The sequence below is a fragment of the Erpetoichthys calabaricus genome, chromosome 5, assembly GCF_900747795.2.
Source record: "Erpetoichthys calabaricus chromosome 5, fErpCal1.3, whole genome shotgun sequence".
Lineage (NCBI taxonomy): Eukaryota > Metazoa > Chordata > Cladistia > Polypteriformes > Polypteridae > Erpetoichthys > Erpetoichthys calabaricus.
The window spans coordinates 115,085,137-115,207,032 of NC_041398.2; the positions used below are offsets into that span (position 1 = coordinate 115,085,137).

General features: G+C 37.8%; 2 protein-coding genes across 2 annotated transcripts in view; both read right to left on the bottom strand.

The window, feature by feature from the left end:
• The window catches only part of tbc1d1 (TBC1 (tre-2/USP6, BUB2, cdc16) domain family, member 1), a 307,517-nt gene extending 263,969 nt beyond the window's left edge, over positions 1–43,548 (bottom strand). The window contains 2 exon segments of the mRNA XM_051928202.1: positions 39,419–39,912; positions 43,272–43,548. Coding sequence (XP_051784162.1) covers positions 39,419–39,883 — 465 coding nt within the window. The 5' untranslated portion in view covers positions 39,884–39,912; positions 43,272–43,548.
• A 22,809-nt stretch (positions 43,549–66,357) lies between these two features.
• On the bottom strand, positions 66,358–118,241 carry pgm2 (phosphoglucomutase 2). The gene is made up of 14 exons (XM_028801987.2): positions 118,000–118,241; positions 98,366–98,533; positions 93,653–93,759; positions 91,567–91,651; positions 91,142–91,225; positions 88,224–88,417; positions 84,462–84,651; positions 83,679–83,776; positions 80,414–80,594; positions 76,803–76,896; positions 74,256–74,385; positions 72,839–73,028; positions 70,883–71,016; positions 66,358–67,924 (listed from the first exon to the last, which is right to left on the bottom strand). The coding sequence occupies exons 1-14, from the start codon at positions 118,072–118,074 to the stop codon at positions 67,822–67,824; spliced, it is 1,833 nt and encodes a 610-aa protein (XP_028657820.1). The 5' UTR covers positions 118,075–118,241; the 3' UTR covers positions 66,358–67,821.
• Between the last annotated feature and the right edge of the window lie 3,655 nt (positions 118,242–121,896).

A 121,896-nucleotide genomic window follows, 5' to 3' on the forward strand; every position in this document is an offset into this window, starting at 1 on the left:
TTGAAAATAACCGCATTTGTGTTTTCCCAAATTTCTCCCCTGCAACAGCTACTAAACATGGTGCAAACTACAGCATCAAACAGCGACTATGCAGTGGAGAAATCAGATATAGCCTCTTGAACCCTATCAAACTGAAAGTGGATATTGAAGGGCAATTTTTCATTTTCAGTTCAGTGAATGAAGCAGAAAAACAGCTATGAAGACTGATCCCAACATCCTTTTGAAACACAATCATGAGTCATACCATGTTCTGGCAAAGCAAAGAACATTATGCTTGTAACTTGGACCATTTGTAAAGTGACATTTGCCATAACTATACATTCTATTTCCTTTTCGGCCACCTTTCCTTTTTTGTTAAACTTCAATTATTATATTATATTGAATACATGTACTTTTTTACTTTATATCCTTGTTTTATTGCATTGTGAATGTACTCTCACATGTTCTCAGTCTCCATGGGAAATTTTTAACATCATTCCCTAGGTTTATTGTAATGGGACTGTTTAAGACCATATCCTAGGTTTATTGCATTTACTGTAGTTTTTGACTGTACTTTCAAAAGATACCTCAATTTTACCCTTTTCTACACTGCTGCTGGGGGTTTCATTTTGTTCTGGACATGCTCTGTCTCTCGGCATGTCAGAGGACCAGGACTTTGTGAAGTGTGGTCTGCATCACTTGGGGTGACAAAATGGGGGGATGGGGCATGTGGGGGGGAGGTGGGTTTGTTATTTCTTATTTATCCTTTGTACCCCAATAACCGTTAGTGCCAACACTACACTAGGCTTCATAGCCATAACACCTGGCAATAATATGAAATTTTGGTCATAGCTATCACACATAAAAATGTACTCCCTTAACTTAAGACTAGAAAATGTCAACAAAAGTTCAGAAGCAATGTTTTCATGTCCAAACAGTGAACTTTGTGACCTGGAATGTCAAAGGTCTCAATCATGAAGTAAAGAGAAAGAAAGTATTCACTCACTTAACAGGTTTAAATGCCAAGATAGTACTCACTTAATAAGTAAGGACCAGTATTGGTTGCAAAGTGAGTGGATTGGCAAACGTTTTCATTCCAGCTATACAAAGAAAACTAGGGGAGTGGGAATCTTAATACACAGAACTATCCCATTTGTAGCGTGAGACATAATATGTGATCCTGAAGGGCAATATTTCATGGTGATGGTAAATTTATTTAATACTAAACTGACAATGATAAATATTTATGCACCTAACATGGATGATAGAGATTTCATTCAAAATGAATTTGCATATATTCCTAATGTGAACATTCATAAAATTATAATGGGCAGAGACTTTAAATGTGTTTTAAATCCAGATCTGGACAGGTCTTCAGCTACAGCGGTGAAAACATTGAATACTGCAAAAATAACTGCACAGTTTGTAATGGATCAGAACTTATCAGACCCATGGAGGTTTTAAAATGCTAACCTAAGAGCATATTCCTTCTTCTCACAAGTTTACCACTGTTACTCAAGAATTTATTATTTATTCTTAAACAATATTTTTTTTGCCCATTATCAAATCTTGTAAGTACGATGCTATTGTTATCTTTGACCATACTCCTCTGATCATAGAACTAAAATTACTATGCCCTACACACTCATCTCATAGCTGGCGTCTTAATCCTCTGTCATTAGCTGATGAGAACTGTACAAAATTCATATCCAAGCAAATTGATTATTTTCTGGAGACAAATGTATCCTCAGGGGTCTCTGCAGGAATACTCTAGGAAACTCTGAAGGCATTTTTAAGAGGACAGATTATTTCATATCTTTCTCACAAAAATAAATTGGAAACCAAGAAGGCGTCCAAGTTAATCAGTGAAATTACCAGAATAGATCTAGAATACGCCAGATCTCCAAATGAGGTTTTTTATAGGAAAGGGCACGTTTTGCAATCAGAATTTAACCTACTGACAACTAAAGATATGGAACAGCTCATCTTTAAGTTGTGACATCATTATTATGAACATGGAGAGAAGGCCAATAAGATTTTAGCCCAACAAATCCACAAGTAGGTACTATAGCTCGCAATGCAATAACAGCAATTACCAACACAGACACAGAGATAAAATCATAGACCATAAAAATGTAACCCACACATTTAAAGAGTACTATTAAGTGCTTGTATTCTACTCAGTCTAAAGAAGATAAGACACAAGACCAAATCAGATTTTTTAAAGGCAGACACTTAGCTTCTAATCTTCAATGTTTGCTTATTATAATATATTCACCCATAAAATGTAACACAGCAGAGATCTTACTATCTTTGGATGCAGAAAAAACATTTTATATAGTTGAATGGGACTACATATTCACCACATTGCATAAATTTGAGTTCAGTCCAAACATATGTGCATGAATCAAACTACTCTATACTAGTCCAGAAGCCTCAGTTCGTATTAACATTATTTCAGACTACTTCTAGAATGCAGTACTCGACAAGGATGTCCCCTATCACCATTGGTCTTTGCAATCGCCATTGAACCATCGGCTGTTTACTTTCAAAATGCCTCAGAGATAAAGGGGATTATCAGAAAAGAACTTCAGCAAAAATATCACGATAGGTAGATGATATGCCACTGTATACAGTATATCTTACCCACAACATTCCATGCCAGCAGTCTTAAAAAGCAGTAGCAAATTTTCAAAAGATATCTGGACTCAATATCAATTTACTTTTCCAATTAACACTCTAGCACACAATATTAGACAAAACACCTTCCCATTTATCTTAGTAGTTAGTTTAAACTAGGGGGCTCTGCCCCCTGCTCGCTTCGCTCGCCAGCCCCTGGTCTTGGGTAACCCGAAATACATTGGCGCCTGCATTCATTGATTATATCCAGGTGGGCTCACGTTTGTATCTCCGGCAGTTGTGGTCTTTCGTTTTGAACCTGTGCCCGCTTTGCTTCCGCAGTTTCTGACGCGCGTTGTAGGCATCTATGTACATTGTATTTGTTCATGTGGAGCTGTTTGGTTTTGGAGCCGAGACAGTTTTGCTTCCGCGGTTTCAGACGCGCGTTGTAGGCGCCTATGTCTGTTGTTTTTATCCATGTGGGCTCGCTTTTGTAGCTCCGTTAGTTGAGCTGGATCGTTTTGGAGCCATGACCGTGACTCCATCAGTTATCCGTTGTCTACCATTAGTAATATGGATAATTGCACTAACTGTTAATGCGGAGAGTTTTCTGTGGTTGTACCGTTCATAATGCATCACTGTAATGTGATTCACATATGCTATATGGTTTGGACGTGTGAAAATGCCGTACGTTTAATACGGAGAGTTCGTTTATTCTCATTACCCGGACCATACTGTGTAGTGTGGACGTTTAGTTCAGAAGCGCGTTGTAAGCGCCTGGGCCTTTCGTACTTTCTCGCACTTCCGTACTATTTCTGTGGACCTTTGCGGACGCCGTAGTGTTTTACGTGTGACTCTGGGGTGCAGTGCAGAATCCTTCTGTGGTTGTACCGTTAATAATGCATCCCTGTAATGTGATTCACATATGCTATATGGTTTGGACGTGTGAGGATGCTGTACGTTTAATACGGAGAGTTCGTTTATTCTCATTACCCGGACCATGCTGTGTAGTGTGGACGTTTAGTTCAGAAGGGCATTGTAAGCGCCTGGGCCATTCGTATTTTCTCACGCCTTCCGTACTATTTTTGTGGACCTTTGCGGACGCTGTAGTGTCTTATGTGTGACTCTGGGGTGCAGTGCAGAATCCTCTTTTCTATGTGGCCGTGTCGTTAGTCGTTAGCTATGGGCGCGTTGTTGCTTCATGTCCTATTCAGAAGCACGTCGTAGGTGCCTGCGCCTTTCGTACTGTCCCGCGACTTCCGTACTATCTTTGTGGACCTGTGGGGCCTTGTAGGTGCCTGTGCTTTCCGTACCATCTCGGATTTGACTATGCAGTGTGTTGTGGACTTTTGTGGACTCTGTAGTCTGTCCCGTTTTACTCTGGGGCGGGGGGCTGTATCCTCTTTTTTGTATGGCTGTGTCGTTACCGATTTACGTACTCTCTCGGGTTTGATTTGTGAACCTTTGTGGACTCCGTAGTCTGTCCCGTTTCACTCTGGGGCGGGGCGCTGACTCTTCTTGTTTGTGTGGCTGTGTCGTTCGTAGTCTCTCCCGTTTCACTCTGGGGTGGGGGGCTGATTCCTTGTTTTTGTGTGGCGCCTGCGCACTATGTCTCCTGCGTCCATGGGCATGTACCTGCGTCCATATCCGGTTTACCATTCTCGGTTAGTAATATGGATATCTAGGGGTAAATATCACAAGTAAATATAACACTCTTTTTCAACAAAGTTTTGCTGCCTGCATGGAAATAATTAAACAAGATACAAATAGATGGTCCACCCTCCATCTCAGATTAGCATGGTGAATTAACACTGTTAAGATGAACCTCTTTTCTAAGCTTCTTTTTCTATTTCAAATCATCCCCATATACATTAAAAAAAATATTTTTTTAAGAAATTAGATTTAATCATTACCTCATTTATTTGGAATATGAAACATTCACACATCCAAAGGAAGACTCCACAATGACCTAAAGCAGAAGTGGGCATGGCACTACCCAACTTTTAATTTTATTACTGGGTGGCAAATATACAGGCCATAAAGACCTGCACATCAATTTGATGAACATACACAACCCTTGTCTACAAAAGCATTAAAATCATACAGTACTTCTTTATATTCTCTGCTCTGTGCACCAGTAAATACAAACTATCATCAATACACTAATAATCCAACTGCCTTTCATTCACTCACAATAAGGAACCAATATAGGCAGCACTTAAGACAGAGAAGATCTTACCTGTTGCACCTCTACATGACAACCACTTTTTTCCAGCCTCTCAAACATATAGATTTAATGTTTGGAAAATATTTGGGATGAAAACATTAAGAGACTTCTACATAGATAATTGTTTGCATCCTACAGGCAATTTAAGCTTCAAATTTCACTTCTCATCAACACAGTTTTCCCACTACTTTCAAGCTAGAAACTTTGCTAAAAGGAACCTGTCCAATTTTTCTCACCTTCCACCTATTTCTATTCCAAATATTTTCTATTTAAAATCCCTTCCTTTGAAAAATCACAGAGTACAATAGGGAAAGGATCTTTCACTTAATATTTCAGAAAATGAGTGGAAGGCAACCTAATACAATATATCTCCATATGCACAAAGCCCTTGATTATTCAACTTAAAATCTTCTATTAAACATATTTATCTTAATTAAAACTAAGCAAAATGTTTCCAGGACAAGATTCAACCTGTGAACATTGCAATTTAGCCCCAGCGTCACTGGGCCATATGTATTGGGTATGCACAAAGTTAAGATCATTTTGGACAAAAATCTTTGAATGCTTATCAGATAGCCTTGGTGTCACAGTCACTCCTAACCCATTAACAGCTGTGTTTGGTGTACTCCCAGATAGGCTTAAACTGGAGAAGAACAAACAAATTTTAATTACATTTACCTCACTACTAACACAGACTTATCTCACTCAACTGGAAGAATCCCACCCCACCACTTTTTAGTCAGTGGGTAGGTGATGTTCTATACTATTTGAAATTGGAAATCAAAATTCTCAAATCAAAAAATCAAATTCTCACTCAGAGGATCTGTTCAAAAACTTTTTTTTTTTTAATATCACAGGATCTAATCAATAACATTTTATAATAAGCTTCTGTATCAGGGAAAAAAGATACTTTTCCTTCCTTGCTGCTTTTAAATATTTTTTTGTTGGTTGGCTCTCCTCTCCTTTCTTTGGGTGGGGGTTGAATTTTGGTTTTGTTAAGTTTGATTTGATTGTATGGATTATTATTTGCTTTTAATTAATATCAGTAACATAAAATAAAAAATAACAGAGGACAATTAGTAATTATAAACTAATAGCCAGAAACAGCACTAAAACAGAAACTGTTTAATGGAAAAAAAAATAAATAATAATAATAATAATACAAAAAGGGAAACAAACAAAATTCAAGGGCATAACCCATGACCAAACAAAACACTATTTAGGGGCAAATGGTGCTGTGAGACATTGCTTCTTCCAGACTGAAAAAAGATAGTTGGTTTGTGCATTTATTAAGAACCCACTTATGAGTACTTTCCACTGGAGAGTTATCGAGCGCTGCTCACTGGAGGTATAAAATCTGGAGGAGTTCTCTCTTTCTCACATGGAATAGAAGTGCTTGAAAACACCAGAGAGGTACAGAGAGTCTTGCTAAGCATGGGTCTATCCAGTTCATCATGCTGCTACCATTGCCTTCATCTGAATATGTGTTATGTTTTAGCCAGAGATTATTTCCTGGTTTATACTCACATTCAGCTTCCATGTACTTTTTGTTCACTTTTAAAATCATGTGCCGACTTATTTCTGACCGAGTTGAAGTCATTTGTACTTAAAGCCAAGGAAAATGGAAAAACAATAGGGTAATAATGTTCTAGAAATTTCCAAAACCAGCTGCTACAGGCTGTAAAGGCTGTATGCCTTTTCTTTGTCATGTACTTGCATCCGCACTGCCTGCCACAGAATGATACACTCCTTACAGAAGTAGTGAGAGAAGCTGTGGTGGAGCTGCAGACAAACCCAGATTAAGACTCCCACAGGCCCTTTGGTAACTTAATGAATAGAGCTCCTTAACTGAGAGTTGATCATACTTGATGCCAAGACCCCTGCCTAGCTACTGTATATATTTTACCATAGATGTGCCCTCAGGAGTGGTTCGGTGAGATTCATTTGGGGTTTCGGGTATTACTTTTTGATTTGGACTTGGGATTTTCTGGTTGTCAACTACTTTGTGCTCGGTTTCTTGTGTTTTGGGACTTGTTTAACTTGGATTTTCTTCTTGGCAAATTCCTTTTTGCTCTGGTGTAAATGTTTTTTGTATTTACCATTTTTGTTTAATAAATAATTTATAAACATTTTGATTTCTCAGTAATTCCTGTAGATTTCATGGTTCTTCCTCTTGAGATGCATTTTTGAACTTTTAAACAAGTTTAACCATTTTTTGACCTAGTTTGGCTAAAGCCACCTGTTCACAGTTGAGGACTGGCAGGATTAGGGCGAGGCTGTTCTGAACAAGCCTGTGGGGATTCTCGCCTGCATCTGTAGCTAATTTGAAGGCCTCACACCATAATGTAGCACATTTTCCACTCCAGTCATAATAACAAGTCAATACATTATAAAATAATGTGAGTATTTTTAAAGCATGGATAAAATTTCTAGTGTTGAGGAGAGAGAGATAGCCATGGATTTCAAGTTATCACCTGTAACAAACTTGCTGCACAAAACTGCCTGAACTGCCTGTTTAAATTTTAAAAATTTCCTTAATTTTGTGAAATTAGGTAACATTTTTCATGAACTCCAAACTTATCATTAACCCCAAAGTAGACATCTGGTAACATTGAAATTAGAAACACTGATGGTGCCATAGGGCCCTCAAAAGCCTGCCTAGCAATACTTTAAAAACAAAAGCAGTACTGTTTATAAGAAAATGCACTACGTAAGCACTGCTCAACTCTTGAAAGTTTATAAAGCACTTTACAGGCCAGTCTTTGGCAGTATAAATTCCTACAAGATTATTTCCATTTTAATATTCACATATTTATTTCTGAAAGTAATATAGGCTACTAATAGATGTATAAAACGTACAGACTTGCAATTAAATACATGTGCAGCAGTGTTACATTTTTATTGCCCTCATGACAAAGATGGTCTGTGATCATTCATCAGTGACTCAGCAGTCAGTCCTAAGTCCAGAAACTAGACTCCTTTCTCCTTTGACAATGCAGTACTTGATATGCAAAGGCCAAATTAAATAACTTGTTAAAGCTATAACCAACAAATCGAAAAAAAAGGAAGTACACATTCTATACTTCAACAACTCTAGATTATTATAACTGAGAAAAACATCGGCATAATTCTGTCTGGTAATCCAGTCTGAGCCTACTTCAGAGAGAACATCAAAGCAGAACACTGAACAGTATAGCTGAGTAAGAACTGTACTATACCATGAAGTGTTTAGCTGCCATAGCAAACCTGTCAAATGTCAGATTTACACACTATGGTCTGAACACACACCAAAAAGATGCAATTCTTATTTTTCAAAAAAAAAATTCTGACACTTCAGATACATTTCTTGTTGGTTTTGTTTTTAAACACAATCACACTCAGCTGGTAAGATTCTCTTTTGAAATACCAAAACAATAACTTGAAAAGCAAAAACTGAAAATGTTTTAAGCCATGTGGATATATTTTAAACATTTTATTTTATCATGCAAGACATGCAGTATGGAACAGTGGTTAAGACTTTGGACTTCAAACAATCAGTTTGTGGGTTCAAACCCCACTTCTGATCATAAGCAAGTCACTTTATATGCTTGCACGCCAATTGGATAAACTAAAAAAAGAAATAAAATGTAACTAATGGTGTCTAAAATGTTGAAAGTCGCCTTGTGTAAAGATGTCAAATAAGTAATAATGAAACACTTTAATTTATTTAACTGTTTCTAAAATCATTCATTGGAATTTTTGCAAATTTACACAAATATACGGTGTTTCAATAAAATTAGCGAGACTGATGATAGCAAATGGTTTTACTTTTGAAGACAGAAAAACTTCAGTGTGCTAGACAGGTGAAGCAGCTGAACAGAGCAGATGACATCATAACTTAATTATTGAAGCAAATGGCAGAGAACAATGTTGGATACAAGGCAAGTACACAAGCTTCATTTATATTGCCCTTGCAATGCCATGAAGCACTTGATAGAAGCACCCTGCATCCAAATTCCATAATCCTCTCTTAATAACCCGCTGGTTGCTGAAGCCACCATTAAATTACTATACTACTGCATTCAAGATGTAAATACCCTTCTCATATGACCTTCAAAAGTGAATGGCTACTGTTCAATACCCCCAAAAGGACATTATGAGTAATAAAAGTATTCAAAGTAAATAAATATCTATTTCTTATAAAAACATCTGAATAAATTGTTGGTAGCCACAGGATTACAAAAGATCTATATTAAATTAAGAAAATTATGTACAGTATATAAACAAGACAAACCCAGGGTTTGAAATTCATTTTTAAAATTGGAGGGAAGCCCCTTTTAAATTTAACACTAGGGGGGACTTAAGACTATTGGGCAGATGAAAGTGTGATGGAGCCGAATCAGAAACACCCAGTTTAAAAAACACTTTGATACTAATATTTCAGGTATTTTTTTTTTAAAGTCACAAATTATTCCTTCCGATGTTTACAGCATTTTATAAAATTTTGAGCAGATCAAGATATAAGCCAGTACTATTTTAACTTCAATAAATAATTGTTTAATTTTGCATGTATAGAAATTTTCACTCACATTTAGCCAAAAAGTTAGACTTGCAACAAAATCTAGAGAATGTAAATTAAAACATGTTGAGAAAAATAAATATTTTTTTATTTTTTCCCTCTATACTATACTGTTTTTTCCTGCCAGATTACAATTTCATGCAGCTATAATGGAGCTGAGCAGTCAACATAAAGCTGTAAATGTGAATGCTGTTAATTTAACGAATTTGAGATATTTAGGCAAAATATAGTTAATATACCTTGGCTTAGGTGACGCTGTAGTGCAGACTGATGAACACTGCTACTTCACACATCCAGGAGCTATCGGCTAAAATCCAGTACATGGCTGTCTTCGTGAAGTTTGCATGTTCACCCTGTATCTCTGGGCTTTTTGTCTGGTTACTCCAGTATTCCTCTCACATTCTCACATCCTTCTATGGTTGGTAAATAGTCCCAGTGTGACTGTGCGTTAGGGGTGGGCGGTATGACCAAAATTCTATATCACGGTATTTTTCTAAATTATCCCGGTTTCACGGTATTCGACGGTATTTTTTTCCCCATGCATGAGTGGATGTTAACCACATTTTCCACTGCAATTACTGGCTAAGAATAACCTATTCCACTGTCAAGAGTGTTGTACATTGTACAAAAAAAAACATTTTAATGTGCACACAAGTATTAATACAGTTTTGCATTGCCCCATAAAGTGATAGTTTTCAAGGGGGTGGCACTAATGGAGAAGGTATCACATTGCATGACAGATGCAGTCAAAATATAGAACCTTTTTATTGAACAAATTTTGCAAAAACAAACTATAATTTTGACAACATATTTTCAACCATACAAAGAGGCATTTAGACTTAGTAAAATATCCAGAAGTGCTTGTCAAAAATTGTATTGCACCGAATATGTCTTAGAAAAGGAATAAATAGTAAATATTTTTTGTAAACCAACTACACTTTCTGTTAATGTTAACAATCTCTGTCCACTGACACGTTAAAGTGACTTTTTAAACAACTTTATCATCATTAAACTGCATAAAATTTAAACTAATAAATAATAACAATAAAATAATAGTTTTATTACTGATAGTTGCACTATTACTTCAAGACTTCAAGCCCAGGTGCATTACACAGTATTCACCAAATTAAAATAAAATACAACAAGTGCAACTTGGTGATGACATCTTTACTAGCTGAACCATCATTTAGGCAAACTGCATTAATATGGACCTTGCTTCAAGCTAAGCTATACTGGGAAGAAAAAAACAAACTATATGTCGAGAACAAAGTCAACATTTCCACTTTATTCTCGCCGTTTATGTTGAGATTAAAGTCGACATTTCCACTTTATTCTCCTAGTTCACTTCATAATTAAAGTAGAATGTCGTAAACTAAACTTCTTCCTAAAATCAATGTTTAATCAATTACTTAATTTACCCCGTCATAAATTAATGCAGCACATGAAATGCTTTGTGTTACGTTCCCCGACCCAGTGGTTAATCACTATGCTTCTTAAGCGATCACCATACAGAATCCATTCACTTCATGATATTCCTGCTTTCTGAAAATTTAGAATGCTAAGATAAATACTTGATATCATTTTCATGATGAAATGCATTAAAGCAGGTATTACACATGCACGGTAGTGAGGCGGTAGTGCTGCTCCCTCACCACACGATAAACGTCTTTGTGAAATTAAAACTAGTTATAAACTTAGCCCACGGAGTGTTCAGAACTTAAAAAATATCTTCGTTATACATGTTTAATTATGCCATCCATTCAGAGTTGCGCCCATCTCTGAACTAATCACTTAACACAAAGCATTTAATGTGCTATATAACTTATGACGGGGTTTGAGAAAATCTAGTAAATTAAATATTCATTTTATGATGAAGTTTAGTTACGATGTTCTACTTTAATGACAAATTACGAGAATAAAGTCAAAACAATATATTCTCGTCATAAGCGTCAAGATTAAAGTGGAAATGTCGAGAATAAAGTCAAAATGTCGTCACACTATTACACAGTACCCAGGTACATTACACTGTATTGAAAACAAATAAAACAAGTACAACTTGGCTTGCAGTATTATCCAGTAGTATAGAAACAGTATTTACACATCTGACCTTTTAAAACTAAAGCATCTCCAGGCGACAGATGTGACTGTTTTTTTCGGCTCTCTGTCCATTTTCACCGCGCGGCATACCTATGCTACCGCCCACTATTTGGTGGTGTAGCAGTGAAAAAGAGCCCTAGTGCAACAAATCCGTGTTTAGTGGTGTAGTAGTGAAAAAGGTCCCCACTTGAACAGTTTCCCGCTGCGCCACGTTCCGAACGTCGTTTAGGCAATTTAAACCGGTGTTACGGTATAAGAAAAATCCATATCATAAAAAAAATAAAAAACAGTTTTCGGTATGAACCGGTATACCGCCCAGCACTACTGTGCGTGTGTGTGTGTGTGTGTGTGTGTGTGTGTGAGGGACTGGTACCTTGTCCAGGTCCTTTTGCTATATTGTGTTCAGTGCTGCCAGGATGGACTCTTGCCTCTCTCAACAAGTGAGTTTGAGAATGACTATGACTATTATCTTAAACTATTTCCAAAAGCAATGGACAGTTCTAAAAGACCATAAAAGAATGTAAAAGTGAATTGTGATATTCACCACAAAGTCCTCATTTGTATGCTGAGATGTCCTTCTTTACAGCTACAGCTAAATTTCCTGAAAGTTATCCTTGAGCATTGTGTATGTTTTTGTGTGTCACTGATTTTACTTTTTAGGCATAAAGACAGTCAGTCCACCACAAACATATTAAAGAAAAAATGACTACGACTACGACTATAAGTTTAGCCATAAGGCAGCCACGAACTTACAGAGGTTAATTTGTCAAATAAAAAGAAGTTAAACTGAATACAAATTCACTAAATAATCCACGTCAATTTACTGATTATTGTATTGCTTTAAGAACAAGAATATACTTCTGTCTGTTTTTAGCATTTAATTTAACAAAGTTTAGTCGAGTTTCTTCTAAACCACAGTTTAAATATAGGGCATCGCATGCCAGCCATGTCCTTTATTGCCTGCTACGGACTTGTACAGTTCCACTGAACAGCCAATCAGATTGCCAAACTGCAAGCTCCGGTCAAGGGCAAAAGCAACAGGAAGGTTGACATCCTATTATTGCAAATTTAACGAAATGTACACAATGAAAGAAATATGATCTCCTAAGTGATAAATAAGCCACAATCTTTATATATAATACGCCACCATGGCTGTTCGTTTGTCAGTCCAGGATTTTATATTACCTGTAGCTCGCAAACCGTTTCATCTATTGTCCTGAAATTTGGTATACATATACTATGTGATGTCTACTAACTGTTTTAGGGTGATGATTGACCTCCGAGGTTATTCCTCTTTTTTTATTTTTATTTTATTGTAGAATCAACTCTCGGCATTGGCAAGCAGGGCAGCTATGCGGCGCATGCGTACAGGAGCCATTCTCCTCCCTACCACCTTCACCATCACTTCCCCACCTCTTCATATCTTAAATCATTCTTGAGACAGATTGAAGACTTAAGTGCCAGCTTAAGTGAAAAATTAAGGAAAACGTACAAAGTAATTGCAACACAAACACTGACTTGATCAGTTTTAACACAAAAAGATGCAGACGAAAGAAGAGAATAAGCGGGCCGTTAGGGTGGAGAAAAGAAGAGCTGCTCAGGAAACAGCAAGCGCATCAACCTCTGAGCAAATGAATGCTAAACGTACAGAGAAAGAATATGAAAACTATGAATGCTCAAGTCAAGTGTATTCACTACACATTACTGTGCAGTGCGCTGTTACTGGTTATAAAATAATAATTAAAAGAAAGATGTAAAATATTCTTTTAACAAATAAGGCAGCTTTTGGATCAAATAAAATAGTGCAGGACATTCGTACATTAAAAATCTAAAATTGCTACAATAACTACATTTGTGTGGGACCAACAATCCCACTCCAAATTTTAAGCCCTGTAAATGTAATATGTACCTCCAGGCAGATCACACGTGCCATTAGTTTTTGCTGCCTTGAGAGACAGGGATAAAAATACGTAAGGCAAGAAATAAAAAAATAAAAAAATACCTGAAGCCAATGTTACAAATTAATACTTGCATAAAACATGATCTTGCAAAGTCTTTCCATCTATTGTAAATATATCTTTATGGGGTGATTGGTATCTTCTATTTTACAAGAGATTTGTTTTTTGTATCAAGAAAATTACTGTACAGTATCTAGTGAATTTAATCCAAGCTTGACTTATCAAGTAGGAATTTTACACTGTACATAAGAAAATAATGATTCCATGAGCCTATAAATCCCAAAAGACGAATAAAACTGTTCACTTTGTTAATGGACTAATTTTCTTACATACCACTATATATTTAAAGAAAAACACAACTAATAATAAACAATAACACTCTCTTTGGACTTCAGCATAGGAGAACCCACAAGTGAAAATCTTAAATGATTAATGTTGTCAAGAGTGATTAGTCAGTAGAGGATTAAGTATTAAAAAAATCAGGGCACATTCTATTTTGTAATATATTCACATTTAGTCTGCAAGATTTTACTAAGAGTAGAAACTACTAATTGGTCAATTTCTTTGTATAGGAGCATGTTTAACACAGCTTCCTTGTGGAATTCTAGATTAAAATACAGCACATTTAGTGTACATTATTATTAAACTCTGTATAATTCAGTCAATTTGGAAAAATAAAACAAGAAGAAAAAAGTTTTATTTCATTCAAGGCCTATCTCCACCTCTGGGTAGTACATTTAGTATAATACATTTTTTAAAAGCAATTAAAGTAATTAATGCATAGCAATAATACTGCTAGACAAAGCTTATACTAATGTAGCTTCACACAATGTAAGCCAACATGTGGATGTGGAACACAGGAGAAGAACATGAGAAAATCTGTATAAATAGCAGAACAAAGTTCAATTCCATGGGCAAACCAAAATGGCAGTAAGATTAGTCCTTGTTTAGCCTTTTATTTCATATGTCTATACATCTTTTAACACACTTGCTACATCCCTTTCTGACTAATTAGGTCCCAGAGAGTAGCCTTGGACCATTGGGCACAAGAAGGGTGCAAGCTGCCAACTAGTTACAGGGCTACAATCCATCGCATGCCATGCTTCACAAACTCATACACACTCAATGGTGTCCAGTTAAATTTACCAAGAAACACAAAAATAAAACTGGAGCAATCTTTATAAAATTCTCAGACAAAATGTGTAAATTCTACACAGAAGGTAACTGGGGCAGGATTCAAACCCAGGAGTCTCAAGTTGTAAGGCAACAATGCTAACCAGTACGCCACAGCACTGCCCTTATTGTTTCATACAGAGGGGGGAAAAAGATTAAATTATTTTGTGTTTTTCAAATTAAAATTAGATGATAAATACTCGGTAATCACAATCTCTATTTTTCAGTTCAAGTAATATGAACTGTTTTGAATGCAAGTAGTTTTATTACTTGAATGTAAGTAGTTTTATTATTACTACAGTAACAAAACACTACTTCAAAACATCACAATTGCATGTGAGTACTTTCAGTTATAGTACCACAAAACATTTTTATATCTATCAATCTTCTAAAATAAAAAATTTTAAAAAATTCAGACTGCAAGGTCCTCAAAGACAGTGCTTTTCAGTCCTTTTCATCAAAATATCATGCTATCTTGCAGGCATTCCCCACAGGTAACATTTAATAAAGAAAATAATTTACCTTAAAAATTACTATTTTGTGCACTAATTATATAACTATTAGCAAATTCTAATAGTTTGGTAAAAGCTTCAATCCAAAATAAGCCACTGTGTACAAAAATACAAAAAGAAAAAACCTAACCCCTTTTTTCAACTTTAGTCAAGTCATTCTCTCTTTTTATATAGCAGCTTTCAAGGACCATGTGCAGCATCCCAAAAATGCTTTGCCAAACATAGAAAATATAAAAAAAACAAATATTTTACAATCTGAGGATTGGTTAATAAAAGAGAGAATTAAGTCCAGATATTTATGTGCATATGATCTGTAAAAAAAAACTTAAAACCATAAAAAAAAAAATCAGAACATCCTATTGCTTCCCTTAAGTAATGTATTCACTGAAACAGGGTTATCCAGAATCTACACAGTGTGGTAGTTCTTTGCAAAATGTAAATGAACAGAAAGAAGCAGCGGGAGTCACAATAACCTAGGTTCAAATTCCACAGCTTTTTAGTGTCCTTAAAAAAGTTGCTGTCATTTTCAATAGTCTGACCTTACACTGTGTTTCTTGAAGAAGGACTTTCAGTCCATTCGAAAACTGTAAGGCTCTATATAAAACAGGCTCCTTTAGAATTACTTTCAAGGCTTTTTTAATACTTTAAAAATATCTCAAAACAAGTATTTCCTGTTAAAATTAAACTAGGCATTCTTTGCTGTAGAACAATATAGACTCTATGCTTAAGAAATACATTTATATCACAAATAAAGCATGAGTACATTAAAACAGTTAATTTCAGGCAAGTTTCATGACAACACATCACTGGGTTTCCACGACTGACATGGTAGAAAGCATATTCAATATTTACATTCTTGGCAACTTTGAAAAAGCCAGTGTCGATCCCTTTTTAGCTCAGGGAGAGAGGAGACTCCCTAATCCAAAACCCAATTCAGTTACTTACAACAGTACAGGTACAGATCTGCAATAAGCAATTAAATGAGAATTTTACTTAACAGTGGGGATTGACCTCAAATTAAGAAAATTAATGGAACAAACACATAAAACTACTAGTGATTCTATAGCAACATGTGTACCTACCCTTATTTAGTCTATATGTAGGTAAATTATTCCCATGATGGTGAAAGTAACTGTGCGTTTTTGTTTCATGCATTCAACCATTCGACTGAAAAAAACTGGAAATCAGATTTCTTTAAATGCATTACAAATAACCTATAAATGTGAATTATGGCTTTCTACAAAATATCAGACCAGATTTCTATTACTTTTGAAAATCAAGTGCTCTACTGAATCTTTTTAATGTCATGTATATTACATATCTGATGAGCTGAGAGCATACCAATTGAAATTTTTCACGTTTACACCAGTTTATGCTCATCATTCACTGTTTCAGAAAAAAAGTAGCCAGCCCCAAAATGGAAAAATAAAACAAAAAAGCATCAAGAAAAACTTACAATGTTAAAACGAGGAAATAAAGAAATTACAGGTTCAGTGTCATACATACATACATACAAAAGCATAATATGGCTTTTGATTATAAGACTGACAGGGATACAAAACCTGAGGATGAGTTTGCCAACTCTATGCCTAACTGTAAAATGTAATTGTCAAAGGGTGGTTGGTGAAATGCCATTTCAATGCTGTCTATCACCCTGGAATAAAATGTGCATTCTAAGATATGATCTTTTTTTACCATCTCAGTATAAAAGTGAACCAGAAAAATTCAGAAAGTGGCCTGGTCACAAGCTAAAAACTAAAACAGACATCTTGTTAATGTATCTACAGTACCTATTTTTGGATTTTTTCCCCCACTAAAAAGTGGTATGTGACAGAAACGATTCTGGCAGTAGTCAGTCGTAAATGGATTACCAGCATATGACTTGGCATACTTGAACACGCAGTGCCTGGCTAAAGAACAACTCAAGTACTGTGCATGTGAGAAATACTGATTGATCCATAAAAAGGCAAGATTTGCTTACCCTCTTTTCATTCCTTCTGTCCACTATTCTCGTCAATCGAATGTACATTAACAGTAGACTGTACAACTTACACAGCCCCATGAGGTAACTCCAGGTTATTCTAAAGATTGATTAGTTTTAAAGTAATGCAAATTAAAAATGTATAAGTTACTTAAAACCATCTTGAGGGGTGCAAGAACTTTTGAAATGCCACCTTTAACAGAGTGACTAGTCTTACAAGCCTGCTGGTTTATTCTGAGAACTTATCAAATGGCAGGAGGGTGTGGACAAGTAGTTTGGGCAGCAAAAAGATTTGGAGAGGAAAATCGTCTACCATTCTAACAAGAGTTAAAATTTCTACAGCTACATGATACTGGGTTATGGATGGACGAATAGTATGCAAGAAGAAAATAAGAAGTAAACAACCCCAAAAGACAAGACATAGCAGTAAAAATGGGCACGTGAGCCCGCAAGTATATACAGTAGCATATCATAGTCTGTCAACAAATCACTGCCGGAGGGCGCGAGAATCCAACACCGGCCCCAATCGAATGAAAATACAACGTTCCAAATTTGACTTACGGACGACTGCTTCAGTTTCCCACTGTCCAACTTCAAGAAATTAAGTTTCTGCCAGGCAGCTTTCATATCCAAGCTTTCGCGGCTATTCGTCCAAGAACGAAACATTACAAGTTTCCGTGCACCTCCTCACCCCGCATTCTCTCACGAGCTGTGAACCAATCGCTAAGGAGAGCTGGTTGCTTGGGCCAATGAAAAGCGAGCAGACCCCGCCCATTCGGATTCTGCCGTGTTACACTTTTGACCGGTGTTTGATGTCACAGTAGTTCTCCGCCCCGTCTGCCCGTAGTTGGTTTGTTTCCCTCAAAACTTTATCCAATTTACTTCAGAAATCTTATTCATAGTAAGTGTTACTGATGAAAGTTAAGCGGAAGCGTAGACGAACTGGATAAAGTATAATGTGATAAAGAAGAAGGAAGACGAAAGCTGTGTTGCCAAACTTAAGGTAGATCGTTATGCTAGCTATTAGACTTAAAGTATTGCTTAAAGTTTCACTAAAACTATGTAATGGTTATATATCCACATCATCTTTAGACTGCACAGCCTCCTTCAAAAGTTTGTGTTTCTATTCTTTTTGGTGTTGTCAGTGTTATTTAATGTGAAAATAACTTTTACTTATTTTATAGTTTTAGGTGAAAACTAAACAATTCTACCTTACAGTCCTAGATCATCCATCCATCCATTATCCAACCCGCTACATCCTAACTACAGGGTCACGGGAGCCAATCCCAGGGCACAAGGCAGGAAACAAACCCCGAGCAGGGCGCCAGCCCTCACCCAAACATGGGACAATTTAGAATCGCCAGTGCACATGACCTGCATGTCTGTAGACTGTGGGAGAAAACTAGAGTACCCGGAGGAAACCCACGCAGACACGGGGAGAACATGCAAACTCCATGCAGGGAGGACCCGGGAAGCGAACCCGGGTCTCCTAACTGCAGGGCAGCAGCGCTACCTACCGCACCACCGTGCCACCCAATAAAATACATTTATATAGCGCTTTTCTCAGTACTCAAAGCGCTATCACACAGGGCCCTGTGAGGTGATATCACAGAAATAAGTGTTGTTCCGCCACTGCAAAGCCACACACCTGTGGAAGTCATTGTTCAAATGGTTGCCATTCACCATGTTTGTGTGGGTTTTTATTTCAGGTTCCCTAGTTTTCCTCTCACACACCAAACGTGTGTCTTTGTCTAAATTGGCACAGTATGCATAAGTGTGCACTACAATGAACCGATCCCCTGTCCAGCTTTAGTGTCAATCTTTATTCCTGCTACCCTGAACAGAATACCTGTTTTAAAAAACAAGTTTAGATGGTCCGCAATTCTGCTGGAAGCACTGCTGTAAAGTTTTTGGTTCAGTCAGTATCATAATCATAAGCAAAGTTGGCCTTATTCTGCTTCTGTTCTATAACCAGAAATACACTACTGTGTATAATTTGAGCTGATCGGACATTTTACAGCTGGAGAAAAGGTAGATTTTATTTTCGATATACAAAATGTGTGCTTAAGAGTAATTATGAAAGGGTACACAGGGATCAGACAAAATACTAAGGATGAGGCACTACATTAGTACAGTTTCCTCCTGTGTACGCAAATGTAAGTGCTTAGGTTACACTGGACAACGGAGATTTTACTTCCTGAACACTTTTAGGTGTAACTTATAGATTTTAGTCCACTGATCCCAGAAATCACCTGTAAATTTTCCTATCACATACAATTTTATAGCAGTAACCCATTTTTACAATTTCTGCTAATATAAGTATACAGTACATTTGCAGTGCAACACCTACAACAAAAATATCTGTGGAGATTTAAGAACAGTGGTGCTGCTACTTGCAGTATGGATATTCTAAGTATTGTTTCATTTGCGAATGCAACAGCCATGCTAAAGAGTTTCATTCCAATAAAAAGAACTGCCCACATGATAAGCAATTGGTCCCAGGACAGAAAAGTGTGGCACATAAACCACTTGTCACCCCAACATAGATAATTGTGCCTCCTCTTCATACAAAACTCGTAGTGATGAAAAAATTAATGAAAGCATTGAACAAAGAAGGTGAAGGATTTCAATAATTGAGATAGTTGTTTCCACACATACAGTAACTGATGCCAAGATTAACAATGGCATTTTTTTTGTTGCACAAATCAGACCTGTCATCAGTGATGAGTGGTGGGGCCACATAAAAGGCATTCAAGGAAACTGAGAATTGTCTAGGCAATTACAGTGTACTAAACTATATATAGCGAGTTGACAACATGCTTCAAGCATACAAAACCATGAAGTGTGACATATCACTAACTAACTAACACGTGGACTTCCAAACTAATAATCTTGGTGCAGTCAGTGACCCTAAAATGGATAAGCAGAACTCTTAGCTGTGTATGATTTGTGCCTATGCTTTGCCCCCTTTAAATGCCTATTTGTTCAAAAAGTAACTACTTAAATTATTATAAACTTAGTAAGTATAACAAAAAGTACTTGATAAATTCCTTTCAAAAGTGAACAAAATGTTTTCAGTATTTCTGGATTAACAAGATGGTGGTAGAAAAACTTTAAAATGAAAGCATCATCCTTAATAAAAGGGCAAGTGTCTGTGTATGAGTGCGTCCATCTATTTGCTATGTCTTTGATATATGCCATTTGGTATAGGGTTCGTAAAAGCAGTGTAATGTTTGTGATGTGCTACCTGTTGGAATGACACAATGCATTTATTACTACAAGTGTTTGTGATGCACCATCTGTTGGAATGACAAATGCAGTGCGTTTTATTACTACAAGCATTACAAAATACATTGCAATAGATGGTGCTCTGCAAATGTTAACGCTGAGGTCTGTCTTGATTTACTTACATTTTATCTGGTCTTAGTTTATCCTTTGTTTAATAAAAAGGAAATGGTCTAACTAAATGCAGGAACAGATATTTGATTAGAAAATTAAAAATAAACACAAATCTGAAACTTAGTAAGGGCCCTCAGGACTCAAGAACAGTGGAAAAAGGACATTTACATGGTCACCAGAATTATCCATCCCATCATTTTCTAGTCCCATTTTATCCCAGTACAAAGTCTCAGGGAGACAAAGCCTGACCTAACACAATGAAGAAATTAACCTTTCTCATGATATCAATCCATCTCAGTAAACACACACACACCCAACCACACCGGGCACATTAAGTGTTGCCCATTAGCCTAATTACACTTAAGATATAATTTCTTGTACATTCCTTATAAAACATACAGTATTAGCAGTAGTTCTATATGAAATGCATCACTTTGCTTATTGTATTCTTGTAATTGCAGCATACCTCTTCAACCAGTACATAAGGAACAGTTCAAAATAGTGCAAGTTGTTTAAGTTTTAAACTTCACACTTATATTTATCTTTATACATACATCCATCCATTTTCCAACCTGCTGAATCTGAACACAGGGTCACGGGGGTCTGCTGGAGCCAATCCCAGCCAACACAGGGCACAAGGCAGGAACCAATCCCGGGCAGGGTGCCAACCCACCGCAGGACACACACAAACACACCCACACACCAAGCACACTCTAGGGCCAATTTAGAATCGCCAATCCACCTAACCTGCATGTCTTTGGACTGTGGGAGGAAACCGGAGCGCCCCCACGCAGACACGGGGAGAACATGCAGACTCCACGCAGGGAGGACCCGGGAAGCGAACCCAGGTCCCCAGATCTCCCAACTGCGAGGCAGCAGCGCTACCCACTGTGCCACCGTGCCGCCCTTATACATACATCATTTTTAAATTTGCTTTGCATAATAAAAACATCTACTAAATAGATGAATATGAAATGAATTAGAATCGTTAAGCATCGTCTAACCCTACAGAGGTGATCAAGCTGTGGAAAAAATACAAAGTATACAGCACAGATACAATGATACAATGGGGATTTGTCTTAGAAATCTTCAGAGTCACAGGTTTTAATTATAATTCTTTTTTGTAGTTTCACCAGGGCTTTTTCCCTTGTAATGAGTAAATATATTAATCTAGTCTTTGAGCCATAAAAACTGCTGTCTCAGCAGGCACCTCTATTCCATAAACACAAAACAAAAGGAGACAATTTTACAGGCAATGAACTGCACTAAACTCAAAGGTCATTTCTTGTTGTCATGGACAGTTCATAAGATGACTCTTTTTTTTTGCATTTATTAACTAACAGGATTTTTATATCCATTTAACCATCCACCCAGCAGAGCCCAGTTTCGTTAGTTTTAAATTTTCTCATTGATGTGTTTTAATATGCTGTCATATACTGAAATAGCATTTTAACAAGCACAGATCTTAATTGTAATAGGCACTTTCTGAAATTTGAATGATGTTAATAGTTCTATAAAATTTTTAATCCAAAAGCACATGATAGAAACCATTATCTACTTGTGTTCATCGAAATCCAACCTATCTCACTCAAGTTGTTTGACTTTTGTTTTGCTCAATCCTTGCAGGCATTTTGCTACTAGTATGATTCGTGCGAATGGGATGATTTTCATTAGCTGTTTGGATAGTCTTGATAATTGCATTTAAATACAGAGCCATTGCATAGTACAGGGTTTTAAATACCCTAAATATTTATTCCAATTTAAGCATTAACCTATTGGCTTTTTTTTAATTAGGCCACAAAAACATCAAAATAATTCCAATGTTTCCACCTGACAACACTGTATTTGAAGGACAATAGAGGTAATGCTTCATTTACCTCCTACAGTCAGATATTTAAAATAACAGAAAACTGGAACAAAAAGCAAGATAACTTGACTCTTTATAAACAGCTCTGCTTTGTGTCATCAGATTATATCTTTGAAATAAATATCTAATAAATGTACATTTCAGAAACTTTAAACTTTCTAACTGAACCGTTATGATTTCTTATTTTTGTAAAAAGATTCATTTTGAGGAAGGAGACACATGCAGTTACATTATTACTTTTTGTATTTATCAAAACTTTATTATAAGATTGAGAAGAATTACATTTATATATTATAATACCTTTTGGGTTTAAATTTGTGAATGCTTTAGTAGTGCTATTACATTCATTTGTTTGTTGTAGTTATAGTTTTTTGTCTGCCATTTAAGCCCTAAAGAAGCTGTTTTTGACCATTCAGTTCCTTGACTTTATTACATAAAGAAATGACTTTATTTTATATAATGTCTTGCCACCGTACACAGAGGTCTCACTTTCAGTTCATTCAAGGGTCATCTTGTGCCCCGCAGTGCTTGCAGTATAGCAGTGATAGCATACTTTAAATGTTAAAAATTAATATCAGTTGTTCACTTTTTCATTTTCTTAAGTATCATCTGGACTGAAATGTATTTATGGGAATCCCTCCAGCCCTCATGTTAGTTTTTGTTACTATTTTATAACAGTTCTATTTTGCATAGGTTAAATACAAAATCAATGCAAAGGAAAATAACAAATTTAAAACTTAAGTCTTTGAAGATGTTACATCTAGTCTGACAACACTAGATCAGTGTTAGATATACAATCACCTGTAGAACATGGCTATTAGAGTAAATAGTTTAATTATGGAAAGGCATTGACAACTGCAATGCATGCTGACTGGTTGAGTGGGTGGTGTGCTTGGAAACAAGGTCCTCCAAATACTGTTAAACAAAGGCAGTAAAGGTTTGCAACTTGTTTTTATGAGTTTGTGTGTTTTTACTGATTTCCTGGCACTGCATTTTTGATAAAGATGTCTCCCTATTGAGCCTCCCATTCAGAGGAGTACGTGAAAATGGAACTTTAAGATAGATTTGGCATCTTTTGTCCTCCAAGACATCTCTGACACTCATACACATGGATTCCTGCTGAAATGCTTAAGCACTGAAGCCCAGCACATTTTCAACATGCTCAGACGCTGTGAAGGCAGCACATACTTTCGATGCCTTGGAAACTCGCATTTCAAACTTCTCACAGCATCATGCTAATTCAGTTCCCTGGAAGGTCAGTTGTCAAATTTGTTCCAAAAATTTGCTTTTCAGATATGTTTAGGATCGTGCTAGACAACATAATTATAGACCTCATAATAGAATAAAAGTAATTTTTAAAAAATGAGAGGAGACCATTTTGCCCATCAAGACCTCTAATCCAGAAAAATCAAATACTTTTAGATGGAGATTGATGTCATCACACTAATCAAGCATCCCGAGACGGTTGTACACATTGAAACTGTGGCAGACACTGCTGCAAAATGTTTTTTCTTGGATGTATTTTCAGGCAATGTGGTGTAGTGATTAAGGCATTATACTTTCAACTGTAAGGTTGTTGGTTCATTTCTTGCCTGTGATTTACTGTGTGACCCTGAGCAAGTTTAACCTGCCTTTGCTCCAGCTGTAAAAATAACAGCTGTAATATTTCCTGATCTTCTTAGTCACCTTGGATAAAGGCATATGGAATATAATAAAACTCTAATCATTATAGTACTTTGAAGTTTACAGTCTGCTAAATCCTACAGTTGTCCATCTCCACATTTCAATTTTTAGCATAAGCTTCAAACATAAAGGTCTGGACCAGTGTTTGGGACTTGGTTTCTCCTTGACTTACAGTGCCAGCTCATATATATTACCCTTTTCCCAGATATAAATGTGGTTTGCTGTTTTTTTTCATGGCACAGACTTTCTGTACCTCTCTTACATTTCAAATGCAAGGTGTCCAACACTTCTGTCTTCTCCAGATGTTAAGCTACTCCACAGCCTTTCTTCTTTGTGATGAGGTTCTGTGTTATTGAGTTACCCTTGCTGTAAGTGTCAAATATAATTCTGAGTGAGAATAAAATGAATGTCTTGCTTGTCTGTGTTTATGCAACCACAGTTACTGTTTTTCATAATGATTTGAACAGCATCAGGTTCAAAGTGTGTATAAAAATAACTGCCTTCAAAATGCATGTCATGCACATTATCATGCATTGGAGGTTTTCACACTTTATTATTGTTCAACATTGAATCACAGTACATTTAATTTGGCTTTTTTGGCAGTAATTAACAGAAAAAGACTTTCAAGTCAAAGTGATCCCTGCAAAGTGATCTAAATTAACTACAAATGTAAAAAACAAAATTTTCGATCATTGCATAAGTATTTATATTAATATAACACACCTAAATCATCACTAGTGCAGCCAATTGGTGTTAGAAGTCCCATCATTAGTTAAATGGAGATCACCTGTCTATAGTCACATGTCAAGGGGTTGGATACAAGAAAATATCAAAGTCATTGAATATTCTTTGGAGTGTAGTTAAATCAATTATTACGAAATGGAAAGAGTATGGTACAGCTGTAAATCTGCTTAGAGCAGGCTATGCACAAAAACTGAGTGGTCATGCAAGAAGAAGACTAGTGAGGGTGGTCTCCAAGTGACCTAGGACAACTCTGAAGGACTTAGAAGCTACAGCAGCTGAGATTGGAGAGATTGCGCATACAAAAGCTGTTGCCTGGGTGCTTTGTCTGTGGTACCTTAATGTAAGAGTGGCCAAGAAAAAGCTACTGTTAAAAAAAAAAAAAATAAAAAAAAAACTGAACAACTTAGAAGGCATATGGGAGACTATAATCATCTGGAAAGATGTTGTAAAATTACAGTGTGCAAGTGTGCAAACCTCACAGAGACCTGTCCAAATAAACCCATGGGTGTAATTGCTGCCAAAGGCGCATCTGCTAAATACTGACTTGATGGGACAGAATACGTACACAATTCATGATTTTCTGTTTCATGTTTGTAATCAATTTAGATCACTTTGCAGAGATATCTTTTCACTTAGAGAGTAAAGATCTTTTACTGTTAATCAATGACAATAAAGCCACATTAAATCCACTGTGATTCAATGTTGTATAAAAAGAAAAATGTGAAAACTTCCAAGGGGTTGAATACTTTTTATAGGCACTGTATATTCTTCAAAGTTAACATTTTTTTGCCATACGCAGCTTGTTAATATTTTTAAAGCATGATCCACAGTGAAATGATGAACAGTGAAATGATAGTTATTATGTCAGCCTTGAGTTGTGTTATTCTAACGTATTCCTGTGTAAATGATTGTTATATTATAGCCTGTGGTGGCTATACTATTTCTGGGGAAAAAGTGACATGAATACCTAATTAATAAATCCTCCTAATGTGTGATGCATATGTAAAAAAACACCTGCATATATAATAAAATTTTGCATCTGAAGAATATTTTATTATAGTTTAAGGATGTCTCAGTGCTTGTTATCTTTACATTTTATTATAATTATTATCCCATACAGAGCATAATAACAGTGAGGTTAGTTTTGCCTGCCTTTTGTGCTTTTGGTCATAATCAGGGCTAATAGTTAAAAACTTTCAGGTTGTCATAAGAACCTTGAGTTATTTTGCTCTGCAAAACAAAATTTCTCCCCATAATTTCACTGGGCAGACTTCTGGGAAAAGTCAAGTTGGTGGATTGTGAGCTTCATCATGTGAATGAATAACTCAGGACCTTAGAAAGACAGGTCCAGTAGCTCCTTAAACAACAGTCCAAACTCAGGGAATAGAAAGCTTTCTGGCAAACCATACAGTAACAGTCCTCTAAAGGTTATCCTGCAACACTGACTGTGTGGCATGCCACTTGGACCATGGGCCGAATCAGCTTTACCATCACTTATATCTAAGAAGGAGTCTGAGATTATCAGCAACTCAAACCTTTATCACCTCTGACTCTTCAGTCTGACCGAACAATCAGCAACAGCTTAGAACAGGGGTAGGCAACGTCGGTCTTGGTGAGCCGCAGTATGTGCAGGTTTTTGTTCCAATCCAGTTCCTTAACGAGAACTCAATTATTGCTGATGAAGCTCATATTGCTTAAGTGACATTTTGATGCTTCATTTTAGTGGTCTCGCTTGTTAAGGTTCTCCAACCTTAATTGCTTATTTCAATCTTAAACTGCTGCATTCAGTGTTTTAATTGCTCCTTATTAGCAATAAGATGTAAAAGACAAAGCAGCCAGCAGTTCTCCAGCTAGCTTTTTTCCAATTACATCTGTGTGTGTTCATCATGCACTGTTTGATTTATTAAAACACTTAATAGAAAAATGTGACAGACTGAAAATGATCTGTTTTAGGCTTCATATCATTTGGATGATATCCTTGGAAAGGAAAAAAATCTACGATATAAGAGCCTTACATTGCACAGACTAACAAGCCATAAAATTAAATAAGGTCTGAGATTGGCAATGATTGGTTTCTAATTAAGCAATTGGGTTGGAATGAAAACCTGTAGCCACTGCGGCTCACCAGGACCGATGTAGCCTACCCCTGGCTTAGAATATTCTCTGCTCCTCCACCTTGCCAACAGATCATAGAGAAATCCTTGTTATTGAAAACGTCATTGTTCACATCTAAGCTTTCTACCATCTTACAACAAAACCTTGGTGCTCTGCTTTCCTTATGCTTGTGTTTTAGATATTAAACTGACAGCCCCTTTGGTCTTTGAGAAACAAAGGAATTGAATTGTTGGGACTTTAATGCTGCATGCTCAGGAAAACAGTATTTGCTCCTGCAAGTTGGAGGTACTTAAGATAGATGTTTGATTTATTCAAGAGAACCCCTGCCAATGTTGACAAAATTGGATGGAGCCTACAGCAGACCCCAAGCCCTGAACAAGTGGCTGAAATCCTTGTGTAAGAAGCAAAGCATCAACTTTCTGACAGTTTAGGACTGAAACAATCTCACTTTTTATATGGAATGGCCTGCACCCTTGTGGATTTGGTGTCAAGGGCATCTCCAGAAACATTACAAAGGTAGCAGAGTTATTTATGACTATATACCTTTATGTATATTTTTGCCACAAACTTGAATTAAAGTATGATTCTTTTACAGTGGCTTTATCTAAACAGGTACATTAGATTATCCATATAATAACAAAATACAGATTCACTAAAATACAAACAGACTGGTATAAATGCAAATAACCTAACTGGTATCCTTAGTTGTCCTAATCTTTCAGTGCAACCATGTCTTTCTGAGACCCTTAATATGGCTTTAGTTAATATATGATCTTTAACTACTAAGAAGCTGACATACTGTAAATGATCTTTTCACTGATGGGAAAATATACTTAATTAAATAGCTTTGTTATGATAGTAATGGTGCTGTCATGCTAACTGAAGCAGTCCCTTTAAAATTATAATTTTGTTCATTCTGTCTGTCAGAACAGGTGGTGCCTTGGTAAGCATTTTCTCAAGTTATTTAATCTGTAAAAATATCACTTTTGGCAGTGTTGCATCTTTTGAATGTCTTGTCATTGTTATTCAAGAGGTTTCACATTTTGTCCTACTTACAATTTATCATCCCCAAAAAATATAATGCTTCTTTTATCATCTGATTTTCAGATTTATTACCTATAATAATAACTAGATATTTCAAGTTTTCTAATAGTGAGTCATTTCAGTTTTCATTTAGATAATTAGTGCAACTCCAAAGCAAGAAAGTTTTAAACATTTTGCTTTGTTTTGATCTCAGTTAAGATGCCACTTAACTAGTACATAAAGGAGGTGACATAATAGATTTAATTATTTAAAAGGACTTAGTATTGATGTGATGCATATTCTGGACACTGGAATGTCAGATCATTTATGTATTCTCTTTGACATAACAATATCTGTAATTAGAACTAAAGAGCAGTGCATTGTTAAAATAAATTATTTGGATTCCACAGCTGCTTCTAGGTTTTCACAACTTCTTAGTAAGTTAGTTTGAACTTAATGGTTATTCTGAAACAGCACTTTGTTTTTTAAATCATGTCTTGCATTTTTATTACTACTGTATAATTATTATTTTTACAATCTATGGAAAGAACTTTAAGCTACATTTTTATGTAGGAAAGAAAGTATGTAAAGTTATTATTATTACTACTATTATTAACAAGTTTTATAATAAGAAGAACAAAAAGCAGAAAAAACAAAAAAGCTGGCATAGCCATTAGTGCACCATTACGCTTAAATTCCACACAAGAATGTATACTGAATTAGTGTAATACTTTTACTAATAATGATTACCGATACAAATACAAACCAAAAAAAAAACCTATCACAGTAATTAAAGTCCCTTTAGTAACAATGTTCTTCTTGGGGTGATTTGGGGGCATTTATCTTATTTGTCTTTGATGTGGATGGTCTACCAATTGTCCCAGAATCAGTAATAAGTAGACACATAACCTCATGGTTCTGTCAGATTGCCCTCTTTGCTTTCCATTTAAGTTCCTTTTTATGTATTCTTTGTGTAATTTTAAGTATGTTTCATATGTTTATCATGTGTATTTATGTTTTGTTTATAGTATTTCATTATTGTCTAGTTTAGTTTCTATGTGTGGTCTGTTATGTCCCTTGTGCTTTGTCGTTGGAGAGGCGTGGCCACTCCTCTGTCTCAGAGTGGAACCACGCACAGTTCTATAGGCTGAGGAGAACCACTCACAAAATGAGTTTCATTGAATGTGCTTGGTCATTTTGGTAAATTCTTCTGAGGTTATTGTTTACTTTTCATTCCTTAAATGTTGACCATTTGGCTCAGTATTTTGACCTTTCTATTAGATTATGTTTTGGAACTTTGTTTGCTTTGGGATTACCTATTTCAATAACTCCTTATGTGCCTTCTGCACTTCTTGGAGCTTTTGTTAAGAAGAACATTTATTGAAATAAATATTTTTATTTATAAAGAATCTTTGTCTGCCCTTTATGTTCACAAACTGAAGGTTGATGGATTCTTTCACTTGCACGGGTTTTTGCTACAGTTTGTCAACACTTATTGTTAAGATACTCCCAAGTTCATGACACATAATGGCCTGTTTCTTCAATAGGATCTCTCTTTGTCTCACTCTCTACCACAATAGTTCAGTTAATTTAAATGGTCAATATAAAAGTATGAATTATAGAGAACTTTGGGTAAACAAACAAGATTATAAAACAGTTCTCAAACAGACGCTATTGAAAAGAAATGCATTTTGAAAAAACCATGGTACAAGCAGAAATCTAGTCTGTTCTGGACCATCTTCAGAAAAGTTGCTTGTTCTAGGACAATGGTCCTCTGCTTTTCTCAGAAGTGGTGTATTTGTGGAAGAAAGTGTGATAGAGAGCCATATTGCACAAATCACCATATAGCTCTTGTGTCAGCTTTTGTTTACCCACATCACATAGTACACTATTTGACTTATGTATACAATATATACTGTATGTATACTAGAGGAGAATATTGTTTACATGGCAACTAACAACACTTTAACCTGAAATAGCCCTACCTTACTTTTGACATGAGGAGAAGTATGCATGCATCTGCTTGTCAACCACTGTGGCATTTCTTGTTGATTAGCATATGTGTATTGGTTGTTTTGTTCCTTTTATTTTGTTTCTAGTATGTTAGAAGAAAATGTGGATTCACAATTTAGATGACAATAAAGGGCATCCCATTTGCACCGATTATTAGGAAATCATCTCACAGACAGTGCTCCATAAAAAATCAACACCTGTTCTGAGTGGGAATGCCATCTCATTTGCTGCTTATACATTTGACTTTCCTCTGCAGTACACTCAGCATTGTATAACCAATTGGTGATGGATCAGGAATGACACAGTCACATGAAAATAGTTATAATTGATGCTGAAAAACTCCTTGTACATCATTATTTTCTGAAATCTTAATTCAGACTAGCCCTCAGCTACTAGGATGCCTCCACAAATGTATTTTACCTGAAGTGGGTTATTTGTGGTCATTGCACTCAGTTTCAAAAAAGTAAGCATGTTCTTTGGGCCACTTGACACTACATGTGTAACATAAATATCAGTCTTCAGTGGTACCTTTAGGGGACTGGTGATAGATTTTTAACTTGTAAGTGAGAATGCAGAAATGCTGGTACCTTGTAATCGCATTAACAATTTAGCTGGATAATTAATTTGAGACAGAGTCTTTTTTTCCCCATCAAAGCAATATTACGCATAATATTGCCAGCTTGCATAATTGAATGGGAACTACCACTGAAAGACTGGTGAGATTCTCATGTAGTAACACAGCCCTAAGGCAACAGCTAATTCACCTCAGTTTAGGTTCACAACTTCCACTTACATTTTTATTTAAATGATTTATTTAAATTACAAAGAGTTGTTGCCCTATCTTTGATATCATCAGATTCCACGGAGGATCCTGGCATCATAACCTATTATTTTCTGTGATTAACCTAATTCTTGCTGTAGTTTCATAATTAATATCAGGAAAAGTAACCAATAAGTTATATAGTATAGTGTTATACTTACACAGTTTCATTCCAAGCAACTCCAGCTAATACATTTAATATATTTGTAATTTCTTAATCAAAATAAATTCAGCACTGCATGAATTTAATTCAGGAAATTTATTGTTTTATTTCTGTATTTAGTAATTTGTAAAATTTGTATTTGTATTTACATGTGAACTTGCTCTGCACCTGAATTCAATGAAGAGCAATATACAGAAATAAACTGAATTAAATTGAATTTAAATGGACAAAATGTGACTTTAAAATTGGCATAAAAATGAAGGCGTAAATAAAAAAATTAATCGCAACAGTGTTTTTTTAAAGATACAACTCACTATGACTTTATTATCAACAAGTCAACATTAATTAATTTTGGCCACCAGAGGTCAACAAAGACAGTGCATTTTGTAGGTGCAGTGTGACAGTTGTTATGATACGTTATGATTATATTAAGGGCAGAGAATTTTTGGAGACAGGAGGATTTGTAAAGAATTGAAACAAGAATTTACATTATTTTAATGGTTTTATATTCATATTTTTCCTATTGTTTCTCATAACAGTTACATGGTTCATGTTTCAGTTTTTCTAAAATGTTAATGTTTTAAAAAGTGTAAAAAATTATTTATGCATAAATGACACAATGATGGTTGCAGTCATTTAATTCCATATTTTTTCTGTAGTCTCGTGAATTGCAATGTCAGCATGCAGTAGTTTTTGTAAAAATGAATATAGTAACTTGAATGTAGCTTTGTGTTATTGTTTTTACAAAGGTAGTGATCTTCTTCTCCTGGGACAGTCCTGTGCACCACTTAGAAAGAAAGAAAGAAAGAAAGAAAGAAAGAAAGAAAGAAAGAAAGAAAGAAAGAAAGAAAGAAAGAAAGAAAGAATCCTAAGTAATGCATTCATATAACTTATTATAAAATATTATCATAACATTTTTCTGTAGACTGATTCATTTTAGGTTATATGGTATCGTTGAGAAGAGATGCTGTTAATATCTGTTGCTGTTATTTCGCTGTTACAGTCATGCCTATTATGTATATGGTTTAAACAACAATTCTGAGAGGCCTTGTTATGTTTATTTTTTCTTTTCCAGAGTCACAGAAATATAATTTTGCATATCTAAACATCAGGAATAGTGGATGGGAAGATGAAATGAGATGAGGTGATATCTGAAAGCTTTAGCTGTGTTCATGAAAAGTGTGAAGACATTACATTAATTCATTATGAAATTAAAGCCCTTTTTGCATATGTAAAATAATGCTGTATATAAAGCCTATTTTCACAACAGTATTATTAATGATATACAGTAAATATGATTGTTTTCCTTTCTAAATGAGTAACTGAATATTGTATTTATATAATATTTACCACAAGAGTATGTATAAGGTTAGTGGCTTTAGAAAACAATACCACCACCACCCACCTCCACCTGAGAAAGCATTGATTTTGTTTGTGCATCTGCACTTAGCCAGTAATTCTAGTGTTATTCTAGAGTGGTAGCAGAAAAGTGTGGGACCTGAAAACCTGACGTGCTGTTACCATACGTGAAGGAATAATATAGAGTTCTGTTGGGTTTAATGAGGTTATTACTGTGCGTGCCCATTGGCGTTATGTCCTTAAGCCTAATTCAAATTTCTGCTAATATTTTCAAAGGAATGTTGCTCTTGGGATGGATATTACTTTAGTCATGGAGATGGAGCCAAAACTTATGTGAGAGTTCAAAGAGAAGAGGCTAGGTATTGTCAGACTCATTTGTGTGTGGGACTTTTTTGAAGAAGGTATTCATATTTTTACCCATACACTTTGGTTTTAGGTTACATTTTATTACTTACATTCTTAACTAGTTTCTTTTGCACCAGATTGTGTGTCATCACTTTATGGAGTCATTGCACAAACTGTAGCTATAGCTCTTTGAAGTCATGTTTGTCACTGAGCTATTTTTGGACAACAAAGTTGCTACTGAACCCTATGTACACATATTGCCATTTAAAATGTTTAAATGGCATAGGATAAAACAACTTGCAGTGACTAATACCAACTGACCTTTTATCTTCTATGAATACTTCCTGATGTTTTCTTTCAGATTTACAGCTTTTGTAACACTGCAGACGAGGCTGTCATAAAGGTGAAGTATAATAAAAATATGTAAGATTTCAAGATAGTATTTAAGATATTTGCAGTATCGAGAATAGCAATTTGCATTTAGACTGTCTGTAAGTATATTTTAGTCAGCAATTATGATATTCTATAATTGTAATAACTAAAATGTTCTTCTGCGTGAAAATATATTAAAAGAGTTGAAACCCACAGAAATCCACACAGACACAGGGTACAGATTTTGCATGCAGTGACTGGGATCTCATGTAACTGTGAGGCAGCAGTACTAACTAGAACTCTTTCTTGACATCCCATAGGCTTGTGACTGGGTAATATTTGGAGGAATTTTGTATAAAATTCTACTCACTATTGTACTATAATATCATTAATTATAAATATACAGTGCTGGGCTAATTGAACTTGGGAAGCTACTGCTGATTTCACACATTTCAACTTTTAATGTTGGGAAGCACATCTTTAAATGGTACCATTATGACAAAGAGGCTGAACTTTTACTTCTTTTTATTTTGATGTCACAGGAAAGTAGTGGTATAGTGAGGATCTAGTGAGTGTGCCAGTACTATGGTTTTTATCAGAAAGACCAATCGAATTTACTTGAATCCAACAAGGGATTTGCGCTTTTATTTTTTTCCTTGAAGAAAATCGATGGAATAAGTGACACAGTTTTAAAATTGTAGTCTAGTGGTTTCCAATTCAGTTAACTGAACATTTCCCCCTTTCAAAACAAGGCACTCTTCCATGTTAAAGGAAAGGAGGAAGGAATATAGCTGATAAAGAGAAAGATTAGATTAGATTAGACCTAATTAGATTCTTTCAGTATTTTAGTAGTAAAAGAACAGTCAAGGAAGAGGTGAAGTGCGTCAGGAATAATAAAGTGGAATTAAAAAATACAATGAAATAGCAGGGGCGGCACGGTGGCGCAGTGGGTAGCGCTGCTGCCTCGCAGTTGGGAGATCTGGGGACCTGGGTTCGATTCCCGGGTCCTCCCTGCGTGGAGTTTGCATGTTCTCCCCGTGTCTGCGTGGGTTTCCTCCGGGCGCTCCGGTTTCCTCCCACATTCCAAAGACATGCAGGTTAGGTGGATTGGCGATTCTGAATTGGCCTTAGTGTGTGCTTGGTGTGTGGGTGTGTTTGTGTGTGTCCTGCGGTGGGTTGGCACCCTGCCCGGGATTGGTTCCCTGCCTTGTGCCCTGTGTTGGCTGGGATTGGCTCCAGCAGACCCCCGTGACCCTGTGTTCGGATTCAGCGGGTTGGAAAATGGATGGATGGATGGATGAAATAGCAGATGCTCTAAAATCTGATTTTTCGGAGGTCTTCACATGTGAGGAAGTAGATAACATCCCAGTGGTAAAAGGGACTACTAAGAAGATACTGAGTGATTTAGAAATTGTAGAGAGTACCTCCCTGCCCCGATTAAATAGGCTGAAATCAAACAAATCACCAGGACCAGATAATATTTATCCTCAAGTTCTTAAAGAGGTTAATGACTACATATGTAACCCCTACCACATATTTTTTGAAGTCACTGAGCACTGGGAAATTTCCAAAGGACTGGAAAATGGCAAATATTATCACATTATATAAAAACAGTGACCGGGCAGATCCAAGCAACTGTAGAGCAGTAAACTTAATGTGCATTACAGGTAAATTAATGGAAGGAATTATTAAGGATAAGATTAAGCAACACATGGCAAGAACAAGAGTTTTACTGAGCAGTCAGCATGGGTTCAGAAGCAACAAAAGGATATGATCAAAGTGCAGCATATCATATTATTTATCTTGACTTTAAGAAAGCATTTGATAAGGTGCCAAATGAGAGGTTGGGCATCAGAATTAAAGATGTGGGAGTTCAGAGTGCTGTTTGTAGATGGGTGAAAAATTTGGCTCAGACACAAGAAGCAGAGGTTGATGGTGTGAGGAACCTCATCAGAATTGACTGATATTAAGAGTGATGATTGAAGTGTTTAAAATTATGAAGGAAATTAGTACAGTGGATGGAGACTTTTATTTTAAAATTGAGTTCACCAAGAACATGGGGGAACAGTTGGGAACTTGTTAAGAGTAAATTCTGCGCACACATATGACGCTTTCTTTACATCAGAGAACCAAAGGCACATGAAATAAGCTACCAAGCAGTGTGGTAGGCTGTAGGATTTTAGGGACTTTCAAAACTCGACTTGATGTTATCTTAGAAGAATTAAGTGGATAGGACTGGTGAGGTTTGTAGGACTGAATGGCTTGTTCTCATCTAGATTGTAAAAAAATACATACGGCAGTGCAGAGGTTGTACCTTGGTTTGAATCCAGGCCTGGTCACTGCCTTTGTGGAGTTTGAATGTTCTCCCCAGGTTTTCTCCTGGTTATCTCGGATTTTCATCCCATCCTGCTGAGGTGCCGCCACTGCACTCGAGTCCCATTCTGGGTGGTTTGTTGTGTGGTGGGCAATGCACTATCAGTGCATGCTCCCAATCTCGCTCTCTATATGGGCAAATTGGTAATTCTAAATTAAGCCTGAGTATGGGCATGTACAGTACATGAGTGTACCTTGTGATGGTCTGATATCCTGTCAGATTTGTTTAAGTTACAAACAAGCTCTATCCAAGTACGTGTTAGTGTACAAAAATTTGTACTTGACAAAATCATTTATCCAGAACTAAATGTTAAGGGTGCTCATTGCCCTCTGTTCTGTGTATCTAAATATCAAAACAAATACTTGTGCGTTCACTTCACACTAACTTATCTTTATATAGAATAGTGACTAAGGTCAGGCGTGGAGCTACTAATCTCTGCAGTCATGCTTGCTGGCTCAGATTGACATCCCAAATTCATAGCCACGCTCTGTCCATCAGTTTGACCTTTAGGAATGTTTCCTTCAGCTCATGCAGCTGTGCTCTGTGATCTGACTGCTTTTGACTCCTTTGCTGGTAGGAGAATGAAATGATAACTTGATACTTCAACATTTAGAGTAGCAGTAGATAGTTGTTTTTGATTAATACATCATTTACAGTATACCAGAAATCTGCTTTAAAGAGAGAAAGAAATGAATGAACAAATCTAGTGTCCCAGAGTTACAATATGATTAGTAGTCCCAAATATTAGGCAAACAATACCTCAAGGAAAAGCGTCAAACATTATCACTTTGCTGTAATACTCTTAAAATGACTGGAAAAATGTGACGGAGGGGAATTTGGGGATAACCATCCATCCATCCATCCATCCATCATCCAACCAATCAAACTTTATAAATCAGGGTAATATTTGGAAATCTGACAGTGAACACATAATAAAATTAAGTTAGTTAAGCTGTTAGTAGGGGGCTGTGAATTGCCACCAGTAGTCTTCTGCTCATTCAGATCAATTGAGAAGAAGAGCGAGAAAGACAAGGAAGAATTTAATTCAGGTAAGTAATTCCAGAATTCATACTATATGAATTGTGTTAATTGCATAGGTCAGTCAGTCAGTCAAGAATCAAATGAACATAATTAAATGATATGAAAAGCTGCTCCATTTCAGTTCACCCATTGTTTCCAAAATAATGTTGAGTTGTGATTTTAAGGTCCCTGGCATTGTTGTTTCCACCTATACTACTTGGTTTCTTGTTTCAGGCCTTCACTGTTCTGTATATAATGCCGTTGATTCAGACTCTTGAGTGCTCGTATCAAATCTCAGTCCAGTGGGTTAGTTAGTTAGACTCAGAGTGCACCTAACAGTATGACCTCGTAGGTTTGTTGTACATCATGAGTGTTTCTATAGTCGTCTGTTCTCCAAGTTGAAAATCATTAAAAATATAGTTTTAGTTGTCCTCCCTACATATCCAAATGCCCACCTCGGGATGACATCCTAGTAATGCCACTTTTATACAGATTTCTAGAGTCAGACCCCACACAATGCAGGCTCTATAAAGCTGAAAACGTTTTTTTTTACTTTCATTTTGCACTCGATTTGATCGAGAACAGTAATGAAGACACTCTTACAGGCGATACTTTCTCAACATAAACCCCACACTGTATAGCAGTATTTAATTTTGTTACCTCCTTTGGAAAAGACTTTGTAAAAGACCAACTCTGTATTTTATCCAGTAAAACTTTACTAACTCTGAGTAGTTTGTTAATCCACCTAAATAAGCCATATAACAAGCTATTTTGCACAGTGCACTGCACTATAACCCTAATGCTATGTGATATTCTATGTGATAGTCAGTCTAGGACTTATGTGACACTCATATATAATACCGTATAATTGTTATTTGTACTAGTTTGCATTAATAAACAAAGAAAGATGAAAAATGGATTTGGACTGTAAAGTCAGTAGTGCTTTAAAGTCCTGGGTTCAAATCCCAGGCCTAGGAGAATGCCTGTGTGGAGTTTGCATGTTCTCCCTGTGTCTGTATTTTTTTAATTCTAGGTACTCCAGTTTTCCTTCCACGTCTCCAATCATGTGTTTGGATATTAGGCATTTCAAAATTGGCCCATTGTGGGTGGAGGGTCCCTGTGATCGACAGCTACTTTGTCTAGATGTTGATCCCAACCTGCACTTAGTACTGTTGGGAAAGACCCTGAACTCAACAAGCTGTTCAGAAAATAGGATGGATGGGTGAGTGGATTATGACAGTCATTACTGCTGAGATGGGTTTTGAAAATATTTAGGTGAATAGTGCAGAGATCAGCAAAGGCAGATGACTGTTTATCAGTTTTGCCATTTGGGACATTGAATGTAGTGGTGTACAGGCTTGGTGGACTCAAAGTGAAGATGTGTTTTATCACTGAGCTTAGATATAGACGGAATCTTGTAAATGCAGAAAACACAGAAGGTGAAAGAGAAATACAGAATTTGTATCAGTAAATGAAAAGCTGGATGTGATAGGTTTTAAGATCAACATGGAAGAAAGAAATCAATATAAATAAGCAGCCATTTCCAAAGAAAACTGGAAAACAGAATTTATCACCCGTTTCTATTATAGACTGAACACCATTTCCACTTCACTGATACATACAGTTGTGCATGAAATATGCTGCACCTGAAAACATCACATGGTCACACAAAAGTCAGAGCAAGCCGACAATTGCACAGCCACTCTGATCTTTTGCTTTCTGTCCTCTTTAGTGAAACCACTTCCTTTATGAGAGGTTGCATCTACTTGCTTTTGTGAAGACAGGGAGTCCAAGGGGAGTGCCACATCTTTGTACTAAGTTGATGTTTCTTGTTCCAGACCCCCACTGTATGATTATACAGTATCTAATAATTCTGCTTTACATTTATGGGCAATAAACTTTATTTGCCACATTTCTGCCTAGAAATTAATTTTCTTCACATTCATCTGTAGGGACTTTAGAGACAAGATAAGAAATCCCCTTAGTAAATTCTACGGGGTTATACAACGTGGTACAAGCATGGTTTAAAAAGATAGCAATATGGGACATGGAGACATATCATAACTTTTTCTAATTCTCTTAATCCAGTTCTGGGTTGTGTGGGTTTAAAGCCTGTCCTAGCAGCACTGAACCCAGCCTTGTACAAGGCAATAGTCCATTTCAGGGCCCACTCATGCTCATAACCATGCTGACTCTAGGTCAATTTAGAAGGTTCCTTTAGCTTAAAACACAAGGCTTTGAGGTGTGGGAGAAAACCCCAAACAGACATGGGGGTGGGAGCATGCAAACTCCACAGAGACAACAACTGGCCATGGGATTTGAATCCAGGACATGGGATCTGAGAGTCAGTAGTGCATTGCGGTGCCTGTCAAGAGTGACTACTGTCCAAGGGTAGCTATTTCACATAATAATTGTTTTCTTATTTTGTCAAATGGATTGCTGAGATGTTAATTGACACAGCAAGGCTTGCACAGTAAATCACCGCTGGAACAGAGTTAACAACTTTGGGTTTTACAGCTCCACACCTCAATCGCTAAGCCACTTTATCCAAAAAAAGAAGATTTACCATCCATCCTTCCATTTTTTTTCTAATCTGTTTAGATCAATTGCAGAGTCCCAGGAGATAGAATTTAAGTCAGCAGCACTGGGTATAAGAAAGGAACTAAGTCTGGACAGAGCAGCACTCTCAAATTGAGAGTCACCAGTCAACCTAAACAACATATCTTTGGCATTAACAATTAAAATGTTAGTACTAAGAGAAACACCAGAGCAGACAGTGATTCTGGAGGTGTGCTATCCATGGTGCCTCTTAAGAGAAAACATTAATGTCTCTGTTTTGATCTTGAGCACATCCATCACTATAACGGCAAAGATAGAATATGGGTTCTCATGCCGTTTGTTAATCAAAGACACCCATATAAGTGAGGCTACAGTCCAGACTGAGAGAGTTGTGAAAAACTGCGGTGAGGGGTAAACCCAAAATCTTTACCATAATGCACATGATATTTTACACTTACCTTGGTCTCCTCCACTGAGCGAAACACATAGCAAATGCTTCTCTTTTCAGGTTGTTTGGGCACCTCTTCTTTGATAAGACAGGCAAAGTAGCTGGGTTCATTGCTGTTGTGAATAAGCTTGTAGATGCTCTGAGGCGAGTGTTCAAACACAACACTATAGTGCAAGGGGTCCCACTGCTGTTGGCAGCCTGTGTCCAGAACACAACGGACTACTGTCTGCGAAATGTAAAGGTTAACCCAGAAGGGTCTGGTTGCCTCACTTTTGTCCTTAGTGCTTTGGCGGCAAATGTCGGCTACAATCCAAGGCAGCATGGGCATAGTGGTGAGCATGTGTACTGGTAAGGAACCTACCAGCTGAAGTCTGTACGGGGAAGCACAGAGGTTGTCTTTTTGGGAACTTGCATCTGTTGGGTAGATGTGGTTTGTCTTCCTCTTCACCTCAAAGCAAATGCCTTCAGAATCCATTGTTTTAGGGAGGCTTTAGGGAGAATTTACTGTACAAAAAAGATAAAGTTACACAGTGAACATCTCATGAACTACATTTAGTCCTTGGGTGAATAACTGAATTAGAATTTGTACTGTGATTTTTACAAAACCTTGAATAGATTTGACCTATGTGCTCAACACAAGTGTGGTTGTTCTTAAAAAAGACCAAAAGCCTCACAGAAGTAAGTTGATTTACCATCCATATTTTCAAGTTATGATCTTTTAATCCACAGTATCATTAGGGCTGGAGTCCATATGATAATATCTGTTCATGGTAGGATCTGGCCCTAGACAAGTCAATAGCTTGTACACATTTCCCCAGCAAGCTTGGTTCCTGCCATCTATTTTAAATATCAGCAGGCCCATGACCACTGTATTTATTCTGCCTATAGTCAGTCAGTCAGTCAGTCAGTCAGTCACGGACGGACGGACGAACCGATCTTTATTTGTCTCTGGGGGATCTCAGTAAAACAAGGAGTTCATAGTTCAGTACATTGGTGGTCCTGTGGAGGCCTTGGGGTTATTCATGAGTTAGGCTTACCATCTGAAAAGGTGAGGGAATCTTGTAGTGTAAAACCCTTTCACCACAGACATGCTGCCATTCATGTCTTTAAACATTTTGATATTCTGTACTGACTTTCTCAGTAGCAACTGGAGGATACAAAACTGAGCGTATAACAAAGTATGAGATGGACAAAACAGTCAGTTTTAAATAAGATCAATATTGAGATCATCTATATATTAAACTCAAACATATTTGCCACATCAGGCGATGGCCTTCTTGGTGTAAAAAGTTAGATGTCAAAGATAAAGCAGGAAAAAGATAGGAAAATACACGGATACTGTCATGGAAGGCACTGTAGTGCAGCTCCAGCAATTATCACAAACAACAAAAAAAAGAGAACGCTATTATATTGCAAAAGGGTCACTACAGCAAGATGGTCATGTCTGTGAGGTAACTCCCAGAATTGTCTGAAACTGCTTTTCATACTCGTTAAAAGCAAGAGTCTGCCATGGAAAGGCATCCCATCCAGGGTTGGACTGATGGGTGAAGGGGCGTCCATTTCTTATAAGCCTCCCTTGCTTTAAAGAAACTAATACTTTAATATGACGACCATTCAGGCCCGCCCTATAATTGCCACTTTATGAAATATAGATTACTTGATTTTTTTTCTTTAAATTTTTTACTTACATAAACTAATGTCATATGAAAAAACTCACTTTGAGTTCTGATGCTTTGAAATAGAAATATCCCAATAAAACTAAATTTCAATGGAGGATTTGTTACAGTATTCAGTAAAATTGGATTCTTGAATGAGGATTTGAATACGTCGGCAAGGCACTATATATAAATATGGCAAGATTGTTCTAGATTGGGAACAAATCTATATAATATTGAAAATTACTAATAGATTATTTGTTGTTTATGCTAGTTTGTACAATGAAAGCCACTGTAAAAAATTAAGTCTCATTGTGAATGAACCAAATTTAAGGGAGTGGATTTGTTTGTGAGTGTGCTCAGTGGTGGACTGGTGTACCATCCAGGGTCGGGTCCTGCTTTGTGTACAGTTGGAGACCCTGAATTTGGACTAAGTAGGTTTGATAATAAGTGGATGGATAAGTAATGTAAGATGTTTTCAGGTTTTCGTCAAACAGGGTGCTATATAATAAGGAGCTTGTTGGATTATTGACTAGAGAATCCATATTACTAACCGAGAATGGTAAACCGGATGGCATGGACGCAGGTACACGACGATGGGACCATGAGACGTACTGCGCAGGCACGTACAGCGCACGTCTCATAAACCGCAAGCAGACACGGGATCAAAACGAACGAGCTCGACTGACGGATATACAAACACGAGCCCGCCTGGATAAAATCAATGAACGCAGGCGCCTACAACGCGCGTCTGAAATGCCGCGGCCAAAGCGGGCACGGCTCCAAAACGAAGAAGCTCGACTAATGTATTTCAGGATACCCAACGCCGGGGGTAGGCACTACTGCGGAGTGAAGGCGCAGGCGTCACCGCCATATTGTGAGTGGCACTACTGCGGAGTGAAGTTAGGAATAATGTGCTGCTTGGGATTGTACAAACCGTTGAACGCTTTACACCAAATTCAAACACAATACAGCTCAACGATACAAACACGAGCCCACCTGGATAAGATCAATGAACGCGGGCGCCTACAACGCACCTCTGAAACTGCGGAAGCAAAGCAGGCACGGGTTCAAAACGAACGACCTCGACTGACGGATATACAAACACGAGCCCGCCTGGATAAACTCAATGAACGCAGGCGCCTACAACGCACGTCTTACGAAGTGCACTGATAATTTTGCTTCTTCTGAGTGTGGGCACACCATGCAGTGGCCTAGTACACTGATAATAATAATAATACTGTACATTTTTATATAGTGGCTTTCCCATGCTTAAAACACTTAAATTGTCCAATGTTGATTCCTGCTTGGTCATGTTGCGGTCAAAATAAGCACCAGACGCTGTAATCCAGTACTGGGTTAAGTAGATTTGAGAATGCTGCGTTATTTACACTATGTTTGTAAAGCCTTTGAATGTTACTATATAAAGCAAAAGTTTGAGATAGATAGATAGATAGATAGATAGATAGATAGATAGATAGATAGATAGATAGATAGATAGATAGATAGATAGATAGATAGATAGATAGATAGATACTTTATTAATCCCAAGGGGAAATTCACAAAAAAAATGAGAGGCAAGTTGGCTGTTCTGCTGTTAGTATTGTCTCCTAATGACCCTCACTCATCTACTGCAAGTCATCACTTCAGATTCGTATTGTGGATGTGGGGCTGTAAAATCTGTACATTTCTTTTTGTTTTGTACTTTTACCCTTCCTACCCCACCCCCCTTAGTCAAATGCTATAGCTGCATTTGCTTGTACTGCTGTGACATTATATTAACTGGGACAGGAAATGGCCAAATGACAGCACCATCTGCCGGTGCAGGGAGGTCATCTGTGCTCGTGCACGTTTTAATGTGGCCTTGGATTCCTTCCAGTAAAATCTAGGGTCTTCCTCATGCCATTGCCTCGCTCTCTAGCTGCTCATATTGCTGTTTTGACCTTGCTCAGAGCATAAGGGGCAGGGATGGACAAGCGACGACGACTAAAAATAAGATCTTCCACAAGTCTGCAGAAAGCAGGTAATTTTAAAACAAAGTTGCTTACAGTCTTTGCACTACTGATTTCAAAAGTCGGGCATTTTCACTTCTGTATGGTGTGGCCACTCAGCACAAGTAGCAACTGAACACACAGAATTACTTGAAAAACTCTAATTGAATTTCTGTTGGTAGTTCAGAGTGTAGAGCAGATGTAGAAAAACACTCACCTGTCACTGGAGGCTCTCGCTCCTTCTAGTGAAGCCCACCATGCACCATAAACTGGCACAGTAATGGGGTTGCCTTCTGATTTCCCTGCAGCTTTAAGTAAGGAGTTGTTTGTCTTTTAACTTCCTCTCTTTACTCTTGAGAATTCAGGTGTAACATTCTTGTCGCAGCATCCTGCATCTGCTACACCGCAAAGCCGGTGCAGTGTGTATTCAAGGCTTGCCTGCCTAAGCGCAATGAAGCTGTAGAAGTTGCAGAGCCACCCCCACGTGCCGGCAGAGCAGCAGCTCAGTATCAGTTGGAGCTCGTCTATAAATACTGCGAGAATAGCTGAAGCCTCTCACTCCCTGACCACTTCCTGAATAAAAGGTCTAAAAAGTCAAATCCAAAACTGAAGAAAAATACAGTGGCATAGCAAGGTCATAGTGACCCTAGGTTTTAAAAAGTGGGGCAAAAGAGAGGTAAGCTGGGGGGTTCAAGCTTATTTGTTTGTTTTAATTTGTGACAGGGCACATTAGTGTGTTAATCTAAAATAAAAAATCAAAATGAATACTCTTATTGTTGTATTAGAGAAGATTTAATGGAAGGTTAATTAAAGAGAGGAAACACAATCTATTTAATACTGTATAAACCAATTTCTGTCTGTCCAGCAGTTACATTCTGATGGTGTATTTAACTTTAAGATTTGTGATGCACCATCTGTTGGATTATATATTTTGTCTTGCATGTAGTAATAAAATGCATTGCATTTTTGAGTCCAGCAGATAAGGCATTGTAAACTTCAGCACTACTGTTGAGAATGCTGTATAACAGACAATGAACACAATGACTCTATACCTTAATAAGAGAAAATTTAAATAAAAAAATATAGTACAGGAAAGAATGACGGAGAGTGTACTAATCTCATTCAAGTCCGTTTTGTGTAAAGAAATGCTCCTGGGACTTCTTCATACATACAGCCAGATGCCTTCATAGTGCTTCACTGTGACTTACTGCTCTTTTTATCTTTAGCCAAGACAGAAGTTTTTCTTTCTTTTTAGTCATTCTGGTATGTATTTGTTGTTTATCATAATATGATTATATTTATTTTTTGAGTTTCTGTAAAAAGTCGAAAATTCCCCTGTGAACAAAGTAAGTGCTTTCTATCTATGAGAGAGAGAGAGAGAGAGAGAGAGAGAGAGAGAGAGAGAGAGAGTTTGGGAGTATGCACTGATAATGCGTGTTGCTGCACCCACCACATGACAAACCACCTCAGGATTCCAGATTAGCACCTGAGTGCAGCCATGCAATGGGTGACACCTCAGCACCACACTAGTTCAGATGGAATGGAACAGTGTGAGGTTTTCTACGGTGGCTGGGGTGCCAATTCTGCCACCAACCCCCAGGTTTTCCTTGCAGCCTGGAGGGCCTTTTTGCTGGGCTGGAAGTAGATTAACGTCATACCCAGGACGGGGCAACTGCAAGTTAAGGGCCTTGCTCACGGGCCCAACGGAGTAAGGTCACTTCTGGCATTTACAGGATTTGAACTGGCAAACTTCCGATTCCCAGCGCAGATATCAGAGCATCAGAGCTACCACTCCACCTGGATTAAATCAAAAAGTAATTTGAAAATTACACAGTAACCACATTGGATAAAAGCTGATGCAATACAACATGGTCACAATGGCTTATGGGTAGTGCAGCGCTCGGCTGTTAGTCTAGTTGAAGCCAAGGTCAAATGAACATGGGCGCTTTACTTTGGGATTGCACCATTGTTGGACAACATGCCATATGGAGAATTTCTTTCGGCAAAGGAAGTGAAACTTGTTGAAGGATGTTGGCTCAATATGAAAGTGAAAACATTAATTTTGTTTGTGATAATTGCTTAAGCTATACCTTAGTGCCTTCCATGACAGTATTCATGTATTTTTCTTTCTTTCTCCTGCTTCATCTTTGACGTCTGACTTTTTTTGCCAAGCGGGTCATCTCTTGATGTGACAAAAATATTTGAGTTTAATCTATAGATGATCTCAATATTAATCTGATCTAAAACTGACCGTTTTGTCCGTCTCACACTTTGTTGTAGAAATAGACAGACAGACAGACAGACAGACAGACAGACAGACAGACAGACAGACAGACAGACAGACAGACAGACAGACAGACAGACAGATAGATAGATAGATAGATAGATAGATAGATAGATAGATAGATAGATAGATAGATAGATAGATAGATAGATAGATAGATAGATAGATACTTTATTAATCCCAAGGGGAAATTCACAACGTCAACTGTGTTGTATCCTCTAGTTGCTACTGAGAAAGTCAGTACAGAGTATCAAAATGTTTAAAGACATGAATGGCAGCATGTCTGAGATAAAAGTTTCTACACTACAAGATTCCCTCAACTTTTCAGACGGTAAGCCTAACTCGTGAATAACCCCAAGGCCTCCACGGGACCACCAATGTACTGAACTATGAACTCCTTGTTTTACTGAGATCCCCCAGAGACAAAAGATTGATCTATCTATCTATCTATCTATCTATCTATCTATCTATCTATCTATCTATCTATCTATCTATCTATCTATCTATCTATCTATCTATCTATCTATCTATCTATCTATCTATCTATCCTATAACCTGTCCTCATTAATGAGAACAGGAAAGATAAGTAAATAAATAAAAAATTCCACTAAGCATGTTGGCTTACAATGACAGAGTTTGAGACCCCCTCAGTCATACCCATCTGCTACCCAGTGTGCTAGAGTTAATGAGCTCAAATGGGATTAACAGTTCCTCTACAATAGTTTTTTATTTTTTCTGATTTAAAATTTCCTTTATTAGGTTATAGAGTTGGTGGTGTACACAATATGTTGGAATGAAAACCACAATTCATTTTATTGGTTTATGGGACAAATGTCTTAAAATGGACATATCGAGAATGATGCTGTTGAGTAAGTGTGTTATGAGTTACATTGTATATGTTGCAGAGTAAATGTAGTTTTTATTGAATTTACTTCTGCTTGATAATGCTTCTGCAGTTAGATTTAAGGATATTCTACCCTGACTGAAGAAAGTGGCAGACCATAAGGGCTCAAGAGAATTAATGGTCTTAGCATTAACTGAGAGTGTGACATGGACTCAGAATTCTTTGTTCCTAAGGTTAAGCCCAAGTCAGACTCTGAGTTACATTTAAAGATCTGCTTTACAGTGTTAAGCTAATATAACACTCAGAACATCTGCTGCCAGCTAGTGGGTAATATAAAATTATACTGCAAAAAATCTTGTTTCTATTTGTTTTACCACTCAAAGGTAAATCATCAATATTCATGAGTGATGTGGTGCCTTCAACCAAATCAGAGTGGCGTGTAGGTATGAAGCTGTAAAACCAGTTTTAGAACAGAGTGCAAATAAATTATTAGTTGAATCAAGTGATAGTGATGATGATGTGAATTATTTGTCAGACGTTGACACAGCTAGCAAAACTGATGCATACAGCACTGTATGATTGAACTGCCGTGATATGCATGGTGAATGTGGTCCAGTGAAGGTTCAATGTGGTGCAAGTAGCTCTGTGGTAAAAAGGGCAAAATGATTGTGATCATGTAGAAGTACAAGAAAGACTTTAGCTTTCTAAGCACTGTTCGTAATGCAGCAGCTATTCACTCATGGCCTTGCGCTGTGGTAGCCTAGAATAGTACAAGGGGCACGTTGATTGTGCAGATAAGGCACTAATATTCCACTGTCTTATGCACAAACAACAGAAAAAAAAATTCTAAGAAAAGTGCACAAAGAAACACACTTCTTCTGTCCCAATTGCAACATCAAGCTATGCGTGGGTGACTGTTTCAAAACGTGTCACACAAAAGACGTATACTAAATCTGCATCACTACAACACTGGACACAACATACCTTTTATGTTGACATTTTGGTGTTTACATATTTCTGTTCTTGTTGAAAAAAATATAACATTATTTGGCTTGTTTTTCCCAGGGTAAACATAACACTAAGGAGGCTACATAGGATCAGGAGATAAAGGTCTGTCTACTAAATAACGAGACTGTGTTTCTATCTCTTGAACAAAGCAGTGAGAACTGATTATGAGCACTTGCCATGCTGGTTTAAACCTGTCCAAACCTGCACGACAAACGGCAACACTCTCTGCCGTTTAGTTGATTGTCAGTCACCGTTTAATGCAGTTGTGTTTCCCCTTATGTGCCAGAATCATGTTAAGTTTAAAAGTTGAGCAACGTGTTAATTTAAAGGTTTTAGTAAAATTTAACAAAACACCAATGGGAATCTTTTCCAATGCTTACTAAGGCTTATGGAGAAGACTGCATGTCTCGTGCTCATGTATTTTTAATAAATTAAAATTGGTGCTTAAAGGAACACGTTTTGAGTCAGTGGATACAGTAAAGAAGAAAACATCAGAGGTCTTGAAACAGCTGACAGAAACTGATCTGCTCCTCGCCGTCAACCAATGGAAACCAAGACTGCATCGGTACGTAATAGCAAATGGGGATTGTATTGAAGGGGACAAGCATTAGAATTGTCATATTAATAAAAGTGAGTTATTGTGTCAGTCTCATTATTTAATAGACAGACCTCGTATAATCAGGATGGCTAGCAACAGTCAACATCAGGAGGACATCAGTGGCAACAAAGCAAAAACACTTAACAAGAATCAAAGTAAAAAACCACAGCAGTAGGCCAGAATGCCGAGAGTACTAATTGAGAGTATCAGCAAATGCTTTTTTTGGATGGGTTTGGTTAACCCTGATTCTTTGACAATGGCTTTAATGTTGTTGTGTTTATGATGTCATGTTGTCTTACCTCTGGGGCTACACTGCTAGCAACAGACAGTTGCCTTATGATGATTTTACAACAAAATGGCTACATAGTAAATAACTAACAAATAGAAAATAAAAATGGACTTTGTTAAACATACATTTAGGCATTGCTAGGTTTCAGTCTAAATGTATGTGCTATTGTTATTTTTGAGTTATGTGTTATTTTTATGTATTTTCTATTATGTACTGTACTTTTAAATGTTGCCTATATTCCTTGTTTTTTGTGGCTGGTTCCCCAAGAGACGGGGCCACCCAGAAGTCAGAGTTTATTTTCCAGCCAGATGTAGGATTCAGCAGTCAAGCATTTTGTTTTCTGAGTGAAGTATCAGTGGGTACTGTGTTTTCTGTGCTTGATTTTTTGGCTTTTTTATTTTTGCCCTGTTTAAAGGATTTAGATTTTTGGAAAATGAATCTTTTTATTTATAAAGATTCTTTGTTTGCTCTATTAATACAAACTGAGAGTTTATAATTATCCCTCCCTTGTGGGGATTTAGTTTTATTTTGTGACTATTATAGTTGTTTTTGCCAGCTCTCTATTTCTAGGCCTGCTCTGGGTGAAGCCAGCAGATAGTAATTGGGGACTGGCTGAGTTTCGGTGAGTCAGTGAAAATCCTGCCCAGCTTTACAGGATTTTTTGGAGACTTCACACACTATTTTGCCATGTATGGAACTCCAAATCACAAGAAGAACAAAAATAATATTGAAACTTACATCTCCATAGTTAAAAAATCCAAAAACCACAATTAGAAGTTGAGAGAAAAAAAGTTATAAATATATTTTTAATATTCCAGGAATTATAACAAAGCTGTATATTGGGCCAGCTAGTAAATAAAATATAAAACAAATCAAAGTAGCCTCTCTGGGCTTCACAACACAATTATGAGTCACTCCCTATCTTTTGGGGTAGTTCACCCACATGCCCACTCTCCCAGTTACAAGCCTTCTCTGATTTTCCCACCACCAGGCCAGTCAAGTGATTGCCTAAACTGTCCTTCCATGTTCACACTTAGACACTTGAAGGGAGTAGCCTTTAGACCTCAACATGGGGCTACTTTCTGGGCAAACACCTTCTGAAGGTCCTGGGCTTGTCTGTCTAAGGCTCCCTATGGTGCCCCCATATACTCATATATCCCTAAGTCTCAGCAGACACTTGAAAGGCTAGAACCCCCTGAGTATCTGATACCATCTGTTCATGTGACATCTACAACAACCAAAGGGGTTTGGGAAATATTTTTGTCTATCTATACCCTGAGACTTGTGCTTTAGTGCCTGGACTATCTTTCCTTATGTGACATTCTTGAAGTGGATATAGCAGAATGCTTTCTGGCTGCTGCTTACCCTCAAGAGCACTTCAAGTGCCTTTCAGTTACAAGTATGGCTTCCTGTTTTGCAATCTGGAATTAGCCCGTCTAGTTTAAACTCCCAACTTCTGCTTTCTTTCATCTAAGGCACCTGCTTGCCAGGTCTGTAAATTTTCATAGATTCTATTCATGTTATAGCACCCTACAAAAATATTCAGCGCCTTTACCCATTCTTTAATGCCATTAAATTCCTAAAGTAAAATGCTGATCATTGTGATTTTTTACAACACAGCACAGGAATTCACCATTTTTATGTGCCATATTTTTCTATGCTAGCAAAAAAACTAGTAAAAAGGAAACATATTCATTTCTTTCTTTCTGGAAGATCTAACTTTACACAGGTGATTGTAATTTCTAAAATAAACACAATTGCCTTAAGAACAAAGAACATAAGAAATTTGACATACAAGAAGATACCATTCAGTCCATCAGGCTTGCTTGTTGAGCTAATAGCTGAACTCATCCAGATTCTTCTTAAAAGATCTCAAGGCTTCTGCTTCAACTCTACGACATGTTAGTTTGTTCCAGATCCCAACAAGTCTTTCCATAATGAAGTGCTTCCTGGCTTCAGTCCTAAATGTACATCCCTTTAATTTCTACCGGTGTCCTCAAGGATGCGAATCAGATCAGCTAGATCTACTTTATTATCAATGCCTTTGAGGATTTTGAAGACATGGATTAGGTCCCACACTCTGCTTAAGGCTAAACAGGTTTACTTCTCTGAATCTTGCGGAGTACAGCATGTCCTGAAGTTCAGGGATGAACCTGTTTTTTGTTCTTTGCACAGCTTCAAGTGCTGCTTTGTCTTTCTTGTATAGTTGTGACCAGAAATGCACACAGTACACCAGATGAGGTCTCACTAGTGCTTTCAAATTGGTCACCACCCAGTGAATCAATAAAATAAATGGAATGTAATTTTATCAGTCAGACCTCATGCCCGAGGTTGAAAACCAAGCAAAAACAGACTTTGAAACCAAACATCATGAACAAAGGTGTTTCCTGATACTGATTTACTTTTTGCCAGAGGCCCAGATGGATTTGAGGATATTCACAAGCTCATGGTTGCAAGTATCAAAGTGATAAACTTTACACTGTTGGGTGACACAGTTGTTTTTATTGACTTTCAAAGAGGAAAATGGTCACTGTGGCTTGCATAATCATGGCAGACACACTACTAGAAAAAGTATTGTTCTGACTCAGAGGTTTAGTTCAGGGATTCATGTCCAGTTTTTGCTTTTATGCTGGAGCTAGGTACCAGAGTTGAGAAGTGACATGGAAAAAACTTTCCTCTATCTTCAAAGAAGGCAGTCACAGATCCCATATAAGAATGCAGAAGATTTCTTTATTTGCACAGAGTTATGCACAAATGTCTCCACAAATGGAATGAGCAGTCAATTCAACAATTCATCAGCTTTTATACTTTTTTCTAACTGACTCTTAATATGCAGAAGTTTATTACCTCCTCCAATCAACTAACGCCAACAGTATTTTCTGACTCATTTTGAGTTGATCGATAGATAGAATCCTGAATTTGTGGCCATTTTTAAAGTGGAAGTTTGTACTTTATGATAAATAGTTGTGGATACCAAAAGCTGTTTTCATATCTGTTACTTGTACTTTAATACATGTAAGACAGTACTTCCCTTCATTCTTCTTCCTTTAGTAACCCATTCAACGTGAAAAACAACCTTTCTTTCCTTATAAGCATGCTTCATCTGTACCCATTGGCTGTAAAAACAAAGGGCACAACTACCATCATGTTCTTTTTTGTATCATTAGTTTAAAATTTGGTTTGGCATGGCTGTAAAACTAGGATGGTCTACACTGGCAAGGCAGCAGTGGTGGTGAATGAGACACCTAAAGGAAAACGCAAAAAAACTTGCACTGAAGACTACGGATTTGTTTTGGCTATACAGAAGGTTAGCATGCTGTTGAGTACATGGACTAACTCCCATGACTTTGGCACAAGTCTTCATGTACATGTTTAGAGCAACTAATTGGGTATTGTAATGTACAAATTTAAACTTTTACTTCTGTGTACCAAAAAACCATGATTATATGTATTTTTTCTGAGCTTTGCATGCTTAATATATTCTTGACTTTTGCTTCCTTACCAGCATCAAAAAAAAAAAATCCTTGCACCAAATGTACTGCAGACCACTCAATTATAAATAGAGTTAAACATTTCAAACTGCACTGTTCACTGAGTTATTCCGCAAGATTTATCCTATCCCCATATAAAGTACATATAGTGTATTTATTTTTTTAGGAATAATTTAGCTTTTTTTTTCAGTTATTGGAACTGTTAAATGGAAATCCCAGTATTTGAAACTACCGTATATACTCACGTATAAGTCGTGTCTTGAAACCCAAAAAAATTGATCATAAAATCAGACCTCAACTTATACGCCCATTCAAAAATGCAACACTTCAGGTTTTTTTTTTTTTTACATCTTCTTGCCTCTTCCAATCTGGCATCAGTTTCTCAGACGCATCGAATTTTGTTGCTGCAGCGCAGTTACCAATTTCTTTCGCTACTTCAACAACATTTAATTTAAAACCAGCCTTATATTTTCTTCTGATTGAACGCTCCATCGTAGATGAGGGATGCTCTTATGATAAAGGTGTATGAGGGTGTGAGATACAAAAAACACAAATCAGTGCAAACGTTGCTTCAGAATAGTTTGGATATTACTGTGTGGTCACGTAGGCACAATAGAGAGAGAGAGAAAGGTTAGCCGCACCCACATAGAAAAAAAGGGCTGTGTGCTCTGTGGTTACTCTCTCAGGTAGACATTAGCATATCATAATCTCTTGGACCAATAGCGTGACTTTTCCACATTCGACTTATAAGACCGACGTTATAAAATACCAGAAATTATACAGTAGAATCAAGTCCCGACTTATCAGCGGGAGAACGTATCTACAAGTATATATGGTATTTGGAAAGTCAATAAGAAAAATGTATTGTTAATAGTGGAGCTCATTTGAAAAACATTTTTTAATGTTGTTTAAGACAAGGTAAATAAGCTGCATCAACAAGTTACTTTTTTATCTGCTTCATTCCTTAATTAGTGCCATGAAGCATTATACTGTCAAAAATTATCTCATCCTCACACCACATCCCAAGGAATTGTCTCTCTCAACTTTAATGAAATTTAAACTAAGCACTTCCACTGGCAGTGATACCCCTCAGAAATCAGTTCCTGTTTTGAATGATAATAGCTCTTCTAGGTTGAAGCCCCAGGTGCTCGCTGTGTGGAGTTTGCATATTCTCCCCATGTTCATGGGAGTTTCCTCCTGGTGCTCCAGTTTTCTCCCACAGTCCAGACATGCACGTTAGGTGGATTGGTGGTGCTAATTTGGCCTTAGTGTGTGTGTGTGTGTGTGTCTTAACCCTGTGATGGGATGGCATCCTATCCAGGGATCGTTCCTGCCTTGCACCCCATGGTTGCGGGGATAGACTCCAGCTGCCCCATCACCCTGCACTGAATAAATAGATTTGGAATATGAATAAACAATGTACTGGTTTAACAATACGTTAATCTCACACTTTTCTCTTTTAATATTATTCAAGTGAGAAAAGATGCTTGAAAGGAAACAAAAACATCCATCCATTTTCCAACCCGCTGAATCTGAACACAGGGTCATGGGGGTCTGCTGGAGCCAATCCCAGTCAGCATAGGGCACAAGGCAGGAACCAATCCCGGGCAGGGTGCCAACCCACCGCAGGACAAACACACACACACACCAAGCACACACTAGGGACAATTTAGGATCACCAATCCACCTAATCTGCATGTCTTTGGACTGTGGGAGGAAACCGGAGCACCTGGAGGAAACCCAAGCAGACACCGGGAGAACATGCAAACTCCATGCAGGGAGGATCTGGGAAGCGAACCTGGGTCTCCTTACTGTGAGGCAGCAGCGCTACCACTGCACCACCCGAAACAAAACCATTTACTTTTTAATTATATGGCCATTATTATTTGTCTGTTTGTGACTCTGTTGCCATTATGATAATAATCCTCTTCTTGGGTCACATTACGGTCCCAATCTTCTAATTTAGGTCATCTGATTAAAAAGAACCCCTGCTGTATTTGAGTTTATCAACAATTTATACACCTGAAAAACTGATCCAAATAATTTAACTAGAGTCATCCTTTTGTATTTTTCTCTATAAAAATACATTCATTAACATTTTTAAACAAAGCACATAAGTATTACCAACTTTAATAAATGTTTAGTGAATAAGCAGTTATCAAGAAAGTCACAAAGGCACAATCACATGAAATATGCAGCTAGCGACATTTCAAGTAAAATCAAAACTATTTCCCACTCACTTAAGTAAATGTTAATGAGAATATTCAATATGTAGAAGCTCTTAAAACTGAACAAAGCAACCTTGGGGTATTAGCATGGTTATGATATTGATCGGTGACACTGTTCTGGACAAGTGCTTTTGGAAACTGGATGGATGGATAATATTGTAACTTTTGGAAACTGGATGGATGCATAATATTGTAACATAATATTATAACAAATGTATTAACCAACTTTTCTAACTATAGACAAAGGTATCCTCCAGTGCTGATTTTGTATGGGGCCAACAATTATATCCCGCGTACTAAATTTGTGAATTATAAGGCTGAGGCGTTTATAGTGTATAGAATATTTCTTGTTTCAGAGCCATGCAGTTGTGGATGCTGAAAACTGCAAAATCAAGTATCTTGCTATCATGAAATTTGATGCAGTAGAGAAAAATGTGCTAAGTCAACGGAGACAAGGAGCAGTCCTCATCATGTGCCACAGTCAAGACATTGGCTGTCGCTTTCCATAACAGCAGGGGGTCTCTCAAAGATGACGTAAGATGTGACCAACCTGCTACATCAAGTACGGTAGAAACTGTTGCCCCATTGGATCAAGCAGTCAAAGAGTGATGGTGCATGAAACCACAGACAGTTCAGGGTTTAGTTATGGATCGCCAATCCTTCATAAACAGTTAAACATGAATAGCATCTGTGCCAGTTGACTCTTAAAAGAAACATCAATGCAGTATGATTTGGTTTATATTCATATTTTTAAATGCTTTTCTCCATAGTTTCTAGAGACCTGGCACTCGTTTGCAGGGATTTGTGTGGGTTGCACATTTTGACTCTGATGTTTATTGTTTAATTCTCGTTTACTTTACATGTACTGTCTTATTTACGGCCATTTTTTACTGCCGTTGTCAGGGCAGTGTCACACATTGTTAGTGGTGTGTCCTTTGTGGTTGTGGCTTTTAGGTAATGACACAAGGGGTTAAAAGGTCATCCAGGCTGTCAGTACAAAACCCTTTTCTAAATGGTCTTTGCTGAAGAATTTTCATTTTAAAAGTGACCTTCTGGTTTTAAATATTTGACCATAATTTTTGTGTCTTGATTTCGCTACTGATCTCCCAGTTTAAACATCTATCTCCTGGTTCTCCCTTAAATCCTCTTTCAGTTCAGTGACATAACACAATGTATCTGATGTTTCAGTTAGAACCTCGAGTTAGAGAATTTCGACTGGGAGTAATTTAGGAAACATTTCACACAGTACCTGGGGATAAATCTTGGATCTGTTACTATTAGTCTGATATCGGTACAATAATTGAAACAACTAAAACATGGAGATCCTCTAACACCAAAGACATTTAAGGTCCGAGCGAGTACTATCAAAATCATGTACACAATTTTTTATGATGTTGAAGATGTCAAAAGCCCTCTATAATCTGTAAATATTATACCAGTTTGGGTAGTCAGGGAAGACGATAAGGAAATCCGTTGACCATCCACTTTCTACTTCATTATAATGCCCCATTCATAATGCATACGTTGCACAGGTTAGTTTAAACAATATAAATATACTAGCAAAATACCCGCGCTTCGCAGCGGCGAAGTACTGCTTTAAAATTTTAAATAATAAACTGAGGGAAATTATACCAATAATTATTTGTTAAGGATCTCTTTGTATACCATGTTCTCAGTTCGCCTCTCCGGTTGTAATATGACCAAGTTGGGCGCTGAGCTTACTCTTGAGCATGCAACGTATAGTTGGCCATGTGAAAAGCAAATCAAGAACAGCAAGACCGCGCCAGCTGCGGAGCTCAGCTCGGAGCGAAATGAAGTGAATGAAATGAGGTGAATGGGAGGGGAGATGATCACATGACTCCAACACCTGCCTTAACTCTCCATCCCTCTACAAACACACAAACACAGTCTCTCGGATCCCAACTCTCCTTTATATATATAGATAAATAGCAAAATACCTGCACTTCACAGCGGAGAAGTAGTGTGTTAAAGAGGTTATGAAAAAGTAAAGGAAACATTTTAAAAATAACGTAACATGATTGTCAATGTAATTGTATTGTCATTGTTATGAGTGTTGCTGTCATATATATATATATATATATATATATATATTATATGTGTATATGTATATATATATATGACAGCAACACTCATAACAATGACAACACAATTACATTGACAATCATGTTACGTTATTTTTAAAATGTTTCCTTTACTTTTTCAAAACCTCTTTAACACACTACTTCTCCGCTGCGAAGCGCGGGTATTTTGCTAGTATATATATATATATATATATATATATATATATATATATATATATACACACATACACATATATTTTATATATATATATATATATACACATATATATGTATACACACACATATATATATATATATATATATATATATATATATATATATACACACATATATATACATACATATACACACATACATGCAGTTTCAATAACATAGAAATCAATATAAACAACATTAACATCATTATCATATGAGAATATGAAATAATATATAAGAAGCACATTTCATATAAATATAAATTATTAAACAGTAAAATCTTCTTCTGTAATTTGCTACCGTGGCTATTCGTTTGTCTGTCCAGGATTTTAAATCACCTGTAGCTCGCAAACCGTTTCACCTATTGACTTGAAATCTGGTACACATATAGTATGTCACGTCTACTATCCGCTTTATGGGTGATGATTGTATTACTCTTTTTATCTTTATTTTATTTTATTGTAGAATCAACTCCTATCTGCGCACACCAGGGCGGCCGTGGGCGGATGCGTATGGTGTATTCACTCCACGTTATCGTGCATTGCGCTGTCACTGGTATTTTGATAAAAGAATTTGAACAACATATAAGAAGCATATAAATTATTAAACAGTAAAACATTAACATTTAAGAAGTAAAGTTACATTAAGTACTACTGCAGTGCCTTCGGGTATACCTCATTTTTTGTTTGCCCATTACATGCTTAAATGTATACATTTTTTGGTGCACCTACCTGAGAACACGCGACATATAACCGAGCATGGGAGAAGCATGGATTTTAAACACGCGTTGAGTTCATCTGCTGGTCTCCCTCGTGAAATAACTGGTAATGTTTGACTAAAATCTACAGCGAGTAAAACGACATTACCTCCTATTTTTTTTTTTTACGATCTCTGAGATGTTGCTTTTTTCGGTTCAAGGCTTCATAAGCTCTTTTATGTTCTATGGTGTACTTATCCCAAACCATCATCTTTGAATGTTGCAAGACTTTCGCCTTGTATGTAGATCGGGGTAATTACATTCATTGCATTCCTAGTCTGAATCACAATCTGATGGTATGGGTGGTTACCTGGCACTGTAGGGTTGCCACCCGTCCTTTAAAATACGGAATCGTCCCGTATTTGAGAATGAAATTGCGCGTCCCGTTTTGAATCAATACGGGACGGGATTTGTCCCGTATTTTTTTTAAAGCAGCGTCTCATGCAAATCATCCCACAAACATTTTATGAAGATGCCTCCTTTCCTACTTTTGATTAGGTAATACTTAGTTTGATTGGTCTTTTTAACTGTCCAGTGAGGAGGGCGGGTCTTTTAAGTAGAGTCTGCAAACTATTGGCACTGGGATGTGGCACCCGCTGCAGTATGCGTCCCTTATTTTTTTGTATTAAAAGTGGTAACCCTACCTGGCAGGTAACACTTATGTTTGGTCATGAAGTCGTCTAAAATCCGCCACGTGCCCTCTTTTAATTGTGAGAAGCAGATATATATAGCCAAATTCTCACGCTTCGTTGCGGCGAAGTACTGCTTTTAATTTTTTAAGAAGAAAATAAAACCTTTTTAAACGGATCGAAAATATACCAATAACAATTTGTTAAGGATCTGTTTTTTGTGAACCTCGCTTTTCACAGCTGTCGCGCTACGGCGTGTGTTTCGTTTATTTGACAGTATGTAGATCGTGGTAATTACATTCATGGCATTCGTTTTCTGAATCACAATCTGACTGTATGGATGGTTACCTGCCAGGTTACGCTTGTGGTTGGTCAGGAAGTCGCCTTACATCCGCCACGTGCCCTCTTTCTGTTCCCAGAAGCTGATCATAGAATGGTTTTAATAGTTTACTTTCAAATAATGCAAAGAGTATGCGACACGTGTTTCTCCCTAATTCTGGGCTCATCAGGCATACACACTCACTACATCCCCTCTCGGGAATCGAATCTCTATCGTCAGCGCCAGAGTTGAAGCCCCTAACGTTGTGGTCAGCAAGTCGGCTAACATCCGCCATGTGCCGTCTTTCAGTTGCGAGAAGCAGATCATAGAATGGTTGAAACTGTTGCCCCTAACGTTGCGCTACGGCGTGTGGTTCGTTTATACCTCGTGTCTTCTCATTAAACTTTTATTTCGCGAATATGTTATTGCAATCCGCAGCGGGAGCGTTTCTATAAACTTAATTTAAACTTACGTTTTACACCGTGCTTTGTTTCCCTTATGAACATGCTTGTATGCTTCACTCGCTCGCTTCTTATTGTTTCGCTCCCTTCTCAATTGTTTAATTAATTTTTTGTTCTTCGCTGTTTGCGGCTCCTCCTTCATTTGTCCCTACTGTGTTCACAGTCTTTTCATGTGATTACGTGGGAGGCGTGATGACGTGACACTCAACTCCTCCTCCCACAGCCATCGAGCTGCCGTCCATTACAGTATATTGTGAAAAAAGAGGTTCCAGTTATGACCATTATGCGTTGAATTTCGAAATGAAACCTGCCTAACTTTTGTAAGTAAGCTGTAAGGAATCAGCCTGCCAAATTTCAGCCTTCCACCTACACGGGAAGTTGCAGAATTAGTGATGAGTCAGTCAGTCAGTCAGTCAGTCAGTGAGGGCTTTGCCTTTTATTAATTAGTATAGATACATATACTATACCGGTCAAAAGTTTTAGAACATCTCAGTTTTTCTTCAAATGTAATCATTTGAAATACAATGAATGACCTAAAGTGGTGAAAAGGTAAGCAGTAAACTGCCAGGGTTTAAATTTAAAGTTTAAGTTGGCAAAAACTGAAAAATATGAAATTTCAGAATATTATAAATGAGTGTCCTTCATGGAACAACTAATATGTTACAACCTACAAGTGTTCAGTAGCTATTAAAGTAAATTAAGCCTTATAAGTTGAAGCAGACTATTTGCACATGTGTCCCAACTTCTGCTGATTACTTAAAAACCTTTAGTCTGTCTTAAAGCAGAGCTGGGACAGACTGTGTTACTACACCCTCTGAAGTGCTACTTGGACAATGGCACACTGTAGAAAGTTATAAGTTCCAGTGGTAATAGCAAGAAAATTGCAATTAAGAAATGAAATGCAATAGAGTATTATTACCCTTATAAGTGTAGGCTTTTCATTTAGACAAACTGCAAAAAATCAAAGTGTCAGTAAGTAAGGTGTCCTACTCAATCCAAAGGCAATTGGAAACTGGAAGAAACTCTGATAAGAAGATATCTGGCAGACTCAAAGTCCCAATCAGAATACAAGTTTCTGAGGGTCATCAGCTTGCGTAATACGCTCCACAACAGTTTCAAGCAGAGCTTAACAGTGGTCAAAAAAAGCAAGTCTCAGTTTCTACTGTGAAGAGGAGACTTTGTGCTGCAGGTTTGATAGGGCGAGTAGCAGGAAAAAAGCCATTCCTTAAAAGATAAAATGGGAACTTGAAATACCAGCTGTGGACTACTGCAGACTAGAAGAAAAACCTAAACCTGTTTAAATCCACATACGTTCATGTTAAAGCACTCCAACATGTGCAGGAGCAATCATTGCTACATATTCATAGGTGTGAATACAACATATTAGTTTTAAAATAACAGTTACCATAAAGAGTTGAGGGCTCCCATCTCAAAAATATGGAATTACACAAATTAGTTTCATGTGAACACTTTGTAATGAGATGTCAAGCAGAACATCTTTTATTGGCTAACTAGAGAAAAGCCAAGCAAAATGACACCTTTTATTGGCTAACTAAAAAGATTACAATATGCAAGCTTTCGAGGCAAATCAGGCCCCAATATGCAAGCTTTCAAGGCAACTCAGGCCCCTTCTTCAGGCAAGATGTAATCTTTTAGTTAGCCAATAAAAGGTGTCATTTTGCTTGGCTTTTCTCTACATTCATAATGGCTAACACGGTACAACACCCTAGTACTATTGGCTAACTAGAAAGATTACAATAGGCAACCTTTTGAGGCAACTCAGGCCCCTTCTTCAGTCAAGACGTAATCAAACAATTCCATGTAGCCATGTGAACACTTTGCAGATAAACAAAAGACCATTAGTAAAGCTCAAATTCATAACGTATTATGCAATACAGGAATAAACCGTTTATGGATAATTTATTAATAAAATATCCTGAATCCACTCACTTTCTTAATCTCCGCACATTTCATCCTAACTATAAGTAGAACATCACTTCTTGTTGCCATTGTGTGACTTGTGTATCAAAAAAGAAAGTCTTTGTGTTGTATTTTAGAAGGAGAACCAAATTTAAACTCACCTTTAGTCTGAATAGGAAAACTTGTTACTTTGTCTTTGTATTATCATGCTATACATACTTAGAATGAAACCATAACCACATTACAAAAACGGAGTACAACACTGACACTGAATATGCTGACAACACACCCATTTGGCTATAAAGACTACACTGGCTTCTTTTATTTTTAATTCATGTGCAATACTCTAACCCCGGAAAAAAAAGTGTAACCCTTTAGTTCAGGTACTGCAAAAATTAACTTGTTGCACTTTTACTATTATGTAATACCAGCTGTGTAAGCCCGTGCTGTAAAAAACCTGGGGTCCTAGAAACTATTGAAATTGTCAGGAAAAAAAACTGAAATGTAGAGATGTGAGGTAATTGAAAGGAACTATTGTCGGCATCTCTCCCCTAGGAGGATTCGTTTAGCCAACGTGCTCGCCTCACTTGTGCAGTAGCGGTGGGAGAACAAGTAAAAGGGATACTGGTTTGCCGATGTTAGCGGCTAAGTGATTGTCTTTCTTCTGAGGTTTTGTTTTGCTGACGTGCTGGCCTCGCTTGTGTTATTAGTGGCTAAGCAAGTAAGGTGGAGCCCTTACCCTGATTCCACATCTCACTTCAGGGCCGGACAGACACACACACTTTCATGCATAGACGTTTACAGTGGTGTGAAAAACTATTTGCCCCCTTCCTGATTTCTTATTCTTTTGCATGTTTGTCACACAAAATGTTTCTGATCATCAAACACATTTAACCATTAGTCAAATATAACACAAGTAAACACAAAATGCAGTTTTTAAATGATGGTTTTTATTATTTAGGGAGAAAAAAAATCCAAACCTACATGGCCCTGTGTGAAAAAGTAATTGCCCCCTTGTTAAAAAATAACCTAACTGTGGTGTATCACACCTGAGTTCAATTTCCGTAGCCACCCCCAGGCCTGATTACTGCCACGCCTGTTTCAATCAAGAAATCACTTAAATAGGAGCTGCCTGACACAGAGAAGTAGACCAAAAGCACCTCAAAAGCTAGACATCATGCCAAGATCCAAAGAAATTCAGGAACAAATGAGAACAGAAGTAATTGAGATCTATCAGTCTGGTAAAGGTTATAAAGCCATTTCTAAAGCTTTGGGACTCCAGCGAACCACAGTGAGAGCCATTATCCACAAATGGCAAAAACATGGAACAGTGGTGAACCTTCCCAGGAGTGGCCGGCCGACCAAAATTACCCCAAGAGCGCAGAGACGACTCATCCGAGAGGTCACAAAAGACCCCAGGACAACGTCTAAAGAACTGCAGGCCTCACTTGCCTCAATTAAGGTCAGTGTTCACGACTCCACCATAAGAAAGAGACTGGGCAAAAAACGGCCTGCATGGCAGATTTCCAAGACGCAAACCACTGTTAAGCAAAAAGAACATTAGGGCTCGTCTCAATTTTGCTAAGAAACATCTCAATGATTGCCAAGACTTTTGGGAAAATACCTTGTGGACTGATGAGTCAAAAGTTGAACTTTTTGGAAGGCAAATATCCCGTTACATCTGGCGTAAAAGGAACACAGCATTTCAGAAAAAGAACATCATACCAACAGTAAAATATGGTGGTGGTAGTGTGATGGTCTGGGGTTGTTTTGCTGCTTCAGGACCTGGAAGGCTTGCTGTGATAGATGGAACCATGAATTCTACTGTCTACCAAAAAATCCTGAAGGAGAATGTCCGGCCATCTGTTCGTCAACTCAAGCTGAAGCGATCTTGGGTGCTGCAACAGGACAATGACCCAAAACACATCAGCAAATCCACCTCTGAATGGCTGAAGAAAAACAAAATGAAGACTTTGGAGTGGCCTAGTCAAAGTCCTGACCTGAATCCAATTGAGATGCTATGGCATGACCTTAAAAAGGCGGTTCATGCTAGAAAACCCTCAAATAAAGCTGAATTACAACAATTTTGCAAAGATGAGTGGGCCAAAATTCCTCCAGAGCGCTGTAAAAGACTCATTGCAAGTTATCGCAAACGCTTGATTGCAGTTATTGCTGCTAAGGGTGGCCAAACCAGTTATTAGGTTCAGGGGGCAATTACTTTTTCACACAGGGCCATGTAGGTTTGGATTTTTTTTTCTCCCTAAATAATAAAAACCACCATTTACAAACTGCATTTTGTGTTTACTTGTGTTATATTTGACTAATGGTTAAATGTGTTTGATGATCAGAAACATTTTGTGTGACAAACATGCAAAAGAATAAGAAATCAGGAAGGGGGCAAATAGTTTTTCACACCACTGTACATATAAGAAGGTGTTACCAAAATACTTCTTTGGGTCTTCAAAACACTTATAAAGCATCACTAAAGTGGTTATTCATCTCTGCACCCACTAAGAAAGCTTCACTTTTGAGTGGTCTACGGTGACTTCGCTAAGACATATTTCTTTTGATATTAACAAGTCATTTTACCATCTACAGTATATGCCACACTGCAGACTACTGATGTTTTATAAATGTTATGAACACCAAAAAAACTATTTTTATGGTCTTGTTACGTAACAGCTGTGTAATAGACACATTTTTGCAGTACTTAATCTAAATTGTTACCAAAAAAGAAACAGAATTACAAACACTACATTGACTAACTAGCCCGACGTACCCATCAGTTTATACTAAAGTAGATATATTTTGTGGAGGACTCTGATCAGCATTTTTATGGTGGTTTTTAAATACTTAGAATTCAGAATACTGTCTATTGATTTAAACCTTATTTATGTATCACTATGCTTTGAATTTCTCCACACCACCATTTTGCTAAAGAGTTGCTAGAGGTCGTTTACCAGGAGTCATGGCAGGTGATGTCATTGGGGGCAAAGATGTAGAAGTCAGCCCCGCATAGTCTGCTGTCTCCCGTACTGTGAATATTCTCATATGCATGTAGTTATAGAACTTTGGCTAAGCATCTTTTTGACTTAAGAGTTTAACGCTCAACCTTTTCTCAGCCAATGAAACTTATTGATTCCACATTTTCTCTGGTAAATAGGATCCTAATGCCCATAGTCTTCCCAGTTTTGCCATTTTTATCTCCCATTCCTCGACACTTTACATCAGTACAGGTTCCATCTTTGAGGACCTCTGTCGTTATGTCTCTTTCCAAAGTTGGTTAAGTCTTCTCATTCAAACATAAAATGAACAACACCCTCTTGTTAACAGAAAATCATTTAAAGGAGTGGATTGTTGGTCCAGTGAGATGAAGTGGTGGTCCCCAACGTACAAGAGCAATTAGACCATCAAGAAGGCAGGGCTACAGCTTGCTGATACTGGTTAAGATTACTGCATAGACCATAAACTGAAATTTGCCTAAATTAATAAGTTTACAGCAGATGAAACCCAACATCATGCTTGGCAAGTGGGGAAATAATGTCTGGGTAGGAAAGGCAGTAATGTTCAGAAAAGTCAAAAATAAAGCCAAATCTGAAAATGAACAGATTCAGTCATGGAAGCTGTGTATTCAAAGTTTTGGAACTGAAAGAGGCTATTGACCAGGAGGTCTACTCCCCACTGATCTTGCGAGAGTTGGAAATTGCTAAATGAAAAATGCAATTTTAAAACAGGTTTGAGATTGTTTTCTATCAGTATAGTTTACCGAAACCTGCCTGTGCCTCTTTTTATTTCAGGTTCAAACAGTACAGCGAGATTATTAGTGGCATGTCTCCAACAGATAAATAACAGATATATAGCACCATACACTGAATACAAAATCAGATGAGATATACAAGAAACACACATCTTGTACACTCATGTAATGTCAGTATAAGCGACTATTGAGTAGCCTTAATCCAAAGATGGGAGCACTAAAGTGACTATTCAGGATGGCTGAGATCTTTAAAATATGCGAGTACCGGTAATATTCTGAGCTAATTTCATAATTCTAAATGAAGCAGGCACCATACCAAGGTTAGGATGGATAGGAAGCTGATGAACATAAATTGAGACATCCAAGCTTTCTAAACAAGCAAAGGCATTGGCGAGCTGTCCCAATTGAAAATGTTTTCTGCCCACTGAAGACTGTAAATAATATTGACCCAAGTAACGTAAAGATGCTCATCTTTTGCATAGCTTCTCTTTAATGCAGATGGTAGTGTGGCCTTCCACCAGAGCTCTTTGATTTTGCAGACATTAAGGGTGAACTTGTCGTCCCGGCACTACTGAATCAGCACGTGGACCTCTTCTCTACAAGATGTCTCATGATTGTGGTGTCATCATGATGATGGAGTTGGAGCTGTGTCTGGCCACACAGTCAGTGGTGAACAAGAAGAACATAAGAGAGCACAGGCACATTACTCTGTGGAGTATCTGTGTTAAGGGTTAGCATGGAGGATGTGATGCTGCCAGTCCACACATGTGGGAGTCTGCTGGTTAGGAAGTTCAAAATGCAGTTGCGGTGGGTGGCACTAAACAATAAATCAAGGAGACTGATGGTTGACTTTGGTTGTACAACAGTGTTAAAGGGTGAGCTGTAGTCTATAAAGAAGACTTTGGCATAGCAGTTTTTATTTTCCAGATTTTGCTGGATGGTATGAAGTGCATATTACTATCTGGAATATTTTAATGTGTCCCAGTACCAGTTTCTCAAAGCTCTTTACCACAACAGGAGAGTGGTATTGGTCAGAAAGACCAATTATTATGGATAGTTTTAGTCCACTACCTGCATTTAGCTCACTTTAGATGAGAATACAGTATATAAAAAGGTAACTCAATGTTAAAGCATTAAATCTAAAATGCCGAAGGAGGCAGCAGGACACTATTAACTAGTTCGGAGCAGTTTGCCATTATGTTTTCTTCCATAGGAGATATCCAGAATTACAAAAATAAGAAGTGCCTGCTGGAAAAGCTGTAAATATGATTCTGTATTTTTAGTATTCAGTATTAATGGATTTGAAAGGCTTATGATCAATCCAAAAGTAAAAGCTGTGTTACCTACTATTTTGTCACAACTTAAAGAGGAGAAAAAAGTGGACAGTTACATAGCCAGAGGAGACAAATAAAATAATTAAAGTCCATTTTACCTAGCTTGTGGTAGGGAAATGTGAATCCAGCATGAAGGCACACAACTCCAGAGTCCTACATTTCAATCTTGGCCTGTCTGTGTGAGGCAGGCCTGACTGTCCTACTGGTTCACTCGAGATACATGTGTTGTCCTCTCCTAACCCACAGATGACCAGGTTAGGTTGGCTGGCGTCTCCAGATGTGTACAAATGTGCTTGACCATAGTACAGATACAACACTAACAAGTGCATGAATGACCTTTCGTTACCAATAATTTATATTAGCATCACTTACAGTACGGACTGTATATATACCTAGATATGTATATTTACAGTAACATAACTCTTAAGGTATTGTACTCTTAAATGAATTCATGTGCTCCAAGTCTGCATGTGTTACATAAAAATAATTTATGCCTTGTAACTGATAATGGTAATAATGCCTCTGGCTCACTCTACAATTGTTACATTGGAAGAAGCAGGTTTGGGGAGTGACTGAGCAATACTAACACACAAGCTTCAAGGTCACTTTGTATCTAATCCCTTTGCTGAATGTCTTCTTTCTTACCCTCTGTGATATCTTCCTGGAATTCAGCATTTACTGTTCTTCCCTGTAGTAATGCTTGTGTAGGTGTTAACAATTTAACAGGAGCTTTGTTGATTGATATTTCAGCTGAAATTCTCAGATTTCAACATTCCTTCACATATTCTGCATGCCATCAGTAGCCTCCCTTCTGTTGTTCACTATTAATGACAGTCCTTTCTAGTCTATAGCTGCCTCTTTCTGGTTGGTTATCAGTTATAGTTTTCATTTCCTTTAGAAACAATGTTTTTCGTTCTGCTGCTCCAAATGAACTTTGTATGTAGGCTCTATTTTTATTTTATTTGACTGAATAGTGGAAATGCATACTGGGCATAACTTGTGCTCATCTCTGACTGTTACTTTTACCGTAAACTATACAATTTAGATTACAAAAAGAAGAAACACACAAATACACACTAGGTAGTTCAACTGTAGCAGTTTATGGACAGAATGTGAATATATTAAAATATGTCATATACAGCATTCACATAAAGTGTCAATGAATGATAAAGGTATGAGCTACTGTAGTTTAAAAGAATCCTAAAAAATATATGCTTGTATAATTTACCAGTGCATTTTGAGTTATTGCCTAAAATTAGCAGCAAAAAGTATTTAATAAATAAAATTTTTAAAGATGAATTCACATATCTAGTCAATAAACAAAAATGATATATAAAACATATAAACATATCTTGTGTTTGCACTGGAAATCAAATATCTCATCAAAGACTACAACAAAGGAGAGTTTCCACCTTAAAAATGAATACAAAATCCAAATGCAATTCAAAGGAGCAACTATCAGTCTTAACATGGTGGCAGAGGGCTCAGTTTGTATATTCTCCCTGTGCCTACATCAGTTTACCTCTCAGTATGTGATGGACTGGCTTCCTGTCCTGTGGCCAGTACTGCTGGAAGGTTTTGGTCCATGTGATCCTAACTTGGATTTGGTTGGTTTTGGAATGACTAACTGACCATTATTGGGGATGGAGTGCTGTACATTGTACAGCACATACCAGTTCTATTTTAGAAAACAAACAGCAAATTCCAAAAAAGCCCCAGGACAAAAACAATTTTCTTAGTACTACACTCTATTCAAGGAAAAAAGTTTATCTGATTTATCTCAGTTCTACTCATGGCAGAATGTGATTATTTCAGACAACGAAAATAACCACCATATCATCTAACAAATAAAATATATCAGGAGCTCTGAAATACTGTCATCTGTACATGGCTTTAGGTACTGTAGTTTAGTCACTGAAGAAAACCAAACTTCTCATAAAAATCAGTGATATCACTTAAATGGGTTAACAGATTTAGAGTACTGTACTCTGAGTAAATTGACTCTTTTGGTAATTTTTGGGTCCACAATGTGAATACAGACATCGATAACTTGAATAGTCCATGGCGTAATTAAATTAGGTGTTTGAAGAACTGAATGGAACAAACATGGAAAATCAGAATGTCTGAAACAAAGGAGTAATAAATTAAAATTTGGACATATTATTCAAATTAAGTGACAAGACTAAAAATATTTTATAGCAACTGTGATATTACTACACTGAAACTTCTTTTTAAATAAAAATAATTATGTTAATAATTTCATTTTATAGTCTGTGCATATTTAGATAAAACTAATAGACAACTTAGGTAAATGGTTACAGTTTTGAATCTATAATAGAATAAAAGGAAATTCATACTTCCAGTTAGAGCCATAAATGTAGAATACTTTCAACAGCTCTGGACCCATGTGTTGTATAAGACTATTCTTGATGTAAATATAAAAACAAAAGCATCCATACTATTATACCTAAATAATTATGCACTGCCTTGAATCTGTTCAAAATACAACCATTTAAGTAAACTCAAGTAATAAACTTCAAGTAATGTTGCTCTACTGTGGCTGAGGTGTTAGATTATTTTTCTCTGGTTCAAAGAAATCCTCCACAATGGCATCCACCAAGCTCTTAAGCTCTGTTTTTAGCTGCTCTGGGTCACTGTGAAAAAGAGAAAGAAATTAAAAAGTAAATGAAAGAAAAATTTACATGTAATTACTTTATGTATTGATTACTTCTGAAAAAAAAAAAAAAAAGCATATAATCGAAAAGTTTCAAAACTTCAGGCAGGCAACTATTTAAGAAGACACTACAATTAATGTCACATGATTGATATTCTATATTCTTTTCTCTCTTTATCTCCAATTTATTTTCCTTCACCACCATTTTGATTAAAATGTCATTATGGCCAATTTTGTTTCTGATAGGCCAATTGCTGGGACTGTTTTCTTTTTTCATACAACAGCAAGTTATGTTTAGGGTTTTAAGACAGGGAGTGTTGATTTTTTAACGGTAATAGAAAAGAATAGTCAGACATAGGTTTCTTTACGCTGAACAGACCAAAAAAAAAAAATCAAAAAACAATGGAAAAGAAAAAATCTTTTAATCAAAAAACAGGCAAAAAGTAACAACCAAAACTCACAGTCAGAAAAGAATTTGCTTAAGAAACTAGCACTTTTATCTTAACAAGTCTTTCTGTTATTTCAAACAAAGTTCAGATGTCTTTCAAAATTAAACTTAAATAAGTTGGTGGACATGATGTTGTGTGCTATGTGAGACACACATGTGCCTGGTAACCGCTACTGAATAGTGACGCTGATGACATAAAAGACAGCAACAAGCTCCTTAATAACATTAAAAATACAAAAAAAAAGAAAATTTAAATCCTGACACCAATACATGGTATAAAGATAAAAATGTCTAATTGTAATATATTTATCCAATGTACATCTTGAATTATACCAGACAACATTGCCAGTTATGTTATGCCACGTATGTTGACATGCTGTGCCTGCAGAGATCATCCCGAATATTGACGCAAAGAAAGCTAACAGCAGTTTCTCTATAGAGCAACGTATGGTATTCATAGGTTCTGTTTGAAATTTGGACCTTACTGTCAGCTATTTGAATTTCTACTTAGGGATGCTTCAATAGGTAAAATGCATCACAGTTTAAATCAGACATGTCAAACTCAATTTTATTGAGAGACAAAAATAACACTTTATGTAACTGACACAGACAAGGATGTATCAACTACTGCCATATTTTATTTACAAACGATACGCAGTCACAATCATACATTCTGCCTCACATCTCTCTTGAAATTATCTTCTATCTTTATCATCTTTTCTTTTTTGGACATTTAGCAGGTTAAGAAATCAACATTAAAATCAGCATTGAGTGAAAAAATCTGTCAGTGCATGAAATCAAGTGAGAGTGGCAGTCTGGACACAGACAAGAACTTGTAGGTAAAGCAAAGTAAACGTGTTTACACCTTCATTAGCATGCATCATGATTGGATGGCACTTGACTATCTGGTGATGGATCACACCGGCCACATTTGGAGTTGGCTAGAAATGTGTAGTGATGGTATTTAACTTAAGTAGAAATGCAAATGCATGTTATGCCCACATACAACAATCAAGTCATCAGGAACACAAAGTAATCATATAGGGCAGTAGTGGGAGTCAGGTAAGCTGTGGAGGGGTGGCCAGCCTGTGCAGCTTTAAAAAGGTGAGTGCAGTGGGTGAAGCCAAGCTACCATCTTCTTCAGGAGAATATGACATGTTTGGTGTCATGCTAAAATAGTAATGTTCTTTATGGCAGTGTGGCATGTTACTTTCTTTTCACTTCTTCCAGTTACATCAGTTTCCATTCTAACTATGGGTTAGTAGCTGTGGTACATCATATGATGGTAAAAATGTGCCTGCGTTGTTTCTTTGTGTGTATGTCTGCTGGGGTAGAACTCACACATTTTGATATGTAGACACTCGGCAAAAGTGAATGAAACAAAAAGAAAGGAAGCAAATGCTTTTACACTTTTACTCCACTTCATGAGGTAAGGCCACTGAACTCTGAATATAACAAGCGGCAAAACAATATTTTGATTATACATTCATAATATGACAACAACCTATTTTAGGAAATGTATTTTAAATATTTTAGATGGTGAAGAACATATAATTATTTGTATTTATGACAAAAAAAATATTTATGGGAGACATTATTTCAAAACATATTCACAAATAAACTTTTCATACTTTTATACTGCATTTTGTACAATATGCACAATACTAATATAATAAATTATTGACATTTCCTGAAAGGATACAGTTTTCACTCAGAGTTGCTGACATTATTTTTTAATTATTACTAACACAAATGCAGTGTCAAATATAAAAAATGTACAATTTGATAAATTACAAAATACACAAGACTAAAACAAAATACTGCTACTGAGATGACATGTTTAGGAGACCTTTTCGGTTTTACAGTATACAGTATATACTCTGTGTCTGTGTCGTCTATGATGTGATGGGCAGGAGCTGCCAGCATCTTCGTCATATCTAACTCTGCGTACTGTTAAAGGTTTGCAAAGGACTGTGTGGAATTTATAAACAGATGGCCAAATAAAGAGAGTGCAGTTTGTCAATTTATAGTATTAAAAAAAAAACAATATTATTTCTCTCAACTTCAATTTTGGTGTTAATGTCAGTCAAATATAGTAATATGTTATAAATATATATTTATAATAGTGTATAACACAGTAGAAGGCACATTGCTACACTGTTTTTTTAATTTGAATAATAAAACAAATTGTTAGAGATCCTAAAATACATAGATAATTCAGTAATTTATTACCATCTTTAGAACATGTTCATGTAAAATTCCTTCAGTCCATCTTTACACATACTACATTTGCCACACTAAATCATTTGTAGCATCACTTTACTGTATTTACCACCTTTGCTGTATTTATTTACGTGGATTACCAGCATACTATATTGCTACTCAATGTTTTTCCACAGCCAATGAAGATGTATTAGTACATTTTTGACTAAGTAATAGTACATTGTATATAATTCATAATTTTGATAGAATTGTTAAAGTTAGAGTCACCTGTTACCAGGAGGGGCACATATCTCAGCGTAATATTTGATTTTTGGTTCTGTCCCACTTGTCCTCATTGTGGCCACACCTCCATTAGAGAAAGTGAATGTTAACATTTCACTGCTTTTACTGGTAGGAAGAATCTGTTAGGAAAAAATAAATCTTAACTCATTTCAATGTTATTTTATTAATGACCAATTTTGCTAAAATACACTCTGGATCCCCACAACCCTTACAGATAAAACTGATTGATATAAGTACAGGTTTTACTTGCAACTCACTTATGCTACGTTTCAAGTTTAGAGGCAACGATATTTTAAATAACTTTGACTCTAATTAAATAAAAATCCCCTGTTAAGAATTAGCTTTAATTGTAGTTCTTATGTGTACATTAGCGAACTCTGCATTGGACTGCTGTCCTATTTCAAATGCTGCTAGGTTAGGCTCCACTTCATTGTGACAGTGAACTGTATTTAGTGGATTTAAGAGTGTTGGGTTATGATATACAATAGAACTAACTGATAATCATGCCATCACAGGGAACAGTCATGCCACACTCATACTCATTCACAAAGAGTCAACTTAGAATTTGTCACCCTAGCAGGCATGGACACAGGAAGAAATACAAACCACACACAGTCAATGAATGACATTGGATTTGTTAGTTGGTATGAAGCAGCACCCTTAACATAAAATTACTGGTAACCATTTACTGGATGCCCTTACCTCGGCAGAACTGGCTGCTAAACAGAACCCACCTTTAGATGTGATGCCCTTGGCTGAAAGGCACACTCTTAGACAGACACATCCACCCTGATGCCCTTTGAGCTTAGAATTGCCAGGCTAACTGACATGTGCATCTTTTGGATCAGGGAGAGAAACTATTGAATCCTTCATTGATTCCCTTAAAAATATATTAATACTTTCAAAACAATTTAACGGATAAATAAAAAAACAATTAAAACACTGTAAGAAGCATAGAACCACCAGTGAATGTTAATTCCATATAGCGCTCTACCTGGTGAATATGGTCTCAAAGTGCCTTTTAATAGGATTAAAATATAACCCACAAACATGAATATTGTTACATTTGGCACAAATCAAGTTTAAGACTCTTACTCCAGAAGTAATGATTTGCATCGAGTGAGTTATTAATCAAGTTACACAGCTTTAAAAGGTCCTGCTCCTGTACAACAGTACCCACATTTATCACTGTCAACAAAACTACAAAATGAATTATATACTAAGTCAGCAATACTTGAAAGCTCTCACGTGCCCTGCCTCTAACAGATATTTTATAATTTACATACAGGCTGACAGGACAGAAATACATTTTTGCCACCAATAAACAGAATTTTTTTTATTGTTAAAAGGCTGCCGAGGGGAGGTTCTAGGTTATGTACATACGGAATGGACAGCTGGGTCTAAAGTATGTTGAGTCTCAGGCAGATGGGGAAACCTTAATAAAATGGAGCCAAAGGATTTTCAACAGTTTGACATGCAGTAGATATGTGGTGGGTATAATAAATCACTGGGTTTAGCTGTGAAAGGTTTAGATAAAGTTGTTCTTTTAAGAACTGGACATGTCCTTTAAAAGAGTGTTAGTTGGTGTTGCTTTCAAGAGAAGAGTCTAGTGACAAATTGGCTAAGTAGCATTTGTTTAACACACCACTTCTTATACTTTTTAACAGCATTTCAATAGGTCTGTTAAACTAAAATAATACTGTAGTATACGATACATTTTAACAGTTTATGCTGAGCAGTCTAGTAAAGGTACAGTAAATCCAGCCTTAATTATTATTCATGTTCTCCATAACCCATTCAGCATTTTGGTCGGGACAGTGTTAACAGTTGGAGTAAAAAAGTAAAAGCTGGACAAATGTATTTTTAACTGTAACTGTTAATGTCTTGAAGCTTTATTATATGTATTAAAAACATGGAAAAATGACAACATATTTAACTTACAGCTTTCTTGTCTGATTCATTGCTGTCATAACCTGTGGTGAGATCTCGAACTCCAGATACTGTAAAACTGCCACAGGTTTTTGGATATGTGCCTTCACCTTCAAAGTTTCTTAGTCTGTTAAATAACTTTTTGATTGTCTCTGAATCATAGCAGATAAAGTAAGAGGCCTTAGTAATGTGGTAACCGTACCTAGGAAAGAAAAATCAAAGTAAGTTTTGCTTTTTTTTTTAATCCTGGTAGTACATTTTAATTTTTTTTTCTAGAACGGATACAGTTATAAGCTATCTACAGTCATAGATATCATTTAACTCGAATTTAATGAAGTTTGTTTTGCAAAGTTTTTCCCTTCTAGCAGCACAGTAGTTAAAACTGCTCTCTTACAGATCCATAGTCCTAGGTTTGAATCCCAGTCTAAGATTTCTCTGTGTGGAGTTTGCATTTTCTCGGTGTGTCGACGTGGATATTTTTTTCCAGGTAGTCAGGTTTTCTCCGATTTTACTTAAAACTGGTAAGTCTAGTTACTACTCACAATTTTGTTTTCTGGTCTTGGTTACAATCAAATAGGGCAAAAAAAAAAGAAAGCATTGAGACAGGTATTTTAAGCAAATGGCACTTTATTATTTGATGAATTTATCAAAATTACAGAAAGCTAAAGTAATTCTGTTGAAGTTGACCAAATGTGGTATAGCAATAGCATCAAGGGTTTATTCTGCATTTCTACCTTGTATTTGTCTCCTTATGTAAACTTCTTATTTTAGTATGCTGTACTTTTCTCAGAATTGCTACTGTAGCTGTTGTCAATTTAATAACTGCAAGAATTATTTTGATTCGTTCTATTAACTATTTTCTTTATTTCTATCTTCTTGGTGTTACTGCTATGTTGATGAAGTTCTCTCTCTTGGAATTGATGTATGTTATAAATTACAGCCCCATTATCAGACTTTCATGGCATTTTGTTGTTATCATTTACTTGTCTGGGTAGCTGGCTGACCGAGGGCTATAAATGTACTATAAGACTGGTTACTCTAAATCTGTCCAATATATGGTGGATGTTTGTGTGAATGTGCTGTGTAACTGGCTAATATCCAGTCTGGATTTGTCTTGTGTCCAGTGTTGCTGGGAAAAGCACCAGCTACTGTGACTGTGAACTGAATAATTTTATGTTACATAGCTTGTTCAGATTATAAGAAGAAATACATTGAAGTGAATTGGTTTCAAGAAGTTTCAAGGTGGAAATTGGAAGATTGGTTACAGCAGCTGATCAAACAGACAAACAAGTTTATTAAACAAACAGCTGTGTCAACATTTTCCTTTTTGTTATTTTTCATACAGTATAGCAAAATACCAGGTCCCCATATGATATCTATGTCATTCCAATAGGTTATTAAGAGTGGTCTTTGAAACAAAAGCACTTACTCTTCATAGATATGCTTTAGTTGCTGAGACAGTGATGTGTCTTTAGTTGCAAGGTAGCAGGCCATTTCTGCAGTGATAGCAGCTGCACTCACTCCATCTTTATCAAGAACTACAGGACTACACATATAACCTTAAAAAGAAAGAAAATGAATTCATATTTTGACTTACAATTTTACTTCAACAATTGCTCATATTCTGATAATCATTATTCTTCCCAAGGTCTGTGCTAAAGGCACCTGCAGTGTTTCCTCATATATTGTATTATAATAGAAAGCAATACCAACAATGCTTTGTAAGGCCTATTTTTTAAAACAGTTAACAGCACAAAACAGGATAGTAAGGAGTGGTGTAAAGTATGCAGCCAAAAGGTAATTTGCTCCTGACATCAGTTAAAGGTATTATGTTGGGTTTCCTTTTTGCTTAATGCATAGCCAACCATGGCTTGAAAGGAGTTATCAAAACATTTACAAGATCTTGTTGTTGAAACGTACAATTCAGGAGGAGAAGAATGTCGAAGGTAGTACATATCTTATTGAACACCGTGAACACTATCACTAAAAAGCTGAGGAAGACAATTGGCTGAAGATGCTCTTCCAAAACTAATAACAGGGTAAAGAGAAAGCTCAAAAGAAAGGCTACAAATAGGTTTAAAAAACATATGGAAATGTACAGCAATAACTGGCTTCTTCCTGCATAGTAAAACGACAGAGCACATTTTTCACAAGTATGGCAAGACAGAAGCAGTATCTCACAAAAAATAATATCCAAAATCATACACACATTGTAAGAAGACACTTTCTGTCTCTTGAAGGCAACTAGGAAGATAGCTTCTGGCTCGATGAGACTAAGACAGGCCTTTAGACATTAATTCCAAAAGACATGTTTAGCTCAAAATGAATCTAGCTCAGCAAATGTCTTTCTCTCTTTTTTTTAAAAAAAACAACTATTAATGTATTAATTACTATTGTTAAGATTTACCCTCTGGCTTGTTAGTTGGTACTACAAATATATGAAAGGATTTTTCAAATTTATGAATGGAGAGTTTGGAGAGTTGTACTGTCTAAAATGTCTTTCTGACAAACTTCATGCTAGGATCTGATGACTACCTTATATCTACAACATCTGAGAATATAAGAGACTCAATGGAATATTAAGTGAGATATATTAAATGTTCCTGTACTCAGCAGGTAGCACTGTGATCTCTGCTGCCTAAGGTGCTCTCTTTCACTTTACTAGAGGAGCTACTTATCCAAATATGGAAAAGGCAACGATCCAGAGCGAGGATAAAAGTAAAGTGGAAAAGATTCAGAAGTGGCCAGCCTCCACATAACAAGGAATGTTTGATCACTTTTAAATAAGTTGAATGAACTGTCATATCTCATGGCATGTCACACTGAATTTAGGTACTATGACATTTTGGGTATTTTTGGGTATTATGGAAAACCGATGTAACATCTTATTTCCGACATTATTTTAATGTTGGAAGGGTTTCATTTGATATGATCAGACATTCTGTGATCAGACATTCTGGAAAGGACAGGTGTGAAGTGGAGATTTAGGTTAATGAGCAATGGTTAAAAAGTCAACACATTATAATTCAAATTAAATGTGTAAAGACAAACACTGAAGTGCTGACTAAATTAGACCACATTACTGCCCAAGGACATAAGATACATCATCATGGCTACATGAGCAACAGAAATGATTCACCCTGCTACTAATATTTTACTGATGAATAATCTGACCCTAGAATGCTGGTGACTTCAACCAGGGCAACAGACTTCAATCAGCATGTTCCATTTATAGATACAAGATGTTAATACTTTTAAATATAAACCTGTGGTACAACTGTGGTACAATAAGGTCCTCATCTTATTGACACCTTCAAGCCTGTTGTTCACAGCAGCAGCTTTCTTATTATACATCCCATAAGTTCTTATGCGTGTTTATGGGGTTGTTTATTATAATATTTATATTTTGCTTGATGTTCTGTAAAGTTTTAATTTCCTCTTGGGAACAAGTAAAATATTATCTAAACAAGGAAGAACCAAGTGTATAATATCAGACAAGGTGATTCAGAACATATTAAGGGTAAAAATGGGGTCTGGCATGGATGGTCTTAGTTTCAATCCCTTCCGTTAGTATTTTAACAAAGGTGGATGAACCACTCACATCAAGTGTACATTGCCAGGTTTTGTTTCACTTGCTGTAGTCTGATATTAAGCGCATTAGTGAAAATACAGCACCCATTCTAATGGTTGGATATCAAACCTACTTCACTTCCTTCTGGATTACCAAGATGCAGGAGATGTTGGTCAGACATTCAAGTTAAAAATTCACTGTACCCTGTACACCTGACAAAACTTGCTACTACAGCATATCCAAATGATTTTTTTTATCTACTCTAGTTTGAAAAAAGGAGGTAAGATCTAACTCTTGCTACACAAAACAGTACAGGCAGATTTTTTTCAGTCTTTAGAAATCTCTTGTGAGAATTACTTTAAAGAAGACATTATCTCATTGTCATCCTTCTGCATGAAAACCTACCAATGGCTTCTTCAAAAGCAAACAAAACCTTTTTCCCTTGTTCTAGCAGCTGGTGGCTTCTGTTTCCCATCCATTTGAATCCTGTCAGTGTTTCCTAATAAAAAATCCAAAAATGTATTAGCCAACATGCACACATCTAACAGTTAAACTACTAATTTACACTTATATAACACCATAGTCAGTAGAAAAGGAGACAGAGAATGTTATATATAGATTGCATATATTGTATAGATTGCTGTACAGTATGTAGCAATTTATACACATACTAGACATTAAGCCTGTTACAATAACGGGCGCTAGAATAGTAGTGCATAAACATTAGTAGGAACAGTCTATATTAAATGATAAAGGACCGTCTATTTTCTGTTACAGTAACACTGGCTTGTATGTGGCTGTAATATGCGTCACTGTATTGTGTGCCTTTAATTTTCTCTTACAGTAATACATCTCTCCAGCAAGTATTTTACATTACAATGATTATTGTATGTATGGTGTCTCCCCAGCAACGGATTTTATGTGCACGAAAATAAATCTTTTAAAAGTCATCCTATTGTAATATCATGAAAATTCGTATATTTAGGAAAACACTTTACCGAGCCAACTTTGTTAATCGCAAATCTTACATCCTCAGAGTGAACAACAAACACTAATCCCACCTCTTTGGGGAAGCTGGTCTCCGCGTCTCAGTACCCGATTGGATTTTTCGTGCGTTATGTTTTAGGTCTTACCTCATTTACCGAAATCCGAATGGATCGGCTGCACGATATTTTATAGGTCCCGTCCTCTCTGTCTTGTGTGGCGCGTCAGGCGGCCTTTGAAGCATTGCACCGTGCCCCGCTCATGCGCACTTCACCAGAAGACACACACACATGGACACACACAGGGATTTTATTAAAGAGGATGTAATGTAAAGGAAGGTGCACTTGTGCAGGTGATTGGTGAGGACTACATGCTCACCCGTTACGTTAGGTGGTAGCATCCCTTGTCTTCCCTGGTCCTTCTATCACCCTGGCCGGGTATTGTTCCTCAATCCCACCCTCCTGGGACGTTAGCGTACTCAGTTCCAAACTGGCATCTTCTGCCGTCTTCCTGACTAAACCAAGGAACATCCTGCCTTTCTTGTTGTGCTTACAATGGGCTGGCCTCCCATCCAGGTAAGGAACTTTGCCTCATCCTGGCTGGGCCACTCACCTATGTGGGCCGTCCTTTACTATATTATATATACTATATTTACATATATATTTATCTATATACCGTCTTTTTCCGAAAATAAGACACTGTCTTACTTTCTTTTTTGGTCCAAAATACGCACTAGGGCTTATTTTCGGGGGAGGACAAAAATAAAAGTATATTTATATATTTTTATTTAATATTTATTTATTTTACACAGAATACAGAAATTAAAATTTATTCAATTACAGTCATGTCATCTTCTTCTGGAACATCGTCATAAATCAAGATTTACACCCCTGGAGTCTTCCACAATTCCCTTTTTGTACTCGACGGAATAGCTCTTTCGTTTTGTACTCATTTTAACTGCGGTTAAAAATTATTCACTTTATAAAAAATAAAATTACGTATGAGGAAATAATCAGACTTACAAGACTGAAATGAACAAACATTGTATCTGCACTGTCGCTCAATGTAGACTGCTGCCTTAACGAACAATTATTTATAGTGTGCGCCAACGACGCGTTCCGTCGCATTCCGCATATGCATGCCCCCCTCCACCCCCTCCCCACCTCATTCGACCATACTCTGCGATACGCGCGACGCAGTACAACACAGCAGAGCAGAGCGGACACAATATTTACGGTATGTATTCATGCTGCCTTATGTTGTATTTTTAAGATAAATTCCAAGAATTAATTTGAAACGAACTGTAGAGGTAAACAATGAATTTCTCGGAATATTTTATTTCAAACATTTCTCTGAAATACGAGTATTAGGGAAGCTAAACATACTTAATAAATCAACAGCATTTTTTAACGAATTCTTTTTTTCACATTATTTTAACTAGGGCTTATTTTCGGGGGAGGGCTTATATTACAAAAAGTTCCGAAAATCTCGATAGGGCTTATTTTCGGGGGATGTCTTATTTTCGGAAAAAGACGGTATATAAAATCCAAAGTCTGTCTGCTTTTCATGAGAGATTTATTTGCGCGAATCCAAGAGACAGGCTGGGGACCGAGGGGGAGGCGGGACCTCAGGAGTAGGGAGCCAGGCAAGACCATCCTCACTCACGCGACAGCCTCCGTTCAAGTCGCTCTACCTCTTGTCACGTGTTGGAGCGTAACCTGCTTCCACTTAGCTAGCGATACCCGCTTCTTCAGCAGACATTATCATCTAGAGATTGTTAAAGAGTAACGTTTTGACATTTTTGAGAGAGATCACAGCTACGTGTGTTTTAGAGGGTACCTGCTCATTGGCAGAGATACCATGGCCTCGTGCTCTTATCCTCACGTGGTGGATGCTGTCCCGTCAGAGCTGAATACGATCAAATATAGTGGCAATATTTGACATTGGAACGTACCTACCTTCCACTTGGTCAGTGAAACCTTGCCAACATTTACATTTTTGGCAAAGCGATCACAAATACATTCCTGTCCCTGATAGCAAAACCAAAAATATTGTATATCATGAGGCCCTCGGATTCGAAAGCTATCAATATAAATTCTTCTCAATACAAATTATTACATTTTTTTTAATTGATATTTAAAGTTTGTCCTGTTTCACTACTACTATTACTATTTTTTTTATATATTTATATCTTCTATATAGATAAATAGTCAAGGTGGATGGAATCATGAGTATCTCCAAGTATCTATTTTGGCATAAAACCTTCAAACACCTGGTAGGAAGCTGAAGATGAAGAGGAACTCCACCTTTCAGAATGATGGCCAAAAGCATACATTAAAATCAATAAAGCAATGGCTTCATCAAAGGAGGATCAATGATCTGGAATGGCCCAGCCAGAGCCCAGAATTAATCCAATCGAAAATCTGTGGGGTGACCTGAAGAGAACTGCTCATAGGAGATGCCCTCATAATTTTTTGCAAGGAGGAGTGGGCAAAGAATTGCCAAGTCCAGATGTGTCAAACTGATAGACTCTTACCCAAAAAGAGTGAGTGCTGTAATAAAATCTAAAGGCACTTGAACTAAGTATTAGTTTAGGGGGTGTGCAAACTAATGCAAACAGGTTTTTGTATGATTTGTTTTCTTTTTTTACTACATGATTTCTGATTTGTTTTCACCTTCTTTGTATAGACTGCAGATTTGCAATAAAGATGGAATAAGTTCTGACAGGATTTATCTTGGTTCCATTTTTTATTACACAAAATCTGTGATTTTGGAAGTGTAGAAAAAAAAGTGTGTAGACTTTTTATATACACTGTATACACATGCAGTATATATAGTATTTACACACACACACTAAGAAAAGAGATAATCGAACAGATAAAAAAGGTTTACTTTTATTTTACTTTAGTCAAAATAATAAACTAGAGAGTGTATGTACACAGAATCCCAGGCTGAACAAAGAAATTAAATGTTTGATATTTTTCCACATTTGTAAAACAAGAATATTAGTGAAACTCCCAAGTTGACAGTACCTCAAAGTGGAAGCCCTCTTTAACAGCAATAGCACGTAGAATTTTTGATGAGACTGTGCTGGCCAACATATACACATCTTTGACAGCAGCAGGATCTTTATTTTGTTCTTTCCAGCAGGTAAACATCCACCAGCCTAGTAAGGCCCCCAGCTCATTTCCTGAAAATACTTTCCATTCTCCACTAAAATATGTAGAGATGAGAAATGGTCAGTTAAGGAATCAACACTTTGTGTTATACTGAAGTTTCATTATGTATGTGAAAAATTATAAATAAAAGTTTACACTGTGCAGTAGGGATTCAAAAATTCTCAGAAACTAAAATATGCAAAGGAAAAATGAAATGAGTTAAGGACTGCACAAAGTGCTCTTCTTTTCTGAAATATTGTTTGTTAATATTCTTTTGCTGTTATGTAGTTATAACCTCTAGCATTGTTATAATTGTATGTTACGATATCATTTATGGATAAGTTCAGTTTGAAATGATAATTTAAAAGAAAACAAAAACAGTTTTCTGACAAGTTAACATATATTCTAAGTGAAAAGTTTTGTAACGGCCGACCCCTTTTACCCAGCCGGCAGCTACACCTCCAAGACCAGTGGCCTGGATAATTTACTGAGAAATAATCTACTATCAAGCCGTACTTCTTACCATTTGAACTTTTCCCCACAATCGACGGTGAAAAATATAAGCACACAAAAACGGGAAGTAAAACGGGTTATATGTATTAAGTAAAATGACATAGAAAAATAGAAACATAAATATATCCCTCCACCCCAGCAATAATAAGACACCACCAAATATATATATATACACACAACAAAAACCCTCCCTTGTCCCTGTAACAAATAAACACACAACACGAATAACGACAATGAAAGACAAACTGAAAATGAATGAGTACGTGAGTCCGGTAAAAAAGAAAATGACCTGAAAGCGGATGACTGAATTAGTGATAGAGTTGTTTGATTCTCCCCGGAAAAAAATGGAACAGCCTCACCGTGAATCCTCGTGTATGTGGTGGATGATTAAGTCCTACCCCGGGGTATCTCGTGGTGAGGTCCTTGAAATAAATCCGGCAGATGGAAAACAAACTGGATGGATAAGCGCAATATGGAAAACAGGTACAGGTTGCTCGTGGTCGTAATGTTGAAACAAAATCTCCTTCTCTCCTCCCTCCCTTTCCTTCTCCTCCTGATGGCTTATATAGTCCTGTGACGGCTGGGATTGATTGATTGAAAACAGGTGTTTTTCCAGGTTTGCGGCTGTGGTCTCCTTCCATCATCCGTCCCCTTTTTCGGGGACGGCATAAACTGATGCACAAACAGTAAACCGGGGACGGCATAAACTGATGCACAAACAGTAAACGGGACAATGAAACGAGACGCACACACAACTGACATTTAAACACTATGTGGCCCCGCTACAGTTTAAAAACACGCATTTTTACAGAACTGAGAAGAACGGCTAGGTTTCTTTAATATTTACTTATCCCAAGTCTTTAGGGGATTCTGCCAAGTGCTAATTCAGAATGATAAATTTGTAGGTAGTACTGACCTTGAACATGGAGTACACTTTTTTAATTTATTGGTGACATCAGAAGAGTGGATTTAGTTGTATGAGCTCTGAATATCAGATGCAGGGAAACTTTACATTTTATGAATGTTCCTTCCAAATCCAGGAAGATAGCTTGGGGGATGAGTTTTATATTTATGAGCCTCAGTGATAAGAACACAATAAAAAGTCAGACTATGAGCTGTCTAGAGATGGAGAGAACGGACTACAAATCACTCCAGTCAGTTATCTAGTTACACAGAGAACTAACTAGAAAGATGTGGCTTGAGAAGACAATCTGACCAGATACTTTGTGTAGTTACTAAGATTATGGACCACCTGGAATCGACATATCCATATTGAAGGTGTTGCTGATCTTTGTCTGCTTTCAGAACTATAGGACACTCCAGGCTATACTAGTATGAAAGGACAAACTCTTTTTGCTTTTACAATAGTTACAATATTTATAGCTTAAAACATGAAGCCAGCTTTCCTACATTTTGTTCTATTTGTTCCGCCAAGAGAACCTGAAGCTGGTGGACATGATAAAACACACAGCTAGGGCATATCTGCAAGAAAGAACAAGTACATATTGTTCTTTAATAATGGGCAAAGTGAAAAAAGGCATATTCATGAGGTATACTTGCTGTTAAAGTGAACAGACATGTTCAACAACATACTGATCCTGAAATACGAATACCTAAAACAATGACATTTGCTATTTTTTAACTTCTGTTATTATTTTCTTTATTTTAGGGCTATAACCTGTGAAGAAGAATACGTGACTGAAATAAAATTGTTGAATCCGACGTATCAAAATACTTTATATATGAAAGGTGTGAGAAAGAGGGTTGGTGACTAATACTCTTTGAAGGTTTTGTATATTTTTTAAAATTTAATTTGCATCCTGCTTTTTTTTGAGTCAGCCTTCACCTGATTCACCTGTGGGTCAGGTTTTGTTTTTATTAATTTCATTATTTTTTATTTTGTAGCTTTCCTGTAGAACAAAGCGCTGCAATAAATATCCATAACAGGGCATACAGGGTCAAAAAGCTTGTCGAGAGTGAATGCTTATCAGATTGGAGTGCAAACATTGCATTTCTGATTAAGCACTATTTGATCTGTAAACATATTCATTATGTCTACCTTGACAAAAATGAAAAGTAAAAGATAGGCAATGCAATGCAAAGCCAATGAATGGACATACAGCGGGTTCTGCACTTATGTTAGTCATTGGATCTGCTCCACCAATGCCTATAGCACATTTCTTTAATGCACAATAGTTCTCTTAAATCACCAGCAAAACATGTTTATACATGCAATACACGTTTATCTTTTTTGTTTAGACGTCTTGTACATATCAGAGAAGCCTTTGAACTTATTATAAATATTAATTAACCGTTTAATGTCATCAGATAATGTTTTATGCAGGGTGATTCACATCATAATGGCTAAAAGTGTATCAGATTTCTGATTATTACCCTAAATATTTTATGAAAATATACTTTTTACAGATTTTGCAGCATTACACCACATGGGTACAGAATCACTTGGCCGACAAAATATGAAAAGAAATGATGTGTGTCCTGCACCAAATAGCCACCTAATGTTAAGGGAAATATTCAAGAGTAAAAGACTTCCACAGCCAGCCCTATAGGCTTGAAGATTTCACAAACTTAAATCTTCTCAAAAGAGACTGCGCTTTAACTGTACCTTTCTTGTTTTTCAGCAACAGCCAATCGATCAGCATCTGGATCATTTGCCAGTATGATGCTTGCTCCTTCTTTGGCTGCCAATGCAAATGACAATGTCTGTAAAATAATAGGACACATAAATGCTTCTTTTCAGTGTAACAGCATCTATAAATGCATCACAGATAAACAAAGGTATTTAAGATAAATTAGAAGTAAGTCAGAGTACCTAATGCAGGAAACAATATGAGAGGGTACAACAACTGAGAACAAGATATCCGAGAACAACTCTTGCTGCAGGCTAGATCTGAATAACTCACTGAAAGGATGTTAAGGTATTTGTTATGTACATATACAGTACTGTATAAAAGTCGCAGGCTTCCTCAAGAAAATTATCTTTCAAGCTAGTTATCTGGGCAGTAAGTGTTATATTTGCTCTTGAAAATACTATAAACATTAAAATAAACATACATTTTTAAAATAAAACATGACAAAAATCAGTATTTTCTGTGCTCTACATTAGAATTGAAAACTGAAGTAATTTGCTTTGGTACCCTGCTGTATAATGTTTTTAAGTAGTCCTAGTTTCTTGCAGAGTTCTCTGCAGTGTAACTCTTTTGATTTTTTCTGCTGTTTGTTCTTTTTCTCTGTCCAAGTCATTATACATTTCTTCAGTTGTGTTAAGGTTGTCTTAAGGTTGTTTTCTACTCCATGTAGGTCTAATTTGTCTACTACCTTAATTTGGCCAAGCCTGTATCTTGAGCACACAAAGTACTTTTACTTAGACAGTAAAACGGATGCATACCAGTACACCTTTTCCTTCTTCTGGGTTAGGATACTTCACAGTGGAGAACTCAGGATCAGGGTCCTTCTGCTCAGGTACTGCATAAGGCTGAGCAAGGTCAAAGGCCTTAAAGGCTGACTTGACAAATTCATGTCCTACTCCATGAACAGATGTATGCACAAACTTTTCCTTGGAAGTCTTATTGATATTTCTGTGTATGTAAAAATAAAAAATGTTATGATGTGTGACATACAAAATACATGTTTAGTCTAGGTTAAAGAAAGTTAAGTATACATAAAAGTATATCAACATTCAGGACAAACAGAAAAAGTAATGCATTGCCACAAACAGATAAATCATTCACTGTCTTTGGGATATGGTCTTCTAACCGTAGGAATAATAAGGTAGGCTTCCAGTCCTAATGTTATTTTCATAGTCATAGCTTCACTTGGCAGAGAACTAAAGCCTTTCACAGCATCCTCAGAATCAAAAGTGCTTCTAATGCAGAAACCTCCTTCAAAGGTTTAGAGACATGGTTGGGACGGAGAACAAACACGATCTAAAATTGCAGGCAAGATCAGGTAAGTTCAATGGTCCTGCACACAGTTAAACATGGAAAAGGCACTATAAAATATATCATTATTAAATATGGACTCCAAATACATTGGTGGAAATTATATGAAATTATCATTTCCAGACAAAATAAAGCAACACTCTCCAAGTAGTAGTATTAGTAGTATTGTACACATATGACAGTACATAATGCACATAGCAGAAAGCAGTTCATAACCCTTAAACATATTTTTGTTTATGGCACAGAATACTTTTTTCAGGGTACATTAGTAACAGTTGATGTAGGGTTGTAGCTAGTGTTACAGTTAGGACTGAGCTGTGGTTTACTAATCTGTGTCTTGGTTTTCTCAATTAGACTATGTGGGTCTTGATGGTACAATGGAAGATTTTGAAGACTGAACTGATGATGTATTTGAGAAAAATATATCTTTTGAAGCGGTTGCTCTTTAAATTATATTTTTGAGAGATTACAGCAGATTACACTCAGATTTACATTTCTGGATGTAAAGGGAGCTAACTCTACAGCTAGGTGCAAGACACAGTAATGATCTACACTGTACAGCACGTCTACATGTGGGAGACAGACTAAGTAGAAGCAGGAAGGAGCTGCTGCAGAGGAAAATCTGTGAAAGTAAGAAATAGAAGTAGTAGGTAAGGGGTACAGCCATGCAGGAAGTTATAAGGTAGACCATGAGATGTACTGGATTTTAACCACACTGAAAAGCCAAAAGATGTAAAATAGGAGTAATGTAAGGGGAAATGATCCCAAGATTAAAGAATTCACTGGCTACTCCCTGCCAGAACCTGTTGAGTGCTCTCTAGAGGTGGTTTTGGCAACTGCTTGATTAGCTGGATGGTATTACAGACGGAGACTTAACATTTATAGACAGTTAGAGAGAGATACAGACATATATAATTTCAGAACTTTTTAAGAAGGAGAAAATAAATCCCTTGCCTGTGAAAGCAGTGCTGCTGAATATCCTGGAAATAGTGCTGATTGATTTCTGTATAAGGATCCTTAAGTAGGGGACTGTCCTTTATAAGCATTTCATCCCAAGACTTGGGCCAAGGCTCAAGATTTTGGTCATAGAAAATTACTCTTATCTGGCAAAAGAATTTACCAAGTTGATTAACTAAATCAGGATATATTTAATAAAAGCACTGATTAGTAAAATAAGTTTGTGGTCAATTGAGAATTTGAGTCTTTTGAGCTGCATTTACCACAAGAATTAGATGGTAAAGGAGCAATACAGTATGTGCTTTAAGTGGTAAGAATATTTGAGTAGACAGCATAGAACACGTAAGTAATGAAAATATATCTTTTGAAGCGGTTGATCCTTAAATTATATTTTTGAGAGATTACAGCGGATTACATTCAGATCTACATTTCTGGATGTAAAGGGAGCTAACTCTACAGCTAGGTGCAAGACATAGTAATGATCTACACTGTTCAGCAAGTCTACATGTGGGAGACAGACTAAGTAGAAGCAGGAAGGAGCTGCTGCAGAGGAAAATCTGTAAAAGTAAGAAATAGAAGTTAGTAGGTAAGGGGTGTGGCCATGCAGAAAGTTATAAGGTAGACCATGAGATGTACTGGATTTTAAAACACAATGAAAAGCCAAAAGATGACATGAAAAATAGGAGTAATGTAAGGGGCAAAATACTGCATGAAGACAGCATCTTTCTGAATAAACTGGAGAGGTCACATAGTAGATGTAGTAAATTCCACTTGGAAAAGTGTAGTAGACTAATCCTGAGAGAAATGCTGCCTGAAAAAGAAGTTGAGACAGATAGTTTGTATTTCGTGAAAAAAGAAGTGACAGGACTAAAACAGGAAAGAAGATATAAATGCAAGCCAGAGAAGTACATACTGTAGGGTCACACAGAGTTGACATTGTCAACAAAACCACTGAGAAGACAAGACAATCTTTACAAAGAAAAGCTGAAGGCAAGTATAAAATACTGCTCTTGGAGAGGCCGAGTTTAAGGTGGTGGACATTCACCCATAGGAAGAGAAAGAGAAATAAAACCACAATAGTGGAACTGCCATTACAGTGAAAGCTGGGGATCCCTTTTGATTTATCTGTATTCTTGCATGAATTTGACCCTTAAAATTAGCCAATTTTTATTCAATTCCTGATGTTTAAAAACTCAATTCTGTAATACATAAACATTTTATATATTCATGTTCTCAGTTACAAAAACTTTATATATATTCTTGTTCTCAATTAATCCATTAATATGGCCCATTACAAGTACAAGATTTCACCTAAAGAGATCATATACAGTAGATGGGAGAATAGAGGGACACAAAAAACACCAAAAAAGAAGTGTCTAAAACACTTGGGCAATAAATTCAGCTATACTATACAGAAAACAGTACACACTATTAATGTATTAAACAACCTTTCAAACACTTCTGAAAAAAGATGTGATTATTAGCTTGATTACTGCCTAAAGATAAAATAACAATAGACAGAACCTCATGTAATGAAAAATATGCAAATTCAAACCAATGTTACATAGGTAGTAAAGGGTCAACATACCATCAAGCTGAAGTGTATATGGGCATGACAGCAATAGATGCTACCAGTTACTAAATCTAACATACTTTTAGTAATAGGCTGTAAATGCTCATGTATGTTAATGAGCTCAAAGAAAATTCAACTGTGTCATTCTCAGTTCAATTTTTCTTATTTATAAAGATGTCCCTATAGTTCCATTTTCAGTGGACCAAAATGATGATAGTTGTTTTTTTTTTTGCCTAATATAGTTACCAACATACATCTGTGAATTTTGTCATGCATGACCTCCTTCTACTCAAATAAATTTTATTACAGCACACTGTTCAGCAATGGTGCATTCAGGAAGTGGAGCGCCAAAGTTTACACACAAGAAACTGTTGGCTGAGATCCAACACTACAAATACAGTCAGTTTTCCCAGCTTTATTTACCACCTAATCTATACATGTAACAGATAAGTTGCCTCTACTTTTTGATTTTCAGTAGGTAGCAGGAAATGATCCCAAGACTAAAGAATTCACTGACTACTCCCTGTCAGAACCTGTGAGTGCTCTCTAGAGGAGGTTTTGGCAAATGCTTGACTAGCTGGATGGTATTACAGCCGGAGACTTAACATTTATAGACAGTTAGAGAGAGGGACAGACATAATTTCACAATTTTTTAAGAAGGAGAAAATAAATCCCTTGCCTGTGAAAGCAGTGCTGCTGAATATCCTGGAAATAGTGCCGATTGATTTCTGCATAAGGATCCTTAAGTAGGGGACTGTCCTTTATAAGCATTTCATCCCAGGACTGAGGCCAAGGCTCAAGATTTTCTTCTATGGCAGATGCTATACCTGCATCATGTGGAGGGATAATCTGAGAACCATTGCTCCAATATACCTTGGGAGAAAAGGGAAAGGAAAATAAGCACCTTAGGCAAAGAATAAACAAGACGCATTACCCTTTTAAATGGAAGAAAATAATTTTCTAACTCATTTCACTGTTGAATAATAAATAAAAAAATTCCTGTTAGCCATGTTTCTCCTTTACTGTAAGACGCTAGATACATTTTCTCTTAACATTACAATTGCAAATCAAATATTGGATCAATACAACATTAAGTAATACAAAAAATGTACACATGGTTACACTTAGCATTGTAGGCAATACTACCTATTTTCACTTCTTTAGCATTGCCTTTTTAATTTTATAGATAATCAAAGCATCCGTAGAATCAGCTTTCTTTCAAATTGACTTGCGCACTTCTTGGAAGCCCCCCTGGTGTTGTAGGGTACAAGAGGAGTATGTTTATAATTTATGCTTTTTTGTTACATCACAATAAATTTTTGCCTTGTAAAACAATCAACATTTTTGATGGAGTATTTGTATAGGCCTGCAAAATGACCGGCTACTATGAATTATGAATCAACTCTGTTAGCTATTGGCCAAAGCTAAAATTACCATCAATCAAACATCCTATTTATTGCACAAAATCACGAATGTATTTTTATTTACTTAATGTAATGGATCAGACTTGAAAATGGGTCTGAATTTGGGCTATGGTTCATTTTGTTCAACATGTTTTGCTTCAGAAAAACACCAAGTGACTACTTTTTATAAGTAATAATTATATTTAAAGCAATTATATGTGTAATTTATTCAAGTCAAAATAATATATATATATATATATATATATATATATATCACTTTTTGTTTCTCTAGTGTTTTTTTCTATTCTAAACCCTCATCTCTCAAAAACTGGATGTGACAGAGCAATTCTGTTGCCAGATTTAGATTTTGTACCTTAAATCTGCACCTAAAATGTTTGATGGGAGCCAAAAAACATTTTTTGGAAGACTACTGTTATAAGCTGAGATTATTTTTCAGTGGATATACAGAAACAGTAAGTGAATAACTTTACTAGAGGCACATGTTATGATACATCAGGTAGTCCACAATGATCACATTATTTGTATAAATCCTATACTGAAATCCCCCATAGCCAATACATTTTGTTGTCACTCTAATGGTATACAAATTCACAAATCAGCACTTTAAAGTATGGAACTTTTTGGCTAATTTGTATTCCACAAACAATCATAGTATTGTTCATACATAAAAAAATCACTAAAAGAAACAAATGTAAATAAGAAGAAAACACACATGCAAAAATTATTTTTAATAAATTGTTAAAAACCTGCCAAATACAGTATCTGTTTTTGGGGTGTAGGTTAGACATATCCATTTATCCAACCCGCTATATCCTAAATACAGGGTCACGGGGGTCTGTTGGAGCCAATCCCAGCCAACACAGGGAGCAAGGCAGGAAACAAACCCCGGGCAGGGCACGCACACACACACTCCAAGCACACACACTAGGGCCAATTTAGGATCGCCAATGCACCTAACCTGCATGTCTTTGGACTGTGGGAGAAAACCAGAGCACCTGGAGGAAACCCACGCAGACATGGGGAGAACATGCAAACTCCACGCAGGGAGGACCCGGGATGCGAACCCGGGTCTCCTAACTTCGAGGCAGCAGTGCTACCCACTGCGCCACCCAGTTAGAAATATCATCTTCAATTTTACCTGTAAGAATACTAAACAATTTATGGTGGGATTTCAAAACATGTCAAATTAAGAAAAAAAAGGTTGAAAAACCCTAGACTAGTTTTATTTGAAAACATATTCATAGAGGCAGTATTACTGTAAATATACTGTGTACATTTTGAATTCAAGTTTTCTTCTGACATTGCATTTTTAGTTTTATTAAAATTGGTGTTAATAAAATTTATTTAGATCTTTACCTACTTTTGACATCAACTAGTATATTAGTTTGGTTTATTTTGTTTTCAGGCTGAAGTTTTTCTTTGTTTTGTTTACTTCTTTTTGAGAGTGTATAATTTAGTATTCCTTGAATTGTAACCATTCAACTGATGCTCTTGCTTGGAGTTTCATTGTTATTTGACTATAACCAGTTTGCTGTTGGTATGTTCTTTCATAAAAATATCTACACTGGAGAATTCATTGTCCAAAATCAAAGGTTGTGGTTATTAGTAATAAACAGTGTGAGGATTTGGAGTGCAATCAGAATGAATGGTGAGCTACTACCTTAATTTTTTTTTTTTTGTAGGGAAAATAAGTATTCCTCCCCAGTCTACATCTGGCTTTCCACCTTTTGGCTTACATTCCCCAGCTTCTGCTTATCATAGCAAGCGCAGGCTCTGTAGCTTTAGTAGAAGGAATAGTCAGAGAGAAAAACAGTAATATCACTGAATATAAATCTATTGTGCCATCTGTTAAAAGCGAGATGGTGTACACATTCTACTGTAAGTATAAAAAGAGTTTTTTTTTTTTTTTTAAAGAACAATTTAAGTACCCATAGACCTAATAATGCATGGCTGTGAAATTAGAATTACAAAGTGCCAACTCACCTGTTAGGCATGTGATTTAAGGCATAGAGCTACATTTTAATTACACGTCCTCCAAAAAATAATCTTTCAAGTTCTGAAATTCTGTTACAAAAAATCCTGTTAAACTTATTTTACCAAAGGGCACTTCACTACCAAATGTCACAACAGAATTGTTTTTCAGAGGGCAAATGAAATGTTAGAAATGCTGTACCTTGTAACCATTGTCCTGCTTGGGGTTGTGAGATGCAGTCACCATTATTCCTGCACATAGCTTCTTGTAAGTTACTGTATATGGCTGAAATATAAAATATAATTTTAAAAAAGCCACAATATTTCATTGTAATAAAGCTATGTTTTAATTAAACACATTCCAGATATAATACAATAAACAACAAATACCCAATTAATATTAAATACATTCAAATAAGTTTGTTTACTATAAAACGCTATTTATTAAAACCTGAATTTACTGAATATTTACTCTTCAGTTTAGTGTCTAAATCATATAATTATACATAAATATATGCAATATATTCATATTGATTTTATAAAACTGAAATATTTTGGAACTCTTAACTGCATCTTCCCTGATTTGTTAAAACAATAATATTTTACAAAAAGTGTGTGACACAGTACCACAAAAGGAGTCGGGGTGATACTGGAGAAGAGAAACACTGGAACTCCATGACTCACAAAGACAGTAGCAGCCAGTGTTGCAAACCTACACAAAAGAAAAATGTGATGACAGTTTGAAGTTTCCATTTCTTCTGAAAATAACACTAGGTTTTTTTTCAAATCTCACACAATGGAAATCAGACATGATTTTGTTTTAATATTTGGTATAAGGACTTTTCCATTCATTCATTTTCTGTAGCTAATTCTAATAACAGAGGGCCTTGGCTAGCTGGGATGCATCTTGAAGGCAGAAGCCAAGCATGGCAGGGCTCAATCCAGTACAAACACCTCCATTCTCAAACTGAACCAATTTAACATCACCAGTCAACCAAAGCTGTTATGTCTTTAGGAGAGTAGGGGGAAGTAAAAAACCTAGAAAAACAGAAAAGAACTGCCAGCTACACACATACATTTGGTAGGCTATGACCTGAATGTAGGAATTCCTCTCAATTCAGCTAAGCTCTACTTCCAATAAGGCAGCATTCCAAACATAAAACAAAAGCCTTAAAAACCTTCTGAATATGTAAATTATGAAATGGGCTCCTGATTTCAAAAAACATTAATTCTGCTTTTAGTAGTTATGCCTGTATCAAAAAAATAAAATATGTATTACTCTCCAATATTTTCCACTGTTTTTCCTGAGGGAAGGATGGATGGATGGATGGATGGATGGATGGATGGATGGATGGATGGATGGATACTTTATTAATCCCAATGGGAAATTCACAATATACCAGTGCCTTTTCATTTTCGTGGCATGGTAGAACAGATACCCAATTATTATTAAATATTAATGTAGTTAAAATGGTTCAGAAATGCACAAACTCATGATGTAAAAACAAAATAAAAAAAATTTTGCCTACATTTCCCATCAGTCCTTTTATTAATACTAACACAATGAAGATATGGCTAATAGCTCTTAGACTAGATACCAATATACACTATATTCCAATAACAGTACATGGTACAGTATTGAAGACTGTGCATTGTTAAGATAGTGACAAGCCAGAATGACACAGGTAACTAACTAACCATAACTGTAACTAACCATGCTGCTGCTTCATGGATCCAATGTCCTGGCTTTGAATCCCACAACCAGTCAGTTCTAGGAAAACTAGTGTTTCCAAGTTGGTTATGTGTGAGGGTGGCTATGTGCACAATTGAGCTCTGTGGTAGACTGGCACTATATCCTATACTGTTTCCTGCTTTGCACACAGTGCTGCCAGCATAGGCTCTAGTCTCTTGCAATCCCAACTTGGATTAAGTGGCTTTGAGAATACTGTGTTACATCACAAAATGAGGACAATATTCTCCTCTTTGAAATGGTAGCATTACATAATTTTTACAGTATTTTTGGACAGTTTCCCAATTGCCTGTGATTATTTGATCAAAACCTTTTGACTAATATAAGTAGACAACGTACAACATCGTGTGAAAAGAAAATACTCATTAAGCAACATAATGGACATTTCACCATTAAATTCGGGAATAATGTGAATTATGATAAAAGCCTCATAGTATCATTTTCTAGTATAGTGAAAATTATTGCAAGAAGTTAAATTCAATTGTATTATAACAATTTTACAAATTCATCATTTGTTTTTATTATTGCAAAATTTAATGTTTCAGCCTCTAAAATAAAACCTGCTTTTTTAAAATATACTTTTTTCATATTAATGACTAGCTTTCCATTTCCAGGCTCTCTGCTTAATTTGATGATATTATTTCCCTGCATTTCACCTGGATTTTAAGTTAAACCACAAATATTCTGACTTGACCTAACAAAATTAAAGACCTTGCGCACTCCATGCCTTAATTTACAATTATTGTCCTATTTAGTGTTTTTCATAGTTATCAACTGAGATCATTCAATGGTAAAAATGTATTCATGTTTGGGCTTTGCAAATTTTTTCTCTCTGGTTTCTACAAGGACACCGTTATCCTCTCTTCAAAATATATTTAGGCAAATTCTCCTTCAGGCAGCAATAACAATCACAACCAAGGAGTTTACCAAATAAAAACAAAAAGTGCCAGTTGGATGCTGTACCTCTTACTGTTCCCGCCACTTGCGGGATGAGCTCTTGCATCAAATCCAATCACTACTCCTCTTTCTTTGAGATCGATGAAATGTTGTTCAAGATATCTGCAGAATCCCTACAGAAACAAACAAAGAATATGTCACATATATTGTGAATATGCGGTTAAAAAATACTAACTGAAAAGTAGACAGTACAGTATATTCCAAGTCAAGAGATGACCTTGGGGAAACATAATGGATTTTTCTTTTTGTTCAGCTAGGAAACAATGATTGTTTACTTGTTCTGTGCAGCAGAAATAATTAAATTCAATAAAAAAGCATTCTTAATTCTTTTTTGTTTTGGAATCTGCTTCACATGTGTATATGGATGTATATTCATATCTCTCTCTTTTTCAAACACTTGCACCAGAAGTAAAAATCTCAAAATTTTGCTAAAAAAAGTAACTCAAAAGTTCTATCCAAGAAAAAACTGCTAACAGTTTAAACATTCTACAAAAGTTTTTCCAGGACTCATTACCACTGCCACTAAATACAAATTCAGGAAAATATCTAATAGATTTCTCCAACAATATACCATATGAGAAACATTATATATGCTTTACTTCATTCCAACAAATACTCTGATAATTTCATGTACTTGTTTAACTGATGTATCAGTGAACTCTAACCCCCAAGGGTCATGCGAAAAGACAATTTTCCCTCAGGAATTAACAAAGTATATCAAAAATAATTGTGCGACTAACCATGGATAAGGTAAATAAGAAAATTTAACATGATTATCTCTTCTCCTCTCCTCTCGTTTCATCTAATCAGAAACTGCTTTTCCTGGGGTCAGAGTTATAAAACTTGTGTACCCACAAAGAGAGTCTTGAAATGTGTGTACGAAGCTTTCCACACAAAAGTTTGGACTTGACAGGGTAGCTTACATAAATTTATGGCAACTTTTACCCAGCTGTACACAACATTTTATTATAGGCTTTACCTGGGAGGCTGAGAAGTGTGATGCATCTGTAGTTGGAACACACCTTATGGTTACCCTTCTTACATATGAGGACAACTATACCAGCCTGCCAGTGCAAGGGTACTTTACCCACCTCCATGTGATATTGAATAGGGGCATTAGCCAAGCTATCCCAGCAATATTCAGTGCTTTCAACATCACCAGTTGGTTCTCATCTGCCCCAGCAGCCTCACCATCATAGGAGTTCTCAGACAACAATAGCGACTTCAGCTTAAGTGATGGGACCCCCCCGGGGACATGTCCAACATTCCTTCCTGATACAGAGGTATGTCCACCAGACTGAGGAGTTCCTTAAAAGTATTCCTGCCACTGCTTCACAATTTCCCAATAAGAAGTGAGCAAACACAATATAGATAAGGTCATGCCTTCCACTTCTGATGCATCAAACAGTTTGTCAGAACAGCCTCTGGGCCATCCAATAGTCTTTCAACATAGCCTCTCCAAACTCCAGCAATGCTCAAGCTGTTGCTACTGCAATCACTTCTGCAGCAGTCATCTTAAACTGTTGGTACCTCTCAAATGAGTCAGAGAACATTTATCTAAAGGCCACCTACTTCTGTCTGACAAGTTTCCTAACCTCTTGTGTCCATCATAAGATCCTAGAGTTGCCACCATGTGATGATTAGACTACCTTTAGACCACAGCTTTTAGTAGATGCTTCCACATTTAAGATCTTCAACAGGGTCCATTCAATGTTCCCAACCTCACTTGGCACATGGAAAAGTGTCTTCAGAGGCAGGAGTTGAATTGATCACAAACAGAAGTCTCAACTAGACATTCCTAGGTCACTCAAACTGTTAATCTAGGCTTAACCAGTCTATCCAGCCTATGCCCCTTGCTTCAAGTCCAAAACACTACCAAGTGATAATCAGTTAACAGCACTGTCCCTACACTCAAATGTCCAAAACATATGACCTTAGGTCAGAAGACACTAGGGTTGTGTGGTATACCAGAACACAAAAAGTACTGAAAAACCCACAATTTAAAATGGTACGGTGCCAGCATTTTTGGACTTTTTGGTACCAGAAGTAAACATAATTTTTCCACTCAAACTCCTTCCCTAACAATCAGAGGAGTAAGAATGGAAAATGTGCTTAGACATGCTTGAGATGAAACCACATGCTTCAACACAATCAAGATTTCAACACTATCAATATAGAAGCAGTGCATAATGCAGAGTGATAGTGCAGCAGGGAGGCTAGAAGGGGAAAAACATACCTGTCTTAATCTACAGTTTTTTCATCCTTACAAGCAAAATATGCATGACAATAGAAAATATTAGTAATCATAGTACAGTAATCCCTCATCCATCGCGGGGGTTGCGTTCCAGAGCCACCCGCGAAATAAGAAAATCCGCGAAGTAGAAACCATATGTTTATATGGTTATTTTTATATTGTCATGCTTGGGTCACAGATTTGCGCAGAAACACAGGAGGTTGTAGAGAGACAGGAATGTTATTCAAACACTGCAAACAAACATTTGTCTCTTTTTCAAAAGTTTAAACTGTGCTCCATGACAAGACAGAGATGACAGTTCTGTCTCACAATTAAAAGAATGCAAACATATCTTCCTCTTCAAAGGAGTGTGTGTCAGGAGCAGTGACTGTCACAGAGATAGAGAAAAGAGCAAACAAATCAATAGGGCTGTTTGGCTTAAGTATGCGAAGCACCGCAGCACAAAGCTGTTGAAGGCGGCAGCTCACACCCCCTCTGTCAGGAGCAGACAAAGAGAGAGAGAGAGAGATAGAGAGAGACAGAGTTTGTTTTTCAAGCACAAATCAATACGTGCCCTTCGAGCTTTTAAGTATGCGAAGCACCGTGCAGCATGTCGTTTGAGGAAGCAGCTGCACAAAAGATAGCAACGTGAAGATAATCTTTCAGCATTTTTAGACGAGCGTCCGTATCGTCTAGGTGTGCGAACAGCCCCCCTGCTCAATCCCCCTACGTCAGGATCAGAGAAAGTCAGCGCAAGAGAAAGAGAAAAGTAAGCTGGGTAGCTTCTCAGCCATCTGCCAATAGCGTCCCTTGTATGAAATCAACTGGGCAAACCAACTGAGGAAGCATGTACCAGAAATTAAAAGACCCATTGTCCGCAGAAACCCGCGAAGCAGCGAAAAATCCGCGATATATATTTAAATATGCTTACATATAAAATCCACGATGGAGTGAAGCCGCGAAAGGCGAAGCGCGATATAGCGAGGGATTACTGTAATCAAATCAATTGTGTCATCTCCATTTGCGACTGCTCATTACTTCATTACCAAATTAAATTTTATAAGGGAGAAAGAAATTTACTGGTCCAAATACTATGTTTTTGCTTAATTATGGAATATGAGGTAATTTTAAATTAACAGTGTCACGCATGTGCGAGGAGGAGAATGTTGAGTGGAGCAAGTGAAGGTAATTCCACACCAGGCCAGGGGGTGGCGGGATGCATTAAACTTTCTTCTGTTGTCTTAGCAAACAAGCCGCAGGATTATCTGTCTGACCCATCCTTGAAGATGTCACTTCCGTTTCCGGCGCCTGAGACAATGTCACTTCCGGTTCTGGCCCCTATGGTGATGTCAGAAGAAGGTCAATTCTGGTCCCCTTACATCACTTCCGGTTTTCCCACTTAAAAACGCCATCTTCCCAAACCTCAATCAGTTCATGTCTGGACTCCAACCAAGACACTTCTCTCAAACAAATCAAACCATTGCAACCAGTGATAATATACGGGTGGCTGCCCCAAACCTTTTTAAGTGAGTTGAGTCTGATCTTTCACAACAGATAATGCAGCACATAGCAGTTCTGTTGAATAAACCAACTTAAACAAAAAAGAGGCTCTCAAGGAATGAAGAAATCTTTGGTTTGGTTAGGTCAGGCACTGTATTAAAAAATGCATTTCAGGTACAAAAGAATACAGAAAAAGCTATGCATTAGCAGACAATGAGATAGATAATGTAGGCATCCTTCATATTAAAATACTACAGGAATGGCAAGAAATGTCCAGTGACACAGTGAATGATGGCTCTAGCAATTGGAGGTAAGGAATAATGGAAGGAAACATAAAAGTGCTAACAACTGAAAACAGGAGAACGTTTGAGAGAAACCATGACTAAATAGTACATCATTTTATAAAAAATACTTATTGCCAGATATGTTTGTCCAAATGGCAGATGTTGTTGTTATTAAAGCATAAACTGAAGCCAAATGATTAGACTAAACTAAAGCTTACAATTATTTTTGAGACTAAGTCTTTATTTTTATTTAAAATTCAGATAAATCATATCCATAACCCCTCACTCTTAATAAAATGGCACTTACCATATCATCAATTGGTGCATGCACAGTGACTAAAAGTGTTATTGAAATCCAGTGTGATACTTACAAGAATATTGTTGACAAAAATGCAACACAAATAATAGAAAATATAAATAACCAGCAGATCCTGAAAGAAACTAGGAGAAAAACTACTGAGGGGTAAAATGGTATTTTGCATTTCTGGAACTATTTTTATTCAACTCATAGTTTGCAATAAGGATACAACCAAATGCATAAACATATGTATAATGATGAGAGGTTTTGGAGGCACAACACCTTGTATACTTAAAATTATAATTAGCAGTCATTCCAAACATTTAGATCCTCATGTGGATGGAACGGCACTGATACACCATTACAATACAATATGCACCACAAAACCACTTCTGGCTCTGTACCTGAGTTGTCTGGATGACAGTCAGATCATTCATACGGGAGGTTCCAGCTCCCATTGCAGAACGAAGACCGGCAGTTCCAAAATCCATTCGTGAACCAAAGCAGACATTTAATTCCTCAATGTTGTTATCAGCAACGAGTTTCTTAACTATTTCCAATGTCTGAGGATTCTAGGAAAGCAAAAAACAAACATTAACAATGAAATTAAACAAATGAATAAACACCAAAATAATACATCCATCCATCCATTTTCCAACCCGCTGAATCCGAACACAGGGTCACGGGGGTCTGCTGGAGCCAATCCCAGCCAATACAGGGCACAAGGCAGGAACCAATCCCGGGCAGGGTGCCAACCCACCGCAGGACACACACAAACACACCCACACACCAAGCACACACTAGGGCCAATTTAGAATCGCCAATCCACCTAACCTGCATGTCTTTGGACTGTGGGAGGAAACCGCAGCGCCCGGAGGAAACCCACGCAGACACGAGGAGAACATGCAAACTCCACGCAGGGAGGACCCGGAAAGCAAACCCAGGTCCCCAGGTCTCCCAACTGTGAGGCAGCAGCGCTACCCACTGTGCCACCATGCCGCCCCAAAATAATACAGTACTAGGACAATTACCTAGATTGATTGGTCTGATTTGCAAATTAAAAAAAATGTTCATCATGCTACTGAATCAAATTCGCTTCGATATTTTACATTGGGGTCCTCAATCATGATTTTGTAATTAGAAGCCATTCCTTACTGATAATTAATCTTGGTATTTAAATATGCAGCTAGTTAGTGCTTTCATTCTGCCAAAAAAAATCTCTCTTCATCACTAACTTTTCCTTTTCTGAGAACATTATCCATATGTTTTGTAGACAAGAACATGTTTGTACTACTTTGTCCATGCCTCTTCTCTTTCGTTTACTTCTAAACATTTTTATTAACACAGATACTTTTATGGTGTACAGTATATAGAGGTTTAAATCGGATCAAGTTAGCAGAACTGGTGTTTTTTGTTCTTAATTTTTCATATCCTCCTCTTGGAAATTTTCTGCTCTTTAATCCAAATATTTGGTTGTTTTTTTACACCAAAATTGAATTTAACAATTGTTGAAAACATTTAGTGCCATTCTATGCCATTTTGTTTAGAATTGTGTGAAGTCATCACTTGACACGGTTTCCTAGTTTCTGGTGGTGTGGTCTCAGAGGTTGCAACCTCATCAGTTACTGGCAGGTTTTAAAATAGACACAGGCAGCCATTTTCTATCTAAGTTTATAGATAACTTTCTAAAAGACTAGTGTGATTCTTTCTTCTTTTTCTCTCAGAAGCAAGTCTGTTTAGCAACGTTTTTGAGCACAATTTTCAGATATTGTTTTTTGGCTTGTTGGTATTGCAGTTAGACCTTTGCTTTTGGTCTGTGGGCGTTTCTTATATCAAGTCTCATTTTCTGGTCCTTCTCTTTCAAAAATACGGTCTCTCCATTGGGGACAGTACAGTTTTACAGGCAGAACAAATTTTAAGTGAATTCTACACCTCGTGATTGCTGGTACATTGATTGTAATTAGACTTAAGTGGAGTATACAGTAAGGTGTATCAATCTGTCAATCGTAGCAGCAGAGAGTGCTGATAAGTTCTATGTTCTTTAGATATGCAAGCAAGAATTAAATTGTACCCTGAACATGTGACGATACCAAAACTATTACAACTACTAGTAACAGTACAAAGAGGATTTTGAGTGCAATTTCATTTCCATGGCTAGCAAAGAAGTTGTGGTTTCATTGAATTCTGCATCCTTCCAAATGCTTATTGTTCATTTGTTTTAAGCCCAATACTAGAACAAACTGAGGAACGCCATGCACCATTTTGTCTCTGAAAATTAGTGTTTTTAATAGTTATTTTGAAATAAAAAGTAAACACATTTACAACAGAATCTAATTTTTAAACATAATATAGAAGTATATCTAATAGAACATTGATGGTGTAAATGCCAAGACTGATGTTCTGGCACAGCTGGATGAACAGGCGGCCGGCCGGGTTTAACTGCAGTACCTTTATTGGCCGGGAGGAAATGGAGGGACAAGGAAGGATTGTCTCTGAGCGCTATTTAATCCTGCCACTACATGGCAGCTTCCCTCGGGTGGCGCTTTAATTCACACTCCCGGAGGGCACCTGGGGAAATGTACTCTGGGTGAGCATCCCTGTCAAAGTGTGTGGGTTTGCACTACAGGGGGCTGTAAAAAAAAGTAGACACTTAAAAAGAGGTTCCGCCTGACCCAGAAGTGATCCAGGCTGTAGTCATTTGACAAAGGAAGTACTCCTGGGTCTAGCAAAAAAGAAGCCACCCGGCCTGATACAGGTAAGCTGAGTTGGGAGGAGGTGGAAAAAGCTTGCCTGGAGGAAAGGAGAAGGATTTATTTTGGGGAGAAAGGCAGTGTTTGAAGGATCATGACCTGTACAGTGGAACCTCGGGTCACGACCGTAATTTGTTCCACTCTGGTCACAACCCGATTTAGTCGTGTCCCGAAGTAATTTCCCCCATAGGATTGTATTTAAATACAATTAATCCATTCTGGACCATACAAGCTGTATGTACATATATGTTTTTTTAAAGATTTTTAAGCACAAAAATAGTTAATAATACCATAGAATGAACAGTGTCATAGTAAACTAAATGTTTACTTACTTCTTCTGTAATGTTTACTTCTTCTGCTTGGGCTCTCTCTCTCGTGGTCTTGCGCTTGCGCTCTCTCTCGCTCGCGCTCTTGCTGCACAGGGAATGCACAGGGAGAGACTGAACATGTGCGGAAATCATCGGCGTGTACGATCCGAAAGGGAAAATGGCTTGTTCGTCACCCAAGTGTGTGGTCGTGAACAGATGCAAAAGTTTGGTGAACTTTTTGGTCGTAACCCGATTTGTACGTGGTCCGAGACGTTCGCGACCTGAGGTTCCACTGTATATGGTATTTTGGGCAAAGAAAACATCACTTATAGAAGCTTTTGACTGTGTGTCGGCACTTGTGTCTGGGACACCCCCTAGTGTTCACATTTTTTCTTTAATCAGAGAAGCTGAATCATTTCTTTGCCCACTTTGAAATGAGAGTCATAGCTCCAGATACTGCATCTCCGCTACCTTACAACAGCCATTCCCCAACTGTGCAGGAATATGAAGCGAGGCACGTGCTCACAGAGATAAACCACAGGAAGGCCGCCGGTCTTGATGGTGTGACAGGAAAGGTCCTAAATGAATGTGCAGACCATCTCTACGTGATCCACACGAAGATCTTCAATCAATCCCAGTCCAGGTACACCATCCCGCCCTGCCTGAAGTCTTCTATAGTCATCCCAGTGCCAATAAAGACCGCCATCAGTGGTTACTGTGATTATTGGCTGATAGCTCTCAAACGTATTATAATGAAGTGCTTTGAGAGTCTGGTAGTCCAAAACATTTGATCCACCCTCCACCTACCTTTGATCTGTACCAGTTCGCCTACAGATGATGCCATCACCACTGCCCTTCACACAGTACTATCTCACCTCAAACAACGGAGGAGCTATGTAAGGATGCCTTTCTTAGACATGTCCAAGGTAGACAAATTACCAAACTCTATGGCCTTGGACTTTCCCAAACCACCTGCCACTGCATGAAGGACTTTCTGACAAAACGCTTCCAGACTGATAGATTAGGCCCACACCTCTCCAATACGTACTGCGTACTACAGTAAGTCCACTTCTTTATGCTGTTTACACCCATGACTCCGTCTCGACCAGCTCTACCAATGCTATCATCAAGTTTGTGGAAGACATGACCGTGGCTGTACTCATCTCAGAAGGAGATGAGACTGCCTACAAGGATAAAGTCCAGAGACTGACAAATTGGTATTTGGAGAACAGTCTAGTTCTGAATTCTGTAAAAACGAAGAAACTCATAATAGATTTCAGGAGGAACAATGCAGAGCCCACCCCACTATACATCAATGGGGATTATATAGTAAGGGTTTCAGCTTTAAAGTTTCTGGGTATGCTGATAGATAAGAACATTTCCTGAACTACTTATACCATCACAGTAGTGAAAAAGACACAGTAGAGACTTTTTTTTTTTCTGAGAGCCCTCAGAAAATAAAACCTGCAAGAGAAAAAAGTGTTATCTTTCTATTGCTTTCTATGGAAATTGTGATGACATATGGCATTTCTGTATGGTTTGCCAGTTGCATAGCAGCAAATAGGAGAGCCCTTCAAAAGGTCATTAACACTGCCCAAAGGATTATTGGCTGCTCTCTGCCCTCACTGGAAGATCAAGATTCAGCAGTCACGGTCTAAGCTGAGTAACCAATATATTAAAAGTCGTATTCCACCTAGCAGTATGCAATATGTATCGTCTATGATAATATCTTTATTGTTGCGTTTAATAATGTGTGAGCTGAAATTATTGAGTATGTCACACACTTTACAAAAAACAATATAAAACATGCCTTAAGAGCCCACGCATTAATGGTAGCATCACTGCCTAACAATTTGTGAGTAGACAGTCAAGTCAAGTCGGGAAGCATGCACTGGTACAGTGCGTTGCCACACCTACCAGATGACAAAACAGCTCGGGACCCTGGTTGGCAACCCCCCAGGCAGACGCGCTGTCCAGTCCCACCCTCCGGAAATGACCATCTATCTGCCGCAACCAGGTGTTATGTGTGCGACCCCTTGGCCTGGTCCAGCCACTCGTGTCTCCAGCAATGAGGATCCTACAAGCCGGATTACCCTCGGGGAATCACACCACATGGCTCTAGTGCCGTAACTGACTCTCCCTCACAATGCAGGTAATGTGCCTCATTTGGTACTCCATGAGCAATCGCTCATTTGACACAAAGTCAAACCAGCGGTACCCAAGGATTTTCCTGAGACACAGTACCAAAGGAGTCCAGTCTTCGTCTCATGTCACTGGATAGCGTCCATGTCTCACAACCATATAGCAAGACAGGAAGCACCCGGACTCTAAAGACTTGGACCTTCGTCCTTTTGCATAGATTATCGGGAGCGCCACACACCCCTTTCCAGTGACCTCATGACCCCCAATGCTTTCCCAATCCGTCTACTGACTTCATGAGAAGAGTCACCAAAGACATGAATGTCACTGCCTAAGTAAGTAAACCAGTCGACAAGGTCGACACTCTCTCCGCAGACAGACACACTGCTGATGGCTGTGCCTAAGAGGTCATTAAAGTGGTAGGTGTTTCCTTAAGAGGCATTAGCTCTCTGGAAATGTGTTCTTTTCAATTGTGGTGTTTTAATTAACCTAAATTTAAGTAATTATAAATAAAAAAGGTATTATTCCCCCCCATCATGCAATATGACGGTTACAAGATTACACGAGAAGTATAAAGGATAATTTAGCTCTTTACTGACAGTTTCACGCGGTATTACAGACGGGAAGCTTATGACAGACTCTACCAAGCATGTGGGTGTCTTGACCTACGCAGTCTGCCATCTTTCATCGCCACTCTGAAAGGATTTTCACCGGACGGAAGACATAATCTTCCACCCAGCAGCTTCAAAGTGTTGGCCGTAGGTCCATCCTTATATTCTGGTTGCTCCATGTGCAGTCTCCTTCTCTTGGATCCAAACAAGGACAGGAAAGGACTCAAACCCCACCTTCAAAAATACAGGAATAGCACAATGCCTACATACAGTTCTCATTCTCCCAACAAGGAAAGAGGATGGTGTGCTGACAAAAGACAGAAATATACTAGTCTGTCTTTAGGCTGACTATTCAATTCTCCAGTTGTCTTTGGCTCTCTAGTCCTGTGCTTGGCTCGGCAATTCTAAATGCTGATGCTGTGCCCCTGTGTACCATACTTGGTCTGCCTGTATGAATGAGTCCATAACATATATATATATATATATATATATATATATACACACACACACGCACACACACACACACACACATATATAGTCACACACGTGCACATGAGAGGCAGCTAAAGGGCCTGAATAAGAGTAATTCCACGGCAGACCAGGTAATGGCGGCGTGCACTAACTCTTTCTCTTGCGAGTAGGGGGCAAAGCCCACTAGTATGTGTGTGTGTATATACTGTATATATATATATATATATATATATATATGATATGGGGTTAAGATTCATTTTTAATACTGTGACCTACACAGTCATGATAACAAAGTGTTGCCTTCATATTCATTCGGATTGCAATGAGCACACCTACAGTTGTCCATCAAAGCACCCATTTATTTTCTTACCAGTGTACAGAAATCAGAATCAAAGGGGAAACTTTGTATGCATCCAAAATTACGCATATAGGACTGTGAGATGTGGAAGGAAACTACATAATGACATTGCTAACAAACAGCAATTAAAAATCAAGGCAGGTCTCAAGTTAAGTGGCTATTTGGCTTGCCTACAATGGCAATTAAATGAACTGCTCCATAAGTTCCATAAATATCAAAATAAAAATCATTTAGTTTTTCATTGCTTTGAAGCACAAATCACTATTAATATGACATGGACTATGTTAACAGTAACACATAATTGGCGAGACACACAGTTAGTTAGCAGGATGTGTAAAACAGCATACATCATTGTTGAGTACGAATATGCATACACTAAATTTGCGTCACTCATTTGATTTTTGAATGCAAACTAATGTCCGTGTCTATAAGCCCTAAAATGTGACAATCATAGTAAAACCACCTATGTTATTATGTGTTTTGAATATTTAAATGGACAAGATTCACAGACTACAGGTAATACCAGTGCAATTAATTCTCTAATTCTGGATTTGCATACAGACTAAGCAAAAGCAAAGTCTGATCACACAAGTGAGATACTTTGAAAACAGTAAAACAAAAGATGCTTTGCAAAATCTAAATAATGGATGGATGTTACTAGATAGAAAGAGTCAGAGAATAAATGCAGAATGAATACATGGTAAGATAAAACAAGTAGTCCATGATAATACAGTTCTTTATGAAACCCCCAATATTATATCATCCCCACCTTGTGAATTTCCCCATGGGATTAATAAAGTATCTATCTATCTATCTTGTTATTACACTGGGTGAATCCACATGTCTGTCATACATTAAAATTCAAGCCCTGCATTGTATTTAGATATTTACTATAGTTCAGTAACTACTTGATGGATAAACCAGTATTTTAAAGCTGTTGTTACTGTAAGTACTTGTATGTTTTATATGATATAACAGAAAAGGCACAACACTGTTCACTTAAATAATGGGGGTGTTTGAAAAAAAAAAAGATGTTGAATGGAATTTCTGTTTTTGTAGTGGTATTGAGAGTACATATACAGTATATTATATATATATATATATACAGTGGGTACGGAAAGTATTCAGACCCCCTTTAATTTTTCACTCTGTCATATTACAGCCATTTGCTAAAATCATTCAAATTAATTTTTTCCCTCATTAATGTACACACAGCACCCCATATTGACAGACAAAAAAAAGAATTTTTGAAATTGTTGCAGATTTATTAAAAAAGAAAAACTGAAATATCACAGGTTGCTAAGTATTCAGACGCTTTGCTCAGTATTTAGTAGAAGCACCCTTTTGAGCTAATACAGCCATGAGTCTTCTTGGGAAAGATGCAACAAGTTTTTCACACCTGGATTTGGGGATCCTCTGCCATTCCTCCTTGCAGATCCTCTCCAGTTCTGTCAGGTTGGATGGTAAACGTTGGTGGACAGCCATTTTTAGGTCTCTCCAGAGATGCTCAATTGGGTTTAAGTCAGGGCTCTGGCTGGGCCATTCAAGAACAGTCACAGAGTTGTTGTGAAGCCACTCCTTCGTTATTTTAGCTGTGTGCTTAGGGCCATTGTCTTGTTGAAAGGTAAACCTTCGGCCTAGTCTGAGGTCCTTAGCACTCTGGAGAAGGTTTTTGTCCAGGATATCCCTGTACTTGGCCGCATTTATCTTTCCCTCGATTGCAACCAGTCGTCCTGTCCCTGCAGCTGAAAAACACCCCCACAGCATGATGCTGCCACCGCCATGCTTCACTGTGGGGACTGTATTGGACAAGTGAAGTGATGAGCAGTGCCTGGTTGTCTCCACACATACCGCTTAGAATTAAGGCCAAAAAGTTCTATCTTGGTCTCATCAGACCAGAGAATCTTATTTCTCACCATCTCAGAGTCCTTCAGGTGTCTTTTAGCAAACTCCATGCGGGAGTTGGCCTTAATTCTAAGCTGCAGGGACAGGATGACTGGTTGCAATCGAGGGAAAGATAAATGCGGCCAAGTACAGGGATATCCTGGACAAAAGCCTTCTCCAGAGTGCTAAGGACCTCAGACTGGGCCGAAGGTTTACCTTTCAACAAGACAATGGCCCTAAGCACACAGCTAAAATAACAAAGGTGTGGCTTCACAACAACTCTGTGACTGTTCTTGAATGGCCCAGCCAGAGCCCTGACTTAAACCCAATTGAGCATCTCTGGAGAGACCTAAAAATGGCTGTCCACCAACGTTTACCATCCAACCTGACAGAACTGGAGAGGATCTGTGTTTTAGTTTGGGAAAATGGTTCCAAGGTTTTAAGAGAAAATAAGCAGGCAGGAATCAAAGAGGAAAGGTCCAATACTTCAATTGTGTTTACTTGTTCAAATATAATATCAGTTACATACAATATAATAGCAATATACATGCAGATATAGGAATTGTACTATTGATTTACAGTAATATATATATATGACTTATACTATACTTACAGTAATATCAAAAGACCCAGAGCCATCATCCTAGACCAGTAGACTGAGGGAGCCCGCGTGTCAGTCTCGTCAGAGGATCAACTCGTGAGCCTGGTCCAATACCGGGCGGTGTGCACGTTCCCCACGGTTGAGCTTCCGAAGAAACTGAGGGCGGAACCTTCCCTTATATACTAATTGAGTGTCCTTACCCAAAATGGCTTACGTGTAAGCAGTGTATACAGAAGTGATCAGTTTCTGCACACCTTCTTCCCACGGGACATCTTATGTGTTATCTCTACTAAGCCTAAAACAACCCTTCTTAGAGACATCAAAACAACTTACAGAAAAACATCTTGCATTAATTAACCTTTCCCTAAAACATTCTGAAACCCTTTATGAGAAAGAAGTTTTGCACATTCTTTCGCTATCATCCCAAACATTCCAATCTTTGTAGCTGGTTTTGCACTGAAGCGACCAACCCCCTCTTACTCCTTTATTTCATCCCTTCTCCTGTTACAGAGAAAACCTTTTTATTACAATCGGTCCCTCGCTCAGCGCAAAATCAGCAACCTTGTCTGTCGTGCTCTATTATTAATTCGTTTTAAAACACAAAACACATAGCAATTAAATATAGTCATTAAAGCAATAATAATAATAAGCAGCACCAAAGGGTGTCCGTGTGCAACAACAGGTAAAACGTGATATCTACACAAGGTTATCATAGTGGTAACATTATATTGAAACCAATACCCATTACATATTGTATCATTACACTCAGTATTTTCAGGTTTAACCGTTAACCGTAAGCTACTGCTAAAGTTCCATATATCATGCCATATTTGCATATTATTTTTCTGTATCTGTGCTTGTAATATGTTAAAAGTGCATACAGTCCAGTTCATGAAAGTTGAGACATTTAGCCATCGAGTGTCATTGCTAGCCGTGATTATCCAATCTGAAGCGCGTTGTTCCCAGTTTACGGTTTGCTGATGAGAGACCATGGACTGAGGTAACCACCTAGCCATTTGGTCTGCCACTTTGTGAGTATGTCGTCCACATTCTCAAGCTTGTTTGCAGTTATTTCATTATCTATGGTGTTTAAAGTTCCTAGGGTGGTGCCAACCCCTCCTAAGAAAGTGTCATACCATGCCCGTTTAGCACGCTTACACTGTGGCAACAGTGGAAATGTCACTTGCCATGTAACCTTAGTCCTTTTTGCTGTCATAGAAACAAGTTTACATGTGTCAATTATTGGTTCTACGTGTGACTGTCTCGTTATGGGGGTTCTGGCCCACACGGCTATGGCAAGCATTGGTATAGTCCTGTTAATAATTTCAGTTGCATTGATCCAGCCAATGGGCCCAGTCTTATTAGAGGTGTATTCGCCTGATGTTGCATTGACCTCGCACTGTACCTTGGAGCCGTTCCAGGGCCCCATACACCAAGTTACTTTCGACGTCCAGGTAATATTTAAGTTTTCAGAGCACTCAATCAGATACCTCTGTGGTTTTACCCCCGGCACCTTCAAGTTCGAGGAGTAGATGGTGCACCCATCACCAGTCGTAATTGTAAGGACATTGCAAGACTGATTCTCCGGACACGTCGTGTTCTCCTGCCGTCTAGATTTAGTGGAAGTGTTCCACCACCATCGGACCTGAGTCGTCTCCGTTGCCTCGCCTCCTAATGTAGTGGCTCCTACTTCATTCAGAACACCCCCAATTCTGTAAAACAAGAACACAGCATGTTGCACCCACTCCTCACTCCCGTCTATAGCAGTGTTTTGCAGGAACATTTACCCATGCTTCTTCTCCATTGTATAGAACAGTTACAATCAAATCCTGTCCCATTGCGATGATTTCTGCCGAGCGGGGTGGTCCATGGGGTTGTTTAACCCACACCTTCGCCCCATTAACCAATTTAGGAGCATCTGTTGATCCAAATCCCCCCACATTCCGGCCAGTCTTAACTACTGGTGCAGTACTTTCCTGCACTTTTCCCATGTGAACTGGTATTATTAACAATTGCGCTATTCGATCTCCCTTAGTCAATTTGATTGGATCCCCCATTGAGGATTGTAACAGAACTTTGACGGTCCCTTGGTAATCTGCGTCGATTACGCCTGCTAGCACAGTGACTCCCTTTAGCGCTAGACTTGATCTTGGGCATACATGCCCGTAGTGTCCCTTCGGGATTTTCACCCCTATCCCTGTATTAATTATAGTTACTCGTTCGGTGACTGTCTCATCCTGTATCGCATAGAGATCTAAGCCTGCTGCCCCCTCATTGCCCCTAATGGGTAGTTTCGCGTCTGGATGCTCTGTCCAGATCTGTATTGGCCCGTCTGCGTCCATTTTACAGATCTGAAATTTCATCCTCTGCAACGGAGTTGAACCTGTTGCAAATGGGCGATTATTGAGCGCGCAAACCGCATCCACTAAATGCTCCTTCCAGTTTTGGAGCTTTCCCCCTCCTCTCTTACGCAGCTGAGTTTTCAATAACCCGTTAACTCGTTCCACTAACCCTGCGGCCTGCGGATGATAGGTTACATGGTATACCCACTCTACCTGTCTTTCCGCCGCCCAGCGCTTCACTTTCCATCCTGTAAAGTGCGTCCCGTTATCTGATTGAACCTGCAATGGGAGGCCATATGCCAATTCTACCTTTTGAAGGGCCAATAGGGTGGCCTCTTGGTTGGCATGTGGGCAGGGATGTACCACCAATACTCCGGAGTATGTGTCCACCACCGTGCATGCATACTCACACCCTTTGGACCTAGGCATGGGCCCAATAAAATCAATTTGCCAAATTTGTCCTGGTTCCCGCCCCCTGTTAATATGTCCCATTACTGGTTGCAATACCGGGAGCTTCTGCTGATGCTGACATGTTTCACAATTTAATCCTACCTCCCTCGCTTTGTCTATAGTTAGGGCCACCCCCCTCTCTGCTGCCCACTTTACAGTAGCAGCCGCCCCAAGGTGACCCCCCCTCTCATGCGCCCACTTTGCCATGTCTGTTCCATGTTCCATTATTGTTACTGTCGCGGTTTTGGTTTGGGCATCCGCCACCGCGTTAAAAAGAGCCTCTGCATCCGTCCCTTTTGTATGCGCGTCCACGTGCGACACCGTGATGTTAGGATTATTGGCAGCAATTTCCCAAATTTGTTCCCACATCTCTCTCCCCCAAACGTCCCTTCCTTTGATTGCCCACTTATTTTTCTTCCATGTGGGCATCCACACTCCTAGCCCGTTTGCCACGGACCATGAGTCAGTGTAGATATGACAGGGACTCAGCTTTTCCTGCTGTAATATCATCGCTACTGCCTGTAGCTCTGCCCACTGACTGCTCTTTCCTTCTCCCCTCCCTTCCAGCATTTTCCCAGTGTGAGGATTATACGCCACCGCTTTCCAGCAGCGCCGCCCCCCCACCACTCTGCAACTCCCATCGGTGAACCAGGCGTGCTGTTTTTGCTCGTCTGTCAGGGTATCGTATAACTTACCCCATTTCACCGGCGACTCCTCCTCGTGAGTCACCATTATTATTTCCTCACCTTCCTCTGGTACCTCTGCCACTTTCTCGTGTAATACAGACACACCGGTTGCGCCGGGCTTCGCCCGGTCAGCTATGTACCATTTCCATTTGATTATGGTGTTTTCTTGGGCTGCCCCAACCCTGTGAGTTTTGGGGTTGCTCATTACCCATGTCATGATCGGTATCTGCGGTCGCAAAAGGACCTCATGTCCTAGTGTCAGTTGTTCTGTGTCTATGAGTGCAAGATAACACGCCTGCAATTGTCGTTCGAACGGAGTGTAGCGTGAACATGCATCTGCTAATTTTTTAGACCAGAACCCTAAAGGTCTGCGTTTCCCACTCTGCTTTTGCCACAAGCTCCAGTTAGCATAGCACTCGGTTGAGGACACCTGCAATTCTAGAGGCCCATCCTCCACCCTTGCCAGGCTCCCTGCCTGCACTATCGCTTCCTTGGCCAGCGCGAAAGCCACCTGCGCTTCTGGTGTCCATTCGAACGTATTCTTTTTACGTGTGATCTTGTATAACGGCCCCAGAATTTGCCCCATGTGCGGTATATGGTGTCGCCAGTATCCAAATAGCCCCACAAATTTCTGCACATCCTGCTTTGTTTTTGGGGTTGCAAAGTGAACGACTTTGTTGCGTACCTTTTCCACTATCTCTCTTTCTCCCTTGTTCCACTGAATCCCCAAAAACTTAACCGTGTGAGAGGGTCCTTGTATTTTTTGTGGGTTAATTTCCCATCCCTTGCTTTTCATGTGTTCTACTAGTGAGGCTATCGCCTCTCCTACCTGCCCCTCTGTCTCCCCCTGCACCATGATGTCATCGATATAATGGGTGATTGTGAGGTCCGCTGACCTTTTCCACTCATCTAAATGTTCTGCCACCAGCCGGTGACAGATGGTTGGGGAATGTAAATACCCCTGTGGCAGGCGTGTGAAAGTGTATTGTCTCCCCAGCCATGTAAATGCAAACTGATCCTGCTTATCCTCAGGGATGGGGATTGTGAAAAAGGCATTTGCCAAGTCTATCACCCCGTAACACTTTCCCTTACTTGCCTGAATTTTTTTCTATCAATGTAATAGTGTCAGGCACCGCCGCCGTCAGGGGCGGTGTGTGCTTATTTAGTTCTCGGTAATCTACCGTCATTCGCCAAGTGCCGTCTGACTTTTTAACAGGCCAGATTGGGTTGTTCCACTTAGTGGTTGCTCCCCTCAACACTCCTACGTTCAGGTAATCTTTTATTGCAGCCTGGATTTCTTCCTGCCCTCCTGGAATCCTATACTGTTTTTGACACACTACCTTTCGGGCGATTGGGATGGGGAACGGTGGTATTTTCAATTTCCCCACTGTCACTGCTCTAACTTTCTTTGGGCCCCCAAAAGAAAATGTCCCCTCATTGGGGAGATGAAGAGTCATCCCCCGTAAAATGTCCATCCCTATTATATACTCTTTCACTGGGGTGATTAGTACGGGGTAGGGTCTCACGGGCAACTGACCAATTTGTAACATCACCGTCACCTGAGTGGCAGGGATGTCCGTTCCCCCAATCCCCTGCACTGTCAATCGTTTCCCCTTGAATTTAGATGGATTCCCATATATTAAAGTGGCCTCCGCACCCGTATCGATGAGAGCCTTTACTATTTGTTTGTTTTTAGTTTCCCAATGTATCGTTACCGGTACAAAAGGTCGAATGTCCGCATCATGCCAATTTAGAGCTCTCACCTGTGCTTGGCCCCATCCCTAACAATCTCGTGCTGCGCGTTCTAATTCTTCGACGGGATATAAAGTCCTTCCTTTATTTTTCCCTTTCCCTTTGCTCTTAGCTTTCTTCCCTCCTTTCTCATGTTTACTCTTGCGCCGGTTTTTCCCCCTGTCTTCCTCCTCCTCCTCCGAGGAGCTCTCGGAAGATGAAGAGGGGCCAATTTCATCACGCTTCTTACTCAACTTTTCCCACTCAGCAAAAGTAAGAACTTCGTCATGCTTTTTACTTAATTTTTCCCATTCAGCGAAGGTAAGAAGTGAATGTACTTCTGCCTTTGCTACTCGTTTCTTTATTCCACCAGACTTATCTATAAGTCCTTTTTTCTTTGCCCTGTCCAGGAGCACTCCTGTAGGCTGTCCATCTATCTCTTCCTTAGGGACTTTAGCATTAATTAACGCTCCCCATAACTCCTTCCTATTCACTCCCCCTGTTCTATAGGCGCTATCCCTTGATGTAGCCCCAGTGGGTTGTGTTGCAGCTGTCCCTGGCGGGGCTCCTCCCCACTCCCCCAGGTCACCTAAATCCCGTAATTTAGCTACAACTTCCCCCACTCCTGCACCTACCTCATTCAGTAAAAGAGTCATTATTATTCCTTTCAAGTTAGCAGGGGCTGTTTTTATTAGGATGGTCCTGGCTATAGATGTAAATGGGAACACATCTAACTGGTCCGCCTGGCCCGCTACCACGGCGTCCCTCATTGCCAATTCTCTAACCACTCGAATTGCCTGCTGCAAAGTCGTCCATGGTTTTACTTCAGGCCAATTCTGTGGGTGTGGATATATTTCATACGCTGCGTTCGCCGCCAGCGCCAGCAACGTGCTGTCCCCTTCTAACTTAGTCAATTCTTGTCTCATTGCTTGTTTAAAACGGGAATCGACAGCATAATCTGTAAATTCAGTACCATCCCCCTTATCCAGTGACACATGCCCGGCTCCTGCATCATGCAAGCGTACAAGCCATGTGTCTACTGGCTCATTTCGCCCTTGTGCATAACGTGATCTAAATCCTTCTCTTTCTTGTGCAGTGTAATCTTCATAAACATCTCCCCTCCTAACATTACCCTGTGCATCAGTAAAAAGTCTGCGACGTGTCACGGGTTTAGCCTGTAAAGGCAGAGGATCAATTACCAACCCTGCATCGGGTCCGTCATCATCCTCATAATCATCATCCCAAATGTTACCATCCCATTTTTCAGGATCCCACTCATGGACATTAGCTGCGGCTACAAACGCTTTAACCTTCGCAACATCCGGTCTGCGCTTCTTTTTCGCATTCACCTTGGCTATGCAAAAGGCTGCCTTTTCCGCCATCCCCTCGGCTCTCTGTACCCGCGGCAATAATACAGCTACCTGGGATTCGGCCATTGAGGCCCGCCCTAACGCATCCGCCAAGTCCATTTGCATTTTCTTAATCTCCCTTTCTTTTTCGTCTATCAGACTGTCCAGATTTTTAACCGCAGTTAGCAAAACCCACCCTCGCGTCTGCAAGCCCATTATGGGTTCCTTTGCAGACACCTGACATTTCTTAAGCGCGGCTAGCACATTCACTGGTGTTGGGGGATCCAAGCTCTGCCAATATTGTGCTAATCCCCCCCCACATCTCAATTCTCTGGCGCAGTCTTCCCATACCGTTTCCTCCCAGCCTGGGAGAGGTAAAGGAGCTGTGCCAGGGTTTTTATCCTTTTTCTTAAACATCTCTGATTTCCTTTGCCTCACTTAATAGTTCAATATTTTACCAGATTCCCCAAAATCCTGCAACCGACTACGCCAAAATGTTTTAGTTTGGGAAAATGGTTCCAAGGTTTTAAGAGAAAATAAGCAGGCAGGAATCAAAGAGGAAAGGTCCAATACTTCAATTGTGTTTACTTGTTCAAATATAATATCAGTTACATACAATATAATAGCAATATACATGCAGATATAGGAATTGTACTATTGATTTACAGTAATATATATATATGACTTATACTATACTTACAGTAATATCAAAAGACCCAGAGCCATCATCCTAGACCAGTAGACTGAGGGAGCCCGCGTGTCAGTCTCGTCAGAGGATCAACTCGTGAGCCTGGTCCAATACCGGGCGGTGTGCACGTTCCCCACGGTTGAGCTTCCGAAGAAACTGAGGGCGGAACCTTCCCTTATATACTAATTGAGTGTCCTTACCCAAAATGGCTTACGTGTAAGCAGTGTATACAGAAGTGATCAGTTTCTGCACACCTTCTTCCCACGGGACATCTTATGTGTTATCTCTACTAAGCCTAAAACAACCCTTCTTAGAGACATCAAAACAACTTACAGAAAAACATCTTGCATTAATTAACCTTTCCCTAAAACATTCTGAAACCCTTTATGAGAAAGAAGTTTTTGCACATTCTTTCGCTATCATCCCAAACATTCCAATCTTTGTAGCTGGTTTTGCACTGAAGCGACCAACCCCCTCTTACTCCTTTATTTCATCCCTTCTCCTGTTACAGAGAAAACCTTTTTATTACAATCTGCAAGGAGGAATGGCAGAGGATCCCCAAATCCAGGTGTGAAAAACTTGTTGCATCTTTCCCAATTAGACCCATGGCTGTATTAGCTCAAAAGGGTGCTTCTACTAAATACTGAGCAAAGGGTCTGAATACTTAGGACCATGTGATATTTCAGTTTTTCTTTTTTAATAAATCTGCAACAATTTCAAAAATTCTTTTTTTTGTCTGTCAATATGGGGTGCTGTGTGTACATTAATGAGGGAAAAAATTAATTTAAATGATTTTAGCAAATGGCTGCAATATGACAAAGAGTGAAAAACTGAAGGGGGTCTGAATACTTTCCGTACCCTCTGTATATTTTATATATATATATATATATATATATATATATATATATATATATATATATATACACACACACACACACACACACACAGGATGAGCCAAAATGAAGTACCACATACCACATCTCTCATGGTGATTGCATGAGGTAGAGGCAGCCGAGTGGGTAGGGATGGAGGTCCTTTGATAGGTGATCCCTTGTAGTTTTCAGTCGGCAACATATCTTTGTCTGGTCCGCATCATGCTTTCGCTGTCAAAGCTTTCTTAAAAAACAACAAATCCATCATCATTACGCAACGCGCTTTCCGAACGCACTTCAGCATTCCTCCTAATGGTGATGTCCCAAATCGGAAAACAATTCTTCAGTGGATGGCTAAATTTGGAAATACCGAATTCCAAATGTATCCCTTTTTAGATTCACCAAGTTCATATAACTTTGTCAAATCTTGCTCTTTTTGATACGATGTACTGTATTCATGACAGTCTGTCCTTATAACCCATGAGACTTTCATCGATGCTGACATCATGGTCCAGAATGTAAGCGCTCTGAAATTTTACAACAATCACCTGTTATATCTCCCAGATATTCTTCAGTTTGGGTGCTAGATAGGTATTCTCATCAAAGTCTTCGTTGTTGGTAAATTGCAGATATTTCATAATTAGTGAAAACCTACACTCAAACGTAATTTCTCAAAAGAACGGCAGCATTGGCAGCACTGTTACAGCCCGGGTGATTCTTGGTTCTAAATCTCATGTAAAACGTATCTTTACAGTTGCCCAAATGACACTCGGGACAAACGCTTTTAGAAAAGTTTTCGTGGCCCGAATAACACTCAGGTCTAACGCTACACATTTGTACTCTGGTTCTAACTTTTCCCAGTTAAGGCTGTGCAGCTCAAGCCAGTGAAGTGGCACAAAATGTACATGGCCATTTGCTCCCATAAAGGCAATCACAGTAATTTAAAAGAAAAAAAAAGTAAGCAAATGAGTATCAGAAAGGCATCAAGTATTACACTGATAATAATGGGCTAAGTGGCATCCTGATCTTCACCCATTGCTGAGGAGAAGCAGTTGATGGTGCTAAATTAAAAAAAAAAAAAAAAAACTACTAAGGAGGCCTTACGCTCCTCCCACTTTGTTCAAAAGAAGCCAACAGTATGATGCCCTTGTTTCAATGAGGTCCTGGTGCAAAAAAAAAAAAAATTAAAAAACATATGTTGATACCATTTATTCAGTTGTTTGCTGGCCTCTTACTGTTCAGCAAACACCTGTCCACATGGTGACTGTGGCTAGTGCTGATACCAGACAGGCCTAGGGTCTTGTGTTCAAGTCATACATTGTGTGTGTAGTCTGCATGTTCTTTCCACGTTACTGTGGTTTATTCCTGTAGCCAAACCACACTATTGACACATTAAGAGAAATTAAGAAGTATCCTTGAGAAGGTCTTAAATTTACATCCTTGGTCAATGTCTCAAGGTCCCATTAGACTGCTGCATGGTATGATTCATATTACCTAGCCAAAAACAAGCATCAGATAACAAACACCACCTTAAATCACATTTAGTGAGCCCTATCTTCAATGTGCTTGTGGGTGCTGTCCTCATTTCTTTCCATAGTTTTACAAACACATATAGCATTATGTCATTTCTCTAAAAGATGATAAACTTAAAAGGTTAGAAATTTCTTCCCTCCTGTTCTACTTTATACGTGGCATGACTTTCGCATTCATGTAATAAAATACAATTGCAAAAATCGTTTCCTGCTAATCTTCAAGAGTGCACGAAACCTTTCATTCCATGGTAATAAAACTTGTGCAAGTCCAATGACTAGTTACAAAAATGCTAACCATAGCCAGGATGCTCAAAGCATGAAACTTGCCACTTTTTTTTATTATTTAATGCAGTAAGGGGTTAATTTCTGGCTTTAATTTGAACCTTATGCCTCACTTATTCTGATTATTTCATGAACAAAATTATAGATGTACAAAATAAGATTTTTAAAATACATCATATGTAACAGTTAGCATAACTAGTATCCCATGACTGCTGTCACAAGGAATGTTTGTCAGGTTACGTAGGATCTTAAACATTAAACCTCATGCACCAAACGTTTATGGAAAGTATTTTGACAGCTACAAATTATTTAATGGGGCATTCTGTATTGCAGCAAATACGATCATCATCCAGACCGTTCATTTTAAAAATATACTGTGCCACTAATGGCAAGAAAGTATTTTGTGCATTTTATACTTATCGGCTCACTGACTTTAAGCTTTTTTGCTGTTAAATCTACCCGATGCTTGCCATGTCCGACCGAGTATGTGCATTAAAAAAAGGCTCGCATATACTCAAATGACATTGATTCGACTGCAAATAAAGACTTTGCCCTGGCGTGCTTAAAAAAAAAAAAAATCACACTTGATCCAACCGTGTCAGTGACCCAACTACACCAACAGTTACATACTGGATATCGTTTTAATACTGACATGACATAGCATTCTCCACCCAGCCTAAATCAAGCTTGGGGTCAGGGCAGCCGTTTCTAAATCATGCAAGTCTGCGTATACACGAATTCACTGAACGAGAAAGTATTTCGAATGATATTATGTCAACCACCAGCCCATCCCTCAAGTGAGTGCATCACACAAGCCAGCTACCTCTGTAATACAACATGCAACTTCAGAATATTAATTGAATGTTGTTTTCCTTTAATGTATGTTATGTATGACTCATCATAAATTAAATCTGGAATCAAAAACTGCAATAAATCTAAACTGATAGAGTTTGTCAATAATCGAGTAAAAGAGCCGCCACTTACTTTATCGTACTGAAGCCACTGTGTAATGGCTTCATCCAGTTGCTTATTTCCAGTGTTTGGGGTGCATTTAGCCATTATCGTAGTTTCTGACCTCTCTTAATACACAGCAAGTATTTCGGTGTTAGACGTTTCTTTAGTTAGGGAGTAAATGATCAATGACAGGAGGAGGTCGCACACGCTTCCGCCAATAACACCGCAAAAAAAGGAAGAAAGAAACTCGGAAAGCAAGGGGAGGCGAAACAACAGCTTCTAGAAGGGTGGAGCTATGCCGTGAACTTGCGCAGTAACCTGCCTTTTGTTTACCGTAATGCTCATAATATACAATATTTCTTGTAGTACGTCTATTAAACTATATATTCTGGGAACTTCGATTAAAATAGGAACTTTTAAAAATGATAAATTTTAAAATAGCGATAGTATAACAAACCACCTAATTTATAACTTGTTTCTTACTACATTAAATTTAAGCTTTTATTCTACTTCAATAATTACGGTAAAGTAATACTTGTTTGATTGGACGGACCGTTTCTTAGTTTCTGCGCCTGCATTTAATTAACCCATTCATCCGCTCTGTAGCTGATTTGATGTGTGTAGTGGTGGCAACGGGCTCAGATTAGTGGTAAGGAAAAGTGCATTTTATTGTTACAATTTTTGTTACTTTTGTCCTGGCAGGTGTTCGTAGTGGGTAGAAAACCATGGCGTTTAATCCAAAAGTGCCCGAGACTAGAAAGTTACTAAAAACTGCACTTACCACATTAAGGTATAGTATTTTTATTTAAAGAAACTGACACGATTGTAACATTTTGCAGCAGTGTACTGTTAGGTTTTTGTGAGCCGGGTCTCGTTGTCACTACAGGTTACAGGTCACAGGTCACACACCCCATAGCGCCCCGGCTGAGGTAGGCACAGGATGGTACCCCTAATGGCACAGGACGCTCATTACAATAGCCAGGGCTCATTAATAACGCAAGTGCAGTTCTCCAGGACATCCATCCATCCATTTACTAACCCGCTGAATCCGAACACAGGGTCACGGGGGTCTGCTGGAGCCAATCCCAGCCAACACAGGGCACAAGGCAGGAAACAATCCCGGGCAGGGTGCCAACCCACCGCAGGACACACACAAACACACCCACACACCAAGCACACACTAGGGCCAATTTAGAATCGCCAATCCACCTAACCTGCATGTCTTTGGACTGTGGGAGGAAACCGGAGCGCCCGGAGGAAACCCACGCAGACACGGGGAGAACATGCAAACTCCACGCAGGGAGGACCCGGGAAGCGAACCCAGGTCCCCAGATCACCCAACTGCGAGGCAGCAGCGCTACCCACTGCGCCACCGTGCCGCCCCTCTCCAGGACATGAAACGCCAAAGATTTTTCAGGACCTCGCGAACTAATATATCATGTCAAAACATGTTCACAAAAGAGAGACAGGTAGTAATAGTGGTGGACTTAGTCTGTAGAGGCATTGAAATGCAGGTTCACTCCAGCAGTAGACCCTCTTGTACGGTGTATTGTCTCCAGAAGGGTGGATCTAGATGTCATTGACTACATTGGAATGACATAAATAAAGGCAGGATGGCAGTTCTGCAGTCAAAATGGAAAGAGTTACGTACCAGGCTGAGGTATAGAATTAATAGGGTAGTCTCTGAAGATCTTCCTGTCCCACACAGCAGTACTGGCAAGACTGAGGACATTAAAATATTTAACGTGGCTCAAACCTTGGAGTAGGATAGAAAGGTATAGGTTCATTGGGACTCTTTCGGGGAAAGGATGGCACCTGTTCCGCTGTGTTGGCTTACATTTGAACAGAAATTGTAACAGTATATGTGGAAAGTGTATGAGTAAGTCAAGAGGGGGGTTTAGGACAGGACAGGCCAGGTTTAGAACTTCACATAAAGGGATGAAGAGTGGTGGAATAAAAAATATGTGTAGTAACTTCATGTGCAGCCCAAGGTTAAAGTGCTGTAAGTTAACTGTCCCACAAATTGTATTTTAATTGAATTGTTCTAATTTTTACCTTGCATATTCACCTGGTCACCTAAAAGTACTTTTGTTTTGCCTATTGAAAATAAAATTGACCCCAGATTATTAACAAAGTTTCAGATTGCATTATGAAACTGTGCATATACTGCTATTCTTAAAACTCGGTCATGCTAGTGTTTTAAGAAAGATATACAAATTATTTAAAATACAGTACCTATAAAACACATCTACCACATTTGCTTTAGAGTCGGGGGGAATCAGTAGAAGTAGGAACATATGGAACTGTTCAGTCTGTAATAGTAACATGGAAATATTATAGCACAGCGGTATATTTATCTACAACAGGCTATAAAAGAAAATAGGTTTAATCTGCAAAGATGGAAACATGAACAAAATAGTCTTAGAGTGTGACTGGTGATTTATATGATTATGTCAAATAAAAACTGAATGGTTATGATAAAATATAGAATAAATGTCTGTATATTTTGATTGTTAATCAAGTTCCAGTTATTGGTCTTTCAGTTGACCAGTGATAAAAAGTCCCAGCTACTTTTTATAGACTTGGTGTTATTATTTCCTTGGCACTTTAGAGGCTATGTTTTTAGTGATTTTTGTTACCTCATAAAACATACAGTTGCATTATCTTGGAAAGGTAGACATTTATTCATTGATTATTTTATAAAGGCATGTTGGAGTTCGCTCAAAAATGAAACCCTGGCAAAAAATAGGTAAGGTCTGGAAATTCTATAAATTTTGTACAACCAGAATTCATTCTGAAAATAATTCAAATAATTAGGAAATCACATTGATATTATATGTATATGAATATACAGAATTGACAGAAGCAAGGAATGAAATTTTTCTGTTAGCCAACAATACCATTTTTCAGTGTGCACTTTACCTTAAACATTGTTTTTAGGAATACGATATCAGGTGCAAACTTTTAAAATTAGAAAATGTCAAATTGTTTTATTATCACCGACAAAACAGTTTAACGTTTGGTTTTAAAAGAAAGATTTTTTTTATTACCTTTGCCCATAAAGTTTCTTTTTAGTGAGGTTGATTTTTTTTTCTGACTGTAATTTTTAGAAACTGTCTGTTAGTGACATAGTTGCTGCCTATTGACAGATAATGCATTATAACACTGAACCTGAAGACTGTCAGCAGGGTGGCAGTGTTCACTAGGCAATACATCCAGGCTTTACAAACCGTGTCAGATATCTTGAGTATTTTTCCAAACAACAACTGGGACCAGTGTTAACTTGGTAAGTTATACTATGACCAGATTTGTTTGCCTATTGTTTTGAATAATATGCAGGCCCAAGACTGAGTATAACAATGTCCATAAGGAACACTGCTCTGCTGGCCTTTTCAATGGTGTTTTACCTTGTTTGTTGCAGTTTGCAGTTTGATGGGGGTTTTGATTCAGCACATATCATGAGTAGCTTCTTCCAGAACAGAAATTTGGGGTAACAAATACATGTATTACATTAGGTAATTTCCAAGCATTTGTGGGCTAGTGTTGGTCATTATACATATTATTAGCTAAAATATTATAAATAATATGTACTGGAGAGACTACCCAAATTAAGTTTAAAGCACAATTTTATTTCAAGACAGTGGACAATTTTTCCTGTCACTCAAAAAAAAAGTTATTTTGCAGTAATTAATGTATTATTTCACAGTAGCATTGTATTTTAAGAATTTACTGAAAAATACAAATTCAGGGTTTGGAAAGTGGATGGATAGATAACATTGTTAGTCAAGAATGTCATTGTTAACAAGAATAAATATAACCTGAGATTATATTTTACATGAGCATTGAAATGCACATGTAAAACCAGGTTTCAAGTTGAAATTTAGTGTCACATGTGTAAACAAGGAATAAAAAGATAACACACGGACA

Bases quoted from the DNA above. Each gene is read 5' to 3' on its own strand.
- pgm2 (XM_028801987.2), bottom strand. From the start codon at position 118,074: ATGGCTAAATGCACCCCAAACACTGGAAATAAGCAACTGGATGAAGCC. The intron at 76,897-80,413 runs GTACTGTCAACT...ATTTTTTATTAG, and splicing joins AAGAGGGCTTCCACTTTGAG to GAAACACTGACAGGATTCAA. The intron at 67,925-70,882 runs GTGACTCTAACT...TCTTTTTCACAG, and splicing joins TGTGCCCCTCCTGGTAACAG to TGACCCAGAGCAGCTAAAAA.